Source organism: Rattus norvegicus, chromosome 20 (genome assembly GCF_021556685.1).
Source record: "Rattus norvegicus strain SHRSP/BbbUtx chromosome 20, alternate assembly SHRSP_T2T, whole genome shotgun sequence".
Taxonomy (NCBI): domain Eukaryota; kingdom Metazoa; phylum Chordata; class Mammalia; order Rodentia; family Muridae; genus Rattus; species Rattus norvegicus.
In genome coordinates this window covers 21311724-21452837 of record NC_141553.1, presented here as the reverse complement: position 1 = coordinate 21452837, position 141114 = coordinate 21311724, and the positions used below count along the sequence as shown (strand labels likewise).

The 141114-nt window shown below is 44.2% G+C and overlaps 1 protein-coding gene and 3 long non-coding RNA genes across 7 annotated transcripts; 1 reads left to right on the top strand and 3 right to left on the bottom strand.

Annotated features, from left to right (window-relative positions):
* Positions 1–40439: 40439 nt before the first annotated feature.
* Positions 40440–59502, bottom strand: LOC120098914 (uncharacterized). Of its 3 annotated transcripts, none has more exons than XR_015645797.1 (6): positions 59306–59502; positions 58994–59146; positions 48521–48682; positions 47818–47996; positions 41543–44164; positions 40440–41193 (listed from the first exon to the last, which is right to left on the bottom strand). It is a non-coding gene; the product is annotated as an uncharacterized LOC120098914 (long non-coding RNA). The 3 variants fall into 3 exon arrangements; XR_015645796.1 differs by having other exon boundaries at positions 41482–44164; positions 59064–59146; XR_015645798.1 differs by lacking the exons at positions 58994–59146; positions 59306–59502 and adding an exon at positions 49091–49158 and having other exon boundaries at positions 40915–41193; positions 44024–44164.
* On the top strand, positions 54863–128167 carry Rtkn2 (rhotekin 2). 2 transcript variants are annotated; one of them, NM_001107625.3, is given in 12 exon segments: positions 54863–55106; positions 61830–62032; positions 72194–72252; positions 76315–76368; positions 77536–77653; positions 80901–81095; positions 99195–99289; positions 106187–106293; positions 107260–107391; positions 117300–117462; positions 121969–122076; positions 123485–128167. In NM_001107625.3, coding segments are annotated over 12 exon segments (1806 nt in total). In that variant the 5' UTR covers positions 54863–55067; the 3' UTR covers positions 124018–128167.
* LOC134483792 (uncharacterized) lies at positions 62583–65497 on the bottom strand. The gene is made up of 3 exons (XR_015645801.1): positions 65102–65497; positions 64439–64689; positions 62583–63073 (listed from the first exon to the last, which is right to left on the bottom strand). It is a non-coding gene; the product is annotated as an uncharacterized LOC134483792 (long non-coding RNA).
* LOC120098810 (uncharacterized) lies at positions 84086–86412 on the bottom strand. Its single transcript, XR_015645799.1, has 3 exons — positions 86208–86412; positions 85632–85732; positions 84086–84322 (listed from the first exon to the last, which is right to left on the bottom strand). It is a non-coding gene; the product is annotated as an uncharacterized LOC120098810 (long non-coding RNA).
* Positions 128168–141114: the final 12947 nt, after the last annotated feature.

Below are 141114 nucleotides of genomic sequence, written 5' to 3'. Positions count from 1 at the left end.
TCTCTGTAAGTAGGCCAATGTGACAGATGTCAGTGACAGGCCATGGCTACTTCCCAATGTTCTTAGGGTCAGTGACTTTAAAATAAAGTCAACCCCCACACCCAGAGCCTCAGGGGGGTAAGGCATGTTGGATTTATCCCGATGCACATGCAGTTCCTGCTACTTCGATACATGAAAAAGGTTGTATTAAGGAATCCACAATTAAAGGAAAAACTATGACAGATTGAAAGAAACAAAAGCAACTTTATATCCTCTCTCGTGACTTGTGTCTTTCCGTCTGTATTCTGTCCTTCTAACTGCCCAGTATCGCTCTCTCTTGGGTCCCCTTTTGGGAACACTATGAAAAATGCATTGGGGGAACTGTGGGAGAGGCTCCAGGAAAAAAGGCCGAGGGCCTTAGGGAAGTCTTGTTCCCTGGATTGTTCTTGGATGTGATTTTGTGCTTCCTGTGTTAAACATTTACGTTCAGTTCATACGACGTATTTGTTCTTGTTGGATGTCTGAACATAGCTATAGAACCCAACTGGTCAGTGTACCCTGAATCTGGATACTGCCTTCTGCCTTGCTTCCCTGCTTTCCCGGATCTAGTCTAGTACGTCCCAGGGAATTGTGTTTAAACTGGTCGGTGTGGAGAAAACTCTGTTAATATTCAGTATGTGCTTGGTGGTCTTTTTTACATTTTTCTGGTCAAGTTTTCTGAACTCTAACAAACAACCTTCCTCAGGTCGTTACTTTCTTTGTTACATTGTGTGAGGTTGTCTACAGCAGAAGACTCTAGTCCACCCCATTCTTTCAGGTCCTCGGATTCCAAGTCCAGCAGACAAGATCTGCACAGGTACATGTCAACACGCTTCCTAAATTTTAGACTATCCTCCCACTTACACTTGCCCCTATATATGTATATGCGTTATACATATGTGTGTATACGTTATAGACTTGGACCTGCTTATGAGGAAGAGCATCTGGTTTTTTTCTGAGTTTGGGTCACTTTGCTTAGCGTACTCTCCAGGCCTACGCATTTGTCTGCAAATGCCATGACCTCCTTTCTTTACAGCTGAACCATATCCCGTTATGTGCCTGCACTACCTCCTCTGCTTGCTTCGCCAGTTAACAGACATCCAGAGTCACTGCCCTGAATAGAGCAGCAATAAACATGGATGTACAAGTGTCTTTCTGGTGAGATGTAAAGTTCTGGGAGTCCTAGAGCTGGACCGTTTGCTTGTTCTACTTGGCTGTACTAGTCTGAGCTTGGACTAGCAGTGGATAAAGTTTCCTCTTTCTCTACTCCCTCTCCTACATCTGTCCGATCTCTTGATGTAGCCATTCTGACTGGGGTTGAGGTGGTAGCCAGAGGTAGCTATAGTTTGTGTTTCCCTGAAGGCTTTGAGATGTTAAACACTTCTTGAAATGCTTAGAAATTACTATAGAGAGGTCGTGTGCAGGGTTGAATCTGCCATTGTGGGAGATTTGGCACTGGTCCCCAGGCAGAGGGGACCTTATAATTTAACCCAAGTGGTTTCTGAAGTGTGTTTGCCTCTATCAGTTGGAGCATCTGACCCTTGTTAGAAATGTGTGTTATGGGTTGGGGATTTAGCTCAGTGGTAGAGTGCTTGCCTAGGAAGTGCAAGGCCCTGGGTTCGGTCCCCAGCTACAAAAAAAAAGAACCAAAAAAAAAGAAAAGAAAAGAAATGTGTGTTATTGGCGATGTATACACATAATACACATAGAAATGTGTCAGTGATGTGAATTTAAAACTGTGGGGGATCCCCAAAAATATGGGGTTTGACAAACCCTTCTGGTAATTTTGATGAATCAGCATTGTTCTGGAAATATTAGGGGCTTCTCAAATCTTGGAAGCTCTGCTTCCTTGTTGTTGCCTTATACAATCCCATTACTTCCTACGTCTTATGAGTTTCCTTTACTTCCTGTGTCTTACTAGTTTCCTTCCTTCCCAGAGGAAGGAGTGCTTAGACAGCTACATGACTGATGTCCTTTTATTGAAGAGTCTAACTTCTCTCTATCCCTCAGGATTTAGCTCAAGTACCCCCTCCTAATGGAGGTCTTTGAAGTGGAAATTTCTGATTCTTTTGGAGACTTGGTTGAGTCATGTGATTTTTTTTTTTTTGAAACTGTCTGCTGAAGCAGACACAAAGCGTGGGGTGGGGGGGAATGTTTTTACTGAGAACAGACACATGGTGTTTTTCTGGAAGCTGCCTGGAATAAAGGTCATGTGCTGTTTTCCTAGAGAGGATGCTTAAGAGAACACGTGATGTTTGAAAAGGATATAAATATGATCCAACAGACAGTGGGTGACTCTACTCTGTGTGGTACTGGTTCACCCGGCCACTCTTCCCTGATCATCGTTTGTCATGACTTCACAGAGAGAAATGCACCAAAGAACTTCTGGTGGTGTTCCAGCAGTTTCTTGCTGCTTCCACGGGTTCAATTGACAGAACCTTGCAGTTTCTTCTGGATCAAACTGACATTGCTGATTTGTAAATGATGTTTGCGAGTGCATTGAACTACCTCTACTCATCCGTCTAAACTGTAGTGCTAATATCCTGACAATGGAGCTTAGATTTGCCCCCTAAAAAACTATTTCTAAAGACGTCTTGACCCTATTAACTTTTCCTTTCCAGTACCTTTGGTTGGTGGTGGGCTAGAAGGAAAGTTATAGTGTTAAAATACACTTATTAGAGTAGGTTTTAAAAGTATAAGCCCTACAGTCTTCTTTGATACTACCAAATTAGATCTCACTAATAAAGCTAATTACAGCAAAACAGTGCTGGTTATTTGTGTGGCTGTTCATGCAACATCTCTCTCTACTGTTACATTCTAAGCCACACCAGTTGGTGGTCCTGTCTTACCACTCCATTCCCAGTACCCTGCACAGTTCTGCCCCATATAACAGGCTCAATAAATATATCCAAAAGTAGCCAGAGTCGAGCACATGAGCTTCCCTTCTCTACATTACCCATCATAAGCTTGTGATTAGCAGGGCCTGGTAGTGGGGTGGTAGGGGGACAGCAAAGCACACATAAGCTATACTCATTTTAAAAGAAAGTATGGAAGAGGTACCCACAAAGCCCCATATCATACTTGGTACATGGAACATACATGGAACATAAATGGTCTCGGCTCACAAATGTAATGTGTGCTACTATATGACTCAGTCCTCTAAGGCACTGTTGTACATATTCAGTGTTTCTTAAACTGGGACCTGTGGAGCCGGAGCAGAAGGAACTTGGCAAATCACCTTGTAACAATCAATTGGAATCTACACACTTTGACCTTCCCCTTTAGGAACTCTGACTACTGAAGTTTGAGAAGCTATGGTCCTACAAGAGTGGTCAGAAACAAAGGTTGATTGCCCTGTACTACCTCGAGAAGATGCTGCTAGGCTTGGAACGTGGCTTGCTGAAGGTCACACCCATCCTGAAGATGGGACATGGGCGTGGTGCTGTTGGATCCCGACCCTTGAAACCTGCCTCCTTTCACTGCCACAGAGTCGGGGAAGGAGGAAGATCACAAATGAGGTTACGTGGAACGGAAATCAGGCAGGGAGAAAGAAGATCGCAAGGGAGAGACAACAGACAGAAGGAAGGACATGAAGGACGGACGCCTGATACAGAAGATTTATTTCACTGGGAGGAGAACGAGCTTGGGTTGGGCTTGTCATGCCTTTGCTGGAAGACATGGGAATTGAGTGGAGACTTAAAGACCTCCTTTCCCAGCTTTTCCAGACCCCCATTACTCACTGTGGCCAGAAGGGCTGTCTTGAAAATACAAATGTCTTGAAACAGCAAAGCCATACAAACATTTTACGAATCCATCATCTACCTTCATCAAAAGGCCACCACAGAGCCATTGAAAGTTTGGCTAAGTATGCCAGATTAAAGACCTGGAAAGAAGTCCAGGTCAGACTCCGGGCACTTGTATCATGACCTCCTGGGTGACAAGTTTCACCAGTGGCCCAAGAGTTAGAGACAGCCCTTCCTTCTTCCAACCCAATGAAAGGCCTATGTTCATCCTTTCGATGGTGTCTACACAGTACACCTACTCTGTGCCAGCACAACTCTCTGGCATCCTTTAAGCTTCAAAGTCATAACTGTAACCTGGCTTTAAAGCCTCTGCCAAGCATAATCCTCTAGAAAATTCTATTTCTATTCCATTTTTTGTTGTCATGGCAACCACCAAGCAACACTGTGGAAAGCGTCTCAAAGGCAGTGGCAGTCTGTGAGCTCCAGTGAATCTGCAGGGAGTAGGGCGTCCAGAAAGGCTGGGAATAGACATCTTTTAGCAAGTCGCACCCCCGCCCCCCGCCAAAGCCAGGGCGAACTCTGTGAGGTACTTGTGTTTCTTGGTGAGGTCAAACATGAGTCAGACAAGAAGACGGGCTAGTGCTCCAGGCTGGAGGCTTCCCACAGAACAGTGCTTGGGCTGAATGTAATGGCCACATTTATGCCCATAGTTAGCTGTGGGAGTTTTGGCTCGAACCGGGCAACCTCTCTGGGCTTCAGGGTCCTCGTTGGCAAAAGGGGCCTAGATTTTCCACTGCTGCCATCCTAGTAGAGGGTTCTCCTAATGTGTATTTTCATGCCAACGACAGCCTGGATGGGCAGCCAAGTCAAAGAACAAAGCAGGCAATAGTGTGGGTGGAGGGCTCTGTTGACAGACAAGTTGGCAGAATTCACAAGACCTCGTTTCTCAAGGGAGCAGCAACATGTGTCAAGTCCTTCCCACATACCAAGGATAACTCTAAATGGCTTTCACATCATGTACCACTTGGCTTTCCTAACAAGGGTAGGGATAGCTCTCATTCAGAATGAGCAGATTTACCCATAGACAAGTAAATAACTCGCGTTTACCAAGCTAGCCCTTCCTATAGCTGTGATTTCCTTTCTATAGCTATGATTTGAAGCCAGGCTCCTTAAACTAAGAGTCTGATGGGGCGGGCGGGATGGCTCAGGAGCTTAGGAACACTGGCAGAGGACTAGAGTTCAGTCCCCAGCATTCGTACTCATACTGGCAAATCACACTAACTCCAGTTCCCAGGATTTTGCACTCTCCTCTGGCAGACACCTGCAGGTACGTATTGGTGCAGGTACGTATTGGTCTATATCCATGACTCTCACCCCACCCCAACATGGGGGGGGAGAGAGAGAGAGAGAGAGAGAGAGAGAGAGAGAGAGAGAGAAAGAGAATACCCAACTAACAATTATTCTATCACATTTCTGATGCCTAAGTCCTCGCCTCACTCCATGAGGACATTTCAAGATTTATTTATCATATACACTGTTGCTGTCCTCAGACACACCAGAAGAGGGCATCAGATCCCATTGCAGATGGTTGTGAGCCACCATGTGGTTGCTGGGATTTGAACTCAGGACCTCTGGAAGAGCAGTCAGTGCTCTTAACCACTGAGCCATCTCTCCAGCCCCATGAGGACATTTAGAAAGCTATCCTAGGGCATGCAAGACGTGGCCAATGCCCTAGACAAGTCCCTGTGTTCACAGACCTTCAACCCCCTCTTTCCTCGGTAATTTGTAATATGAAGAAAAACCCTTGAGGCATCTTCCCTAAACAAAATGGTTGTGGAGAAGCTAGAAAGCACGTTGTCGTGGAATAAAATATAGCAGAAAGGATACTGTTAAAATACGGGTATTGTTAAGGAACAAGCTGGAATTATGCAATATGTGAAGTATGAACTATGGAACTGATGATGCCCTCTCAAAATAAGACAGCTTTCCAGAACTAAAACACACAGGCAATTTTATTCACACTTTAAGTGAGAATTACCTGAGTTCTTAGATACAGAAAGGTAAAGAGTATTGCGCCATAGGTAAGAGAGAATTGAATTTAAAAAATAAATATACAAAGGCTTTTCTCTAGTACAGAAACAAAACACGCGGAACACATTAAAATGTGGTTAACCAATACCTCAGGAGTACGCAGTGAGATGGATCACTTTAAACCTTATCCTCCAAAGCAGGCCCTGAAGGTTTAACTGTTCTCTTTATATTTTTAAACCTCTCTTGGCATATTTATTCTGAATAAAACCATAATAGACTCTTCTCTGGCACCCCCATCAAGACCTGGTTTCCTAGGTTATCTTATCAATGAATTTTGCCAAACATGATACGATACAAAATAACTCAAGAGACCATTTCTTTAGAATGTTTAAAGAGCTTTCTACATTCTCTTTCCAATCTAATTCTACCCTAAAACTAATTCTTTCCTACTTAATAACTTCTTGTGTCATAACTGTAACCTTACAACTAGACAGATCCATGTAACCAGCAACTAGATCACAAAATACAGTGGTTGGTTATCTGGTAGTGCATACCAGCACGGTTGGGATAACTTTTTCTTCACAGTGTGTGAGGCTGTGTCTCTGTACTTGTAATTGTTAATTTTGTACGGGCAGAGAGCTAAATGCTAGCAGGATATTGGTATTGTCACTGGTCTTGTACTTTGTAAATATCCACCATTCCTCATTTGCCTAAAGACAATCTAGAATTGTATCAGAGGTTCTGATTGGTTGTAGTAAGGATCTGACTGCCAATAGCTAGGCAGGAAGTGGAGGATGGAATTTCCAAGAGACCCGAGGGATGCTGGGGAGAAGAGAGCAGGAGCTGGAGGAGATTCAGAGGTCTGACATGGAGGGAACTCGATGGACCACAGCGGAGCAGAGAAGTACGGAGCTAGCCACATGGCGGGTCATAGGCTTGGATGGTTCCGGTAAAGTTTAGAGTAGCCGGGAGATTGCCCAAGCCAAAACCTACACATTAAACCATATAGAAGCCTCCATGTGGTTATTTATACTGAAAGTCCCGCTGTACAGTGCTTCAGGAGATTAAGGTGATTGTGGATTTGTCTGGGCTACAGAGCAAGTTTCCTGTCAGCCTTGTCTACAAAGCAAAAAGCAAGAATGAGACACCACATAGTTTTTGTGGTGAGGAGTGGGGGCGATCAAACTCAGGGCTTTGCCAGCCCTTCATGGTCGTGTTTAAAAAGCATCGTGTGTGTGTGTGTGTGTGTGTGTGTGTGTGTGTGTGTGTGTGTGTGTGTGTGTGTGCGCCACCCCCATGTGTGCACATGTGCAGTCATGACACACCATGCTTGTGAAGTACAAAGGAGAACTTACAGAAGTCGATAGTCTCTGTCTACCACAAAGGTTCAAACCTTTGCTCACTGAGCCAACTTGCTGGCTACCAAGACATCTTGATTTAGTCTGGGATTTATCAAGACAACTTTGTGTGCCGTTTAAGAGCGAGGTTCATTTTTTTTCCCCATTTGGCTCTGCAATCCCTCTGGAATTAAATTTTGAGCAGTGGTACTTGGAAATGATAAAGCTACATCTCATAATGTGGTCAATTAATCTAGCAATTTTTGTTGGCAATATAATTTCTTTCCTCAATACATCAATGACTTTTCCACAAACCAGGTGACCTTACGTGTAGGGTTTCTGATTCATTGGTTAGTGTATCTAACTTCGTGCTGTCCCTGGTGTTCTCTTTAGAATGCGTTTTGTTCTCCTTACAAATCTGCCGGCTTTGATCTCCCCTTTAACTACCTCGGATATTCTTGGCCCTGTGCGCTTGCTTCCCTGTGAATTTTAGAATCGAATGTTACTTATTCAAAAAAAAATCCTAACGGGTTTTTATTGGATTAATGTTGGATTTATAAATGGATTGTTTAATTAATTAATTTCTAATTAAGAGTAATAGGTAATTAACATATAATTAATTAAAGACGTTAACATCTTCACCCACCAGAACTAGATGGTTTGGCTCTCCAGCTAAACTTATCACCACCCTCTTTGGATGCAGGATACAGACAAATCAAGCTGAAACCTTTCTCCCTGCTAGCTAACAAGCACAAAGCCAGAAGGCTCTTTGCACTTTATTTTGGGAAGAACGGTATCAACCTCCTTATTATAGTAGCTTGAATGGGAAATCCCCCCTGTAGGCTCAAACGTTTGAGCACAATCCCCAGTTGATGGTGCTGTTCAAGGAGGTTCAGGGGTAGGGCCTTGCTAAAGGAAGTTTGTCACTGGGAATTGGCTCTGAGAATAAAAGTAGAGCTTTCTTCTGATTTGCTCTCTGCTTTACGTTTACGATTTAAAATGTGAGCTCTCTTGGCCTAACCCTGCAGAGACTTGATGTACCAGGGTAGGAGGATACCCAGGCAGGGGACCAGCCTGCTAGAGAAGGGGATGGGGGATGGGGCAAGGGGCTGTGTGAGAGGGCAGGCAGGAAGGGGACAGCAATCGGGACATGAATGAGTAAAGAAATTAATGTAAAAAATGAAAATAAAATTAGTATATATGTGTGTGTATATATGTATACTAATCAAATTTATATATGTATGTATGTATGTATGTATGTATGTATATATGTATGTATGTATGATGTGAGCTCTCTGCTCCTGACCCCAGGCCTGCCAACAATAACTATCACTGTGCCTACTGCCATGCCTGCTGCTGTGCCTGCCACAATGCCTGTCACCACTGTCCCTGCCACAATGGCTGTCCCCTGTTGTCCTTACCATCACGAACTCTACCCTCTGGAACCACAAGCTCAAATAAACTCTCCATTCTGCAAGTTGTTTTCCTCTTGATATTTTATCATAAAAGTAATGAATACCCTTACTCAGCTACCGACTATACACCAATCTGTCTCCCTCCTCTCCCCTCCCCTCCCCCTCTCTCTCACCTCCCCATCCCTACTGCTGTTCTGATTGTTCAAGGCTAACCACCCCCTTTCTGATTGCCTGGGATTTGAGGCCTGCACTACCGGGAGGTATACATTCTTGGTATTGTCAGCTTGCTCCAATGCCTCTGGTTGGAGGGATCAGCTGTAGAGAGCAGTGTACTTCTGATGGTATGCAAAACGGACGTGTAGCCAAACTGCCTTCTGCCTTCTAAGTATTTATGTTTATATCCTTGACTTGTGCTGCTCTTAGTCTTGACCAGAGAAGCCTCCTTTTTAGTGGAAGACGGTTAATATGGAGATTCGTAACTGCAAGGTTCTGAGAATAAGTGACCGTTGAATGATCAGCCCCAGATGGGACAACATCTCTGTCACCCCCTCCCAGGCTCCAGGATCATCACAGGTGATTATCAGGATTGTCAGGGTGAAAGATTGGAAAAAGCCACATGACAGAGAGGAGGAGATGCTATAAGACGCTGCCTTCAGGATATAAACGCACAGCAGATGTGGCTACCTCCCAAGAGCCATGCACTCAAAAAACCATGAAAGCTGGGGAGGAACAAGCCGGGAAGAAGAGATCAGCAGGAGTAGAAGGGGTCAACAGAGGAGAATTCTGGGAGACTGCTCTCACAACGTGTCATAGGCATCCATGAAATTGCCCCAAAAAATTAAACAAAAAGTATTGAGATCTTTACAATGTTTAACTTCCCAAGAATTAAATTTTTAGTAATTTTAATCACTAAATCAATGTTGAGCATGGTGGTGCATACCTTTCCTCCCAGCACTTGGGAGGCAGAGGCAGGCAGGTCTCTGAGTTAGGGGCCAGCCTGATCTACATAGTGAGTTCTGGGCCAGCCAAAGATACACAGTGAAACTGTGTTTCGAACAAACAAGGAAATATTTGCATTTGTTATTGTCAACAGTTCAGTGAAGTGGGTCTTTCTTTTTTTGTAGAAATAAACAAATATACATTTTACTTTGATACTATACACAGCATGGTTTAAAATCTAACTTTCAGGACTGGGGCTAGACCTCAGTGGCAGAGTGCCTAGTATGGGTGAGGACCTAGTTTGGGTAGACATCTCCAATGTAAGTAGAAAAATAAGAAAGTAAAATAATTTGTCTCTGGGTGATATGAAAAGTTTTCAATTAAGGGCTGAAGAGATGGTTCCCTGGTTAGTTTCAGCTGTCAGCTTGTCACAGCTGGAGTCATCTGAGACACTGTCAGCCGAGTGACTGCCCAGATCAGATGATGCCAGCAGAGTTACAACTGCCTCTAACTCCAGCTCCACGGAGTCTGACGCCCCCTACTGGACACCGTGGGCACTGCACTCACATGCACATCCACACCACAGAGACAAGCACAGACCCACACGAATTTTCAAGTGATAAAAATACTTATTCAAAAAATAATGACATTGCATTCAGTCGTGTCAATTATTGGCTCAAATAGTTTGTAGGTTAGTTCATATTTTCTAATCATGACAGCATGATTTCCTCCAGATGCAATGTCCTTTAAAAATACATTGTGATGGCCAGAACCCCCTGTGAAATGTTGAATGTATGCATTATATAGCTAGTATTCGTGTCAATTTCAGTCCGTATAGAAAGGTTTCTCAAGGTTTCACCATTGGATGTGATGTACCAAAGGCCTTTTGGAATGTTCATTATTTTATTTGATTTTTTTAATGTTGGGGAATGGGAATGTAGCTCAGCTAACAAAGTGTTCACCTGACACATACACATCCTTGACTTCCATCCAAGTGACTGAACCAAGTGTCGTGGCACACACACCTGTAACCCGAGCACAGAGCATGGAGAGATAGCAGTAGCAGGATCAGAAGTTCAAAGGCATTCTCAGCTACATGGCCAATTTGGGCTAGCCTGAGATATGTAAGAGAAAAAATAGTATTCTGTTAGTCCTTGTTTGCCAAGAATTAAGGAAGATGGGAATACAGAGAGGGACAAATTGTGTCCCTCCATTCTTCCTACATTAAGACTTTTGTATACAGCATGTCCCTTTGTCCTGGTAGTTGGGTTGTGTTGGCTTTTTGGTTGTGAGCATAGCCTTTAATGGCTGAGCCATCTCTCCATCCTGTGTAAGTTTTTTAAGTGTTAACTCAACCTAGTGTCTCTAGGATGGCTTCAAACTATTTATCATAAGATTCACTTGTCTAATAATCTCATTAAATATTTTTGTCTGTTTATGAGAGATTGAAATACAACTCTCTCTTTTTGTAAAAGCTTTATTTATTTTACTTATATGAGTACACTGTAGCTGTCTTCAGACACACCAGAAGAGGGCACCAGATCCCATCACAGATGGTTGTGAGCCACCAAGTGGTTGCTGGGATTTGAACTCAGGACCTCTGGAAGAGCAGTCAGTGCTCTTAACCCCTTAGCCATTTCTCCAACCCCCACAACTCTCTTTTTATTGAAGTGGCATTTGTCTCATAAAATCAGAAGGAGAAAACCAATTTTCTCTGTATTTTTCTACACAAGTGTTGGATTACTTCTTATAAAGTTTTTTTAAGTAGAATTTACCACCAGTAGTCCCCTGTGATCCTAGACTTTCTGTCAGAGATTCCCAGATAACAGGTAAGTACTTTAATGCCCACTAAACTGTTCTCATCTATGCTCACAGTTTGTTAACTTTCATTTTTCTACGGATTTTTCCATCTCACCCCAACAGACAAATTAATTCATGCTAAAATGTTCATGTCTTCTTATCATTCTTAGGTTTCCTTCATTGTTTTTTATTGCTGTTTATTTGTGTGCAATTGTGTGTGTGTGTGTGTGTGTGTGTGTGTGTGTGTGTGTGTGTGTGTGTGTGACAGCACTGAAATAGTAATGTACACTGAGCAGTTGAGATGAAATTGATGGGGAAAATTGAACAGAAGTAGAGAAAGTTATTGGTGAAAGTGAGTGCTATTTGAGATCATTAATGGAACCTGGGTGGTGGCTGCTGCTGACAGAGAGAGAGAGAGAGAGAGAGAGAGAGAGAGAGAGAGAGAGAGAGAAGGGTGGTGGGAAGCTTAACATATTGCTGCCCGGGTAGCATGGAAAATGTAAAATACATTTAAGCCAAGCAGTTAAACATGTCCCTTGGCTTCTGCTCGCTGCTCATTCTGCACCAGACAAGCACAGGGAGAAGCTGCAAGAACTGAAAAGAATTCAACTCCAGTAGGTGCTGGCTTTGAAATCAAAAGCAGTTCTCAGTCCAAGGTTTTACAGATGGCAAACAATTGTTGAGGTTAAGAAATAACTTTCAGGCACATATCAATCAATCAAGCCCCTCCCCCCCCCATGTGATCTAAAGACGAAGCAGATGGTAGAACCTGTCAATGTCTTTGTGAAGAGTTTAGAAAAATCTAAAGTAATGTCCCGGGGGACTGTTCTGTGAGAGAGAAAAAGTTCTGCAAGAATTTGAAAACTATACCTCACCAGCCCCAGAAGCTCAAGGTTGAGAAGATCTTCCAAAGAAGATATTGATGGATATAGCTTTTCGTTCATACACAATAAGATGCGGACAAAAAATAAATAAATAAAAAGGAATTGCACTAACTAAAATCGTCCTTGGACAGAAAGAGATCAAGACTTCAATATAATGTCAGGAGGCCTTTGAATTCAGACAACGGATCAAGACAGCATGGAAGGAAGGATCCAAAGAGTGGACCAAAGACGAAACAATACCAATGCCACTTCGAGTGGACCGGGAAGGGTGGAATGAGAATTCCAGAGAATAGCTCAAAGATGTCACAGAACCAAGATGGACATGGAACCAAGAGTGCAGAGAGTGGACCAAAGCCGTACAGAATCAGTCGCAGGGAGCACTGGAACTGCATTTGATGACGTGTTGCGCTGTAGACTTCAAAATCCCCGCCTACCTATGATTTCTGCCTTCTCATATGATTTCTGCCTTCTCATCTTCCTCTTTTCTACTGGGAGGGATCGCGGCAGTTACGATGTGGCTGCCTCACTATTGCCAAGCTGGGCGCCAGGAAGCCTAGAACTACCCCCATTGTCCTACTACTACTCCGATCAACAGGAATGACTCAAAAAACTGTATTTGAGGAAGGGCAGTTTCACATCCAGGAGCCCCACCTGCCCCTGCTTCCCGTGATGTTTAAATCGTATGAGATGAGTCCGGGTTAAAATTAAACGTTCGATTATAGAACTACCGTACAAGAACTCCTTAGTGATAAAAGACAATGAGCAGGAAGGGCTCCCTCCCTGCCCTCCAAGTTATCCCTGATTGGTCAATAGAAATGCCAACAGCCTATAGCTGGGCGGAACGGAGGTAGGTGGGGCTTCGGTTTCCAGGCTTGAGGTCTGAGGCAGAGACCAAGAGGAGGGAAGGAGAGAGGACCGTGCCATGAGGTAGGTGGATTGGGAGCGCATGGTCTTGAGGGCTGGCCAGTTTGAGTAGGAGCAGCCCAAGGGGAACATGGAAAATTATATCTCAGGGTCATTTATTGACAGGGAAGTAGACAAAATAACGTAGAGGGTTGATATCTGCTCAGCTGCAGGGCTATTAAGACATAAATATAAAGGCTTTGTGTCTTGTTTGGGAAATAATCTAAGATGGGGTAGAACCCATAATTAATTTTTACCGTCACTCACTAATTAAGAAAATGCACTATAACCTCTCTTATGGGCCAATCCCATGGAGGCGTTACTTCAGTTAAGACGCCTTCTTCCCAGATGACTCTTGCTTGTGTCGCGTTAGCATAGGTCTAGCCAGCACAGTGCCCTTTACAAACTGAGCAGGTTGTTCAGGGCTGTGACTCCTGAGAGAAGGAGGGACTGATGACGTAATCCTTACCATTCTTTGACTCTTGGTCTGGAGGCCCTTTCCAGGCTGTGGGAACAGAAAAGAGGACCCCCGATCACTTCATGAATGAGACATGATGTTGGAATTGGGGAAGGTCGAGGTTGTCCGCATGCAGACCAAAGGTCCAAAGAAGACGGGACGGAACGCCAAGTGTTAACAATTATGCTGAGTTTCAAATAAGACTAGGTGAATGGATGACCAAACTGCACAAAAATGGGAAAATCTGGTGGCTGAAAATTCCAAAACCCTCAACACTGACAGAAGAATAGATGAGGTTTTTCACTTCAGACTTCCAGAATGGGGTTAAAAAAAATCTATTTGAATACCAGGGAGTATTCAGAATACTTAAGAGTGAGATTGGGTGGACCGCAACGTACAGCTTACTGTGATCTACTCCAGTGAAATACTGGATACTGAACTAGCCGTGCTGACCAGCAAGCAGTTGGCTGAGAAAACTGAAACACATTTTAAAGAAACACAAGGAAGCCTGTTCATTTTTTTTTGTTTGTTCATATGATAAAATGGTGTAACCAAGACAGCTTATAGAAGAAAGAGTTTATTTTGTTTTTTTGTTTTCCAGAAGGCGAGTCCACACTGACGGAGGAGGCCTGTCAGCAGGTGGTTGGAGCTGTGGGGAACGAGCAAAAGAAACGTATTCTAAGTACTACCATTTCATTTTCAGACTCTGTCTAATCAGAGAAACTAAAGATGTCAGGCCTTGGAGGAGCCGGGGACTTCCTTATAGCTGAACAGCTTCTGTTGTAAAATGTCTGATTCCAGACATCTCAAGGACAACTTCTCCCTCTTGCTGCTGGGGTCAAACAAGTTCATGGTCCCAGGCTTGGGAACGAACACCTATCCCACTTCTCCAAATGTTTTCTGAAGCCAGGTGCCCTGGATACAGCCCAGTCTCCAACAGATACTCCCTTGCTTAGTCCATAATGTCAAGATACAATTGCGTGGCACTGCAGCTCCCCCTAGGTTGTGTTCCCATCCTTTAAAAATGTGGTACAATCTCCCTTTGGTGACACGGTTCAGATCCTGACTTGGCCACCTCCCTGAACACTCAGAAAATAAAGCTTTCGCTTCTAATCTACTGTATCTGGAGTGAGTTTTCTCAGCTTCCTCCCTGAACTCGGACTCGACAGAGTAAAAAGCTGAAAGATATCTTCTAATACAGAGAGGAAGAAGTAAGGGCAAATTGGAAGGGACAGGGCAGGTTTAATAATAAACTCCCAGAGCCCTCCCTCAGTGGTAAGCTTCTTCTCTCAAGGTCACTTCTTAAAGGTTCCATAACCTTCCGTAAACAGCGCCACCAAGTGGGGACTAAGTGTTCATATACCTAAGCCTATGGGGGACATGTTTATTCAAACCACCATTAAAAAAAAGTCCCGTTTTTATTCAGCACTCATTGAAAACTTTCTAGACATAAGAAAGGTGAGGGAAATGTGGAAACCAAGAGAAAGAGCAGAAACTGATTTAGAAATATAACAGATGGTGGGGTTGGTAGTCTAAAGACTTCAAAGCTATAGGACAAAATGCTCAAGGATTTAATGCAACTATAATGGAAGAAAAATACAGAAGTTATAAAATGAACCAAATATAACTCTTTATGCCTAAAATACACAATACATGAAATATAAGCTCAGTGAATAAAGCTATTCTAAACCAGACAGTGCAATACAAAGAGATTAGCGAACTTAAGACCAAGTGATGTAAGAATTAAACAAGAATGAATTTTCAGTGACCTCAGAGTCCTGTGAGGGAGACAGTACTAGTCATTATGTTAGAGACCCAGAAAAGAAAGAAACAAAGAAGAAAGAAATATGAAACAATAGCTAAAACCTTTTCAAATTTGGCAAAAACCTAGGAACACACATATCTAGGTTATTTTTCATTTCTTGAATGTATTCTGAACCAGATCCAATAAGGACAAACCCCTGTAGGAGAGGAACAGCGCGGTACTACAAGTAAATATTATTTCCCAGCAAAATTCATCCTTTGGTGTGTGCTGATGAAGCTTGGAAGGGGTCTTCATAAGCATTTTCCCTATGCATATACATAACATAAACACAGTATGAAGGCTTATCACGAGTGGGTGCTGGAGGGGAATGTACAGAAGAAAATGGCGGCCTGCCTTCTGGCTCCAGTGTCCGCCATTTTCTCTCTTCAGACTGCAGCAGTACCGTGTGCCAGAGGAACATGTTCAGAAGCAGCCTGAGCGCCTGCAAATAGCAGCACACAGTCCTCCAGAGATCTTGCAGCCTGGCTCCTGCATGGGCTGGAATGTTGCCTCTCCGACAGGAGCTCCTTTAACAAAGCTATCGTTTATTGAGTGTGTCCACCCCCCCAAGCCTTAGATGTCTTTTCACATTCTCCTTATGAGTCACTGCTTTTAAAATTCTCTTCCCTCTGACAGATAAACACTGACCGATTGGGCGCGGAATCTTTAAATGTAGTCTGCTTGGGATTTGTTGAGTTTCTCATTTGTTGTTTAACATTTTCCCATCAACTCTGAGACATTTTTGCCCTGATTTCCCTGACATGTGCTCTCTACCGCTCCTCGCTCCTGGGAATCCCACGTTGTGTACTTGGTGGTGACCCACGGGCTTCTGAGGGTCACTTCTCACTTCTCTGTATTATTTTTATCCTTGGGTCTGCCCAGCCAGATGGACTTTGTTGGTTTCACAGCTCGTCAATTCTTTATTTTTTAAGATTAATTTCTTTGAGTAGTGTACGTGCTAGGGTATTGTGTGTGTTTACATGGACTTGTGTGCCCACACAGGCCAAAAGACGGCATCAGGTTCTCCGGAGCTGGTGTCATAGGTACTTCTGGGCCATCCTATTTAGATGCTGAGGACTGCTCTTGGGTCCTGTACAAGAGCAGTACGCGCTCTTAACCTCTGAGACCCTACTCCAGCCCCTAACTAATACCTTGCATACTGCTCTCATTACAGTGTGTCTGCTCTTTCCTCTGCTCTGCCTTGAAAACATTGTCTTGAAAAAACATGTTCCTCAGCGTGTCACCCATCCCACTGAGTGCGCACTCTTTCCCCCAGCGTCTCGGTCCCCTTTGACCGAGCACTCGACACGTTGCTACCCAAAATAAGGACTGCATTTCCAACTTCGTCTTGTCTGAATGTGGGTATTTGGTTCCCATGAGAATTAAGTGGAGATTTATGATCAACTTCCTGGTTTCCTCTTTGAAGGGAAAGGATTGGCTCTCCCTTCCACCTTCTCATTGGTCAGAATATACGCGCATACCTGAGCCATCCTCTGCCAGGTGCTGCATGGACGAAAGCGGGCAGCAAGGAGGAACAGAGACTGAGAAACCAAAATGGGAGTTGCTACATTTAAAAACAAGTTGGCATATTAGAAGCCTTTACCTGCTGTTTTGAAACGTGTTGCTATGGGAACAAAATCAATCCTGTTCGCTTACATGCTGTCTGAGCTTCCACATTACTGTGGCAGAGGTGAGTCCTTGCAAGTGAGATTCTGCTTCACCCTATGGTAGCTCCTGGGGTTACCATAACAAATGGCCACAGATTGGATGGCTAAAGTCTCAGAAGTGGATCTGGTTTTCCTTACAGAACTTGAGGTCCAGGAGTCCAGAGCCAAAGGTATGACAGGACTCCAGGGTATTCTATACCCTTTTTTGGCTTCCACAGATGTCCACACATATGTATAAACACACACACACACACAATGCATGTATATACATGCATGCAGACGCGTACACAAACACCCATGCACACATACGTGTACATACCTATACACATGTACACATGCACACAAAGCACATACATACATAAACACTTGTAGAGACATGTGTGTGCATAAATGTACACAAGTGCATGCAGGTATACATGTGTACACATGTACACATATGTACGTACATGAACATATATGCATACACACACATACATCTTGAAAACATCTTCATGGAGTAATGTAAAGACTCCTCATTAACTTGTCAAGATGAAAAGACTGTGGTGTTATTCCTTACAACTGTGCTATGGTGTGCTTCTTACTATCACACAGTCTGTCAACCGACCTTTATCTCTTGCTTGTCCTTCGACTCAGAAATACTAATCAGTATCCAAATTATTCCTTCGTGGTGAATAAGAGCTTATTCACACACTTCCTGGGTGTTGGAGATCCAGTTTATCCATGGAAAAGATCGGACTCTGAGGAAGTGACTCACACGGTTGAGTTGCATGATAACTAAGTTGGAGTCTCTGAGTGGACAAGCTCACAAGACAGCAGAAGTCCTTTCCCTGTATGTCAAAGATTCTCAACCTGTGGGTCATGACCCCTTAAGGTTCTGACCCTGTGGGTCATGATCCCAGAGGAGAATGGAACAACTTCTTCACAGGGGTAACATACAGGTATCCCAACGATCAGATATTTGCATCACAATTTATAACAGGAGCAAAATTACAGTTACAAAGTAGCAATGAAAAGAATTATATGGTTAGGGGTCACTACCACACCAGGAACATTGAGAGTCACTGGTCCTTTTGAAACACGTGCTCAGATACTAAACAATTCATTTTAATACTTTTATTACATGAATGTATTTATTTTGTGTGCATATGTGTGTGGGTGCACATGCCAGGCACGTGTATGGACGTTAAAGAAAATTGGTTCTCTCTTGTTTGGGTTATTTTTGTTTTCTTTTGAGTTTTTTGTTTTGTTTTTTTTATTTCTATTTCATTTGTTTGTGTGTTTGTTTGTTTGTTTGTGTGTTTGTTTGTTTTTTTTCCAGACAGGGTTTCTCTGTGTAGCTCTGGCTGTCCTAGAACTCACTCTGCAAATCAGGCTGACCTTGAACTCATCTGCCTGCCTCTGCCTCCCGAGTACTGGGGTTAGAAGTGTAAACACCACTGCCTGGCCAATCCGTGCGGGCCCCAGGGACTGAATTTAGGCTGTCAGGGTTAGTGGTAAATGAGGCATGCGTGAACCTGATTGTCTATTTTCTATTTACATACTTCTTATTTTCTCTCCTGCTTCAGAAATTGATGGTCTATGTAAGACCTGTTGGAAAACAACAAAAACAAGATCGTTTTTCCTTTTTTCATTGCTGAGTGTCAAGTCGAAGATCTCCCCTATGCTAGGCAAATACTAGACCTCCAAGCTACACCCCGCCCCTGAGTATATAAACTTCTTGTCCTGAATTAAGGCTCATTAGTGAGGACTAAAGGTCCAGACACTTAATTCTATATCTCTCCGAGATAACAGAAATAGAGGATTCATAAACAGAATGCAAGCCCAGTTGCCATGGAAAAGGCAGTCTGTGAAACTGGATTTTACTTTGATTAGCTTTTACTTATTGACATGTAAATAAATTTGACATTTATATCTCACCTGTGATTGCTATGCAGTCACTACATGACATTGGACTTTACCCTGATGTAAAGAACAACCTCTGAAAAATCTACCCCTGGATGGTATCTTTTCCCATATGTAGCCCCCTCGGAGTCCTGAGAACTTTACCCACGTGCTCAAAATTGGCATGGAACCGGTGGATGTTTCCATGTGAAGACCCTAGATGCAGAGGGAGCGTACCGTACCCTACTGTACCCCACTCCCCTTGGCTTCAAGTAAATACGGATGAATCTAGAAATCACTGATCCTAGAATGTAATGCTATCTTGGCTGGGTTTTTAATTCTCCAGGAGACACACCACCATTGAGTGAGGGTGGCGTTTCCAGGAGGTGCGGCTGACGATAAAGCCCCCGAATGTGGGCGACACCGTCTCAGAGGTTGGGATCTTGGACTAAATAAAAACAGAGAAAAGATGAAAGCCAGTTGAGCCCCAGCCTTCGTATCCCTCAGTTTTCCAACTGCGCATGTGTAGTGACCTGTGACTCCCTGCTGCCGTGTCTTCAGTCTATGATCTGTGCCATCCCCTCAAATTATGAGCCAAACTAAGTCTTTCCTTCCAGAAGCTTCTTTAAGCAGGCATTTATTATTTTTGCCACAGCAATGAGGAAAATTAACTAATACAAACAGCAAACAAACAAAACAAACAACCCCCTTCTCTCCCTTTTCCTCCAAGTCTACCGTGAACTTTAGATAAAATTTGTTACAACAGGAATTCCGAGGAGCTAGAATTTGCATAGTATTTGAAGTTGAACCCAAGCTTATAGGCATGAACTTTGTTCTCCAAACACTTTTATACTGTGAAAATGATTTGCCTACGTAATGTTTTTTGTTTTGTTTTTGTTTTTTGTTTTTTTAGCCTCTTGGACCGCATTTTGGGCAAGCTGTCTTAAAAAAGAAATCTGAAGAATGTTTAGTAAACTATGGTAAATATCACGGTAAGATATCAGATACTTCAACCATGAATACCACTTGTTAATTTCCCCCCCAATCAATTCCATCTCCTTAATTGCAAAATTAATCATTTGATATTATTAAGCAAATATGAGGCAAGATCAAAATGATGGTGTTCATTTCCTTATGCAGCGTTACTTTAAAAATATTTATTGAAAAACAGAGTAATGCTGTTCTTGGGGAATGCAGGATTGCAGTTGAGGGCTGATTCACTTGCATGGCAACCAGGCTACAAACTTTCAAGGGCTTTCTTTGTCTTTCTTTTGTTGTGAGCCCAACCTTTAACAGCTGAGCGGTCTCTCCAGCTCTCAAACACTTTAAAAAAAAAATGCTACCTCCTGAAGTCAATATTGATGGTTTTTTTGTTTGGTTGGTTTTGTTTTTTTTTTTGTTTTTGTTTTTTTTTGTTTTGTGTGTGTGTGTGTGTGTGTGTGTGTGTGCGTGTGTGCAAAGGCATCAGTTTCTTCTCACCTGGCGATGAACCATGATGTTTCAACAATCCGAGGGCAAATGACTCGATCAAGTGCTCTTCTACTAGACAGAAATTCTTATTAGGGCGGGGTTGGGAATTTAGCTCAAGGTAGAGCGCTTGCCTATCGAGCTCAAGGCCCTGGGTTCGGTCCCCAGCTCCGGAAAAAAAAAAAAAAAAGAAAAGAAAAAAAAAAGAAATTCTTGCTTTCTTCCAAGAAAGGCACTACTGAAAACGAAACTGTTTCTTGTTTCCACTGCCCCGAAGAGCCTCAAAGATTACCTCTAGAATCCAGCAAATTGAGGCAAACCAACGTATTGTCCAACCACTTAAAGATCTGGTTAAAATATGAGATGATGCTTATTCCCAACTCACCGTTCAAAGAATTTTATTATGGGCAGCAGTCTCCAAAGATTTCCTTCCAGGTCCACTCCTGGAGGATGATAGCCTGGGTGGTGGTGGAGAAGGTAGCGGGTTTTTTTTGTTTTTTTTTTTTAAAGAGTAGGTTCCTGGGTCCCCAGCCCAGAGTGATTTCAGCAGAGGAGGAAGCAGAAAGTCACCAGAAAGCTACAGCTGACGAAAGATCCCTGACATCACTGTTCTCGCTCACCAGAAGCAGGTAGGGCCTGGAAAGTAGCTGACTCAGGAGGTGGTTGCCCTGTCAGTTCTTGGAGGATCATCAAGACGTGAATTTGAACATAGCATTGTTTATAAGTTCTGATGCGAGATTTGTAAAAGAGATGTCTCTGGGACCACCTTAGACAAGTGAAGGGGGATGTGGAAGAGGAAGAAGCTGACCTCCCTCTTGGACACCGCTCCTTTCTGCCTGTTTGTTGCGGTCCTCCTTCTATTTTGTTTGGAAATGTATTTCCACTGTCCAAGTGTCAACTCTGAGAGAACAGTCATCTAAAAGTGGGACCATAATGTATCCAACATCCTTGCTTGAGATGTTTATCGAAAAACCTTAGGCGCCCAACCTCGCTTCTAAGTGTGAGATATGAAAACACTTGGGGGTTGAGTGTTTATTCTTTTTTTCTTTCAGTTCAGAGGTGCTTGTTCTCTAGTCATGGATTTTTCAGATGTTTTCTGAGCTCTGAAGACAAATTGAACTCAAATACCTGCACCCCTGAGATACCTGGACCAGACGAGAAGCTCTGCTCTCAAGGGTCCTACTGCTGCCGAGCTGGTTACCGCTCACACCAACAAGGGCGTGGCAAACGGGATGCTACCCCACACTGAAGGTCCCCCCTCCTCCCCCTCTTCCTCCTCCTCCTCTTCCTCTTCCTCCTTCCCCTCCTCCTCCTTCTCCTCCTCCTCTTCCTCCTCTTCCTCTTCCTCCTTCCCCTCCCCCTCCTTCCCCTCCTCCTCCTCCTCTTCCTCCTCTTCCTCCTCTTCCTCCTCCTCCTTTCTGGACCTTTTCCTTCTTGGAGCCTTGACCTACCACATAAAACTCTGCCCGCCTTTGAGTTTGCCTGGGAAGGCATTGGGTCATCAGTCCCTTGCAGATACAAGGCTCTCTCAGTCAGCCATCCCCGCCAAGGATAGAGGTATGTGGGTGAAGGTGATCGCAGCCTTCCAGACTAGCTTATTCCCAGGTAAATACCATTGAGCAAACAGAGAAAAACAAAATAAACCCAGAGAAGCCTTGCTGGATAGTTAACCCTCACGCTCGTGAAGGACTTATTACAGCAAGGTAGATATCCGTTGTTCCGTACAGTAGAACTATCTCGGGTCCACCAGTGGTATAAATAATGACATAGAGGCTTATTAATAATATTTTAAAGGGGTTGGGGATTTAGCTCAGTGGTAGAGCGCTTGCCTAGCAAGCACAAGTCCCTGGGTTAGGTCCCCAGCTCCAAAAAAAAGAAAAGAAAAAAAAATATTTTAAAGCTTAGGGCTTTTGCTGGGCAATCTCCTGACTACTGTAATCTAACTAATCCTGGCACTACATCCCGCCACGTAGTCAGGTCTACATCTCTGGTCGTTCATTCACCTTCACATCCTCTGGCTGAATTTCCTACCTCTGATTCTTCTACCAGTGTGTCTCTTTCTCTGTCTCTGTGTCTCTGTGTCTCTGTGTCTCTGTGTCTCTGTGTCTCTGTCTCTGTCTCTCTCTCTTTCCTCTCTCTCTCTCCTCTCTCTCTCCTCCCTCCTCTCTCTCTCTCTCTCTCTCTCTCTCTCTCTCTCTCTCTCTCTCTCTCTCTCTCTCTCAGATCTGCCTTCCTGCCCAGCTATTGGCCGTCAGATAGCTTTACAGCCTTCTGTCTAGCTATTGGCCAGCAGATCCTCATTATAGCCAATCAGATACAAGTCTAGATTGCCTTAGGAAAATGAGGAGGAACTAATATTATAAAGAACCCAGGGGTGGGCCACAGAACGCCGACACCAAGATCCTGCCAGTATTTAGCTCTCTGTGGGGACAGAATTAACAATAGAATATACAGAGACACGTCTTCACACAGTGTACTGGAATAGCTCCACACAGTGTCAGGAGGCAAGAGAATGGTATCAGACAGAAAGGAAATTGAATCACAGATTCGGTGGTTTGTTCTTTCACCATAAGATCTTTTCCTTTTGGCTGTGAAATTTTCAAACTAGGACCTGAGAAGAAGAGGAAGAGGAAGAGGAAGAGGAAGAGGAAGAGGAAGAGGAAGAAGAAGAAGAAGAAGAAGAAGAAGAAGAAGAAGAAGAAGAAGAAGAAAGAAGAGAGGAGGAGGAGGAGGAGGAGGAGAGGGAGGAGGGGGAGGAGGAGGGGGAGGGGAAGGGGGAAGGGACAGAGAGAGAGGGAGGAAGTGGGGGAGAGGGAGGGGGAGGGGATGGGGGAGAGGAAGAGGGAGAGGGAGAGGGAGAGAGTGTCCTGGGCTAGTAGGATAGCTCAGTTGGGAAAGACATTTGACATAGAACAGCCTGACCAGAGTTAGTTCTCTCGCCAGGCCAGGCCAGCCAGGGTTACACAGTGAGGCCCTGTCCAAAATGGAGGAAAAGAAAGCCACACATAAGGGTTGGGGTTTTAGCTCAGCAGTAGAGCACTTGCCTAGCAAGCGCAAGGCCCTGGGTTCGGTCCCAGCTCTGAAAAAAAAAAAGAAAAGAAAAGAGAAAAAAAAAGAAAGAAAAAAAGCCACATATAGAATAACCCATAAAACCATGACGGAGCCACGCCCTCCCCGTTAGACCGCAGGGCCGCTCACAAAAGAGCACAGAGCGACGTGGAGTATTTCAAATCGCCAAGGCACGTGTAAGTAAGAGTATTTGACTCTTGGTGGCTTTTTTCAGCTTCGTCTAGGGATCACTGCAGAGACACACGGATGTGCCTTGCTTTCCAGGGAGCCTCGAACACAGCATTCCATTGGGATATCAAACCAGACCCAAGTGCGAATGGGAGATAAGTTTCAAAACAGAAATATGTTGTTTGAGGGGATCTATGGAGGTGAGCAGCAGTGAATTAAGGCTCCAGTCAGCCACCGAAATGCAATCTTCCAGGCCTGTCAGCTGCAGAGCCCACAAACTGAAGAGCTGCCGGTACCCAGCTGCCTCCCTGGAGTCTTCAGTTTTCAAAGGTGCCAAAGGGCTATTTTAAACTTTCTATTTTCACGTTCTCTGAAATAGACGAAGGGCCTGCTTCAAGTTTTGAAAATTCAAGCTGTAAGAACAATCTTTTGAATCCATCCTCTTCTTTTAAATGACTCCAATTTTGGTAAATTCATCCACAAACGTTACATTTTACGGCTGCTAATTTAAACTAAAAATGTGTTGGGTTTTTTTTTTTTCCTTCGTTCAGGGGAGAAAGCTCATTTCTCTGGCATTGTTAACGTGGAGTAATGTCCTATTGCAAACTGAAATTCTCATGAGAATTCATTTTTTTTAATTCTACATGAATGACTCGTTTTCACATCTACAAAATGTAAACAAAAGTATCTCACACAAACATCTCCTGATGAGTTTAATCATGGTGGCTCCCGTGACTCAGGCGATTCTGTCACCAGACTTGTTCTCATCCTCTACATAATAGAAATAAATCATGACAATATTGGATTGGGCTTCTAGGAAAAACTGTAAAAAGCCTTAAAAATTAATCTTCTTTGTGAGGTATTTTTTTTAAAAACTTCAATTTTCTTTTCCCATGGAGCCTTTTTAGTGTGGGGCTCACGAGATGGCTCAGTCAATAAAGACATTTGCCGCCAAACCCGTGACCTGGATTTAGTGGGACTCCCAAGGCAGAAGATGTGACCTCTGTCATATGCACACATGGGCCCATGCAAAATTCTAAAATTAATATGTAACTTAACAGTTGTTTATTGATCTCCTCAAAAGAAAGATGATTTTTTTTTTCTGACTCTGGTTAGAAGTGTTATATTCAATGTCCTCTTGGAGACAGGGGGTGGGAAGAATGGGATGAGGAGCTGTGGGAGGGTGGACTGGAAGGGAGGTAACAACTGGACTATAAAAATTTAAAATAATAATAATAGTATAGTAGTAATAATAATAATAATAATAATATAATAATAATAATAATAATGTGTTATATCCGTATGTGCATGTCTGGGTGTGTGCATGCGTGTGTGTTTGTGTGTGTGCCTGTGTGTGTGCTTGTGTGTGTGTACCTGTCTGTGTGCCTGTGTATGTGTGTATTTATGTGTGCCTGTGTGTTTGTGTGTGTGTGCCTGTGCACATGTGTGTGTGTGTGTGTGTGTGTGTGCGCGCTTGTGCACTAGTCTGTGCATGTAGGTGTGGAGGCCAGAAGTAGATATTGGGATGCCTTTCACTACTTACTTTTTGAGATTATGGTCTCTCACTGAGCCTGGAGCTCCTCTTTGGTTAGTTTGGCTGGCCAGCAAACCCCTCTCCCCAATCTCTTCCCCAAAATTCTGAGGTTCTAAAAGCACCCTCAACCTGCCTTTTAGTAGATACTGGGGGGTCAAAATTCAGGACCTCATGTTGTCCGTAGCAAACACTTCGCCACTGCGCCGTCTTCCCTGCCTGTGTGCATCTGGAGACAGTACTCCTATCTCCCACGCCGGAGCCCACGCAAGGACAGAAGGGATGGGAAGCTACTGCTATGCGTGAGCTTTGCTTATTTTGATTTTCTGAATGGGAAAAGGTCAGCTAGAAACCGGGGCTGAGGAGATTTGTCAGTTTTACAACCGCAGTACTGTGGTGAAACCAGGATTCAACTCCTTTACAGCCCTGGACCTTACCTCCTCTCACAGGAGGAGGAAAGACGCACGTTCGTGGGGTGGGGGTGGGGCTGAGGGGGTTGTGCTTATTGTCACGCTGGCAAAATAAATGGGTAGTGGAAGAGTGAAACCTCATTCATTCGTTTGTTTGTGTGTTCGCTCATTCATTCATTCATTCATCCGTTCTTTCCCTGACATTTTACTGGATCTCTTCCTTTAAATCATAGTACTCACTACTGTTGGGAATTGCATACATTGGTTATATTCTGTCGGTCTCTCAATGGGGAGCAGAGCAGCTGGGGACCACTGTGTCCCACTGAGAGGACCTCCCAGCATCTCCTGCACAGTGGAAATTCAGTTCATATTTGTTGAGTCCATTAAACACCACAGAAATTCTTTTCCTATTCCGTCTCCTATCCTTAAGGTCCAGTAAGATCCAAAGGCCTGTTTACCCTCAGGAGGGAATGGCATTGAACAAATGACTCAGCCACTCAGGGACATAGGATCCTTCTCTCAAGAACTGACCTCCTCTCAGGACCACCAGGCTGACATTTATTCTCAAGTATTAGCTGTTTGTCTCATTCAGAAGTTGCTCCCAAGAGAATCTGACATACCCTGCAGTTGACTTACTACAGAGGAAAATTAACATTCGGAACCCTTTGTTTGCTAAACACTTTGTTGGTTTTAAACATATTTTATCCTTTTGTGTGTGTATGTGTGTGTGAAGTGTGGGGGAGGGGGAACCCTCACTGTGTAGTCTGGGCTAGCCTGGAACTGCTATGTAGACCAGGCTAGTTTCAACTCAAAGAGATCTGCCTGCCTCTGCTTCCCAAGTACTGGAATTAAAGTCATAACCCTCAACACTGATGTATTTTTTTTAATCTTAAAAAAAAACAGTACTTGATATAAAATTGAAACATATAACTCTTCTATGAGTCTGGTTCTACTGTCTTTTGGTTTTTTGTTTTGGTTTTGGTTTTGGTTTTGGTTTTGGTTTTGGGTTTTTTGGTTTTTGGTTTTTGGGTTTTTTTTGTTTGTTTGTTTTGTTTTTGTCTTTTCGAGACAGGGTTTCTCTGTGTAGCCCTGGCTGCCCTAGAACTCTCTCTATAGACCAGGCTGGCCTCTAACTCAGAGATCTGTCAGCCTCTGCCTCCCAAGTGTTTATATTATGTCTTGATACTAGGAGGGGTAGTGAGGATACGTAGAATTCCTGAGGATTTGCTCATACCCTTCCTCTGTGAGAACATTCTTGGGCAAGCATCAAATGCCCCCATTGCTAGAGCCTCTTCCTTTTTAGACAAAGTCATCATGAATGGAAGCACATCGCATGTAACCTTTTGAAGTATATTTCTTTCACTTGGCACTATGCTTCTGATACTCATCCAAGTCCTTGTGTGAATCAAATCATTTGCTCTTTTTATTGTGAGCACTATGTTCTGTTGGATGGTGATACTGGTTTTATTTGCACACTCACCATTTGGGTTGTTTCCAGAGGTTTCTATTTTTTTATTTATTTTATCATTATTATTTATTATTATTATTTGGATGCATGGGCCAGATAGTCCATGAATGTTTAGTTTTAAAAGATTCTGGCAAACCACTATGCAAAGAGCACACATGGGCAGACCCATGGCTCCAGCTGCCTATGTAACAGAGGATGGCCTTGTTGGGCACCATGGGAGGAGAAGTCCTTGGATCTCCAGTGTAGGGGAATGTCAGGGTGGGAAGGGGGGTAAAATAAGATTCTGGCACAGATCTCTAGAGCAGTTGTATGCCACATTGAACTTCAAAACAGAGTTGGTTAGGTGGGGTGGGGATGGCAGAAGTGAAGCGCTTGTTTTCTGGTAATTTGAATCTAATAGTTTGGAAGTGATATCTCACGGTAGCTAGGGTGAGCATTCATTGATCAGTGATGTTGACGCTTTTAGCATTGAGCACATTTTACAAACCATGTCCTCTTTGGTGAAGTGAACATTCAAGTCTTTTGCGGAATTTTTAGTCAGGTAACTTATTGTCAGAACGTTGAGAGTTTCAAAGTTTTGTGTGTGTGTATGTGTGTGTGTGTGTGTGTGTGTGTGTGTGTGTGTGTGTGTGTACAATTGTCAGGGGAATCAGTTGTCTCTGTCTCTGCCATGTGGGGCTCAGAGCGTTAGTCTCGAGGATGAGTGATTTTACCACTGAGTCAGCCCACCAGCCCTTGGTGTTGAGTTTTAAAAGTGTTTTCTAAGATTTATTTATTTATTATATATAAGTACACTGTAGCTGCCTTCAGATACACCAGAAGAGGGCATCAGATCTCTTTACAGATAGTTGTGAGCCACCATGTGGTTGCCGGGAATTGAACTCATGACCTCTGGAAGAGCAGTCGGGTGCTCTTAACCGCTGAGCCATCTCTCCAGCCCTAAAAGTGTTTTCTATACATCAAATACGAGTCTTTTTATAGGACTGTGATTTGAAAATGCGCTGCCTTATTCCCTAACTTTTCATCTCATTAAGTATTTTGCATAGAGCAATTTTCGAAATCAGGTGAAATATAATTCACAGGGTTTTTCTTTTATAGTACTGTTTTTACATTTAAGAAAAAAATCAAGCAATCCATTTCAACTTAACTTTTTAAAAATATTTATTTATTTATTTATTATGTATACAGCATTCTGCCTACACGTATGCCTGCAGGCCAGAAGAAAGTACCAGATCTCACTACAGGTGGTTGTGAGCCACCATGTGGTTGCTGGGAATTGAACTCAGGACCTCTGGAAGAGCAGACAGTGCTCTTAACCCTTAAGCCATCTCTCCAGCCCTCGACTTCTTTTTTAAGTTAGACATTTCCATTAAGCACTGTTTATCTGTCTGTCTCTGGCTTTGCCTTTGTCTGTGGACGGCCCATTGCTTGAACCGAGAAGATGAGCCTTTCACCAATGAATTTCCTTTGCAGCTTTGCCAAAAAGTCTTATCAGCTTAAATACTCACAAACCAGAGACTGCTAAGGTAATTATGACAGTACTCAGGATCAACGATGGCATAGGAAAATGGAGGTGCAGGTAGGAGGAGAAAGAGGAAATGTATGTGCAGTTATTCACACGTGAAATGTTTATGGACTAACAAATTGTTTTTTTCTGGGGAGGGACTGGGCTGGGATGAATAGGAAAGGATATTTCTAACCATACAGCTTTCGGTGACTTTAGATCACGTGTGGTCTATTGTGGATGGTGGTATATTTGGTTTCTCTCACAGGTAGTGAAGCCTGCTTGTGATGCTTCTCCCTTAACTCTCTTTCTGTCTTGACTCACAGAAGAGCAGGAAGACAATGGGCCGCACCCCAAGACAGGTGGTATGTGTTTGCTTGAGTAGCTGCTGTTTTGTTCCAAAAGTTGCTGGGCAGTTTCCTTGAACTGCTGTCCGTGAATGGAAGAGAGAACTCTGCTTGTGGTGCTGCAAGGGGTAGCAACGGTGGTGTGGTAGAGCTTCAGAAAGTCCCCCGAGAGCTTCAGGGATGGAATCGAGCTGCCAGAGATTGATGTGGTAATGGTGACTCTCAGAGGCCTTAACTTTGAAGAATAGACCAAGTCTGTCAATAGCAACACTAAGTATATGATGATCAAATCAGATGCTCTGTGTGTATGTGTGTGTGTGTGTGTGCGTGCGCGTGCACGCATGCACACATGCACATATGCACACACGCACATATAGGCACATATGCACTCTGTGCACATTTATCTAGAGGCCAGATGTCAAACTCTACTCCATAAGAACTGTCCATATCTCTCACTGGCTCAGAACTCACCAAATAAGCGAGGCTGGCCAGCCAGCGAGTCCTAAAGATCCTCCTTTCTCTGTCTCCCAAGTGCTAAGATTACAGATGTTTCTGAGGATTGAACTTGGGGACCCATGCTTACAAAGCAAGTACTTTATCCATTAAGCCATCACCTCAGTGCAATGCCAACTCTTAATTCCTTTACTGTCATGGAGTACAGAGCAGAAGGAAGGTGCCTTTCGTGCAGAGTGGTGAACCAAGGCACTCTATCCCTTGCACTGTGCAGTAAGCTGGTGTTTTCTTTCCTTGCCCTTCTGAGTTTCCTATTGGACTGACAACACTACTGAATATCTAATTAGTTCAAGGGAACAAAGAACCCCATGTTTTCCAAAACTATGGCTTGACTTCATCTACAAAGGGTTCAAATTTTCATAGTAAAAGGAAACAACACACTTTAAATGAGCTGTGTGTGCCCACTCCTAGTCCTCTACACCAGCCCACAGAGAAGGCCCACCATTCCTCCAGATGAGTTTTCCAGCCACTCAACCAATAGAGCAGTCCATTCCTCTCAATTTTCCATCACAACGAATATTTTCTAATTAGTGTGCCACGCTCCACGTCAATCTTTAAAACCAGCAGACCCTTATTAGAAGACTACATCATATGGTTTCAAATATTTTGTTAGAACCCTTTTTTCTTCCCCCCAATCTAATTCCTGGAAGAGTACACTGAAGCGTGTTAAGTTCTCTCCTCGGTGTAATGTCTTGACTCTAATGAGACATACATGACATTAAAACACTAAGCCTTAGAAGGAAAAATCTCCCAGTGTTTACCTAACAAATATTAACTTTTCTCTCAAGTACAAGTTCTGGGTTTTGTAGACACAAGAGTTCCCATAGCCGTTGAGGTTCTTTTAAAGTAGCGGGAAAATCGAGACAGGGAGTTCAGAATCCTCTTTAAGTCTGCCTTAGTTTTCTATTGCTATGGTAAAACGCCAGGATCAAGAGCAAAGAAGAGGAAGGGTTTATTTCAGGCTACACTGTGAAAAAGTCAGGGTAGGGAACTTAAGGCAGGAACTGAAGCAGAACCCATGGGAGAATGATGCTTACTTCTGGCTTCTGGTAGTTAGCTCAATCTGGTTTTGTGTACAGCTCAGGACGGACCACCTTCCCGTGCTAGCATGACCCACTGTGGTCTGGAACCTCCTACACTAATCAATCAAGAAAGTGACCTAAGACGTACCTATAGGCCATTCTAATGGAGACGTTTTCTCAGCTGAGGGTTTCTCTTCCTAAAAGACCCTATTTTGGGTCAAATTGGGGGAAAAATCCTACCCAGCGATGTTTTCTAACATGAAATCCAAGATGGCATCAGCAAGGGCTGGGGAAATGGATCCTGGGTAAATAGCCTGCCCGGGTGCTGTCTGTCAAGGTAGATGTGTTCCAAGTTTACGTGAACAGCAGGGCAGATTTTTTTTTTAGAGTAACGTAAATTTTTTTTAAAAAAATGAAGAGGTTGGGCTGGAGAGAAGGCTCAGTGGTTAAGAGCACTGACTGCTCTTCCAGAGGTCCTGAGTTCAATTCCCAGCAACCACATGGTGGCTCACAACCATCTGCAGTGAGATCTGATGCCCTCTTCTGGCATGCAGGCATATATGCAGGCAGAAAACTGTATGCATGATGAATAAATAAATCTTTAAAATAAATCTTTAAGGAAAAAAATAAAGAGGTTACTTGGCAAAAGTACTTTGGTAGCATGGCCAAAAAGTCAAGATGGAGAATAAGTCAATATTTATTAAACAAAAGGTATTCAAAGAAAAGGCGGGCCGTCTTACACAGGCATCAAGTCAGGATGAACTGCCATCCGTCCAAGTTGTGTTCTGAGTCCTTCACCATGGGAACCATCCCAGAAGAAGCCTTCTTTGGTCATCTTTAATCTCCCTTGGGAGTTTCTGTTCCCTTCCTTTCTCCCCTTTATGACTTTGTTTCATATGCTTCATGCAAACAGTGTATGGGCCATCGGGGGTTCAGGAGGTCAGATTCCGTTTACAAACCTACCTACAAATGTGCTAGCATCTGGGCAGCTGGAAGTGAACGAACCCCGGAAGCCTTATGTGAAGAAAAGAAAGTCAACATAAATTGGGGTTTAGTTTAAATTATTTGAGTGTTACCAAGCTATATCTCAGAGAAGCAAAGCAACCCAGAAATCACTACTGATTCAGCATTGAACTCTAACAGGGCTTCCTGGGGAACGTCCAGCGGGAAAATAGTAGGTCGTCACCATAGAGATAGAGTTGTTCACTTCCGGATGTGCTCCCAACATGACCATGTCCATAGCCTGTTACTCTAAGTGGCTGCACTCAGGTGATCTATTCCTGTCATAATTAGAAAACTGGGCCAGGTGCCACTTACATGATTGATCAAGATGAAACGCTGTGTTTTTAGGTCTCTGTGAGGTAGTAGTGAGACGGAGAGATGGCTCAGTGGTTAAGAGCACTTGCTGCTCTTATAGGGACCTGGGATTTGCCTCCCAGTACCCACATGGTGGTGAAGTCTGTACCTCCGGTTTCAAGTAGTCTGACACCCTCATTTGGACCCTGTGGTCATCTTTATGTGCCTAAATGCATGTACACACATACATATAGATATAGACGTTATTTATTATATAAATAAATAAGAAAAGATTATATCGTAAATATGATATAAAAATGAGCTTAGGGACTCATTAAAGGTCCCATCTTTTCCCCACTTCCCAAACGACCTGCTGTTTACTTAGAAAACTCATGTCTAGCTACTGGTAGAATTGCTACTCGTGTAGAATTAGCCAAGTGCATCAAGGTTACTTATCCCGGCCATTTTGCCTGTCTTCTGTTACCATCACAACTTCCCGATACCCAGTTGTCATCTCTCCTATTCTTGGAAGGTTTTGTACCAACTTCTGTCACTCTAGACTGACTTCAACTTACACTGTGATGGTTAGTGTCAGCTGTCAAATGAACAGGACCGAGAAACCTGAAAGACAGAACTCTGGTCATCTTGGTACATTAGATGATGCAAGAAGACTCCCCTTAACTGTGAGTGGGACCGTTCCCTGGAACTGGAGTCCTGACCTGAATTAAAAATGGAGAGAGAAAGAGAGGGAGAGAGAGATAGAGATAGAGATAGAGAGAGAGAGAGAGAGAGAGAGAGAGAGAGAGAGAGAGAGAGCTGAGTACTGGCAAGAAGCACTCTTCATTTCTCTGTATCTTTCTCTGATTACACATATGGCATGGCCGGTTCCCTCTTGTTCCTGCTGCCTTGACTCCTCTGCTGTGATGGACTGTACCCTGAACTGTGAGCTTAAGCAAACACTTTCACCATTACGTTGTTTTGTCAAGGAGCTTTATCACAGTCAAGGCAATCCAAACGAAGACTCCACCTCATCTACCTTTCCTTTGCAAAACCATTATCTTTACCTTCCTCTGTCTCCTTCATTACACCGGAAGAAGAGATGCTGTGTGTCCTAGTCTCTGGATCCTCTGCATCCATCAGACATCTGCATGATAGAAGACATTAGGAGCTCAATGGCTTGTTTCTTTTTAAAAAGCTGGTCAGTAGAACTAATACTCCTCTACATGCATCCTTTGCTTCATCACTGTATGTCTCGTGTGTGACCATGCCCACATTCATTTGCTTTCATCCCTGCACTGAACATCTGGGTTTCATTCATTCCTTCATTTTGTCTGTATAGCAAGCAGCCGCCTGCATTTTCCAGGGGCCAACTACCCCACTCTGTGTGTTCTAGGTAGGACAGACACCATTGCTAGCTCTGGCAGTGGTTAGGAGACCTGATCATTATGTGTTGTGAACTTTTACCGAAGAATGCTTTCAGGAAACAGTGTAGAACTCAAGTCAGGTGACTGTATGAACTCTGGGCTGCTCTAGGATTCTCTTGTAGGCTATTCTCTTTAACCTGTAACTGAAGCAGCATGTCAGATGGAACCAGTTTGGAGCCACTATCCTTGGATTCCAATAATGAAGTCAACACCAAGAAGTACAGAATAATAGCCAGCAAATCTATTGAACTTTTTTGAAGTTAGCCATCCCTTTAGTTAGCAATAGAAGGTTGCTTTTGACTACACATAATAAAACTTTTTATCAAACATGAGTACTGGGGCTGGGGAGATGGCTCAGTGGTTAAAGCATGAACTGTTAAGAACATGGATATCAGAGTTTGGATCCCCAGAGTAAATGTTTTGTGAGTATGCTCTCCTGAAATTCCAACCTCAGAAGGCAGAGGCAGCGAATCCTCAAGCAAGCTGGCTGATAGCAAGACTAGCCATATCGGTGAACTCTGAGTTTGACTGAGAGACCCTGCCTCAAAAAGAATCCAAGAGAAGGCAATTAAGGAAGATTCTTGAAACACACACACACACACACACACACACACACACACACACACACCACAAAGGAAAAAGGACATTTTTTTCCTCATGTAGCAAGGAGCAGTGATGGATTGTTCTAGCATTGATTTAGAAGAATGAATCAGTTCTTGGTCTACAGTTCTTGTGCAATCATATAATATCATGTCCTCATAAAGTTACAGCCAAAGGCAGAAATAAAACTGGGTCCTCCTGAAGGCTTGTCTTTTAGTCAAGTAGGAAAGTCTTTTCAAGTGTCTTAAGTCAAGGTTTCTTATATCTCATTAACTAACCATCATGGATTCATGTGCCTATACCATAGCTGCAAGGGAATCGGGATAGGGCAAGGAAGTGGAAAAGTGTTAATAGAGGGAGAAAGACCATTAGCAGGCCTACACCAACTGAATCATTGGGTTCTTATTTAATTATTATTTAATTTTCTTGGAGTTATGTTTCTGGACCTTGCCACCAATCATTATATAGCACTATATTTTAAAATTTATGTTTTATTACAAAATTTTAAACTTTTTCAAAAATAATTAGGACACAAAATTAGGACACTGTAATCAAAAAATGTGTAGGTACACAGTTCATTTCCACAACAAGGGTTGATTTTCTTGCACTCATTGAGGCAGACCAAAACATACAGATGTAGACTGAGTGGAGCCATTAATATGTGTAGTGAGAGAATAGCTGAGGTGTTAACTCACATTTAGAGCTTTGGTGCAATTTCAAAATAAAATTACTTCATACTTTATAAGGTTCTCCACCTTATCTTGTTTTTAATGTTTGAGTTCAAAATACTTTGAGTTCGAGAGCAGCAAGCTCTTTTACCCACTACACATTGTCTAAATGCATGACATTCTCTTGCTCACTTTTTCTTTTTGTAAAAAAATAATTTTAGGGAGAACTGGCTCTGCCCTTTTGCTGACTGTGGCATTGGGTGGGTCAGCAGAGGCAGGCAGGAGAGTTCACCACAGTGGTGGTTTGGGTGTGGGAGAGGCTGGTAGGCTGACAAGATCAGATACATCTCAGGCCCAGATTCGGGGCTTTGAATTGGCCCACTCCAACATCTACCCCATCGATGAACTGCTGGGGCACGTGAATGGGCCCATCCTAAGATCCAGAACGACAGGATCTCTATGGCACAGGGCAACAACAGGATATCCAAGAGGAGATCCAGTGAGGTTTGAGTATTGGTAGTGTGTAGTAGAAGCCAGAGGCCTTGAACCAAGCTAACAAACCATTGCAATGAACAGTTGCAAGCAAGAAGTGTGGGCCAAAGGTTGTACTGAGGGACACGCTGTGACATACCCTACTTCCATAGTGAGATTTTTTCTCTGTTGGGGGACTGCTAGGGTGGAGAGAAGCTATGAAGGGAGGGGAGATAAGTGGAATTGGGGTGCAGGATGTGAAATGTACAAAGAACCAATAAAAAGTGTAAAATATAATCATTGCAAGGGCCAGGGGGGATGGCTTATTAGTGGGTAAAGTGTTTACCACCAAGGCTAATGACCTAAGTTTGATCCCCAAAGACAACACTGTAAAAGAAGAGAACAGATTTCCATGGGTTATCCTCTGACTTCCCCATGCACGCCATGGCATATGTACCCACACATACAAACACACACATGTACCTGCACACTATACACATAAGCACACATGCATGCACAAGTACACACACTCATTCACACAGCAAACACATGCACATACACACACACAAGTACACTCATACACACACTCAAACAGACACATGCACATATGCACCACACACACAAGCACATACACACATGTGCATACACACCCACTACCCACTAAATAACATAACTGTAAGAACTAGATGGTTTTACAAAGACAGCGTAGAAGTGAAGGCTGTTTTCTAAAGGCTACAATACTGGGACTTCAACGTTTTCTTAAAAATAAAAACTAGGCTGATCATAGAAAAACTGTATTTCTTTAGTGTATTTTAAGTGATTAATTTTTAACGACTTGAACAATTTGTAAATTAGATAACCTTTCCATTTTTTTTCTAAATAATTCTGTTTTATATTTTCCCCCAAAGGACAGGACAGATGGCTGTTATTTTCAAACTTAATTATAGCTGTGTATGTTAGAGGCACATTTACTGTCTTTCACACTAATTTTCTGGGGAAAAGATGCTGGTAATTTTACAAGTACTACATTTTCAAGTCCTATGATAAAATATAATTTGAAAGTAGGGGCTGACGAGATGGCTCGGCAAAAGAGCAAATACTGCTCTTGCACAGGACCTGAGTCCAGTTCCCAGGACCCACAGTTAAAAGTTCACAACCACTGCAACGCCAGTTCCAAGGTAATCATCCCATGCCCTCTCTGAGAAGACTTGCAAAAACGTGTACATACCTTTCTCTGACAGCCCATATTATACTTCCCCATCTCTCTCTCTCTCTCTCTCTCTCTCTCTCTCTCTCTCTCTCTCTCTCACACACACACACACACACACACACACATACGCACACGCACACGCACACAATTAAAAGCAAAAATGAAATATTTTGTAAACTGATTAAAATTGATACTAGCCAGTAAGTACCTAAAATAGAAGAATAGCAAAATATTTAGACAAACTAAAAACAATGGGGCACAGGTGGGAGGGGACAATGGGTAAGATTGACCACACCTTGGCGTTTCCTGACTGCGGGTCCACTGGCACTTCAGTGAGCATGACCCCTAATGGAACTGGGTTCCACAGTTCTTTGTGAAAGGGGCAAGACTGGCAGGTTGAATTGGGAATTTCCTTAGGCTCTAAGGCTTAGGGCGCTGTCTTGAGTATGGTAGGACCTCCAGTAGCAAATTTGGTCTCCTCTCTAGATATCAAGAGCACCTTTTCCTCTGTGACCACCAAAAATGATTCTAGACACTGACAAGTATTCCAAGGGTCAAAAATGGCCCCAACAAAAAAACTATTATTTGTAATCCAAACACCAATCTTTAAGGAAAAAGAGAGCACAGCACCTGAGTTATCAACCACAGATCAAACGACCTGGCTTTTTTCCTTCCCCTAGGAAGACATGAGCCTGCTGAAACATATGCGCCATATTTTGACTCTGACTCACATGAAGTATAAAATGATGTGCCAAGAGAACTATGAACTCACTCAGCAGCTCATGACGGCAACATGGCATGATTCGAGTCATGGGATTGAGGTAATGTCCTTTAGAAAGCAACACATTTGTCTACCAGAGAGCCTTCTGAAACTCTTCAGAAGCTGGGAGATGCTGTCCAAGATATAGAGTGGAGCTGGAGGCTGGGAGGAACTCAGATAAAGGTTGTGAGTGGTTAGTACTGAAATCACAGGACAGGTCTGAGAAGTCACTAAATGATTCTCTTCAGAGTACTGTACTTGTCACAGTAACATTACAAAACACGTAAGCATGGCTTTCTAATTGGTTTAGGGTCTAGGCACTGTCCCTATGTTAAAAAAGTTTAAACTTTTTAAGAAAGAATGATTTAAGTTATTAATTACTGTTAATTATACAGACACACCACAGATGCATTCACTTTCATATTAGTTGGTTGGGTCTATAGATCAACTTACAACACCGCTACTAAGCCACCAACTTCTTCGATTAAGGGGACAGAGCCAAGGCTATTCCATCAACTCTGGTGTTCACAAATGTTTCACTTAAATTTCGCCTTTTAAATGTTTTCCAAGCGTTTTTGACATTGTCATTTAAAAACCCAAGTTGGAGTCAGGCAGAGTTGCCTATCTCTGTGAAGCCAGCTCTCAGGAAATAGAAACTGAAGGATTGTAGATTCGAACAAACAAACCAAACCCTGACTGGAGAACTGTCTGTTGCCATATGTGTGAGCGAGCTTAAAAGTCCCAAGTCAAGTTCCCTCTGCAATCACTGTGGAATGAAATAAAGAAGAGAACGTTCTGGCATTGCAAGATGTTTAATTGGAAAAAAAAACCAGTAGTCTCTTTTTCTAATTTGAGTCAATGTGAATTTTGTCAAGAATATCTAACGTTTCAAAACTGTGTGTGTTTCTACTGTTTTATGACTGCCTTTACAACCAGAATATGCAAATATTTAGCACCCATTACTTTTAATCCACAAAGCCTGTATGGTCTGAATGCTGACACATACCTGCCCAGCTCATATACAATAGTCAATGTGACAATTACATTAAGGTGAAACCTTTGGATATAGGATTAAGCAATGAGAGAATCACACGTAGAGAGAGAATTAACACTCATAAAATAAAGGAAAAAGAGCCGCCTTCATTTCTTGTTATCTGGAAACAGAGGCAAAACACAGCCTGTAAGAAACATCCTCAATAAACGCTAAATCTTACAACTGGCCATGGACCTCCAGGCCTCCAGCTCCAAATGGTAGCTTTGGATGATTCCTAAATTCCTTAAGGTTTGGTTATAGCAGACATACATTCTAAGATGAAATTGGTATCAAGAGTGGGATGTTTCCCTACGAACTTACAAGATGCGAAAGCTACTTTGGAATTGGGTAGAGACGGGGCGAAGGTGCCCAGATATGTTGTGAAAAGGACTCTGGCGGTTCAGCAGGAGGGGGAGTTACAGAGAACACGTCCCTGTTCTAGGAGATTACACCAGAATGTGGCTGTAATACAGAAGATAGTTGTCTTTATGGTGAGCTTTCAGAAATGGAAAAGAAAAAAAGGCTGTATTTGTTACAAAGTGGCAATGACCTTGACTGAGTCCCCTGTGCTAGTGTTCTGGGGAAGCCAGAGCTTGTGGGTGACGAGACAGGCCAGTTGACAAAGAGAGGTCTGTTCCATTCCACCCCGTCCCCGTGCATTTGAAAGCACGGAGCAGTCAGCTATAGAATCAGACATCTGTTTGCAGCTCCAATCAGGGTGTTCTCGTTGTGGCTGCGTGAGTTGAGCACACTTGCTTCTGTGTGTTTACCTGCTTTGCCCTGTGAGGATTACATAAGATAAAACACACAGAACTCTAAGCACAGTTAACAGAAAAACCCAGATCCCAAGCCAGCACTCGCTACATTCTGTCAAGTATCTGTTTCTTCCTTCATATTCTACGGCTCTGGAAAAGATTACTACCTAAGCAAAAAGACTTCGTTTCTTATATTTTTGGTTGTAAGCCTAGCCTTTAATGGCTGAGCCATCTCTCCAGCCAGACTTTGTTTCTTAAATTCTTATTTATGTGCATGTGTGTGTACCTGAGTGTATATCTGTGTAGCACATGTGTGTACGATGTCTGTGGAAACCAGGGAAGAGGATGCTGGATCCCTTGGAACTAGACTTATAGGTGGTTGTGAGCCGCCATGTGTGGTCTGGGAACTGAACCTCAGTCCTCAGAAAGAGCAGCCAGTGCTCTTAACCATGGCACAATCTCTTCAGCCAGCCCTGAGATCTCAATTCCACTATTTTTGTTCTGTCTTGTTTGAGATGAGGTCTCGTGTAGTCCAGGCTGGCTCCAAATTCACTATGTAGCTAAGGACAGCCTTAGTGATTGGGCCTCTGGTTTCCACCTCCGGAGGGCTGGGATTACAATGCAGATGCCACACTAGCACTGAATTCCAGTTTTTTTTTGGCGAGCATACAGAGAGGGCAGGGAAAGACCCTCCGAGAGATGGCTTGCTTCCAGTGAGTCTGTACAATAGCCAAGGGGAACCGCTAAAACCTGAATGAATAAGGCTATGGAGCTGAAGCCACTGGGAGAAATATGAGTTTTCAGTAGCGCGAGTGAAAGAGTAATTGGCCCCAATCAAATTAAATGATAATCTAATTAAATTAAGTAGTAATTTGTACATGAAGAAAGTAACTGCGTGACAGAATTTTTCAAAAACGAATTGTATCCCCCGGGACAACGACCATGCTTATCTTTGTCCTGCAGTTATTTTTCCTTTTCTTCTCCCCCATTTTAGCATTCACTTCTAACTCAGCAATTGCTAAATGAAGTGGTAAATTATATAAATGCATAAATGTGTCTTTTTCTGCCTGTAGCAACCACAGAAGAGGCTTAATCCTTCCACAGGCCCAGCATCCCTTCACTGCGCTGAAGGTTCAAAGGTCCAGTTCGTGTTCAAATGTACCCCCCACTGTAACACACTGGATAACAAGACTCTCTTGTATCCTCTGCTGAGGAAAACCATCAAGGAATTAGATTCTTAATCTCCTAGATTCTGGCTTAAATTAATGGGAACTTTGTGTGCCAAATATCAAGTCAAACAAAACAAAACAAAAGAAACAAACAAAAAAAAAACCAAGGGCCAAAATGATTAAGAAATTAAAGATAACAACATCTTCCACTTTATACTTTTAGTTAAACATTTGGAAAATTAGTTTCCTCCAACCAACAGTGCACTAATGAAGGGATGTTTGTACTGTGAAGTCAAATATGATTCATTTTAGAATATGTCCATATTAAAAGTGTCTTAGAGCTAATAAAATAACCCGAGAACTACTGGGTTACAGTAGTTAAAGAAAGAATGAGCATGTAAAACCTGCAGGATAAAAACATGATATATAACACCCATAAGAATTAACAACTTGGGCTGGAGAGATGGCTCAGTGGTTAGAGCACCGACTGCTCTTCCTGAGGTCCTGAGTTCAATTCCCAGCAACCACATGGTGGCTCACAACCATCTGTAATGGGATCTGATGCCCTCTTCTGGTGTGTCTGAAGGCAGCTACAGTGTACTCACATACAATAAACAAAATCTTTAAAAAAAAAAAAAAGAATTAACAACTTGCAAGAGAATAGCTAATTTCTTTAAAGAGTTTCAGTTTATTAGAAAATGGAAGCACGAAACAACTTGGATTCATTCCTTATTGATCCATTTTAGGAAAAGGCAAATTGGTTATTAGAAAATCAAATGAGAAGCAGGAGAAATAATCTATCTTAATTGATCATTAATTAATGTCTACTGGTTTTCCTAGCTAGATATTTGCAGTAAATTATTAATATTGAAATGGCTTCAACTGTTTTGCCAAGTGTTTGACATAAGTTATCTTAATGGTACATGAACGCCATCTTGTTACCAGTCTGAAATGAATAACTTGATTCTTACATGCATAAATATCGTGACCATAACAACAGATTCGGACACGTTACCTCATTTTTTAAAACAAATGACTCTGGTATCAGACATTGTTCATAGCACAGTGCAACCTTTTGGCATTAATCTTGCTAGCTTGAAGTCTGCAGTGTAGCTCCGGGAGGAAATAACGGCTCTCAGAATCATTTAGCTCAAGATGTAGGATTTCACCAAGTTTATAGGAGAATGGGGTTGGGGGATAAGGGTTGAAAGGCTTTTTATTATACTTTACATCTGAAAAATTAAAGACTTGAAACTGAACACATGAAAGGCTGTCTAGTTATTCTTCCAACAATGCCCCTTTCTATTCAAATACGAGGATGAATTCCACAGCGCCGAGCCTGCCTGGGCTTTGAAGAAACAGATGCGACCATTGTTCAAGATCTGTCTTGAAAGTGAATGCCTTGCTCGGGTTCTAAAGATCGTTGCCACTGTCAGGGAGGGAAAAGAAAATATTGTGTCAGTGGGCGAGAAAATGCATTCGTTCTATAATAGGCAATGCTATACCATGCTATAGTCACAGACAGCATCTCTTAGGCGTAACCTGACCCCTGGTGTCCAACTGATCAAAGAATGCCATATAATCCGACAGGTAATACAGCAGATTCTATACAAGGAACATCTTTCCTTTCTCTCTCTCATTCCCTCTCATTTAACTGTTTATGACCTCCAACAACAGAGACACCACAGTGAAAACCCTCCATAGATGACCCTTATACCTGAGAGAACACAGGCAACGGTCCTAGCGAGATGAAGCACATCGGGGAAGCCACGACTGACCTATGCATGCCCACCAGATGATCTGCCATCCACAGGGCCACATCAGCACAGACGATCTCTTGACATACAGCGATGCCACTTGGAGATGCCATATCGGTCCTTCCAATAGGTAACAAAGCTAGCGACTTATCATATTTGTGAAGATCTTAGGACAAAATAAAGTGCCCCAGTAGTGTACTAAGAGTACCTAGAAAGTGTGCTCTGGTTCAGCGCTTTCAAGATGGAAACCAGGAAGATGGCTACTACACAGAATATTTCAAAAATATGTGAAACTACACTTAGGAAGTATGCATTAGCGGTCAGAGAGATGGCTGTGTAGATAAAAGTGCTTGTGTCCAAGTCTGAGATGAATCTCTAGAACACGTGTGACAGAAAGAACTGACTCCCACAAATTGTTTTTTGACTTCCACATAGGCACGCTCGTGTGCGTGTGTGCATGTGTGTGCGTGTGTGTGCGAGAGTGCACATGGGCGCGTGCACATGCAGGCACTTTAAATAAATGTGAAAAGATGCCCTTTCAAAAAATTTTGAAACTTGACTCCTCTTAAGCAAAGACGAGCCAAGCTTTCTTCAACAAAGATGCTGGACTTTGGGGAAGAAAAATCTTTTACCAAATATATCTCTTGATCTTTTTCTTACAATGTTTATTTGCCAGTTGAGGATCCGGGAACTTTGTAAACGCATGTTTTGGCTCAGCGCTTTCGAATGTGACTGAAGGGTATGAATATCATGGGATAGATCCATCAGGAAGTGTCCCTTACAGCTTGCTGGGGTCAGGGAACTTGGCCAATTTCCACAACAGCAATGAAACTCTAATACTGAGGTTGTTGGGACACGAAGCCATAAGAGGCCATCTCTGATGACTGGGTTCTCCGGCTTACAGAAACATCCATTCAAGATCGGAACCAGGACCCTAAGGGTTGAAAAGTCCTGTGGATATTAGATGCTCGTTCACTCTTGGGCTACTTGTTTTAACTGGAGATGATTTTTTTCATGCAAGTTGAAGGGAAAAATGGTCACCTTTCTGTATGTAACCAAGAGAGAGTTTGAAGAAATGAAATCATGTTCTTGGTAGATTCAATTAGTAGGAAGGAATTAGAGAAGAGAGCTGCTGAAAGTTTTCATTCTGCAGTAAAACATCACTTGAACGCTCACTTGGCCGTCCCAGGCAGAGTGAAGTTTATTTACAGCTCAGACTGTAGCTCCGAGAGGAGATAAAGCTAAGCTTTTTCCTACTTTCAGTCCAAACTCCCAACCCCTATCCCCTCCCTAGTGGATGAATCCAGCTCTCTGGGTGTGGAAGTAGCAAGAACCATTTTGCAATTCAAAAGACCCCTTTGAGGCAGTGATCTTGAAAGTTGGGCTTTCTTTTTATTCTCATTGACTGTCACGACAATAGGCATTAGATGGGAGTACATCTGTCACACTGACCCACTAACAAAGAGAGATTTGTTTTGGTGGGAGGGACTTTGCAACCTGGAAAGTTTCTCTTTTTATCATTCTGTTTAAAATGGCACTAATTATTCTATTACGGTGTTTAATATACGAACTGTACTGCTATATAAAAATAAAGTACAGCTTTAAAAAAATTTTTTAAATAAATATAGCCTCTAAGTTTGAGAGAAAATTACATAACAGCTCATTTGAACACAACTGCCCAGTGATATTTATATAGCGCTCAAAACATACTTTGAATCTTTTAGACTTCTGAACGCAAACTAGAAAGGACAGAGATGGGTAATCTATTCCACGTATTTAATAAGAGGAGGTGTGCTGGGTCTGGCGTGTAATTATTCATTCCCCATTGTTAGTCTTACTGGGGTACCATGCATCAACACAGCACTTCCTACTACTACCATGGGGCCTTGCCTGACCTGTTTGGACATTCATACCACAGCACATGGGAAGCCAAAACCAACAATGTCACAGGCCCAGTGTTCCGGCTCGCTGACAGCTGAAGCAGCGGGTTGCCGTTCCTTGTAACCAATGCGGAGGCTGCTAACCAGCCTCCCAAATGCTGACACTAGGTCGTGGCATGTTCTCCATGATTACCAGAAAATAACAGCAAAGGGATGTAATGAGGTGGTCTCACTGGTAGATGAGAATCAAACATCCAGGCTGGAGAGATGGCTCAGCCGTTAAAGGCGAGGCTCCCAACCAAAAATAGAAGAGAATCAAACATCCGTGTGCTCAAAAAGGCACGTGGAGCCTGAAAACAATGTGGTTTAGCAAGGCTGTAGCAACCACAGTGGTTAAGCCAGCTCAGTGTTCACCATTGCTGTTGCAAAACGTTAAAAGCTAATCTTTTTTTCAACATTAAAATAAACTCCTATTCTTTAAAAATCCTCTTTGGTTTTATTTTAATTGGTCAAACGGTTGGCTTATAATAGAAATTCAAAAGCTTTAAGGATCTTCGCAAGAGAGGGCACACATGTGGCCACTGAGCTGTTTCGGATGTTTTGAATTCCATAGTTATCTCACTCTGTTTCTTCTTCGCTGTTTTCTTCTCGAGGCAGTAAACAAAGAGTTCACCAACTGTTTCAAGAGACACTCCAGGCAAGTATTTGCGCAGGCTTTACATTTTTCTGACACCTTCACCTAGACAGGGCACCCGCAACAAGTCTGGAAAGCAGAAGGGAGAACTCTTAATTCTACATTATAGGTTAATTACAGAGGTGTGCAATGACCCATCAAATGGATATTAGGTAGCCTATGGGCTAACACCACACTGAAATCCTCCCTCCTCCATTGGTTACTTCTGACTATTAGTTTCCATTGTCAATTTGACACAATGTAAAGTCCCACGGGAAGGGAGTCTGGGGATGGTCTAGATCAGGACAGTCTGTGGGCATGGTTGGGCGAGGTTGGGGGGTGGAGGTTGGGGGTAGGAGGTGTTGTCTTGATAACTTCATTGATGTAGGAGGGCTCTGTCTAAAAGTGGAGGGTACCATTCCCCAGGCTTGGGTCCTGAATTATTTAAGAGCAGAAGCAAGCTGAGCAGTAAGTATGTGTTTGTTTCTCTTCCCTCTTCCCCAGGGATGTGATGTGTGACTAGCTGCCTTGACTCCCCATAATAAATCTCCCATAGCCAGGAATTGGGTGCTAAAAATGAACCCTTTCTCCTGGAAGTTGGTTTGGTCAAGGTATTTGATCACAGAAGCAAACCTTGCATCCCTTGAAAGGAAGCAGGTCACGCTGTTGCGTTGAGAACCTTCAGACCCACGAGTCGAAAGCAAAGAATGTGTGGCCATGCGTGCACCTCAAGATGACTCTCGAGTTCTCCCATTCTGAAACCTGGGATATCACCCCATTCACATTCTGGAAACTCGCCCATCCTTGGGAAAGCGACAAAGGAAATTTGCCACAAATAGCTACACAGCCCTCCCCGCTCTTCCAGCTGTTTTCTCAGCCTCTTCTGTCCCTGGTTCATCGGCTAAAATCTCTGGAACATCTGCCTCCAAAAAGGCAACCCTCTGAGGAAGCAGAACAAACCGGAATCATTTTTAAATGTTGCTAATTATATAACAGACACAGAATACTCCACTCTAGCTCCTCTGGGTTACAGGCATTTACAAACTGCAGGAGCAAACCCAGTTCCAAGGAGGGAGAATCGAATCGAAGCTCACCTTCAGGATCTTGAGTGGCATGCTGCAGTTCCTACATCGGGAGGATTTGTGCTCCCTGTCTGGAAGTGTTCTGAACTTGAAACCTATGAACTAAGCAGGAAAAACTATCTGCCCATGAGTCTAGTACTCAATGGAGACATGTTTATGGAACAGGTTAGGCACTATTCCCTTCTAGAAAGGAGAATCTGGGCTGGAGCTGTGAAATCTCTGAGAGTAAATGTAGAGGTTTTCTGTCGCCGGGGGAGAGGAATTTTCCTTGAGCTGACCTGAGAGGGGGCACTGTAGTCCATTATTCTTCATAATTCTCAATTCTACCTTCTGGAAAATGCTTCCTTTTCTGTTTTGCCCAAAATGGGTCTGTACTTTTCTGCGTGTGTGTGTGTGTGCGTGTGTGTGTGTGTGTGTGTGTGTGTGTGTGTGTGATTTAAATGAGCACAGAATGTCAAGGACTCCAAGACCATTCAGCCCATGTACCACCTGACATGGGTGCTGGGAACAGGACTCTAATTCTTTGCAAGAACAGCACACACACTCAACACTAAATTCTCCCTCTCCTGCCTACAAGTTTGACATGGTTATATCAAGCTAAACATTTTAGTCAAGTGTCCACTGGCACAGAGAGCCTTGTGGCTCCCAGTAAAAGTGTTATCAGAGCACACAATCAATGGTCAATAAACAAACAAAAGCAAAAGAACAATCATTGTACGTCAACGCCAGTGGAAATGACATCAGACTAGCATCCTTAATAACTTACAGATACCACGATGACAGACACAGAACATTCATGAAGAGAATAAATAAAATATATATTTATTTAATATATCTATCACATATTATATAATAAATAATATAATATATAAACTAAAAGTACATCATATATATTTAAATGAAAAGAAAGTCAGAAATTAGTCATCGAGTCCAGAGATTTCAAAATGATTAGTGAAGTCTGGGTATGGTGGTACAAACCTGAAATCCCAACACTCGGGACTTTGAGGCAGGAGGACGGAGAGTTCCAAGCTGGGCTGGGCTACAATAACAAGAGCGTTTCTCACCGCTCTCCTAAAAACTATCTAGGAAGGTTTTTAGGAAGCAACAAAAATTATTTAGCCATACATGCAAAGTGAAACTACTGATATAAACTGATAAAGCTTTAAGAGCAAATTAGGCCCTGATAAAGATATGTTTAAGCCTTTGTGGAAAATCAGAAAGTTTTATCAAAACATATTAAAGATGAAATCATATATATATATATATACATATACATACATACATATATATATATATATATATATATATATATATATATATATATATATATTTGCCAGGCTCAAGTGACTTGTGTCCTGGAACCCTAGCTAGGGACAGCCAGGTAATAAGGGAAGGACAGACACTCAGACACATGTACAGTAAATCTGGGGTCATATGGGATTCCTTAGAGCTTCTTCTGCAGCTGGGCCCTCAGAATGTTTTTTTTGTTGTTTTTTTTTTTGTTGTTGTTTTTTTTTTTTTTTTTGGTTCTTTTTTTTGGAGCTGGGGACCGAACCCAGGGCCTTGCGCTTCCTAGGCAAGCGCTCTACCACTGAGCTAAATCCCCAACCCCTCAGAATGTTTTTTTTTACGAACAGAGGGAGAGGCTAGTGTCTGTAGGACGTCTCTGTAGGCCAGCAGTCTCTGGCTCTAAACACCCAGGAGGAGAAAGCCACAGTTGCTAGTCTTCGAATATACTGATCAACCCTTCATAAGCACTAAGAGAAGACTCTTGAGCCTGGTTCACAGGGGTAACAGCTTTGCCAACTTCTCATGGTCTGATTTGTCTTTGAATCCCTTGACATTCTGTGATCACGTGACTAAGGACATCACTCACTCAGGGTTTCCTCCACTACGTACGATTCATAGACTGAAATAACCACTATGGGGCCAGCAAGAAATCTCAGCAAGAGATGTTGCCCTGGAAACCCAATGACCTGAGACCCACCCCAGAGACCATTTCTTAAAATGTTGGTTTGCGTTGGGACACACCTGTAATCCCAGCACTCCCACAGTGAGATAGAAGGCAGAGACAGGAATTACCCAGAAGCTCTCTGGTCATCTAGCCTGGAGAGCCAAGCAAAGCAGAGACAAGAGAGACCCTGCATCAAAAGCAAGCAGGAGGGAAGGCAACTCCTGAGAAGCTGACCTGTCTTTCTCACAAGGACACTGCGACACAAGCTCACCTGCACCCACATACACAGTAATAATAATAAAATGAAATGAAATGAAAAAAAATTCACTATCCTAAACATATAATTTCCCCCTAAAATCAGTTCAATTCTAACATAAATTCCAATGAGTTCCTTTTCAGGTCTCTGCTTCTGTCATGTGGGTCCCTGGGGTCAAACTCTGGCCATTGGGTGGGTGGGGGGCAAGTCACCCAGTCCCCTGAGCCATTTCATTGGCCCTCCAGGTGGTGTCTATTTGCTCCTTCCAAAAGCGGGGTTGTTGAGTAAAAATTTCACGTAAAAGAGCAGAGGATCCAGAATAGCCGATGCGCTCCCGAAGGGAAAAGGTAGTGTGTGTCTCTAAAGAGAGAATTTCTACAGCCAAATGAGGGAGAGAGGAATTTATCCTTTGCTGGATTCACAATAGCAATGTGGCTTACGAGAATGTTACCTAGACAGGGTGTACCGATGTCCTGGAAACTTGAAGCTGCTGGGAGACTGCTGTGAGGAGCAGGGTGGGAGATGAATTGGAGGTTTGGTTCCATAGCGGGGTTCCTTCTGGTACCCATGAATGGATCCAGCCGTAGTGGGTGGCTGTGATGTACCGAAATCAGCAGTTTCCGCCAAATTCTAGGCAAATATTAATAAAATATTTTTAAACCCTTTTATCCTTACAAACATTTAAGTGTCAACCGTGTACTAAAAATAAACTTACACAGTAAAAAAAAAAAAAAAGAACACAATCCCTGATGTGGTGACAATAATTCCTATTAAAATCGTAAGCATTACCTGCAGTAAGTGTAGCTAATGAAAGAGGGGATATTAACATTCACTTAAAAAAATAAAAACTCTATCCTCTAGGTCCAGTGTTTTACATGCTCCTTTCCTTCTGAAATATGTTTTACCCGACTGCCTCAAAATGTACGCCAATGTAAAATACTTTATGCATGAGGTTTTTAATTGCTCACCACGATGTATGTATGTCTTTGCAACATATTCGTGTAAATTGAAATCTTCCACACCTCGTTACTCTACTAAACGGACAATCTTCTCTCCTGATTATGTCTCACTGAGTAAATATCACTTACACTCCAACTCGACAGGGTTCCACCTCTGGGTTTCATTTTTATAAACGTAAGAACATTCATAGCAACCTGTAAAGGTACAGAGCGGAATCTTAACGTCAGCCTCCTGGTTCGTTGCTGATAGTGACATCAACACCAATGACCTTAAGTTGTCCTTTCTTTCCAGATGTCTTTTTATGGCCTGGAGCAAGGCAGGGCCGTCTTCCTTTTTGCTGAATAGGAAAAGGTGACCTGAAAGTGTGAGATTAAGGAAGTGGAAAGTCACTTTCAGGATAGGGAATGTAAACTGAGGAACCGGATTACGAGTCCTTCAGAACTGCTCAGGTTTCCCAGTGTTGTAAAATTATAAATAAATAAATAAATAAATAAATAAATAAATAAATAAATGCTGTCTTTTTTCCTGCTCTAGGCCTGGGACCACAGTGCCCCAAGATATCTACTAGATATCTTGCCAGAAGCACACATCCCAATTCCATGGTGGCCCAGCGTCTCTAGCTGCCGCACACTCTCTTACACTTCAATCGCTACAAGAAAAAATACACAACCCAATAACCTTTGATCCAATTGATAAGATATACTTGTCCACCTAAATATACAAAGTTCTGTACACATCCATCCCTTAAGAACGTTCATAACAACCTATAAAGGTACAGCGTGGAATCTTAACATCAGCCTCCATGTTGCCTGGCGGCCATTTTCCCATTCTCCCTCTCCTCCTCTTCCCTTAAACTTCTCTCCCACCCCTCCTTCCTTCTCATCCAATGACAGGCCTCATTCTATCCTGCACCAGCCCTCACCTGTATTTAACAAATTAAATGGGGAGAAGGGAAACTCCACCCACCTCTCTTCTGGCCAGCTATAGGCTGTCGGCATCTTTAGTCAACCAATAGTGTTAAATGAAGGAGCAAGGTCACATAGCATCACTTGGTGTACGTGAGGATCTCCTTGTCCCTGGGGGGGGGGGGGGGGGGGCGACCAGATCTTGGTGGCCAGTATTTATTTAGTAATTACAGAACATAGCAACAGGCGAAATCGCAACAGTTCTAGAACCTTTAGGAGATGAGACGCTGAGGGAGGAGTCTGTCATTGGGGGTGAGCTTGAATCTATAACTTTATCCCACATCTTGTTCACTCAGTCGACTTCCTGTTTGCAGCTGAAGAGGTAATCCCTGCTCCAGCCGCCCGCTGCGGTGCATACACCAATCATTACGGACTCTCCTGTACTAAATTCTTCTGTAAGTCATCTCCGTCATGGTTTTATCACAGCAACAGAAAAGCAACCAAAGGCAACGAGATTTATAGGCCGATGACGACCCATGTCCTCCAGTGAGCCCCTCCCCCTAAAGTTTTCACAGGGATGCAGGGGTGAGGCTGGAGCACTCGCGGTCCAATCACCTCCTAAAAGTCCTCTCTCTGAACACTGCTGCAGTGGGGACTCAGCCTTCAATATCCAAGCCGGTCCCCCGCCCCTTTTATTAATTGGTTATTTTATTTATTCACATTTCAGATACTGCTCCCCTTCCCGGTTTCCCCTCCGCAAATCCCCAATCCCAACCCCTCCCCCTGCTTCTATGAGAGTGCTCCCCAGACCCACTCCTGCCTCACCGCCCTAGCATCCCCCTATGCTGGGGCATCGAGCCTCCACAGGACCAAGAGCCTCCCTTCCCGTTGATGCCATTTAAGGCCATCCTCTGCTACATATGTATCTGGGGCCCTGGATCCTTCGAGGAATACTTCAGAGGCACACCATCACACGCATTCTCCTCTGTGCTAAATGTAAACTGGCATCACGTGGGTTTCAATGAGCAATATGGCTTCAGTTGTATCGTGACTGAAACTCAACAGCGATGACAAAAATCATATCCGGTGCAGTCTTCTGAAATTAGCTTCCTTCATAACACATGGTTATGGTGTGTTCCTTTTTAAAGATGGATTCGGTCTGGATAGAGTGCTGTAATTCATTCACATTTCTGAAATGAACGCTTGGGTTATTTCATTGTTTTTTTGGTTTTTGGTTTTTGGTTTTTTCTGTCACAAGCCCAACGTCGCCAGTACAGATTTACAAGTATTTTTTTAAAAGGAGAGGATACATACCTTTATATAGAGATGTACATAAGTGTACATATGTGTACATATGTGTGCACACACATACATCTTCAACCTTATATTTCCACTCTCCACCCAAATTGATTAGGCGCATTTCCATCTTCTCTGCCAGTGTGCCGTAGGTATTGATCAGATTCTCACCTTCCAAACCCTAGCATGATTGGATTAATATTGATCAACTTACCAGCCATAAAATCTCAATCCTCTCAGTCTTCATCTGCAATTTATAGACTCTAATAATAACCGCGAGCAATATTTATATTTTATTTCCTGTATGGATTTAATGTTACAGTCTATGTCTCCCAGACAGTTTTTATGACTCTATTGATTTTCAGCACTAGGGATCGAACCCAGTGTCTTGTGTTTGGTGGGTACTTTGCCACTGAGCTAATGTCCCCATCCCCTTTTCCTTATTTTATTTTGACTGGCTGGATAAATTGTTCCGGTGGCCTCAAACTTTTAATCCTTCCCCAGCCTTCAGAACAACTCAGATGATAGGTGAGTATCAGCCCCATCCCCACCCTTCACACACACACTCACTCTCTCTCTCTCTCTCTCTCTCTCTCTCTCTCTCTCTCTCTCTCTCAATATAATATTGCCAGTGGTAGGTAATGTATTGGGAGGAATATATATATACATATATATATATATATATGTATATATATTCTTAGAGGTCTTTGGGTCTAAAATGGTTGACTTTAGGTCTTTAGGTACTGGTATGTTCTTCCTGTTAGCAATGTGTTTGTGCTTAGTATTGTGTTTGCGGGATGAGAAGGTTACAGGGTACTTTCGAAAACTTTATCTCTCCCAACTGTCTCTGTTTCAACTTTACAAAGACAGGATAGCTATTAGCATTCTTGTTTTACCGGTAAGAAAACTGAGCAGTCTCCCCAGCGATGTAGGGCTAGAGTCCTCAGACTCAGCATCCTGTATCCTTTGTCAGATTATATGCTGCCTCAGCTGTTTGTAGATTATGGCTTATTTGCTAAACTCTCTCTCTCTCCTCCTCCTCCTCTCCCCCCCCCATCTCTTTTCTTTTACCTTCTGTTTCCTTCCTCTCCTCTCCTCTCTTCCTCCTCCATTTCCTTCTTTCTCCCTCCCCCTTTCTCCTTCCTTTCTCTTGTATATAATACAAAATACAACTCCTTTATGGGATTCATTATAATGCCATCATCTACAAGATGAACCTAAGTAACGAAAGTCCCAAGGTAATTTTCATTAAATTAAAAAATACACTTTGTCTGTTTGCTTGCATGCCCGTTTATTGGGGGTAGGATGGGCATTTGTATGTAACCACACGTGTGTGGTCAGAGGACACCTCATTGAGGTCAGTCAAGTCCTTCTACCGAGTGGGTGTCAGGGATAGGACTCAGATTTCCAGCCTTGGCAGAGAACCCCATTAGGCTATCTCACCGACCCCCCAAGATAATTTTCAAATAGGATTTTTTTTTTAGATTTTTTTCAGTGACATAAAAAAAAAAAACCAAGAGTTGCCTATTTTGTAATAAACTATATTTTAAAAAAGCAAAGGGTCTGGGTGCAGTGGGACATGGCTTGACTCCCAGCACTCCAGAGGCACAGGCAGGGGGATGTCTGTGAGTTTCAAGCCTGTGAAAATTAAGAAGAATACAGGAAAACAGACTTTTTGACACTTACTGTGTTATTTAGTTGCTTTGTTTCTATCACTTTCTGTTTAATTATGAATTAACCTCAATATAGCTAATCTAAATAATGCCCGTTTGGTAAGGGTATTATACAATGATATCATAGTAATAATCCCATCATTCAACCTCCAGCTGAAGCAAACCTGGGCAGATGGGTGGATGGGTGGCTATCTAACATGTTCTCAGAGAGCCTGAGGAGAATTGAAGGATGCCTCGATTTAGTTCCCAAACACTTAAAAATGATACTTGCTAGTTGTAAAACAATGACTTCGCTCGATGAATAAATTCTCAAATGAATACAACTACTTCTTGTGAGCTCTTTAACCTACTTTATTTTATGTTTGACTGTGTCTCCTGTAGCCCATGCTAGCCTCAACTCTCTTTGTAGGCAAGGATAACTTGTAACTTTTGATTGTCTCGCCCTTATCTCTGGTGTACTAGGTTTCCCCCCATGTAGCGCCACGCCCAGTAGAAGCCATGCTGGGAGATGAACTCAGGACCTTGTGCAGGCAACCATCTTGCTAAGTGGGGTGCATCCTCAGCCACCGCCCTTTAAGCTTGTGGTGTTTTGATGGCTGCTTCTATTTTTACAGACATCATTACAGACATCAAAGAGAACTATGTTTGATGAAATCAGCAGTAACAAAACAAAATGCCTAGGGATAAATAAGGAAACAGAAACCCTATTCTGAGACACTTTAATCACCAGCTAGGACAGGATCTAGCTTCAGCACTTCCGGGACACATCCCCGGATGCCTTAGAAAGAGATAGTCCCACATCATTTCTTCTGCAAAGAGAAAGGTCTTTAATGGCAACTACCTATAGTCTATAGGTAAGTACCAAACACAGCCTCTTCTAGATTTCTTCCTAGGATTATTAATCCTGCAATACTCATCCATTTTCACATCGGTGCTCACTTTGAAACCGGTCACCTTTTTGGTTTTCTCTCTCAAGGCGCTTTGGTCTGAGTCTGAGCGCTGTGTGTGTTACAGGGTAAATGCTGTGAGTCTGACGATGAGCTCTCTGTGTACAGTTCATTTACCGTGTGTACGTCTTCATTTGTGTGTCAGGCGTGATGCCCGGCTCCTGCAGCTAATTACATCACAAAGGAGCAGCACAAGAGACCCGTGCGCTGGGTCAAAGGGCACTTCACGGGAATGGAATTCAGACCCGTGTTTGGAGACACCTGGGTGAGGTGGGCGTTGGTAATTTTGAGTTTCACCTACTTTACAATTGTGGGTCATTACGGGCTGCTAAAGTAAGAGGAAAATCACTCCTAACTGGGCAGCAGCTTCTAGAATCATCTAGTCCAGAGGTTCTCAACTAGGCAATTATCCACTTGAGAGGAAGGAATTTTATATATATATACATATACACACATATATATACATATATACATATACATATATGCACATATATACATATATATACATATATACATATATGGATAATTATATATATAATATATATGGATATGCATCTCTCTCTCCCGCCCCGTGTGTGTGTGTGTGTGTGTGTGTGTGTGTGTGTGTGTGTGTGTGCGTGTGTCTGTGTTCAGTGTTTGGGGGAGGTATGCCCACATCCTGGTGCACATGGACATTACTTTGGGGAGTTGGTTCTGTCCTTCCACCATTGGACACTGGGAATTGGAACTCAGGTCAGGAGCTTTGGCATTACGTAGGTACCTTTCCTTGCTGAGCCATCTCACTGACACACTCGATTTCTTTTTAAGAAGTACACCATTCAATTGACTGCCTTAACAAGGAGGTCTGTGAGCAAGACGGCCATATCATTTAAAGTTCACCTTGGAACAAGTGGAAGATAGGGGGACCACTGGGACAACATACCCAAGAAAGGATGTCCCCAAAATAAACAGGGCCAGACTGTTTATAGAAGGAGTGTTGCCCAGGTCTTTAATGAGGTGAGGTAGGAGGTTGATTTGGTAGAGTCTTCCCTCAGGAGGAAAACGTCCAAAGCCCTTCACATTTCCGGTACAAGATATGCCAAGGGATAATTTTAAACACTTTACAGGGGTGTGGACATCCTCTAATTAAAAGTCTAAACTGGTTAGCTCAGTGGTGAACAAATATCTTGTCATGCTTAAGGCCTCGAGTTCAGCATTTCAGCATCTCCCCCTCCTCTCTCTTAATAAAAGCCCGTGCTAACGACCAGGCTTCTGCACATTTGTTTGCTGTCACTTTAGATGTAGACAAACCCAGGGGGAGTACTCGCAAAATGTCTCATATGGTGCCTGTCTCCCCACCCAGCCTTTCAGAGCATGATCTTTGGGTGAAACCATGTTTGAGAGACAGATAATGGGGTCTTACATCCCTGACTGGTCTGTGAGGTCCAGTCAGTCCATTCCTTTAAAGAACTTCAAGCAGGACGCAAGAAGAAACCTGACAAGAAAACCACCTGTTTGAGGCTTCTAAAGGGAGACCTTCTCTAAGACTCCACCACGCCCACTGGCTGGGGCCCCGCCCACTGACAGACACAAACACACCCACTCCGCTCTGGTCCAGCCTACCCATGAGGGTCTTCTTAGTTCAGGCCCCACCCACCACAGACCCCACCCATCCGAGCCCGCTCTTATTCAAACCCCGCCCACCGCATATCCAGGCTCCGCCCACTCCCCGCCCTTGCTTAAGGCCGGCTGTAGCAGAGGGTCTGTGCAGAGTCCTCGGGTCTCGTGCTGTTCTAGAGACGGAGCGGACCCTAGTGCGCTTGCGCGGCGTCGTGGGCCGGGTTCCCCTGCAGCTCGGACTTGGTACGGCCGAGCGGTTGGTGCGGTCTGCAGCTGCAGCCCCGGGGCGCGCTTTTCAAATCGTGGTTGACGTGCGCCGAAATGGAAGGGCAGCTGCTGAGGGGCCTCGCCGCGCAGCAGGTGAGCGAGGCCGGGACTGGAGAGTGGCAGCCTGGACCGAGATCCGGAGCCGGGCGAGCTCCGTGGCGTTGCACGCCTGTAGGCTGCACCCGAGGAGGAGAGCGAGGGCCGGGGCTGGAGGAGGACGCCGGGGCCCTTCCCACCTGCGGGTCTTCCTAGGCTTGCAGAGGAGGTGATGCCCCGGGAGCCGGTCCCCGGTTTGCTCCCAGTGTCTTCGCAGCCTACGCAGCTGGGCATCTAGTGCAAGGTGCTGCTTTCAGCGATGTGGGCAAGCATCAGACTGTGGGGTGACCGCGGGGTGGACGCTCAAAAGGCATGTTCTTAGCTTTCCAGGAAGGTGTAAGTTTAAACGTGGATTCTTGAACAAATACTAGGAAAAAACACTGAGTTGCAAATAAATCCAGTGGGGTTTTTTTGTTTGGTTGGTTTTGTTTGTTTGTTTGTTTGTTGTTTAGCCATCTTTAGATGTGTTCAAAACCTTTTACATTTTAGTGTTGTCGAGAGTATTTCTTGGGAACCCCAGTCAAGAGTTAAAAGTATACTTTCTGTTCATTATTTTAGCACTTTAATTAAAAGAAGACCCTTATGCCCTTTTTAGCTCCATCTTCATTTCCGTTTTAATTTTCACCTCTTACCGGCTCCTGAAGTATAATAGTAATTCTATCTAGACGAAGACTGCAGGTTCACAGAATTTCTACTGCCTTGTTAGAAAGCCCTCTGTAATTCTCTGGAGAGTTGAGCCAGGCTTCAAGTTATTCTGCAAACCGTATTAGTAATCATAGGACCTGTTTTCCAGTAACATACAGAAAACTTTCAACTCTCTTGTGAAGTATTTCTTCTTATTTTGTTGTGTATTCTGGGTGTCCTGGTTGTCTTTTCTAAAGGTAGCCTTGAACTCCTGAGGCTCCGCTTGCCTCTACTTTCTTACTGTGGAGTTTATAGGAGTGCCCCACCAAGCCTGACTTTTGTGGAGCGGAGCTGGGGTCTAACCCAGTGCCTTGTGCATTCTAGGCAAGCCCTAGATCACCTGAGCCACATCCCATTCCTACGTTGATTGTCATCACAGCCTCTACTTTTACCGAACTGAATGAAGATCTGTCGAGTTTCCCGTAGGGATCCTGTGAGTGCTGATGTGGCCATCCAAGTGTGCTTATTAGTGTGTGCGACAGTGACATTTAAGGATGGTAGAGAAGAGAGGATGACAAAGCCGCTGGTATATATAGCAAATATATTAAGGCTTGTTTATGTAAATATGGCAAGATAGCAATTTCTAAGCATAATATCAAAATAATTAAAGTGTAGAACTGGCTTTTGTTTGGGTTTTGCAAATAAACAACGACATAGTAACTGGTTTCAACCTCACAGGAATAGTCGAGTCAGGAGCAGAATTTTAGACTTGACTTAGCATTGCATTTCTATTTGGTACTCGTCCCCTCCCCCCAAATGAAGTCTGTGATCTAACAGGATGAGACCAGAGGTTTAGTGGTTTGCACTCTGCTTCAGCCCGGGGGGGGGGGGGTGTTTCCGACTCTTCATGCACTGAGTGTTGGTTTTGGAGTGAGGTTGGGGTCAGATCCCATTCTGCTGTGTAATTCTCAATAACCCAGGCATCGTTCTGAGTCTAATTTCCATAGCTGCAGAACGGCTGAAATGCCTGTGGGGCTTGGTAGCCTCTGGATGGCAGGTGTGTAGGCTCGAGAGATGACTGTTTTTACTACATCCCTTTGTCCTACTCCTCCGAGCACCTAGCCGGTCTTCCTGGTAAAGTTTAAGCTCCTACCAAAAAAAAAAAAAAAAAAAAAAAAAAAAAACCAACCAAACAAACAAACAAAAAACCTGCAAGCGGAAATGTAGTTTGAGTAGAAACAGTTCGTCCTTATAAAGTGTTCCCAGAACACGAATCCCATTTCTCCACAGTTCCCTACCATGGTTAGTGTTAATTTTTTTTCCTGTACATAAACAGTTCAACAGTTCTTCGGTACGTAGAATTTTGTTTAAGAGTCAGAGATTAGGACTGCTGAGGTAAACATGCTTGCCGTACAGGGTGGTGACCTGAGCTTGGTCTTGCGGACCTGAGCTAGAGAGAGAGAACGCTCCCCAAAGTTGCTATCTGACCATCACATAAGTACTACGAAATGGTAAGTATCTATGTGCCTGTGTCTTACACACACACACACACACACACACACACACCTGTCTTACACACACCCCTTACACATACACCTTACACACACATACACACATCCTGTACTTGTGTGCACACACCTTACACATACACACACATCCTGTACTTATGTGTGCACACATCTTACACACACACACATACACACATCCTGTATTTGTATGCACAAATCTTACACATACACACAGCACACATCCTGTACTTGTGTGTACACATCTTACACATACACACACATGATAATAATAATAAATATTTTAGAAGCAAACATACTGCATATAAACAACTTTCCATTTTCTTCACCTACCCTCGGCTCTCTTTACCAACATGTCCTAAGTATAGTTGTTAGGTGAGTAGTCGGTTTGGTCAGAATTACTTACGCATGGTTTCTGTCTCCTTTTACCAAGCTCCCGTCCCTGCTTTCAACTTTAAAAGTCACTTCTCAGGGTTGACAGTAGGGCCCACTCTCTGCCTTTGTGCTGTTCTAGCTCTTAAAACTGTCCAGATGTCTCTCTTCCATAACCCAGATGGCCAGCTTTGAAAGTTCTCTCTTTCTGGTGGCATTAAAGATCCAATTCAGGACCCCACACCCTTTAGGGAGGCATTGCCCTAATGAGCTGTACCCGGCTCTAATGTCTCTTCTGTGTGTGAATGCGCACTTCTGCAGAGTTACCCTTGTCTGTACATGTGAGTGTGGAAGTCAGAGGTCAGCTTCACAGTATTCCCTTATTGTTTCCCACTTTTTTTTTTCTTTTTTTTTTGGAGACAAGGTCTTACCATGTAGACCCTGGCTGGCTTGGAACTCAGTGACTACAGTAGGCTGACAAGGAGTCACAGAGATCTGCCTGCCTCTGCCACCTCTGTGCTAAGATTAAAGGTGTGTGTGGCACTGTGCCTGGATGTGTGTGTACGCGCATGTATGTGCGTTCGTGTGAGTGTGTGTGTGTGTGTGTGTGTGTGTGTGTGTGTGAGAGAGAGAGAGAGAGAGAGAGAGAGAGAGAGAGAGAGAGAGAGAAACTATAGTTCTTATTGAACCTACAGCTTTTCATTTTGGCCTGGCTGACTGCCAGTAAGCCCCAGGATCTACCTGCCTTCACCTCCCCAGCTCTGAGATTACAGGGGTATACCATGGTGCCTGGCTTTTCTGTGGATGAACTCAGGTCCCCACGCTTGCACGGTGACCACTTTGTCTGCTGGACCATCTCCCTAACTCCCCATTTCCACTCTTATTTATCTTTTTTTTTTAAATATTTATTTATTTCATGTATGCGAGTACACTGTCGCTGTCTTCAGACACACCAGAAGAGGGCATCAGACCCCATTGCAGATGGTTGTGAGCCACCATGTGGTTGCTGGGATTTGAACTCAGGACCTCTGGAAGAGCAGTCAGTGCTCTTAACCACTGAGCCATCTCTCCAGCCCCACTCTTACTTATCTTAAATCTTTACTTTTATCTATGTGTTTATATGGGTGTGTATCCATGAGTGTGGGGTACCTGGAAGGCCAGGAGAAGGGGTTGGGTCCCCTCGAGCTGGAGTCATAGTTGTTGCTAAGCTGCATGCTGTGGGTTCTGGGAATCGAACTCATGTCCTCTGGAAGAACAAGTACCCGGCTTGAGCCTCTATCCTCTACTTTTAAAGGGTTCCGCTATTCTGTTTTTAGCTTCGTTCTGTCCATTCCGTCTTAGCTCTTACCTTTAACTACTTACCATACCAGGACAGTGATGTAGGTTCCTGCTTGACCTGATGGAACCCCGAGAAAGGAGATTGATTGCTAACCTGCTCGCTCTGAGGACTTGTTTTCCAACACTGCAGCAGGATGCAGATGGGGCAGCTTTTCTTATGTGCTCTGTGGGCCGGGGCTGTAACAATAATAGTTTTAGCTCTTCAGTCCTCTTGGGGGGGGGAGGGGCAGTCAACATGACTGCATGCTCCGTGGTTGCCTCTCCTTTCGTGATCCTACTCACTGGATGGCCCGAGACAGACAGCAATTTCTCCCCAGCAGTACCATGCATACCCACCAAGTAAAGTCAAATTCTTTTGCTCGTTAAACAGTTGCTTGGCTAAGGCTACTTCGTGTTGCTGGTCGTAGGTTAACTTCTCCGGGCATAGTGGATATATGCCGATAGGTTGTGTGGGAAACGGAAGTTTGCTTGCTGCAGCGGTGGACCCTGTTAACTGAGCATCTTCAAACACAGGCAGCTCTCCCTCCCACCTCAGCTCCCTCCCACTTGCTCCACTAGCTTTGACCAAGGAGGCGGGGCCCTAGTCTACAGTGTATCTACTCTGGAGTGGGTAAGAGGCCACACGGTAAACGTTTTTTCCGTTTTGCGGACCACAGCCTGGAAAGCAGCCAGAGCCAGTATGCGCCAGCGTGACTCGATACAAGTTTATTTATGTGCTAGTGTGATTCAGGACGACTTCATTTGCAAAACCAGGCACCAACCAGACAGACCACAGTTAACTAACTCTCGCCGCAAAGGATGGAATTCTAAAAAGGACTTCTGCGTTATTGCCTTATTTCCTTAGTGTATGGTAACCTGACTTCACACGTGAGCTTTTGTTTGTTTTGTTTTAAGACCCTAAGGTTCTTGTCTCTACCGATTCCCAACCCTCTGTAATCTCCTGAGCCTTGATTTTTATCAGCTGGTGATAGAAGTGTTCTTCCTAGATAGATGGCTGCCCTAAAGCCCAAGCTAATGTGGCTGTGGCCCCCTGCTGGTTACTTCCTGGTATTGCAACCCTGAGATCCTTGGATTTCACTGTCCACAATTGCAGTCCACTATTTAAAACATCAGAGCAGTGGTTCTCATCTTCCTAACCCCGCGACCCTTTAATACAGTTCCTCATGTTGGGATGACCCCCCCACACACACACACCATAAAATAATTTTGTTGCTACTTCATAACTGTCACTTTGCTGCCGTTAAGAACTGTAATGTGAATATCTGACGTACAAAATACCTGACAGGTAACCTCCAACCGCTTCATTGCCGCTTTTAAAGGGCAGAGCTGGAATCCCAAGGCACCAGATGGCATTTAGTTATACTTGTGCTGTGGGGTAAAGCAGCTTATCCCAGCTTCAAGTCGCTCCTGGTGTGCACTTACCAGCGCTAACCAGCCTGTCAGCGCCTATTACTGTAGACATCCGGGTCATGTAGATGGTTCTTATCATTAATTGCTGATGGCATGAGAGGAGAAACGACTTTGGGGCTTACAAGTCATCCATGGATGAACTAAGAGTCGGTGGAAGGCAGTCATGATCAAAGAAGGGGTCCAGCAAGGGACAGCGTTGATAGGGTGCCCCAGCTTGAATCCGTACATATTACATGGCAAGGTTCTCATGTGATGACTCCACAATGTGGTACCAGAAGGTCATTAAACAGATCGCTTCTCTTGTGTGAATAGCTCAGCCGATTAGGTTTGGAGAGTCAAGTCAAACCATTTCACAGCTTGCTTTTTGGAGGTAGCCATTATAAGACTATCAACTCTCCTAACCGACTTCTTCTCTTTCTTTTGAAATGATTGTTCTCTTAATCCTTGACACTTATTAGATCCTATCCATATTTTAAAATTTCGGCACAATGAGAAAGTAATACTTGTTTGTTTGTTTGTTTGTTTGTTTACTGCTAAAGTTAGGTTCACTTAGAAGTAGACACTCGTGGGTTCCGTGCTTGTTTATAAAGAGGGCCTCTGCGGCTTCTAATACTTACAAAGTTACTGGGAATGAACTGAGTGAGGACTTTGCATCTTCTTCTCCCTTCTTACCTCTTCCAGGTTCTGGCTATTGGGACCAACTTGCTGGGTTCCACCTCTGTCTTCACATGGCTGCCCCGTGTATCTGTTGTCATAGGGCCCTCTGTGTGTGTGTGTCTTCATATGACCAGTCCTGTGTGTGTGTTTCTTCTTATATCCCCTTTGTGTCTGCGTCCATGTGTGGCCTCTCTGTATGTCTGTTATCTTTTTTTTTTCCTTCTTTTTTTCGGAACTGGGGACCGAACCCAGGGCCTTGCGCTTGCTAAGCAAGCACTCTACCACTGAGCTAAATCCCCAACCCCATGTCTGTTATCTTTATGTGGCCTCTGTGTGCCTTGTCTTTTCGTGGTCTTCTCTCCAAGTGTCTTTGTGTATCTTCCTGTGGCCTTTTCTCTGTGTGTCTGTGTCTTTTCATGGCCTTATTAAGATTTGAGACCCATTCTACTCCAATGTGACCCTGTTATAATTAATAACACATGCAAAGTTCTGTATCCAAATAAGGGCCCATTCGAGGGTTCTGGTGAGACAAGGATTTTGAGAGCTCTGTTAAGCTAGCAAGAGGTTATGGTAGCAACATATTTTTTCTCATCTTTCTTTTTTCTCCAATGCAAGACACTTAAGAGCTTTGGCAAATAGCTTTTTAAAATGGTTGCGTTTGTTTCATTCTGGGAAACTTGGTCTCATTTCAGAATGGTGTAAAAACAAGACGATGTCTACCCCACTTCCTGTCGCCTGTCTTAAATGTAGTTCTAGATTCTTGCCACCTCTTACGAGTGATTCTCTATTTTAGGACTGCAGCATCCAAGAGAAAATAGACTTAGAGATCCGAATGCGAGAAGGAATATGGAAACTGCTCTCCCTGAGTAAAAAAAAAGACCAGGTTTTGCACGCAGTTAAGAACCTCATGGTCTGCAATGCTCGGATGCAGGTGTACACGGCGGAGCTGCAGAAGTTAGAAGAGACTGCAAGTCAAACCGGAAGACGGTTAGTGCTGTCATTTACCTTCGCCTTAGCGTACCTCGGTATTTGAACAGAAGACATGACATAATTTAAGTGTAAGTTAAAAAAAGTAAAATAAAATAAATGTCAGGACACCAACCCATTTAAAGGCCAACATGGGAGTGCCAGCTAACATAACCGTCGTGTGGTCATCAGGGCTCAAAGCGAACTCACGGAATAGATGCTTACATTGAGCCGTTTAAGGTGGGACACTGTTTCCGCTCGAAAGTGAAAGTGTGTTAGGAGAAAAGGATGGGGGGGGGAGCCTTTTAGGAAGAAAGGACAGAGGCTGACAGTGGAGTCCATAGAAAAGTGTGTCGGAGAAATTAATTACTGGTGCTAGAGAGGCAGCTCAGTGGTTAAGGGCACTGGCTGCTCTGGCAGAGGACCCGGGTTCAGTATGTAGCACACACTTACACAGTGGCTCACAACTATCAGTACTGGGGATCTCATGCCCTCCTCGGTCTTCCTTTGGGCTCCTAGCATGCACACACACATGTAGAATTAAGATAATTGCTTAGAAACAGACAAAACAAAACTGATCCCTTATGGACGTGCTATTTATATGAAGAGGAACAGCAGCTTAGGAAAATCAATTGAGCGGGCCACAGATTATGAACGTGTAAATGGAAGGGAACTTAACATAGACCAGCACAGCCCTCCTTACAGTGAGCGAGTTCCAGAGAAGGGAGTGGTGCTCCCAGAAAGGTTGCCAACTAGTTCCAGCCAGGGCTTGCTGCTTAGCTTCTGTCCTGTGGTCCCTGTCATTCCACATTGTCCTTGTGGAATAGACGAGGCATTTGTGTGTCACATTGTATCCCATTTCTCAGGCAATACCAAGTCTCACCTGGACCCTGGGTCTCCATCCAGAGGCTAGACTTCAGCATGTCTTAGTAAGGCATCGGTCTCGTGCTTGCTTGCAGGAATGCTACAAGGGGAAAAGTCTCTCTGTGTACTTTATTGGTCATTGGGTGGGGCACTGTGTCCCTCCATGAAACTCCATACAAGTAAGGTACAGGCAGTCAGAGAAGGTTACTGTCAACATAAAACAGAAATAGGGTTGTGATACAGCAGATATCTAGATGCAAAGTAGCCTGTTTGTCAGTGGCCTTATCTTCCTGTAGATGCTGGAACCCTTGTGCTTAAGTCCTTGTGCTACAGGTGCATTGTGGGGAGGTGATTAGGTAATACCTCTGCGTGGGCATTATGCATACATATGTACACACACATATACACACATATGTATGCATATACATATACACATACACATATATACATATACACGCAAATACATGCATACACATGCTCATACACACATACATATACACATACATGTATACATACATAGACATATACATAATACACACATATATACATATACAAATATAAATACACATATATACATGTATACCTAGATATATACACAGATACATACACACATCCATAAATATATATATACATATACACACATATACATACATATATGTGCATATACACATATGCATATGTATACATACACATATACATATATACACATACATACACATATATGTACACATATACATACATATACAAACAAATAAATGCACACACACATATACATATATAGATACAGATACATCTAGGAATGAATGCCTTAGCACTCAACACAGCAGCTATTTTTTTGTGTTGTATGTCCCAGCATCACTAATAAAATTATCGCTGTATACCATGTAAGAAGACATTTGGCGGCTGATGTTCCTAGGATGGACCACAGGTCAGGAGAACATGTGATAGGAATCAGAGCTATGCCAGAATTAGAGACTGGCAGCCTGTAGCACAGCAGAATATTGTTTTAGGACAAAGCTCGTGCATCTAGAATGGATTTTCTGGTAGCGAGGTATCACTTAAATGGCAAAATTTGAGAAGCCTTGGCTTAAACCAGGCACTCACTATTATGCGGTTCCTCTAGTCTGGGGTAGCCTTCTGGGACCCATATCCACCCGCTTACCACTTCTTCAGCGTTGATAATGAGCTGTGAGTTTGGCGTTTTGTGAGCTTGGCACCTTAGCTCTTTGGGACGACTTACAGAGCTATGAAGGAAGTTTCATCTATATTAGATTTGTAGAGCCACGATAGGGCAGCCGGGGTTGGGGGAGGGGGAGAGGATCCGAGACGCCGAGCTGACAATGCGCACGCATTTCTGGTTCGTTTTTTCCCCTCTCAAATGAAAATATCTCCTGCGCGTATACCTGAGTATATTCTCGCCGTTCCTGTGAAAGCCTTGCGGCCCTTTACTGGTATTTCCTGGGATTTAAAATGATTCCTGACTTACTCTGTGTGACCCATCTGTTGCCTCTGCGGGTAGAGCCGGAGGCCACTGACTGACTATAACTGGGATTACGGTAGTTGGGGTCTTACCAGGTAAAAGTCATTGCTAGGCTAGTGAGAGTCCTCCGGTAGCCTCTTTAGTTCCTTAAGAAAAATGACGGACGTCCTGCCATTTGATTCATCGGGTTCACCAAACTCCAACTGCTTCGTAAGCACTCCGCTTGAATGTCCCCCATTTGAAGAACACAGGGTGATGGCGTGCCATCGCAGGGCAACCTAAGAATCTGTACCAAATGTGTTGTCCTTGGAGAGCCAGAATTCTATTCCTCGGTTTGCTTAGTCTTTGAGGGAGACAAAAATGCCTTAGTATATATGTACACATACATGTCGGTTAAAATATGTACATATTACCATCAATTAAAATGCCACTTTAATGAAGACATCAGTCTAACTCTTCTAAAGTTTTACAATAAAATGCCAAAAATTATTATACCTTTGACCAGTGGTTCTCAACCTTCCAAGCGCCCCGGAGCAGAGAGGAACAAAGAGAGAGCAAGAGAGGAGTAAAGAGCGCTAGGACCCGGTGTTGGGGATTTAGCTCAGTGGTAGAGCGCTTGCCTAGGAAGCGCAAGGCCCTGGGTTCAGTCCCCAGCTCCGAAAAAAAAAAATTAACAAAAAAAAAAAAAAAAAAGAGCGCCAGGACCCTTCCACACACTCCCTCATGTTGTGGCGACCCCCCCCCCACACACACACCATAAAATGATTCTCATTGCTACTTAATAACTGTCGTTTTGCTACAGTTAGGAATAGTAATGTAAACACTCCGTTTCTCCGCGGTCTTTGGGGGTCGCGACCCACAGGTTGAGGACCACTGACGACGTAGGCCTTTTCAGCGCAGAATCAAAATCGGTGGGCAGCGGTGTGGCAGAGGAACATCTGATGGGAACTGGCTCCTGTGGACTGAAGGCAGCGGTCCCACCAGGGGAGGGAAGGACTAAACTGTCCCCCCGTCCCCCAACAAACAGCAAACGTGAGCCTAGAATGAGAGATGTTCTGGAGTAGACCGAGAAAGAAATGCGCTTGGTTGACGGTCTGTGCGGGGTTTATTAGTAGAAGGTCTAGCCCGTAAGCTAAGGTGTGGGGTTGACCACGGGGGCATTGTGCTGCCCGTCTTCAGTAAAGATTCTGGAACAAGGACTGTTAGAGCCTGCTCACAGAGCTAGGCAGGGACCCGAGGATTTCACAGGCTCTCTCAGTATACGCCCCCAAAATCCCGTTTCCACCTGAAACCACCTCTGCTTCTTTCTACCCCTCCAAGCTGTCGAGCGATGACGACGTTTAAAGTGTATCTTTTTAAAATACCCCCTTGTACCATTTTATGTTCAGCAAAAAGAAGCCATGATAAACTAGCGTTTGGGGAGGCTGTATAGAACATTATACATTATTATTATGAGTAAAATAATGGGAATAACCACATTTTAAAACAAACGGTGGGCTGGAGAGATGGCTCAGCTGTTAAGAGCGCTAACTGCTCTTCCAGAGGTCCTGAGTTCAAATCCCAGCAGCCACATGGTGGCTCACAACCATCTGTGATGGGATCTGATGCCTTCTTCTGGTGTGTCTGAAGACAGCAACTGTGTACTCATACATACAAAATAAATCATATTTTTAAAAAAGACCAATGGTTAAAAACAGGGAGGCACAGAAGCAGCAGTGATCTGATAGCTAACAAAATACTTCCTCTTGTGTTTGTTTTTGAGGAGAAGACCTTAGGGTCTTGTGTTCTGTAGACCAGGCTGGCCCTGAGTTCACAGCATCCCAACTGCCTCTACCTCCCTGGTGCTCAGACTACAGGCATGTTCCACCATGCATGAAATCACACTTTTTAAAGGTGTACTTTATTTTCGGTTATGTATAGGTTTGTGTATGGGTGCCCTTGACAACCAGGAAAGGGTACCAGATCCCCTGGAGCTGAAGTTACAGGCTGTTGTGAGTCCTCCCAGTGGGGGATACTGGGAACCTGGCTCTGGTCCTCTGTAAGAATAGCACCTCCTTTTCCTGAGCCATCTCCCTAGCCCCTGAAGTGACATGGTTAGAGAAAAGAGAGTGGTGCAGGATATTTGATCTCACTGTGAACCCCGAGATTGTGTTGTTTACTGGAAAAAAACCTGTTTGTAGTTGTGCTGTGACTCAGCCTTGGCACATAACTTTTATCCCTCTGGCTGGAATACAGACCCACCCTTAGTACACACCTTTAATCCCAAACGATGAAGGTAAAGTTAGTTTGTAGAAGGAAACACCCATGTTTGAAAGCGGTGCCTAATCGAGTGGCAGACAAAGTGAGGAATCAGAGAAAGATTTGACAGAAATGCCCAGCTCTCACGAGAACAGAGAGGAAAGGGAAGCTACTTAAGAGAGCCGTGCCGAGAGAAGTGGTTTTACCAGGACAGTTTTACAGACACAGGTGAAGACAGACGAGCCAGAAGATTAGAACAGATTGCTAGAGTTAGTTTGAGATGAAGCAGAGCAATTCAGTAGGAAGCTGAGAGAAGCCAGATTGAATCAGTCGGCTTGGAGAGGCGCATCCGCCAGAACAGCGCAGTTGACCAGCCAGCCAGAGCTCAGAAAAAGCTAGAAAGGGTGAGCTTATTCAGCAGTAAGTTTCAGAGTCTGAAAACATTCTAGGCCTAGATAAGATTGTACGGATGCTAGAAGCTTCCAGGACTAGGCCTCGGTTAGCAGACAGAGGCAGTAAACCTTGAAGAGGACAATTACTTCAGGAGAATAAAAGCTACATTTACAGGAGGGGATGAGAACCAGTGGGTGAGTTTCTCCGGGGCTTACTCCTGGGTCGTCATTTCATGTGTTTTGTATCATGAGCTACCACTGCCATTTGATGAAAACAACCTGCTAATCTCACTTCTTTAGAGTCTTTGAAAGCCAGGGCTGTAGGACACCTCTGCTGAGCCCATTGTCTTAACATCTGTCTGCTGGAGTAGTCCTGGGTTGACACCATGCTTAGAAGAACTGACAGCAGAAACTAGTCACTCCGAGGTTGCAGGAGGAGGAAGCCATCTGCCCTGTCCCCCTTCTGAGTTACAGTGGAAATTAAGACTCACTTCAAGAGCAACCGGATAGCTGCTGCTTCTCCTTGTACTCCCTCTTGTGTTCTGAGGTTCTCACTACCTACTGTGTTGCTCACAGTGTCCCAGCTGCCTCTTTTTTTTAAAACCACTTATTCATCACAAACTCTTTCATAGATAAGCATCCACCTGTGTTCACTTAGTTACCGTTAATCTCTTAGCACGTGTGCTCGTCCATGGCCGCCTTTCTCTCTGTGTGCATGTGAGTTACAAACAGGACATGCGCATCTTTTTTTTTTGTTTCTTTTTTTTCGGAGCTGGGGACCGAACCCAGGGCCTTGCGCTTGCTAGGCAAGTGCTCTACCACTGAGCCAAATCCCCAACCCCAGGACATGTGCATCTTAATGGTTTGGAATTCATCTGTCTGTAAGAATGTTCTTCTGTGAGTCAATATGTGACTACATGCAAAATGTTAATAATTTCATAATTTTCTACATCCACTCCTGAAAAGCTCTCAGGGAGAACTTTCCCTCGGGATGGAGATCCTCTAACTCCAAAGACCAGACCGAGACACCACAGGATGCAATCAGCAAGAGGATTTGGTTTATTGTCGGGATACACAGGCACAGGCACCTGCGGGCGCTTCAGTCACTCGGGGGACTGGCGCGCCCCATGGAACCAAGGATGGGCTTTTATAGGATTTTGGGGAGCAGAAGCAAGCATACAGAAGCAGATGCATGGTTACAGGGATATAATTGGTGGATTCTAATGTGGCAAGGGTTCAGCCCGGGGGCAAGTTTCCTAGCTACCTTCCTGAAACATAAGGACTGACTCGGCCCCCCAAGGGTTCAGCCCGGGGGCAAGTTTCTTAGCTACCTTTCTGGAACATAACGGCTGACTCGGCCCCCCCCACCAGGGTGTGGGACCTCTCCCGGGGCTTTTCTCATTGTCAGGTGCTCAACTGCAGTCGTCCTGTTGCCAGGCCTTCAACCAAACACATCTTGCTTGGCAGCCGCTGTGTACTCAGTGTTCTAACCTTTCTCTGAACCAGTCATCTTAAGTACAGCCTTGTAAAATGGCGTTACTGCTGCTAAGCTGGGGTCTTTCACTCCTTATCTAATTGCTCAGAAATCTCTCATAGTTTTGGGTTGTTTTGTTTGTTTATTTGTTTTGCGAGACAAGGTTTCTCCATGTAGCCCTGGCTATCTCTCTCTCTGTAGACCAGGCTGGCTTGGAACTCACAAAGATCCACTTGCCTCTGCCTCCCGAGTGCTAGGATTAAAGGGGTGCTTCACCCCTACCCAGCCGTAGTTTTTTTTTTTTAATACACTAAAATTTGATTAATAGAGTTTCATGCAGTGCGTCTGGTTATGTCCCTTAGGTTTCTTTTAACGAACCTTTTCTAAAACTCTGTTGTTTTTAATGCTCTGAAGAGTCTAGACCTTTAAAGTCTTTTAAATATTCTGCGGTCTACACCACTTTGGTGGTTTCCTTCAGTTAACGAATAGTAGGCTTACAGCTGGGCGCTTGAGCTCCTGACAGTGGGTTCTTTTTTTTTTTTTTTTCCGGAGCTGGGGACCGAACCCAGGGCCTTGTGCTTGCTAGGCAAGCGCTCTACCACTGAGCTAAACCCCCAACCCTCTGACAGTGGGTTCTTGAGGAGATTTACTGTAATGCACCTGCCTCTCCTCTTGGGGTCACCCCCATAACCTTCATCCCCAAAACACCCATGCCACGACGGCCCCCGTGGGTTTATATTGCTACGGTAGACATTATTCTAGCTCACAGGGCTCACCGCTGGCTAAGACTTGTTTAACGTCGTGTGCTTCATTCTGGGGTATTGTGTTCGAGTCTTATTATTTTCTGGATTTTGAAGGTGTGGCTAATGGAATATTTTTATCTGCCGATTCCCTGCTCTAGGGTAGCTTTAGAGGGTCTCTTTTTGGAGTTTCTTCTTGTCAGTTATGATTCAGCGACATTTTCCTGGACCAAGTCGTGGTGGTGTAAGTGGACCATTGCTAGAAAGGTGTCCTTGGTTTCTTATGCACTAGTGTTTTGGTTTTTAGAGTAGTGGACCATACCTTTGATAATGATGCTTTTTGGACACGTTGGTTTTCTGGTTCTTTTTTTTTTTTTTCTTTTCTTTTCTTTTTTTCAGAGCTGGGGACCGACAGGGCCTTGCACTTGCTAGGCAAGCGCTCTACCACTGAGCCAAATCCCCAACCCCTCTGGTTCTTGAATATGATGTTATTTCTTAGCGTTCTTAAGGTTAACTGACTTCTTTTAATTTTCATGCCAAACTTCTCCCACCATGTGCCTCCCTCCTCCAAAGTATTTTTCAACCCCCCAGGATCTAGTGCTGTGGTCTTTCCCAAGCTTCCTACACACTCTTTTCGATCCCAGGCTAGCGTAACATTAGCGACCAGTCGCCGAACTCTGTGGGGTGAGGTCTCCAGGAGCTGGCTTCCACATCTCCCATATATTAGTGGCATTTTTGGCAGCCTCCCTGTTTTCTGGTTGTGGTACTGAGGAAGGCTACAGGAGGCCTTGCTTTTCTCCTTGATATGAACGAAGGCTTTGGTGGGATGTGTAGAGAAAGTCTTCGATGACGCATCACAGGAACCTGGAATTAGACCCTGTATCTTTCTCCCTAAACTGACTAGGCTCATCCCTGGAGCCAAAACCTCAATGCTCACAACCCGGTGCCCGAGTTTGTGAGACACCTTAAAGAATTCCACAGGCCCATTAGAATCGTCGCTTTGTTCAGCAGCTGCGTGATAACTAGATAATGTCCCTTCTCATTACTGGGGATGCCGTCAGTGTACAGCAACTCGCTAAGGGAAGTCGTAATTGATGGGTGAAGCCCAAAGCTTGAGTCTAGGTCTGCTGCGTGCACCATTCCAAGGACCATTCCTGCCCTCTCAGCCGCAGTCCCAGAAGCCCCCGGGGCCACGGAGGCGCGGTACTGGGTGTGGCGCCGGCTCAGTACACAGCATCTTCCTCCACACTCAGGAGCTTCCATTTCAGCACCGCCCTCCGTGAGTTCCCGTCCCCCACCTCAGCCGGTCCATCTCTTCTCCACTCTTGCTCTTTATTTGGCTTTGTAAAAAAAAATATATTAATAATCCTAATTAGAGTCATTTATAGGATTTAATTATGTGTGTGTCATTCAACATAATTGTGAGTTTTTAGTAGTGCCGAGATAGCATAGCAAGTTGGGTATGACTGCCCGCCCTCACACTCCAGCCTCCTACTTTATCACTTACAGACTGTAAGTTAAAAAAAGAAAGAGCCTAGCTGGGACGTAAAAATTCTGTACGTGTATTTAAAGACGTTACTGAATTTATTTCTCAAATTGTCGATGGTTTGGTGTCTATGGGTGGGGGGTGGGCTGACTATATCACACGTGGGATATATTCTAGGACAGCATGAAGCCATACTATCATAGTTTCAGGGCGATTTTACATTCTACACCATGAATTTTTGAGCGTCTAGTTTTCACTAGTTTGCATAAAAGGTGGAGGGTTTGATAATCGGCTTACAGAATACCAGTCAGAATCCTCTTACAATTTTCATTAAGAAAAAGTAAAATATTATCATTGTGCTATTTATTGTTACAGTGCATTAATTTTGGCCCAGAAATGGCTGTTTAAAAATCCCCATATGGAACAATATAAACCAGGCCAATCTGTGTTTACTCAGAACGTTTTCATACAGATCTTGGTAAGAGCGTGGCAGGCTAGCGCCCTCTCTCGCTCATTTTCTGTACCTACAGGTAATTTCCTTAATTTGGTTATGTTTGCCTTTTAGGGGTTAGAGAGCTTGCTCAGGGGTAGAATGACAGGCCCCGGATTTACTCCTCAGCTCTGGAAGAAACAAACTAGCATCTACGGGTCTTACAAAGTAATGTAACCAGGGTTTGTCTGGATAAGATACAGTTTCATAACTTTTTGGAAGTATTGGGATTGAAAATAAACTAAAGTTCCAGAAATTTGAGGTTTGTTTGTCTTTTTTTTAAACAGACCTAATTCTTCGAAGTTTTATGATCAATTAGATTCCGATTATAGTTTGAGAATATCTTTACATAATAACTTTTGCATGATGTGGGTCCTAGAGATCAAAGTCAGGTCCCCAGGTTAGACCGAAAGTACCCACTGACCCATTGTGCCTTCCCTGGCTTTGTTTTCAAGACAAGGTCTCCCTTGGTAGCACAGGCTAGCCTTATCTGTGTGATCCTCTGGCTTAAATGGTGTCTCACTCTGTTTTGTGTAGTGTGAAATCCCAATTTGGGGGTCGCTGTTGGCTTCGGTCTTAAAGTTTCCTTGGAAATGTTTTGCTGTTTCCCTCCCCACATCCTATTCGCTCATCCTAACATATTGTGTGTTCGTTCTTTGGAGCTTACAAGAAATGAGATGTCACGCCAACTACACATAAAAATAAAGCACGAGGTGACTTGACCGTAGGAATAGCAGCCCACAGATTGGCTGGACAACACCTGACTCTTCTAGGCCAGTGCAGCTGATGAACTCCAAGCTTTGTGAGAAGTTGGACATCATAGCGTAACCAGTACACGTTATTAGGCAATATTAATAGTTCACGTGAACTCAAAAGAGGGTGTCTCTCTATCTCCCTGAAAGCTAGCTAGCGGCTGCCTGACCAAGTCCTGACCAAGACCTCACACTAGTCCTTAGTATCCATAGCTACCTCTTTATTTTAAAGCTCAGCTGTTTTCGAAAGACCTGTTGTGTTTTTCTCTTGACAGGGATGCGAGTTTAGAAACTAAAGAACAAGAACCCTGCAGAGGGAAGATCGCTCTGTCAGGTACGCTGAGGTGTGTCACCACGGGTCCCCGAATATGTTTAGGACTGACGAGCGTTGCTGGCCCTGCGCATTCTGTATTTCCAGCATCGGATTATTTATTCTAACTTTTTAATCATTCTGTTCCACAACTGCATGGGACTTTGTGGATTAGGGAAACGCTAATGTCATATGCTACACACATTGTGCCAGTTTGTCTTCTGTTTGGGCCGTGGGGTGTGAGGAAGGTGGGTTCAAGTCACCTGCTTGCTGGTGAGTGCTGGAGTTGCACTGCAAACCCTGGAGCTTTCTCTCCCTGCTGTTCCTGTTTATAAAAATTGTCCAAGCTGCACGTTCCATGGGCGGCTTGGCCCACGTTTGCTCTGTTTATCGCATTGTACCAAGCCACTGTCACTGGGCTTGGCTCCTGGTGGTTGCTCGGTGAATATGAGGGAGACGACTGACCACTGCCAATCAAAAGCAAACTGCCCCAACCCCGCCAAGTTTCGCATTCTGCCTAATTCTTTTCCTGGCTCTGTCTTCCATTACACAAGCCACGTGATTTAGGCAGATTTTTTTGCCCCTTCTCTTGTCAACAGAGGCCCTGATTGAGACACCTAATTGGGTTGTGAAATTGTAGCATTTCCCCCATTTCCCTCCCATCCTTGCTCCGGCTGGAATGGTGTCTCCTGTCGGCAGAGCGAGGAGGCACCTTGCCACTAGATGGCGCTGGGGCAGTCAGTCTCGGTTTCTCAAAACAAACAAACAAACAAAAAAACCGGGCAGCACCCCCCACCCTCTCCACACAAGAGGTGGCGTAGAGATGCCCCCCCCCCCCCATTAACACCAGCTGGCTTGCTTGCTGATATCGGAAGCCACATCCTGGAAACAGCCTTGTGGCCTGCGCTGACCTCCAGTGGTGAGCCCATTGCCGAGGTAGAGCGCTTGCTATCTTGTCACCTGGCCTGCTGGTCAAGGGACTGTTCCCCGTCCCATCGCTCACAGCCGTAGCTGGACGAAAGTTTCACTGAGTTTTACTTGATTCACTGGCAAAATGAGAGAAATTGCCCTCAGTGGCGGGGAGGGGCGCTTCTGAAAAGTAGATGAACTGCCTATTTTGTGGTTATTGTCGTTCATGGCCAGTCTTCTGCTTGTGGCCGACGTGCCCTCTGCCGTGGCCTGTGTCCTGGTCTTAGTCTTGTGCTTGGGACTGACATGAGGCCCACGCCTTTGCCTGGGTCCTTTTGTGGCGGAACGGAGGACATTTGCAAAATCCTCTCCACAATGTTTAACTACATTTTAACACGGGTAGCTTAAATATTGTAGAGATTTCCCATCACCACTTAAGTATTGCCGTCCTCCCTTGCTTCTAATAAGGCACCACTCTGTGGGTGAATGAGGTAGGTGACCTGCACAGTGAGTTCTGTGACTAACATCGTCTGTTATTGTTTCGAGAGCGATTATTACTACTACTGCATTAAGAAGGGGGTCTAAAGCATACGTAAGGCCAAGGGCCGCTTTTCACGATCTCAGATATCTTTGTACAGAGACTGAGGTCGGCTCTTTTTTTTTCTTCCCAAGATGTTTTTAAATGAAATTAAGGAATGAAGCCCAGGAGATAGGATGCCCATGTCATTAGCATGATTTCTGCTGACTGGACACTTTTGCCGTCAGGTTTCAGAATGTTTCTAAGATTGCGCTGTAAACGGGACAGACCTGGATTTTGAGGTCTCCACTGACCAGATCTTCCTAACTATACAAATAGCAGGTTCACCCCATCCTTCCTACACCAGGTGATGTGGGGTGACTGGTGTGTGTTTTCCCCTCCCAGCTCAATGACTGGGCCAAATCAGTTACCCACACACCTCAGAGGTTTCTTTTCCTGTGTTTTGTTCTTTCTTTCTTTTCATATATGTGTACATGTTTGCATGTATGTGGACATGTGTTAGTACATGTGTACATGTTTGAGGCTGTGTCATCCTCAGTCCTCCCACATTACTTACTTTGAGGCGGGGCCTGTCAGTCAAACCCACAGGTACCTGGCGATGCCTAGTCTCTAGAGCCTACTTTCTTTGGGGAACCCCCGAGGCTGGAATTACAGGTGGCTGTCACAGCCACCTGGCATGTACTTGGCTCTGCGAGCTCAACTGTCATTGTGCAGCAAATGCTCAACCTCCGAGCCATCGCCCCAGTCTCTAGGTTTTCTTTTGCCAAAATTGTAGCTGGAACCTGACACATCTGGTCAGCCACAATGTTGTTTGAGCTGTCTTAGCTGGCCATAAAATGTCAGCGGAGACATTAAAAACAAAACAAAACCACAACAACAAAAAACCAACCAAACAAAAACAAAACAAAGGTGGACCACTGTAAGCTGAATTCCACTTGGTCATTTGCCAGAATCTGGAAGGCATTTCTGTCATTCGAAGCTGGATCCTTTGCTGTCTGAAGAATACACAGCCAACACAGACATTATTCCCTTGGTTTACATGGAGCCGAGGGGTAGCATGGGGAAGAGCAGGATCGAACCCACGCTCTGGGGAAACAGCTAAGGAAGCCTGGGTCAGTATCCTTCCGAGAGAGTGTGAACAGTTAAAGCTTGCCCACCACAGCCAGGACAGCTATGAGTGAGAGCCACTGGCCACTGTGGAGTGAAAGGCAGGAGGCGGCCACTGTGGTCAAGCGAGAAGTGAGTTTGGACCGGCCATCAGCCGAGTTCTAAAACAATGAAGACATCCATACTAAAATCAAGGACAAAATACCATTGTCTTACTACATCAACATAAATTAGCACTGGCTTGGAGTTGCGGCTACAATAATGGCTGAAAAACAAAGCTATTGGAAATGAACAGGCAGATTGGATACTTTTGAGGCTAATGAATGGCAGATGGATATGACCTCGGGGAAGGGACCGAGACACTGGAATTAAATAAAGCACTCAATGAAAGGAGACGGGATTTTGGATAAATAAATAAAAAGCGGTAGTTTCTCTTAAAACCAGCAATAACTTGCTGAAGACTACAGTGGAAAAAATGTAACTTACAAGAAAGCAATAACCCCCCTCAAGCATTAAATATATAAGAAATGACCTTAATTAAGATGGGAGGGTGGGGGCTGGAGGCAGCTCAATGGGGGTTCTCCTGAGCCCCTGGGCTTGATCTCTAGCCCTCAAACAAAAAGCTAGAGCAAATGTTAAGAGTAAATATATTATATGAATATAAAATATTAAAGTTATTAGTGCCCTGAGCCAGTGAGGGCGCTCAACAGATAAAGGTGCTCGCCGCCAACCCTGATGACGTCACTTGTCCTGAGACCCCGCACTGGAAGCAGAGAACCAGCTTCAACAGAGAGAGAGACACACACACAGTAAATAAATATAAGTTATGTGTTCCTAAGTTATTTTGGATATTAAAACATTTAAGAGGAAATTTTGACCAAAATTGAAAAAAAATTCTTATAACAAACCAGTGACAGTCACATGCCTCCAAAAGACAGTGATCCTAGCAGTTGGTGTTGGGAGATGTACGTTGATAACGGATTCAGTTCCGTACATGAGGTGTTTGGCCCAGGGACAGCCGTGGATGGGCTCAGAACGGCACAGCTAATAAGGAAGTCAGCGTAAAGCTGGAGGAAAGGAAAGGGCATAGATCTAGAGCTAAAATAACATTTAGAAGAACGTGTTCTCCGTTCAGATACTCCCAAATTTTACATATATTTAATAACTTCTAAAAATACCACCTGACGAGCTGGGAAGATGTGCTCAGAGGCTGGGAGTGTGCACCGACTTGCAAAGGACCCGAGTTGGGTTCCCAGCACCCACATGTGGCTCACAACCACCTGTACCTCAGAGCCGGTGGATATGGCACCCTCTTCTGGCCTTCATGGGCATTAGCCGTGCAAGTGGTGCAGGCAAAACACCCACCAACATAAAAATGAATGAAAATTTTAAATCATCTGTGAACAATAATTAGAAAATTGCTGGATACATTTCTTTTTGTCTTTGGTGGGCACAATCGGTCCTGGAGCTCAGAGGTTCACGTTGTGGGTGAAGTAAAAATTATCAAAATAATTTTTTTGCCTTTTTTATAGATATTCGAATACCGTTAATGTGGAAAGACTCCGATCACTTCGGTCATAAGGAATGTACGTATGGCTTTCATTTGTATTTGGAAATGTTTCCTTGGGTGCACAGGACGCATTCGTGATTTCTGAGTGCAGAACCCTTTGGTTTGGAGACATACTGCTGCCATTCGACAATAAGCCCCGTGCGGGCAAACTGCTGTTTTCTGATTTGGGGGTCTTCAAATCGGTTCCCTGATTCAGATTAAGATAAGCGTACCTATGAGGGGAGACCCAGCAGTGGGGATCTGTGCGATGGGCTCAGGGTGGAGAGATAGGGAGAAAGGCAGAGTCCCCACGTTCTGAAAGAGCACGGGCGAATCAGTAAACGCGGAATTTCTCTTCTTCTCTTACTATAAGAGGTCCGAGCTTTGCTTTGCTGGGTCATTTTTAAGAGGATGTAATGAAGGGTTTCTAGCTCGGTGTGAATTTTTTCTTCACCATTTCATTGGCTGCACACAGTCTTTACAAGCCCGTGTATCACTTGGATCACGGACGTTAATCTCAAATGTACCTTAGCGAGGTGAAGCCGGGAGACCCGGCAGCCCTTCACCTGCCTCGTCTCCTGCGATGGCTTCGTCCATGTTCCAGAAGCCGAATGGTATTGGGCATAATTAGTTTTACATGGAGAATCTAAATCAGGCAAGTGTTTGTTTTTCAATTAGGACGTATAATTCACTTCACCGAGGAGTACTTGTGGGATTTGAGACAATCTTCCCGATTCCTGGAGAGACTAAACTTTTCCTAAAGAGCTAACGTTTTCTCAGTAATGAGGATTTAGCCCTTAATCACCCGGTGTTTTTAAGACCGTCACCACATTGGAGAGTCTGGCAGCTGATTTTGTATTCATCCGTGCCTGCCGTTTGGGTGTGAGTCCTCAGGTCGTTTCTTCCCTTGCTCATACTTTTGTGATATGTTTGGCCACTGTTGATGCACCGGCCCATAAACGTCACCTTTTTCTTAGGACTTGGACGTCAAATGACAGAGGGGATCATTTATATGTATGGCGCTACATTGACTGCTAAGTGATCAGATTGGACTGTGGCGATCTCTCTGGGATGCCAAGGGGCCGGTGTTCCTTTCCAGTGTTCCTTAGTTTGAGGTTGGGTTCAAGTGGGGTGAGGGACTGCCAAGTCTCACACAGGTGTGATTCGTCCCGCTCGTGACAGCTCTTACCTGTCTCTCTACCAGGCACACAGCGCTTTGCCATCTTTTGCTTATTCAGGATGGGAACCCAAGTGTTTGACACCGACATGATGATTGTGGACCAGACCGTCACAGATATATGTTTTGAAAACGTCACCATATTGTAAGTATCCCTAATCCTCCAGAGGGTGAAATCTGAAGTTCTGCCTCCTTTTTTCTTAGCAGTGAAGAAAGCCTAATTACTGTCTTTGAAATTCCGATGGCCGACATCCTGAAGGGCCTTCGGTTCTTTTCAAAATACTGGAAGCTTCAAAATGTTTAAAAGTTACCCCTCTTTTTGGATTCAGAATAAAATAGAAATCTTATAATTAATACTAGCCAGCCAACAGTTGACTCAATGGCCCTGCTAAACTTCTCATAAATATTTATATTTCTGTCACTAACCAAGCTCTGACAGGATTTCATTGGGTACTTGATGCAATACAACAGATTGCACAAAGCTGATTTTCTTTTCCTTCACAGGAAATTCAGAACAAAACTAACGAAGTGGTAAAGCGAGCTTGCTTATGACCCATTCTTTTAAGTGCGTCTTACGGTGAATTTGGGGATGCTCTTTCTCTTACGGCGGGCTTCTCTCATATACTCAAGCAGCATAGAGCATCTTGGCCGTCTTAAGGGCTCCTTTATGGGGCTGCTTTGTGCAGGGTCATTTTATTATGGCCAGCATGCAGAGAGGCAGAAACAACTTCCCCGGGAAGCTGTGGACCTCATTTTTTTTAACCAACATGAGTTTTTTTTTATCCTGGCCTCTCTCTAAGAGCCTTTGTTGGCCTGCCTCCCTGTGGGATTTGCTTCTCAGGAGATCTGAGATGCCATTCTAGATGGAGTGGCAATAGCTGTCCGAACCACCCACATGTGATCAGCTGCACTCTTGGCCACGGCCAGTGACACTTTAGATTTCAGAGGAGGTCACATCACACCGACAGGACCTCGGCAGGTAGCATCCTGTAGCTTCTGCAACTGGTGTCCCGGAGTAACTGTATAGGATATAACAACGAGTTACCCTAGCAGTAATGCAGGCCCTTTTACAAGTTGTACGCAAGCCAATGGAATTCAGTTCTCTTCCGCCTCGGGAATGGTTCCAAGTCCTTGTGCACTTTAGGCTAAAGTGTATTTCGTGCATTATCTCTTTATCTTTGTTCCTATTCTCGATGGTGCTAGTGACTTTTTCTCCCCCTGCCAAAATGAACCCACTCACCAATTGTCTCTTGCCTTCACACCAGTCCGCCATTGTTCGTCTTTTGCCCCAGAGACAAAAGTTGGATGGATCCCCTCCCCCTCCCACAGGAAGAACAATACAAATGACTTGGAAGACAACATGTGATTTATTGGCATTTTTTTGGGTATAAATATTTTAAATGGGCCTAAAAATAGCTGCTGACAAATGTTCTAAATGTTAAAAAAAAAATGTGCTCGTTGTTACGATGCTTGTTTTTAATAAGTCTTCAATATTTATGGATCTCTGGTTCTCTTCTAAATATTGACATTTGTTACTCATTACCAGGAATACTGTATGTTTAGATGCTGCCAAGTAAGAAACTATAAAAATAGCTGTAAGTCGGTCCTTGGACGTATCCAGGCTGTAGATTGGCCATTTGAATTTTAAAGGCCCAGGACCGAGGCTGCCTTCTGTCTTCAGGTAGCATCCGCAGAAGAATGTGGTTCTGAGTGTATTTTCCAGTTAGTTTTGCTGTTGTTTGGTTTGTTAGGGTTTTGGAGTGTTTTTTGTTTGGTTATTTGGTTGGTTTGCTTTGGTTTGGTTTGGTTTTGAGGCAGGTTTTTCTGTGTAACTCTGGCTTTGCTGGATGACCAGAGCTACCTCTGGTTCTGTAGACCAGGCTGGCCTTGAACTCACAGAGATCCACCTGCCTCAGCCTCTCGAGTGCCGGGATTAAAGGCCTGCACCACCACCTGGTATTGTGTTTTGCATTTTAGTAACACCACGGTGGTTTTCTATGCTGATGGTCATTTATTGTGCCTGAAAAGAGTAAAGCCAGTCTTTGTGCTCCCCAAACTGCAGAGTGTCTATCTGTCTGTCTGCCTATTTTCAATGTGTGCATGTTTATGTGTATAAATGCAAGGGCACTTAATGAAGCAGAGCCAAACCTCCGGTGTAGACCCTCACCTTCTACCTACTATGAGACAGGAATACCAGGCAAGCTGGCCCATGGGTCTCACAGACACAGGCCACCGCATCTGATTTATGGCTTTGGGGGACCCAAACTAAGCAAGCACCTACCCACCAAACCATCCCCCTTGGCAAATGAGAGAATTTCCCAATGGGTTTGAGTAAAGCCCTATCAGGTCCCCTCTAATTGTGAGCATGGTGCTTTGTGAAGACAGAGCCTGCCCTCTGGGGGCCTGCGCTTTCAAGTGTACCCCTTTATGTTGGTTTTGGGGTCCTTTCCCCCTCTAAAACCAGACAGTGGAGTTTCCTTCGATGAGGCAGGGATTGACTGTCTGGATGTGAAGACAAAAGGGAATTCGAGGTCCCATAGATTCTATTCAGAGTCGTTTTGAGAAATTACACATATGATATAAACACTTCAAACATGGTGGTATCAGGGGGCTGGAGAGATAGCTCAGAGGTTAAGAGTACTGACTACTCTTCCAGAGGTCCTGAGTTCAAATCCCAGCAACCACATGGTGGCTCACAACCATCTGTAATGGGATCCGATGCCCTCTTCTGGTGTGTCTGAAGACAGCTACAGTGTACTTATATACATAAAATAAATAATTCTTTAAGAAAAATGGTGGCATCAAAGGACTGCAAAGGAGAAGCAGCATTATGAGGGTGTTTTATTCTTGTTACTTTTTTGAGCACTTTGCCTGCTTACATTGGCTCAACTGAAGCAAAGCCCTCACCTGTTGTGTGTGTTGTGTATGCATGTGCACACACATGTTCTTTTGAGTGTGGAGTATTCTTGTAGGTGACATATGTGCACGTGCATCTGGAGGTCAGAGGATGGCCTTGGGCCCTGTCTACTGTGTTTTTAAAGAGAGCCTCTCACTGACCTAGAGCTCACTGATCAGACTTCAGCTGCCTGGCCAACTACCCCCAAGTATTTTCCTCCCTTCCCTTCCCCAGCCTTAGGATTGCAGGACCATGCCTTTGTGCCTGGCTTTTTTTTAAAAAAAAGATGGATTCTGCTTTAGACGATAACAGCTCTAAAAGTTACTGCAACCCTCTAAGGCCATTTAGAAAGTAGACAAACTTGACCGTGGTGTCTCCTTGCGTGTGGCTCAAATGGCACTGATTTTGAATATTGGAAAGACACACACCGCAAGGTGTTTTAGTTTTGTTCTCTGCTGAATTAGATTCCCATCACTGTAACCGCTCTTGGTTTCAGCAACGAAGCAGGACCAGACTTCCGGGTAAAGATAGAGGTCTACAGCAGCAGCGCAGAGGAATCTTCCATAACCAACACCCCCAAAAAGCTGGCTAAAAAGCTGAAGACGTCCATCAGCAAAGCTACGGGAAGGAAGATAAGTGCTGTGCTGCAGGAGGAGGACCAGGAGGCGAGCCTGCTTGTCAGCTCCGTGGCGTAAGCTACTTCTAACAGTGTGTGTGGTATTTCCGAGCGCTGTCTTTCCATATATGTTTGTATTTTAACTGGGAAAACAGCCTGCAACCGAGGGGAACTTCCATTGTGAGCTACTTACCCTGCTGAGATGCACTTGGCCCCTTCCTGTCAAGGCCGGAAGTCAGGCGAACTGCTTTTGAGTTGCTCGGGATTCCACGTCTAAGCGGAAAGATGAAATGTTTTTCTCAGAAGCGGCCTGTATGTGTCAAGTGTCCGCTCCCTGACTCTCTGCTAAGTGGATCTCTTATGTGCGTCATACTTCTCTTTCTTTAATGGTTTTAACAAGCCAGTGTAATATTAGTATCGCATTTAACAACTTAGAAAAATAAGTCCCACGTGACCTGATGGTCTGTATGTCTCAGACGGTACAGTCCTGAAATGATACCTTTGAGGTGTGTCTGTGCAAATCAGGTCAGTAGTACACATGTGAGTGAGCCTTTTAGGCTTGCCACAGTCTGTTACAACCCCATCCACTGTTTTTCCTTGGCCCTATCTATTGAGGAAACCAAACTTTGCAGGATGCCTGTTTTTGTAACCTAGCTGATCTTATCTCTGTGCTGCTTTGAAAACATTTCCCTGGCTCCTGTCTTTCCCCTTCCCTTGTAATGGATCTGAGGGATGGGCTGGATTCCGGTTCTCAGTCTGGTATATTTTCCACTGTGCATTGTTAGGGGGTCCCTGTCTTATTTCTGAGCTCAGGTGCTTCTAGCCCGATGCGTCCATCATAAAGCTTGCTACCTGTCTTTTATTTGATGCTTTTAGCAGCCATTGCCTATAATTCCTTGTTTCATTGGAGTCTATAATCTGATGGCTCCCTGGGTTTGCCATGAATATCTTCTTCTTTTTAATTATTTCTTGGAGAGTTTTGAACATAATTCATCCTCCACCCCAGCTCTCCCTAGGTCCATCTCCCACCTCTTACCCTCCAACTTCATATCCTGCTCCCCACGCCCCCAATGGCTCCTTCCAGACAAACTTGTGCTGCCTAAAATATTCTTGGATGTGAGGACCCTGGTTGATTGACCAGGGGCTGCAGTCTTTTTCTTTAGCGGGCAACTAACAGTAGCCATGAGCTTCACAGCAAGGGGTGAGACTGCATCCAACTTCCTCACCATGCTATGATGTGGTCCGACTTGAGTTTCCACAGGTTCTGTGCATGCTGCCGTGAGTTCACATGAGTGGCTGCCTTGTCATGTATAGAACACATGGTTTCCATGCAGAGATCCACCACCCCTGCCTCCTGGACCCTTTTTGCCCTGTCTTCCACCCCGATCCCTGAGCCTCAGGGAGGGGAGGTGCAGGATAGGTGTTCCGTTCCATTACCCTACATTTCTGGATAAGCCAGGACTCTTGAAGAGAAGGCAATACCTTCACAAAGTCTCCAGCTGCAGCTGCAAGAAAGCCAATGGAGAGGAGAGACAATACCTCATGACTTTTACACTTGACCAAGTTTTAGACGTAAATGTGTGCTGGTCACAAGCATAGAAGTGATAAGGTTTTATCTGAGCGATCAAGTTTACACACATTGGTGTTTCCTCATGTTAATGGTTCTGATTCTCTCTCCTGGATCCCGGGAGTCCTTCAGTGGGATCAGGGCATCCTTTTGACAAGCTGGTCTTGGGAGGCATGCTTGCCCTGTGCTACAGTCGGGGGTTCCTTATTCATTGTGGGGTTTGTTTGTTTCTGCTGAGCCCAGAATCAGCATTTCTGCACAAATTTCCTGGTTTTCTCCATGGTTTTATGTCTATTTCACTGGGAAAGTGTTGACTTGGCCACATTCCTGAAATTTCTTTGCATGGCTAATAGAGCTAGCCCTTCAGCGTATCTTGAAGGCTCTATAATCACAGACATGAAATAGTCTATGTGTTGATCCCAAAAGCCCCAGTCAGGAAGATTTAGCTAAGAACTCCTCCCATGCCAGATACTCTGTTTCTGGTGGCTTCCCACCATTTTCTTTCTTTCTCTTTCTTTTTTTTTTTTACTCCTTTCTTTCTTCCTTCCTTTTTCTTCCTTCCTTCCTTCTCTTTCTTTTTTGTTTTGTTTTTGTCTTTTTGAGGCAGTGTTTCTCTGTATAGTCCTGACTGTCCTGGAACTCAACTCTGTAGACCAAGCTGGTCTGGAACTCAGAAATATGCCTACCTCTGCCTCCCCAACACTGGGATTAAAGGTGTGAGCCACTACCACCCAGTTTTTTGTTTTATTTTGTTTTGTTTTTGTATTTTTATGGTTTTGATAGGGGCTCAACCAAGAAATATGCTGTATGCTATGACTGACTGACTGACTGACTAACTGACTGACTGACTGATTGCACAGTGCCAATGGGTAGAAGTGTTTATAATATGTTAGGTATATTTTTCATTGTAGTTCATTCAGATTTACCAAAAATAGCATCTATGAGTCACTGAATTGATTTTCTGATCCACGAATAAGTGAATCTCAATTTCTGGTCCACAGTTCTAGAAGATTCTCTCCAACACAGATGTTAAAACCAAGACATCATTTCAGATATCATTTTACATTGGAATCCTGTTGGGTTTTGCTGGAATGGGTTTAAGTCTGTCATAAGGCATCTGTGTTGGTTACTTCTCTGTTGCTGTGGTGATACGCCGTGACTGAGGCAGCTTATAGAAAGAAGAGTTTAGTTTGGCTGAGTTCTGTGGAGTCAGTGTTCATGGTGGTAAAGCAGAGTCATGCAGGCAGGATTGGGAAACTGAGAGCTCCCATCTCAAAGCACCAAGCACAGAGAGTGCACCGGGAAGACGGGGCTTTAAAAGCTCAAAGCCCACCCTCAAGTGAGCCAACACACTTCCTCCAACAAGGCCACACCTCCTAAGCCTCCCCAATAGCGCACCAACTGGGGACAGATCATTCGAACACTAGAGACTATGAGGGACATCTCATTTAGACCACTGAAGTAGTAGAAGCATTTCTTATTTATAGAGATCATATCATTCTGCTTTCGGCTCAAATTTTATTAGGTTGGAAAGAGGTAACCAACTAGTACAGAGGTTGCATTTCTTATGAGCAACGTTGTTTTAGAACAGCCAGAACCTCCGTGGTCTCTTCCAGCGGCACCTGCATGCTGCACTTCCCCTGGGCCTTCCACCTTCTCCCCTCCTCTACTGGAAGGCAGAGGTGCTAAGATGCAGCCCCTTGCTCTCAAGGGCATTTTGGGGGTTTCAGACATCCTGAAAGGAATCGACAGTAGTGAATAGAGTTCTAAACGGGTGAAAGTTTGCTGTTTTATGAGGAGTACTTAATTTTTTTTATTCTTATCGCTTACTGCTGTGTGACCAAGGCAGATAATACATTCCCCGCCCTGCCCCCAGGAGCTTCTGACCCCATAGGATCATCATTACGGAATTCAGTACACTGATCCTTGGGCTTTGTATACAGCAGGCACTTAATAACTGCACCTTTAATTCTCGTTCCCGTTCTCCCTAGAGTTTCCCTTTCTGAGCTCTTGTAGATGCACTCCAGGCAGAGCCTTGACATGGGACATTCAATGTAGATGTGGTCTCACATTCAGGCCCCCTTTGTAATGTCATAGATGATGACAGGGACCAGGCCTGTGCTTCTCTGCAAAGCCCAGGGGTTTTCTTGGGAGCCTCTTGTTCTGTGCTCCGTTGTTGCTTTCAGGAACAAGCATCAGAGTCTCAACTCTTCTGTCACAATTGGCCTCCACTATTTGCCCATGAATTCGAATGCTAAGTTGTTGTTGTTGTTGTTGTTTTGTTTTGTTTTGTTTTGTTTCAGGTGTGTTTCAGGAACCTTTGAGTCTTTTATACCACCAAGGTCTGTCAAAAGATGTGATGATCAGATCCCTTCTCACCCAGTCCTGTTCTCTGAGGACCAGCACTGCAGGCTCACGCACAGCCCACAGACCCTCTGACATTCACTTCAGTACTGAGTAGGGAGGGGCTCGTGTATAGCACGGGTATTCAGACAGCGCAAGAGGATGACTTTTGCCTTTTAAAATACAAACCAAGTACAATGTTCCACTGTAGGCCTTTAACCAAAATGATTGCCTATAAAATACTATGTAACTAGGAGACAGTATCTGGCCAAATATAGCTATTTTTTTTTCCTTGACAAGAATGCATTTTTTTTCTGACTACCATCTAAGTAGTCTTTATTTTCCATACCCCTTGATTCCTCCCCCACCCCCAATATTATAGCAATCAGCCTTCTTGATAGGAAAAATGTAACTGATTAAACTTTTGGGAACTCGGTGTTAGGGTTGGCGCAAAGGAATGAATGTAATGTTTTACAGACAGGCTGTTAATCCTGACTCGAATGCTTCTCAAGTGAAGTCACTGTTGGTTTGGAAGATGCCCATGTAATTAGTCACGGGCTAAAAATGAAGCGACTTCAAATACCATCATAAAATGGTATTGTTGGGCTTAAAGAAGACAACGAACATGTTTTGGAGATTTTTTTTAGTACGTTCCCTGATGTGACTCATTTCCTCCTCTTATCTGGGGAATGTAGGCTTACCGAAATCTCCTCCTCTAGAACTTGCCAGTTTTCCCCTCCAACAGCCGAATTAAGTGCTTTTGCTTTGTGACTAGGACAGTGTTCTTCAGGGTTCAAACATACTTTAAAAAAAAAAAATTCCTGTCAAAACTTGTAGTATCATTTGTGATATTTTAGTTGACTAGAAGACAAACCAAATGTAAAAACAAAACAAGCAAGCCACGGGGTGGGGGGGCGGGGAGTCAGCTGAGCGGTGAAGAGCACTGGTCTTCTGTCTGTGACTGCAGTGCCAGGGCACCTGAGGTCCTCTTCTGGCCTCCGAGGGTCCTGCGTGCAGGTCACACAGATGTCCACGCAGGCAGAACACGTACCCATAAAATAAAAACGAATCTCCCAAGAATCCCTCCTGCGTCATCTTAAATTAGATTGGAGGTATAAAATAATTTCCTAACACATCTCCAGTAAATGAAGTGTCTGTGGTTTGAAACGATGCTGTTAAAAGGTTTGAGGGTGGGGAAGCTAATGTAGTTTCTAAATTTAACTAAGGGATCACTCAGCTCCTCACCCCTTCTCCCCCACAGCACACACACAACTGACCTAAGAAGAGGCCCCGGCAGGAAAGTCCTGAGGTTCCTGGGGCTTCAGAGGTCGCTAGTCACTCAGGATTCTTGTGAAAAGTGACTACTACATGGTTTGTTTTCCTTGAAAAGAACCCTATAATTTTAAGCTAGTTGTTAACAAGGGTCCTCTCGCTAGCCACCAGCAAGTCAGTTGCTTTCTCTAAACTTCCTGTTCTTCCTTTGCCAAGGTAAGCCGGAAGTCCCCGCCCCTCTGCTCCCTGGCCCGGGACATGCTGCCTCTCCCGAGTACCTGAGGAGAAGGCAAGCAGTCATGGTTCTCTGCCAGCCACTGACTTTCAGAGGTGGCTGTCAGCTATTACGGCTTAACCACACCAACCATGTCACTAGAAACTCGGGATGACTTTCAGGACTAGAATCTAGAGAAGTGAACGGGGGTGGGGGATGGGAGGGGTGAGGGGTTATTGGGTCCTGTTTCAGCTGTCGGAGGCGGGGCATGGTGCTTTGCTTCTGCGCTGACATCTTCCTCTCATGTCTTGCTTCTGCGTGGACGTCTTCCACCCAAGCCTTCAAGCTCCTCCCTATGATACGTGTGTGTGTGTGTGTGTGTGTGTGTGTGTGTGTGTGTGTGTGTGTGTGTGTGTGTGTGTGTGTCTACATAGGCTGCACCCCCAGATCTCTCCTCTGATGTTCCATGGTATTCCAGTTATCTTCCTTGGCCATATCCTCGGCTGGCTGTGTTCTAGCATACCCATTCTTAGAAGGAATTATTAGTGCCTTTCTTTTTCATAGTTATAGTTAGATGTGCCATTCCTAGGACCTGGAGGCCAATGACCTATGTATTTAACTTTTAGTAGTTGGGGAGTTGCATTCTCGGGCATGACCATGTTTTAAAGCCAGTGCTGGATATGGGGACAGACACACACACACACACACACACACACACACACACACACACACACACACACACACACACACACTTAGGGTCAACTGAGGAAATAACCTTCATCAGATTGGCCTGTAGGCAAGTCTGTGGAGGTATTTTCTTGATTAATGTGGGAGGGCCCGGCCCAGCCCACTGTGGGTGGTGCCATCCCCTGGGAAGCTGGTGCTGAGGTCCCTAAGAAAGCAGACTGAGCAAGCCAGGCGGACCAACCTTTCCTCCAAAGCCTCTCCCTCAGTTCCTGCCTCTATGCTCCTACCTTGACTTCCTTTCATGACTGATGATAACCTATAAGGTGATGTAAACTCTTTCCTCTCCCAATTACATTTTGTCAGGGCGTTCACCACAGTGACAGAGAAACAACCTAGTGCAAAGCTGAAGAAAAACCTTAAAACCTGTAATTCGGTCTTTGCATAAGTTTTACCAATTTGGCTGCATGAATAACACGACTTTTCTCCAGTGCTCCCAGTGCCCCAAGAGCATAGATACACAGGGTCCCCCTAGCTTTTTGTGTGAACAGCAAGAGCACAATGTTTAGCTGTGTTGGAATAACTGATCTCAGGTGATGTGTGTGGTGGTTGGTAAGAAAAAATTATAGTGTATCTCCTAGAAATATATAGGAAATATATATTATTGAGCTATTATTATATACTAAGAAAAATACATAAGAAATATGCAAGATACTATAACTTCTTGTATATAAAGTATAGTGTGTCTGTTAGAATAACCCCCAGGCATATTTGTGTATTTGGGTTTTTTTGGTTGTTGTTTTGTTTCCTTTCTTTCTTCCTCCCTCTCTTGGATGTTTTCCCTCCTGTAGTTAATGTATGCAGAGACAACTTGTCTGCTCCCTTGAGCTCCTCAGACCTTGGCCTGAGTCTTCCCACCCTCTTCAGCCCTCTACCTTTCGGTTGTTCCCAAGTTCTTATCACCACTGACACATCCATCGATGATCTTTAGAGCCAGATCCCTCACCCTCCACCACCTCTCTCTCCTCCCTTCAGAGTCCTGCTCCTGCCCTTACCTGGGGAGAACGCCAGGCCTGGTTAAATGTTTTGTTCTTGTTGGGTTGATCACTTCAGCACCTGTACTCCTGAGGGCTTAAGAAAAAAGGAACTTGTCCTTTCTTTGAGGTTGATGACCACTGACCAGGTGACTCTAAGCAGTTTCTGTGGTCATTGACTTTTCCTCTTAAAGGATTAGGCATGATTTTCTTTCTTTCCCCAACCCCCAAGATCTCTCCATTCCTCTCACGGCTGATCCCTGTGTTCTGGGTGCTGTCGACAGTCTTGATTGTCAGGGACCTCACATGCCCACCTTCCATCGAGTCCAGCAGCCCCCTAGACTCACCTCAGTGTATCTCGGGCTTCAGTACTGGACCCCACTGGACCTGTCTTCTCAGTGATTGGGGTGGACTCCTCCCCACTTCCTGTTTCCCTGAGCCATCGGCTTCTCCTCTACTCTCCCATCTCCCCAATCTATCAGCCAGCTGAAGGACCTCCATAGCTCTCTCTCCACAGTCTCAGGAACTGGCTTCCATAGTCTGGCCTCACCTTTTTCTCCTCTCACTCTCTTGGGTCGCTTTAGTTGACCTTCAGCCTGTCTCCAGAATCGCAGCCAAAAGGAAGTCTCGTTCAATCAGCCTGGCATCCACACTCTGCCACATCGGGTGTTTGACTCATTGGTGTCCTCCGTCCAGATTAAACCCAACTGATCACTCTCCGAGAGGTAGCTCTTTCACTGTCCTCTGCCTTTTCTTTTTAACTTTATTTTCTTGGATAGTTTATGTATCTACATTCCAAATGTTATCCCCCCCATACCCATTTCCCCTCCCCCTGCTTCCATGAGGATGTCCCCACTCCCACCCAACCACCGCTCCAACCTCAACGCCCTGGCATAACCCCACACTGGGGAAACAAGCCTTCACAGGACCTAGGCCCCTCTTCCCATTGATGTTGGACAATGCCATCCTCTGCTACATATGTGGCTGGAGTCTTGGGTTCCTCCATGTGTGCGCATTAGTTAGTGGTTTAGTCCCTGGGACCTCTGGGGGTCTGTTTGGTTGGTAGTGTTGTTTTTCCCATGGTGTTGCAAACCCCTTCAGCTTCTTCAATCCTCCCTCCAACTCCTCCATTGGGGTCCCCATGCTCAGTCCAATGGTTAGTTATAAACATCCTCATCTGTATCAGTAGAGCCCTGGCAGAGCCTCTCAGGAGACACCCATGTCTGGCTCCTGTCAGCAAGCACGTTGTGGCATCAGCAATAGTGACTGGGTTTGGTGGATGCATATGGGATGGATCCCAAAGGTGCGGTAGTCTCTGGATGACCTTTTCTTTAGTACCTGCTCCACTCTTTGTCCCTGTATTTCTTCCCATGAGTAATTTATTCTCCCTTCTAAGAAGGATTGAAGCATCCACATTCTGGTCTTCCTTCATCTTGGGCTTTTCATATGATCTATGAATTTTTTCCTTAGGAATTCCAAGCTTTTGGACTAATATCCACTTATCACTGAGTACGTCCCATGTATGTTCTTTTGTGACTGTGTTACCTCACTCTGGATGATATTTTCTAGTTCCATCCATTTGCCTAAGAATTTCATGAAGTGGTTGTTTTTAATAACTGAATAGTACTCCATTGAATAGAGGTACCACATTTTCTGTATCCATTCCTCTGTTGAAGGACATCTGGGTTCTTTCCAGCTTCTGGCTATTATAAATAAGGCTGCTATGAATATTGTGGGGCACGTGTCCTTGTTATATGTTGGGGCATCTTTTGGGTATATGCCCAGGAGAGGTACAGCTGGGTCCTCAGGTTAGTACTATGTTCAATTTTCTGAGGAACCTCCAGACTGATTTCCAGAGTGATTGTACCAGCTTGCAATCCCACCAACAATGGAGGACTGTTCCTCTTTGTCCACATCCTCGCCAGCATCTGCTGTCACCTGAGTTTTTGATCTTAGCCATTCTGACTGGTGTGAGGTGAAATCTCAGGGTTGTTTTGATTTGCTTTTCCCTGATGACTAAGGATGTTAAACATTTCCTTAGGTGCTTCTCAGCCATTCGGTATTCCTCAGTTGAGAATTCTTTGTTTAGCTCTGTGCCCCATTTTTTAATAGGGTTATTTGATTCTCTGGAGTCTAACTTCTTGAGTTCTTTGTATATATTAGATATTAGCCCTCTATTGGATTTAGGGTTGGTATGGACCTTTTCCCAATCTATTGGTTGCCATTTTGTCCTATCGACAGTGTCCTTTGCCTTACAGAAGCTTCGCAATTCGGTCCCATTTGTCAAATCTTGATCTTAGAGCATAAGCCATTGGTGTTCTGTTCAGGAAATTTTCTCATGTACCTATGTTTTCAAGGCTCTTCCCCACTTTCTCTTCTGTTACTTTCAGTGTATCTGGTTTTATGTAGAGGTCCTTGATCCACTTTGACTTGAGCTTAGTACTAGGAGTTAAAAATAGGTCAATTTGCATTCCAATTGCCGAATGCCAGTTGAACCAGTACCATTTGTTGAAAATGCTGTCTTTTTTCCATTGGATGGTTTTAGTTCCTTTGTCAAAGATTAAGTGACCATAGGTGTGTGGGTTCATGTCTGGGTCTTCAATTCTATTCCATTGATTTACCTGCCTGTCTCTGTATTAATACCATGCAGGGTTTTTTTTTTTTTTTTAATCACAATAGCTCTGTAATACAGTTTGAGGTCAGGGATAGTGATTCCCCCAGAAGATTTTATTGTTGAGAATAGTGTTCAATATCCTGGGTTTTTTGCTTTTCCAAATGAATTTACAAATTGCTCTTTCTAACTCTATGAAGAATTGAGTTGGAATTTTGATGGGGATTTTGTTGAATTTGTAGATTGCTTTAGGCAAGATGGCCATTTTTGCTATATTAATCCTGCCAATCCATGATCATGGGAGATCTTTCCATCTTCTGAGATCTTAATATTTTTTTTTCTTCAGAGACTTGAAGTTCTTGTCATACAGATCTTTCACTTGCTTGGTTAGAGTCACACCAAGGTATTTTATATTATTTGTGGCTATTGTGAAGGGCATAATTTCCCTAATTTCTTTCTCAGCATGTTTATCCTTTGAGTAGAAGAAGGTTACTGATTTGTTTGAGTTAATTTTATATCCAGCCACTTTGCTGAAGTTATCAGGTTTAGGATTTCTCTGATGGAATTTTTGGGTTCACTTAAGTATTTTGGGTCATATCATCTGCAAATAGTGGTATTTTGATGTCTTCCTTTCCAATCTGTATCCCTTTGACCTCTTTTTGTTGTCTAGTTGCTCTGGCTAGGACTTAGAGTACTATATTGAATAGGTAGGGAGAGAGTGAGCAGCCTTGTCTAGTCCCTGTTTTTAGTGGTATTACTTCAAGTTTCTCTCCATTTAGTTTAATGTTAGCTATTTGTTTGCTATATATTGTGTTTACTATGTTTAGGTATGGGCCTGAAATTCCTGATCTTTCCAAGACTTTTAGCATGAATTTTGTCAAATGCTTTCTCAGCATCTAATGAGATGATCATGTGTTTTTTTCCTTTGAGTTTCTTTATATCGTGGATTATGCTGATGGATTTCCATATATTGAACCATCCTTGCATCCATGGGATGAAGCCTACTTCATCATGGTGAATGATCTTTTTGATGTGTTCTTGGATTCGGTTTGGGAGAATTTTATTGAGTATTTTCTCATCAGTATTCATGAGGGAAATCAGTCTGACATTCTTTTTCTTCGTACCATGGTTTAGGTATAAGCATAATTGTGGCTTCAAGAATGAATTGGGCAGTGTTCCTTCTGTTTATATCTTGTAGAGTAGTTGGAAGAGTATTGATATTAGGTCTTCTCTGAAGGTCTGATGGAATTCTGCACTAAAACCATCTTGTCCTGGGCTTCTTCTTGTTGTTGTTGTTGGAAGACTTTTAATGGCTGCTTCTATTTCTTTAGGAGTTATGGGACTGTTTAGATGGTTTATCTGCTCCTGATTTAACTTTGGTACCTGGTATCTGTCTAGAAAATTGTCCATTTCCTACAGATTTTCCAGTTTTGTTGAGTATAGGCTTTTGTAATAGGATCTGTTGGTTTTTTTGTTTTTTTTGTTTTTATTTCCTTGGTTTCTGTTATGTTTCCCTTTTCATTTCTGATTTTGTTAATTTGGGTTCTCTCTCATTGCCCCCTGGTTAGTCTGGCTAAGGGTTTATCTATCTTGTTGATTATCTCAAAAGAACCAGCCCCTGTTCTGTTGATTCTTTGTATGGTTCTTTTTGTTTCTACTTGGTTGATTTCAGCCCTGAGTTTGATTATTTCCTTCTGTCTACTCCTCTTGGGTGAATTCGCTTCTTTTTGTTCTAGAGCTTTCAGGTGTGCTGTCAGCTGCTAGTGTATGGTCTCTCCTGTTTCTTTTGGAGGCGCTCAGAGCTATGAGTTTTCCTCCTCACACTGCTTTCATTGTATCCCTTAACTTTGGGTATGTTGTGCCTTCATTTTCATTAAATTCTAAAATGTCTTTTAATTTCTTTATTTCTTCCTTGACAAAGTTGTCATTGAGCATTCTTCAGCTTCCACGTGTATGTGGGCTTTCTGTTGCTTTTGTTGTTACTGAAGACCAGCCTTAGTCCATGGTGATCTGATAGAATGCATGGGATTATTTCAATCTCCCTGTAGTTATTGAGGACTGTTCTGTGAGCCATCATATGGTCAGTTTTTGAGAATGTACCATGAAGTGTTGAGAAGAAAGTATGCTCTTTTATTTTAGGATGAAATGTCCTATAGGTCTCTGTTAAATCCATTTGGTTCATAACTTCTGTTAGTTTCACTGTGTCTCTGTTTAGTTTCTGTTTCCATGATCTGTCCAGTGATGAGAGTGGGGTGTTGAAGTCTCCTACTGTTATTGTGTGTGGTACAATGTATGCTTTGAGCTTTAGTAAAGTTTCTTTTGTAAATGTGGGTGCCCTTGCATTTGGAGCATAGATATTCAGAATTGAGAGTTCATCTTGGTGGACTTTTCCTTTGATAAATATGAAGTGTCCTTCCTTGTCTTTTTTGATAGCTTTTGGTTGAAAGTCAATTTTATTCGTTATTAGAATGGCTACTCCAGCTTGTTCCTTTGGACCATTTGCTTGGAAAATTGCATCTATGACTCATGATCTCTTTCCTAGGTTTTCTGTCTCCAGGGTTGTCTTCCTTTGTGATTTCTTTATTGTTTCTATTTCCATTTTGGGATCCTTTATGGTTTTGTTCAATTCCTTCACCTGTTTGGTTGTGTTTTCCTGCAATTCTTTAAGGGACTTTTATGTTTCCTCTGTAAGAGCTTCTACTTGTTTATCTGTGTTGTCCTGCATTTTTTTTAAGGGAATCATTTATGTCCTTCTTAAAGTTCTCAATCATCATCATAAGATGTGATTTTAAATCTAAATCTTGCTTTTCCAGTGTGTTGGGATATCCAGGGCTTGCTGTGTTGGGAGAACTGGGTTCTGATGATGCCACGTAGTCTTGGTTTCTGTTGATTACTTTCTTGTGTTTGACTCTCACCATCTGAGTATCTCTGATGTTAGTTGGTCTTGTCTCTGACTGGAGCTTGTCCCTCCTGTGGGCCTGTGAGCCTGTGATCTTTGGAGTAAGAATGCTCCTAGCAGACCAGCTCTCTGCTGGCAGGTTTTGGATCTGAGAACTATGGGACAGCCCTAACTCTGGGAGCAGATAGAGACCAGAAGGGTCCCATCCCAGGCTGCCCTGCAGCTCTCAAGCCCTGTGCACTCCCAGTGGGTCTCTCTTTGGACAGTCCTTGACTTTTATTCTTGAACAACACTTTCTTGTTTTTTTCCCTTCTATCTTAGTTACTGTTCCTCATCTGCCTCCTTTCTCCACAGCTTTCCAATTTACTCCAAATTGTTGCATTTGGTCACCGACCTTTACCTGTTATCTTAGGCTTTCATTGCTGTGAAGAGATACCATGACCAAGACAATGCTTATAAAAGCAAACATTCACCTGGGGCTGGCTTACAGGTTCAGAGGTTAAATCTGTATCATCATGGCAGGGAGCATGGCAGCATCCAGGCAGACCTAGTGCTGGAGGAGCTGAGAGTTCCACATCTTGATCTGCAGGTAGCAGAAGGGGACTCTGGTTCCACTGGCCAGGCTTGAGCATATAATGAGAACTCAACCCCCTGCTTTCACAACGATGCATTTCCTCTAACAAGGCCATACCTCCTTCTGCAATAAGGCCACACCTCCAAACAGAGCCATTTCCCATGGGCAAAGCCTATAGAACACACTACACTTGGCTTTCTAAATTTCATTACATTTCACCCCTGAAACTGAAGCTCTCAAATTTAGATATTCATTGTCTTCTCTTCTGGATCAACACCTACCTTCCTGCCTAATAGTGGGCAATTAAATTGAATTGCTCCAAACTCCAGTCCATCTCTAATCCTCCTTTAGCCCCACCCCACCCCCTCACCACCATGGAATCAGTAAATGATTCTTCCCAAGCTGTCTTCACACTGAGTCAGCTTTGAGAAGGTGCGAATCTATCATTCCTTCCACACTGCCCCAGGCCTGCATCTGCCCTAGTTGATATTTCTGTTTGCACTTTAGATGCACCTCCCCACCCCCCTCCTGCCAAGTCTGTTCCCCACACAACAGCCACAGGGACTGTTTTACTCTGGTAGAGCTCAGACTTTGGCAGCTGCCTCTACCTGAAACCCACCATCCCATCGTGCTTGCTCCAGGTGTCACTCAGAGAAAGATTAAGTATCACCCTGCCAGTTAGTGCAGGGCATAGTGTTGGACATCCAGCATCACTGCTGGCCGGTTGCACATCCAGCATCACCACCCTTCTCCCTCACTACAGTCCACCCAGGCACCCACATGGGCAGCTGAACCATGCACTAGACCTGAGCTCCCGTGGTTTTTTGTGAGCTGACCCTTCTTTGCCCGTCCAAAATAACATCTCTCCACCTTAATCCTCCTTCTGGGCCTTACCCAGCATCACGTACCTATTATAATTACATATTTTTTTCGACTTTTTCTTGAAAGAGCTCTCCTCCACCCTCCATTGCTTATTGTATCCTCAGTGACACACACAGACACAACTCTAGCTCACTGTCAGTAATCTTTTTCCAAAAGATAACACATTCTGCATTCAGTGGCGGATAGGACGTCTGTTCTGTTCTCTTTCATAAGGGAAGACAATATTGCTTTTTATCACTTTAAAACACTTAGTAGTTCTCAAAGAATGTAGTTCCATAAACCAAATGAGCCTCTGGGGAGGATGCTTCCTATATTATACCTTGTTACCACACAGCGGGCGTGGCATTGACAGGCAGCTGTGCTGGTCCAACATTCCTCGAGGTTGCACAGTTGCTTTGCTTCATTCTCCAGTTTTCTCCAACACTTCCTCAGTTTTTCGGGGGTGTGAGGATGCACATGGATGGCAGGGGGAAAGAAAAGCTTAATTGTGAAAGGCTCTGTGAAAATGTGTGCGCTGTGTGTCAGTGGTAGTTGAGGATAGTCCACATGGAGCAGGTAATGCTAGCCGAGGGTAGCCCTCATGGAGCAGGCAGTGCTAGCAGAGGGTAGCCCATGTGGAACAGGCAGTGCTAGCAGAGGGTAGCCCATGTGGAACAGGCAGTGCTAGCAGAGGGTAGCCCATGTGGAACAGGCAGTGCTAGCAGAGGGTAGCCCATGTGGAGCAGGCAGTGCTAGCAGAGGGTAGCCCATGTGGAGCAGGCAGTGCTAGCAGAGGGTAGCCCATGTGGAGCAGGCAGTGCTAGCAGAGGGTAGCCCATGTGGAACAGGCAGTGCTAGCAGAGGGTAGCCCATGTGGAACAGGCAGTGCTAGCAGAGGGTAGCCCATGTGGAACAGGCAGTGCTAGCAGAGGGTAGCCCATGTGGAACAGGCAGTGCTAGCAGAGGGTAGCCCATGTGGAACAGGCAGTGCTAGCAGAGGGTAGCCCATGTGGAACAGGCAGTGCTAGCAGAGGGTAGCCTCATGGAGCAGGCAGTGCTAGCAGAGGGGTAATTCACACTGAGCACCGAGGCATTCGTAAACATTAATCGGAAACACTATGTGTTGACAGTTATTCTGGTCAGTAAGGATTACACAATTAAAAACCATGAGAGCAGTGGTTCTGAGCACTGACTGCCCTTCCAGAGGACCTGGGTTCAACCCCTAGCACTCCCATGGCTGCCCACAACCATCTGTAACTCCAGCTCCAGGAGATCTGATGCCTTCTTCTGGCCTCCAGGGGCATCAAGCACACACGTGGTACATGGACATCCATGCAGGCAGAGTGCTCATGTACAAAAACTTAAAACATACGTTTTTAAAAGGAAACTTCTGGAGAACATTTTCTGGAGTATCCTTTTATATTAGAGAAGGTGTGTGTCCCTGAATGCTTGCTGCGCATACATTGTTTTATCATAGAGACCCCATGAAGACCTGTGTGCTTGCTAACTGTGCACGTGTTTTTATTATCGAGAGCTCATTAAAGATTTAGTGGGAGGTAAGTTTGCGAAATAAATACCACCTGGCACAGTGCAAAAATTCCTGTCAGACCCGTCTCCTCCTCAGAGTTGGTTTGTATCTGTGTGTGTGCGCACACGTCCTTTTAATGTGCTCGTTTAAGATTCTACTGTTCAGGGGAATAAATGAGACCATGAAAACTCATAAAATTAAGGTTACTGGCATAGAAAATATAGTTGATATTTATAACAGAAATTCATTTTTTTTGTCCTGTTCTGGGAATTGAATTTAGGGCCTCACACATACCAGGAAAACCCTTTACCACTGAGCTATACAACCCCAGCCCCAAATGCAATATTCCTAACCGTTCACTACCAAGGTATGAATTTCATCTCCAGGATGCCTTAGGAACTCCAGCAAGAGTGCTGTGTTGACATAAACAACAAAGCAGGAGCTCAGTGAGAAGGCTCGATGGCCTCCCTCCCTCACCTACACTGTGGGTAGGAACTTAAGACCTTTAAGTCCACGAGGGGAAGGAGATTGCATTTGTCAGACAAAGCTAGACAGGAGTCAACCTGGGAAAGACAGATACTAACGCATAGGGATGCTGTGCTCTCGCATGGGGAGCTGAGGCGCGCAAGGACGATGTTGAGGTATTTTAAAGGCGACTAGAAAGAAGGAAAAAAAAAAAAGGAGCGCGAGCTTGGAGTAACGGAAATAGAAACGTCCAAGGGCCACAGGAGAGGCCTGAGTAGGTCTGATCTTTCCTGGTCTTACCAGTTGGGACAGCAGTGAGTTAGGGAGACAGGGACTGGTCTTTAGAGGTGAGCTAAAACCGATGTGGAGTTCTTCACGCAGCCATGAGATTTTCTCAGCCTTAGACCTTGAGCTCTTCGAACATTGATGGTACATTCTGCAAGGTTGAGGCCCAGCCCTGTAGAGGGCTCAGAGAAGCCTGGCAAGGGTTTGGTCTTCATCAAACCTTGCCCGGGGACATCCGTGTAGCTCTGGGTCTCGCCACCCACCTCTCAACTTGCCATGATTTCCCCTTCCACAGAAACTCCAACACACCCTTTTTCTAAGGATTCACAAAGCCCAGCACTAACTGATCTCCACGCGCATTTTCAGCCTCGGGCTGTCTGGTGTGTACCAGCCACGCATCGGCTTCCATTTTTTTGCTTTGGAGTTGATTTCCCAGCTCTCCCTGCGCAGGCCCCGCCTCCCCAGAGTTTCTTGAATCATTTCCTTGGCCAGATCTGGAGCGTGTGGGTATGGGGGTGTGATCGGCGAGCCTGTGGAAGTCAAAGATCAACTGACTTTCTCAGCATAATACTTCTCATCCACGTTTTTTCTTCCATAGAAAAAGTTTGATGACTACTAGAAATTGTATTTTATAATTTGTGTCTGTTTCCCCTCCTGCCGGCGCCAGAATACCATGTTGAATCTTCTTTACAACTGAATGCCCATCGCCTAGCATGAGACTCATCAGCACTTTGGAGGGACCATGTAAATGTGTTTAGAACAAACGGAAGTTATGTAACTTAAATTGACCGTTTTAGCAGGTTTTGAGAACACGGGTATAAAACATGTTTAGTTTGCTGTCCTGGACGGCCATCCCCACCAACCATCTCTAGAACTTTCTCACCAGAACTGAAATTCTGTACCTCTTCAGCACTGACTCCTCTCATCTCCTCCCCTCTCCCACTCAGCCTTCCATAGCCATTGCCCTACTTCCTAGGGTTGGACTTCTGTAGATGCTTGTCACCCACCAATGAGATCATAGGAGATTTGTCCTTTGGTGGCAGAAATCTGTCATTTAGCATAACGCTTCTCGAGTCATCCACGTTGTACGTAGAATGTGTCAGAATTCTCTTCCTTTTGAAGTTAGATAATTCTTTATAGTCTAAGGATAGATAGGTAGGTAGATAGATAGTAATTGATTGGTAAATACAAAGATTGATAGGTAAATAGGTAGATGGCATTTATCCTTATGTGCCTGATGGACACTTGAATTTTTCAACCCTCCGGGTCTTGTTAAATAATATCTCTGTAAACGCAGTGTGTGCGAGACACACGCCAAACCCTTTTACACGCGCGCGCGCGGGCGACACACACACACATTTCCATCCTTGTCTGATGTTCCTGGGGGTGTGTGTTCAGAAGCAGAACTGCTGGATTACCCTGTGATTTTTCTCTTTTTTTAGTTTTTGGAGGAACCACTGCACTGTTGTCTGCAGCGGCTGCCTCATGGCTCCGGCTGGCGACTAGACAGGGTTCCTGATTCTCTGCACCCCAGCCAGCATTCCTTATGTTCTGTACCCCAAGCCCAGATTTGGTTTTGTTAGCGGCCATTTTTCCTAGTAGGAGATGTTAATTAGAGGGTGCCTGGTGGTCGATTTACACTGGAAATGCTCAGCGCACTTTGTTACTTTTTCGGACCTCTTGAATATTTTTGGAGAAATGTCAAGTTTGGGCCATTTGTCCCATTTTTTAAAGACCGGGTTGTTTGTTGTTTTTACTTTGTTGAGCATTTGAACAGTTAGCTGCACAGACAGCAACACGTAAGAATATTTAAAGATGCCTTTTCTCTCGTTCTCAGGGGAGCAAAGTACCATTTACTAGCTCACACCACCCTGACCTTGGAAAATGCCGGAGACTGCTTCAAGACCCATAACCTGTCGGTTCACGGAGATGGTGAGTACACTGCGTGGTATTTATTGTGTGTATTAGGTATGCACACGTGCTGATGGTGATTCCTAAGTTAGCATGGAGGAGATATTGGCTTGAAAACTAGACTCATGGATGAGTCTGGCTTTTTCCCAGCGTGTTTCTCTCTTACCTACAGCAGGAAATTTAGGGTCCTCCCACCCCCTTTAATTCTAACTTACAGCAGAAAGAACTGAAATCTTCTATGTCTGTATCCGCCGATCAGAGACAATGTTTCTCTTCTCTGCTAGCTGGACAGTTAGATGTGTCCAGTTTTAAAGTTAACCATCAAGGCCCTTGATCTACCCCTTCTGTTGGTAGAAAGCAGAGGGTGTGAAGGAAGTAGGGTTACATTCATTATAATCCCTCTCCTTCTGAATAATAATGGGAGTTTCTTTTCTCTTGTCTTTTCTTTTCATTTCCCCCTGAAAGGAATCTATGGGAATGTGTCTAAGAAGCTTAGGTACCAAGGAAGGTTTGTGAGCATTTTGCCAGCCGTGCCTGGGATGGGAAATACAGAGCAGTGTTGGGCAAGGGGCTCAGCTGTAGGAACTGAGTTACACGCACACTGGTTTTCCAGGGGAATGTGTATGGAACGGACTGATGGCTGGCCACTGCTTCGGGCTTACCGCTGTAAAGCTTGGAGGCCCCATGGCTAATGGGGTGGATGATTTTATGCTGACTTTTCTGTTACAAGCGTGGCCTTTAATTTCTCAAACCCTATTTTTAATGATGGTTTGTAAATGTTTTAACCCCGCTTCTAGCCCACCACCCACCAGAGGTCGTGGAAAAGAAGGGTTATTAGGGTATGGGTGGAAAGTGGACCTGTTTAGAAATGGTTCCTTGGAGCAAACCCCATCTGTGTTGTCAGGAAATCAGCCTTGGTAGCTCGATCCACTTGCAAACATTTTACACCAGCAGTGCAGTTCAGTAATGTTGGGATAGCAGCAGTGGTAGCATGACGTAGCACAAACAGTCAAGCCTCTGCCCACTCAGCGTGAGTCAGCAGGAGGGACCGACAGGGAAGCCAGGGGATGTTTTGCTGTGCTTCTCTCAGTGAAGCAAAGGTCAACAAGGCATCAGATGGAGAAGAATCATAAAGCTAGCTCTAGAAGCAAGCCCCTCTCACAGTCCGTTGAGTCCTGTTATTCTCCCTCCAAACATCACGTGTCCTCCACTGTTCCTGCCTCAGTTCATAAGTCTGCCTTAGCAGAACTCTACGTGAGCCCATCTTAGCTAACGTCACTCCGCCCATCAGCCCAAGTCCGAGGAAGCGACAGGAAGCCGCAGCACACCACCAGAAGCATTTTGGTGTGGTTTCTCTCTGTGGAATCCCCACAAATAGAGCTCAGCAATGCAGTGTGAAATAGCCCAATACATGCACAGCGTCAGTGAAGAATCCTTCATCCCCTGTCCTTTCACGTGCTCATTTTAGCAGGACATCCTTCCACCTGTGTCCGCTTCAGGAAAACACTCCTTCACATTTTTGTCCCAGCAAGACGCCATCACATAACTGACTCTCCAAAGAATCCTTAAGTTTCCACTTCATGTAAGATAGTTCACTATGAGTAGAGGGAAGGGGGTGGGCTGTAAAACATGTGACCATTTAAGGAGCATCTCTAACTACGACTCACCAATACCAGGCCCCCTCGGGACTCTGGGTGTAGATGGCCCAGCTTCCGTGACATTTGCTTCCCTGTTGGTCTCTCATGGCCCATGTCTTCCCCAGATGCCATGTTTTGAGCTGTGTAGGGATGGAGATGTTAAACCACCTTGAGTGGCAAGCATTTGCTCTTCGTTCTGTATTACTACACTGCGTTTTCAAGTACCCGCGGGCTCTCTGCTTTCCTGTGTCTTGAGTCAGGTCCACGAATATCTTCGTAGGTCTCCGTAGACTCGGTCCAAATGTGAGCTTTATAAATGCGAATCCCCCTCACTGCCTTATACCATATGGCCCCTGAGGTATTGTCTGCACCCAGTCTGTTTCTCCTGCAGACTTCTCTTCCTCTTGCTTTTAATGCTCATCCTTGAAACAGGCCCAGCAGCCTTACCCACTAGCATGTTAACTCTTTGTTAGAAATAATGGTGGATTTCACAGTCTCTGTGGCAGGAAGTCTGAACAAGTCTAGTTTTGTGTTCTTGTTTCATGGTTGTTCCATTTTGCTTTGTATAATTTCAGCCTCTGTTATTTAGTGTACATAATTTTTAAATAGTTTTTTATTGTTAGTTTAACATGTATTTACATTTAGATATTATATATTATATGTTATATTTACTTATATTTTCCACATACACACACATATTCATATTTACATCATAGGCCTGTCTCTTCCAACGAGGGGTAATTACTTTGGTCATTTGAATTTCCCTCTGTGGGTAAAATTGTGCATTGTGTTGTAATACCTTAGAAATTACTCTAAAATTATAATCATCAAAATAAACAGAGATTGTTCTCACTTTTTCTGAAACAGCATGAAAACTTTAGAACAGTTAGGCTGTGTTTCCCTAATCTGTGTATTCTTGCTATAGAATGTAATTGTTTAAGATTTCACCTAGCCTTACCTCATGTTCTAAGTGCTTGTAAGGGATGACTTGATTTCTATATCTTGAACTTGGGGTTCCATTTTTTTTTTCTTAAAACAATCCTTAGAGTTTCTTTTGGAAAGTTTATCTGGGGGGTGGGGTGCTGGTACTTTTGATTTCACTTTTGATAGGCATTTTTCTGGGATGTAATTGGTTCTTCCATTTCCTGTCCATCCTGTCCCTGTACATCCCTTGGTTCGAAAAGAATGATTAAGTATTTTGAGATGTATTGGGTACAGGGGTTGAGAATGGCCGTGAGACACAGAGTGACTGGGACAGTGAGGCTGCTCTGGGGATGTCACCAGAGAGGGACCTATCAGGTGCCAGGTGTATGGACGATGCCATACACGGACTGCGTACATAGAGACCCTGCCTAAGACAGATGGTGCTTTGTATAGAGATTGATACTCAGGTTAAGTGAGTGTCCTAGAGGCCCTCTTTATTCCTGAGTAGTCTGAGGCTGTAAGAAAGCCCAAGTGAGAGGTTGCAGGTGGAGGCAGAGTATATAACAGCTGCTCTGTGGAGGTGGGGACCAGCATGCCTCAAGGATGCTGTAGGACGGGATGCTACTACATCTGCATCTGCCCTCGAGGACATGACAAGAAGGGATTCTACATCTGCATCCCCTCGAAAAGATGCTGCAAGAGAAGAGTCTCTACCCACCATCTCCACTGGAGGATGCTGCAGGAAGGAAGATTTTCCCCTTCCTTACATGAAATCTGAGCTCATTTTATGAGACGCACATTATTAGCTGTGGTGTGTTGGGTTCAAATACATTATTGATTGCACAGGCTTTATGGACTTGCCTGCATAGCTAATCATTTATGATTCTGCGTCTTGGGGAATTACATTCTAACTTAAAAAATAAGCAACTTACAGATATTTACAGCATAGGCCATTCATAAATTTGAGATTCCTATGTGAAAGAAATTTATGTGTCACTCAGACGCTAGGCTGGAGAGAATCTTTGTTTAATGCTTGTTGTAGAAAAGGCGACTCCCACTTACGGCTTTGCGTCTGTGCTTTGGAATCAGCGTGTGTTTTGTGTAGCTGCGTGGGTCCCACCAGGTCAGCTTTACTAAGGCCTGAATACACAACACATTCCATTAGTCCCAGAAGGTATGATGCTGTGGTAGTCCACAGTGGGCTGATGCATGGCTAAAGCTCTATAGTTTTAGCTTGTCTCTATTTAGGCCCGTTCCCTCCTTGACTGATAACTAAGCTTTGCTTATTTATATATTACTGTATATCTTAATGTCTGCTCAGTATCCTGGTTAGTTTCTGTTAGTTCCTGACAGGCCTAGGAAGAACCCCTTCGAAGAATTTCCTCCATCCATTGGCCTGTGGGTGTGTCTGTGGAGCATTTTCTTGCTTGCTAATTGATGGAGGAAGGCCTGGCCCACTGTGGGTGGCACCATCCCTAGGCAGGTGGGTCTGGGCTGTATAAGGAGCCTAGCTGAGCAGAAGCCAGACAGCAAGCTGATGATTAGCCTTCCTCCAGGCTCCTGCCTTGAGTTCCCTCCCTCCACTTCCCTCAGGGATGGACTGTCATCTGGAAGTGTAAGCTGAATGGAACCTCCTCTCCCTGAATTGCTTTTGGTCACCGTGTTCATCACAGCAACAGAAAGCAAACTAGATAGCAAAGGAACTGTATTTTTCTAACCAAAAAGCAGTATTTTTTTTCAGTGTCCCTAAGTCTTTGAGTAAATAATAATTGCAGCCAATGGCTAGCTTTCAGGATGCACCAAACGTTCCAAAAATCTTTTCTTTGTGGAACAGCCTGAGGTGAGGGCATGAATTGGATATTTGTGGACACCCTATGCACAGATTACATTTTCCAGTGCTTTCCTTCTATATGGCTAGGAGGGATCTATGGGTTTTGGTTGGTTGGGTTTTTTGTTTGTTTGTTTGTGTCTTGTTTTGTTTTTTTAGAGAGAACTTTTCAAGATAATCTCCAACTTACAGAAGAATTGCAAGTTTATTGCCAAGGTCTTCCCTCCTACACACACACACACACACACACACACACACACACACACACACACACACACATGCACACACACACACACACATGCACACACACACACACACACACACACACACACACACACATACACACAGGATACCAAGTTGCTTACAGCGTGTTTCACAAACCCCAAGAATCTTTTTTTTTCTTTTTCTTTTTTTCGGAGCTGGGGACCGAACCCAGGGCCTTGCGCTTGCTAGGCAAGCGCTCTACCACTGAGCTAAATCCCCAACCCAACCCCAAGAATCTTAACATCTATTAAGTACCGTTGGCCACCACCACCCGCTTCAGGAAGCAAGGCCCTATCTAATGTAGGCCCCATGCTTCCCGCCCTTGCCCTTCTCCAGCTCTGTTGAAAGGACGCAGAACCCCGAGTCCATTCCTAAGTCTCCCTCTTAACTCTTACAAACTTGGCATCTTTAGAGAGAATTGCCGGTTATTTGGTAGGAGGCCTTCCAGGAGGCCCTCCTTTGTGCTTACGGGATGTCAGCTCGTTATGTGACTTGAATATATCTCCATGGCCATGCTCTCTGCCTGTTGGGGTTAAGGTGGACACCGCCAAGTTTCTGACTGTTGAGGTCGTCTTCTGATTCTCTCCTTATGCATATGCATTCTGGGTTGGAGCGGGCGTAAGTGGACATTCCCTATTGGCCTCGCCTAGGAGGCCTGTGCCTTTCCTGTTGGTCAGAGGAGCATCACAATGTGGCAATGTCCTTGTTCACTCTGAAGGTGCATATGGCATATGTTGTAGATGTGGCATCAGGAGCCATTCAAGAGGCTTGAGTCCTTCCAAGGCCCCTTTTGGGGCACTCCCCCCCGCCCCGGAATACCAAGATATTCCAGCCCACTGTGTTCCATCCCTGATGTGGGGGAACCCTGGTTTCTGCTCCTTTTGTTTAGTACTGTGTCACACTGGTAAATCCCACGTCATGGTGTCTTCTCATTACTTTTGGGGCCGCCCGACCAACATGGTCACTCTGGGTTTTTTTTTTTTTTTAAACTCTGCTTGGTTATGATTCCTCGCACTAGGCTGACCTTCCCATCTTCACTCCAGGCCTGCACACCCTTCTCATTCTAATCCTTCTAGGCTATACAGCTGTGTAAGCTCAGCCTTGGTGTGAACACACACCCCTTGGCTGGCTCACTGAAGCTCTGACACCTTACACCGGTAGTCCTCTCCCTCCTCTTCTCCTGCCTCTTCCTCCTCTCCTCATTCTCCCTCCTCCCCTTCCTCCTCTCCCCACTCTCCCTCTTCCTCTCCCCACTCTCCCTCCTCCTCTCCCTCCTCCTCTCCCCACTCTCCCTCCTCCCCTTCCTCCTCTCCCCACTCTCTCCTCCTCTCCCCACTCTCCCTCCTCCCCTTCCTCCTCTCCCCACTCTCCCTCTTACTCTCCGTCTTCCTTCCTCCTCTCTTTCCTTTTCTCCCAACTCTCCCTCCTTCTCTTCCCCTCTCCCTCTTCCTCCTCCCACTCTCCCTCCTCCTCTCCCCACTCCTCTCCCTCCTCTTCTCCCCACTCTCCCTCTTCCTTCCTCCTCTTCTCCTTCCTTTACTCCCCATTCTCCCTCCTCCTCTTTCCCTCTCCCTCTTCCTCTCCCTACTCTCCTTCCTCCTCTCCCCACTCTCCCTCTTCTCCTCCTCTCCTCTCCCCACTGCCCTTTCTCCCTCCCCTCCTCCTGTCCCTTGCTTGATATCATCACCAGCACAGACCTCATAGTTTCTTCCCCACCCTCTCACGGGCTCACCCTCAATGCTGCCCCTCATGGCTCATGAGTACCTGTTCAATAGGAGAAGGGGGAGGAGTTGGGCAAAAGTGTTTAAGTGTAAAATAATGGGTAAAACAATGTTCCGCTTAGAGGTTTGCCTTACTAATTATTCTAATGAAAATCAGAGCAAGAAGGGAGGGAGATCTGGTGACCACAAATCACTTTAGTAGACCACTTTGTATGAAACTCTGAACAGTCCCCTTGAATAATTACTTCTGGAGTCAAGAGACTAAAGGCTGCCGTTCTTCCAGTTGACCACAGTGTTGGTCTGGGCCTGCCCTGATCTCTCTCATATGCTTGTGTAAGCCATTAGCATTCAGGTACATGAACCTGTATGTAAGATTCATGTTAAAATAAGTTTACGATAAAGCAAAAAAAAAAAAAAAGAAAGAAAAAAGAAAAGAAAAGAAACAAACGAACAAAACAAAACATAAAAACAAAAATTCTGGATCATGTAGCAACCTTAAGCGTTTCTTTATAACTTCCTTTTCCTCCCTTTCTTCTTTAAACAGAGGAGTGTTCCTTTTGGCTTCCCTTGTATGGCAACCTATGCTGTCGGCTAGTGGCCCAGCCAGCCTGCATGGCTGAAGACGCATTTGCAGGATTCCTTAATGAGCAGGTAGAGCATGTTGCATGTCCCTCGGCTGGAGAGTGCTGATCGGACTCTCACTGTGCAGGCATTTGCTCAAGGGGCCTTTCTGGAAGTGTTAGCTTTTTAAAAATATTGCCGGATGTGAGTCGTGAAGGGTGGCTTGGAGGGGGTGGGAGGGCCTCTCCAGTTCTCTCTGGTTCCCTATCCCACAAGCACAGGCAGGGAATTGTGGCAGAGGTTCTCTTATGGAAACGGATCCCGGCTACCCAGTACTTTTCACATAAAGTCTCTTCTGGCAGACAGTGTTTGGCACAGTTTGAACCTCTGGGCTTCTAAAGCTGCCTCTGTGCCACCTACTCCTGATTTATTCATAGCCATAGTTATTTATATTCAGTAAATAATTAATTGTGGGCTTCAATGAATCAATATCCTTTTTTCTAAAAGATTCCATTAGAAGGAAAGAAAATCTGCATTCTTACCAGGTAGTCAACATCTTCTAATGTTCCGACGGAGAAGGGGAAAAAAAAGTAAAGGGAAATTATTTTCAGTGTGGAGAGAGTTATTTTTATAATTTCCCTGAGTCCTTTGATGAATTGCTGTGGAATTCTAAGCACTCGATTCTAATAGACTAGCTTTCCCAAATCTGTGTTGATTTATGATTTTCTGTGTGTAAAATTGTATGGTAATAATTACCTTCATTTTGCTTAATGCTTCTGAGAATTCCAGGGTGTCTTCTCTGCTCTTGGACTGGGGGTGTGCCGACGTACCTGTACTGCTGATGCATAGCTAATTCTGTCATAGTTTTAGAGTTCTAAAAGCTGGGTTGAGACTTAAGGTGGTAGTGATTTAGATTGAGACTTAAGGTGGTAGTGATTTAGATTGAGACTTAAGGTGGTAGAGATTTAGATTGAGACTTAAGGTGGTAGTGATTTAGATTGAGACTTAAGGTGGTAGTGATTTAGATTGATTTTTTTTTTTTCTTTTTTCTTCCAGCAAACAGGAAAAGGTTTGGTTGGCTGGAGAAGGTTGTACTGTGCTCTGAGAGGGGGTAAACTCCGCTGTTTTTATGGTCCAGAAGAAATTGAAGCCAAAGTGGAACCGACTCTGGTGATTCCTGTTGACAAGGTGAGCCGCATGCTGTCCCAGGGTGAGCCACCCAGCCGTAGCCCCAGACCTTTGAGATGCTGTATTAACAAGGGCATCGTGAATCATGAAGTTTATGTTCATGTATGTTCTTGAAGGAGTCAAGGGCCATGGAGACGGGTTATTAACTGAATGTTCTCCTCCTTTGTACCGAGAGGCTATTGATGGGACAAGTCACCACCTAGTCCCTAAAAACACGTAACAATGGAAGTATGCTAACAGACAGGTCTTAAAGCCCAGAGTATGACCCCCACCTTGAGGAGATATTTATGGGAGCTGGAGACGTGGCTCATTGGTTAAGATGGTCTCCTGCCCTTGCAGAGAACCGGAGTTCAGTTCCCAGCACCCACATCATGCCACTAAAGGACTTTAACTCCAACTCCAGGGGGATCCGATACCCGCTTCTGTCCTCTGAGGGTGCGTGCATACACATAACAGACACACAGAGGCACGTGCATAAAAGAAAAACTGTAAAGTCTTTTTAAAAAGCTACGTGTATCTTTTCATGAGTTTAAGGGATGTATAAACATACATCAGCAGCCCCAGGCTATGTCAATGTTCTTTCTTGTTAATATTCAAAGTTCATTAGAAACACCTTCCGGTTTCTCGCGGGATGAACAGGCAGCTGTCCAAACCTATGCCGGCACAGGAAAGCCTGGTACTGCACTTAGAACATGTGAGGACACTCGCTGTACTAAGACCGTCCCACGGAGAGTCCACCGAGGCTCTTTATCCGAGTTTGACACAAGAAAGCAGCATCGCCGTCTAGTTACAAGCTTTTCATGTAAAATTCTGTCAGGAAGTGGGTCAGCATAGGACGGACCGAGTTTCTTTCACGACAGTTTCGCGACAGTTTAGATTTCGCTTTTCTTGCATATTGTATCCCCCCTCCCTCCACTGCCAGAACCCTTCCCTAGAATACTTTCAACAATGTTTCTGGTGTCAAATCCTAATTGTTTTTAGCTGTTTCCCATGTGGAGAGATTTAGCTGGACTGTGTGATTGGATGGGAACCGTCGCATCCTCTAGCTGTGTGCTATCCACTCTTCTTCTCTGGAGTGATGTAAAGTCACGTGGTATTTAGCGTAACAGTCGTGTTCCTGAAAACATGGGAACCATGTTTTCTCTGATCTGTGTGGACTTGAAGCTAATTCTGTCGCCTTTTCCAGCAATATTTTTAACTATTCTGTTTTCAGAACTATTTTTTGTTTTACCCAAAGGAAATTCTGTAGCAAGACTTTTTTTTTTTTTTTTTTTTTTTTTTTCGGAGCTGGGGACCGAACCCAGGGCCTTGCGCTTCCTAGGTAAGCGCTCTACCACTGAGCTAAATCCCCAGCCCCGTAGCAAGACTTTTTAATCCTGTAGTTTGTCTACCTAACTTAATGTTTTTATTTGCAAGTTCTTCATGATAAAGTTTTAATTAAAAAAGTAAAGTTCAGAGTTATTCTTTAAAAACATAAATAAATAATACCTCCGTATTAAAATATAATGAATTTATATTGGTTTATAAAAATTGGTTTATGGAATATGTAATTTTATTAATGAAAAATGCATATAGTTCCTCATTGGCCCACTTTGTATTTGGTTTTGTTCAGGTGGTGATCTCTTTAGTCTCTTACTACTTTGAAAAAGTCAAACGTACAAAAAGGTTGATACAGAAAGCCAGCCACCTATGCCCTTGAGCAGACAGGACTTACCGGAGTCTGCCCTTCCGGCCTTCTGCTGTTGTTATTTTCTCTCTCTTAGTTATTGTCCTGTTCGCTGGGTCATTGGAAAATCAGTTGCAAGCAGCACAAAGCAGGGATAGTTTGTGTGTAACGGTAACTTTACCACCTGTAGGAAGTCTGTGGCTGACTCAGTATTACTACACGGAGAGGGATTTCCCCAGTGTCCCTACCACGGCTAACTCTCATTGATTGATTCTTTGCTCCAAGACCCCTAGGCACCCACAGCCTTCTCCCTCCTCATGCCTGCCTTTCTTTTCCATTGGTGACACTGACATGTGTTTTAAGTTCAGGTCATGTCTTGGGAGGAAGTGTAGGTGACCCTTGTGTTCGTCACATTCAGATTATGTATCTCTTTGACTGGAGACCGGATGGATATTTTGACGTGCCAGGGCGGTTTGTATTCAATGCTGGGTGGTAAAACTGGAAACCTGCCCAAAATTCCCTTTCATTTTGTATCATAAAATGTGGAGGCGTAAACTAAGATAAAATATAGCCTAAACAAATGGTAGGTTTTAAATTTTAGTGTGTGTGAGTGTATGTGTGTGTGTGTGTGTGTGTGTGTGTACCCAACACACATCAGTGTGCACACACACATACATGAGTATGTGCACCCATGTTTGTTCATGTGTACGCCCCAGAAACATGGAAGCACATTGCTGACACAGTGTGTTCTAGCAAATGTGGTGGCTGGAAGGTATCCCAGGATCCCTTGGGGCTGGATTGCAGGCATTTACAGGACACACAGCTATGGAATGCGGCTGGGATCTTGTCCTGGTGACTGTATGCTAAGCATTCTCCTGATGTTCAACCATCCTCCCAGCCCCACAAATGACATTCTTAATCTCCCTTCCTTTATTCTAGAAAAGGTATCACACTGGTCAGCTCACCTCACCTCAGCTCGATGGCAGGGCTGGCGTCCCCTGTCCAGGTGTATTATTTCTGTTTGACAAGCAATGAAGTAGACATTACTGTTGGGTCAAACTTGTCAAACTAGTCAGGAACGTAAGGTGACTCACCCTTTTCCGAGAAGATAGGAAAAAATAAAGTCATTGAGCTGAGGGTTTTTTTATATATGTGATTAATTTTATTTCTTGATAGATATGCTGCTCTATTGGTTTGGAAGACAGAGCTAAACTTTTGCACTCTCCATACCCATCCCGAATGGGATTTCAAAGTGTGAAGCACCTCAGGGTGGAAGGGTCTAAACTGAAGCCACAGGTGGTCTGAACCTGCCCAGTCTTTCTCATCTGAATTCAGGAGGGCTTTGAGGTGAAACTCAGTTAATACGTCTGCACTTCCTCTCTGAGGGTAAAGATGCCATTCCAGAGGAGTGGCAGCAGTGTTCGCATCCTGACAGAGCTGACAACCTCTTCCCAGGTCAGATGGCCCAGGTGGCTGATGACCCTGATGACCCTCAGGTCAGTGAGTTCGTGGAGTGCCGGGAATCTTCTCCCTTGGTAGAGCCCATGCTTTTGCCCGGCACACCATTGGGTGTTCGCAGGGAAATTGTGGAGGTTTGGCCTTAGAGCTGGAGGAAACACCCATGACATTTGACCTCTGCGTACTCGAATGTGCTTTATTAGCGAAAGCGTTAGGGTAGGAAAGAAGGTTGAGACTTTGAGATCGGCAGTCTTTGCTGCGATTGAAATAGTAGACATCGACCACTTCAGTATATTCACACTGGGACTTGGTTCTCAGGAGGCCTTCTCCTTTGCAGCCCTCCTTCCCCCGCCCCCTCTGCTGAGTCCTCCCTCTCCTGTGCTAAGCCCTTCCCTCTCTCTGTTGAGCCCTCCCTCTCCCTGTGCTAAGGACTTTCCTCCCTCTACTGAGCCCTTCCCCGCCCTCTGCTAAGCCCTCCTCCTCCTCCTGCTAAGCCCTCCTCCTCCTCCTGCTAAGCCCCTCCCCTTCCTCTACTGAGCCCCTCCCCTCCCTCTGCTGAGCCCTTCCCTCCCCTCTGCTGAGCCCTCCGGTGCACCTTACAACTTTCCACTCACAGTAAGCATTATGGATCTAGGTATTCAGATCTGCCACACTGTCTCAGGCATATTGTCACTCCCTAAAACATAATGGTTATGGCATTGCTTAATCTGTTTTCTCAGTTCCGAAAGTGAGTCAAATGTGCAGAAGAACCAGAAGAAACACAGCCATCCGCTTTGAGGCCAGTGCCTAGATTGGACAGGCCCGCAGTGTTTCTTGGTGTCGTTTCTTTGCTGATGTGTTTGAACACAAGGCTGACACACCTCCCTGGGGAACACAACTTGTGAAACAGCTATCTCACGCCTGTGATGTAACAGCTGAGAAATGTAACAGTGCGGACCAACATATAGTCCATCTTTAAATTTACCCTGCTGTTGCCCAAAATGGCAGCTTGGCTTGGGTTTTTAATGCAGGACTATCTCGATTAACTTCCCTTCCCCAAGCAAGGTGATCTGTCTGGTGCCATGCTGGCCCGGGGACTGCACTGTGGTTCATGTGGACCGGCCGTTTCTCCACCCCTTTCCATTCTCTCTTACTGTGTAATAACTCATACATTTTTGTATCTGTCTAATTATTTGGCTTTAAAATACATGATAATTTTCCTTGATGGCGTTTTCTCGTGATGTTCAAATGATAGTTTTGTTTAAGGCCACCTTAAAGGCCATTGGTAACCCCTAAGCTATGACATGTCCGTTACAGGACTTCGCTTGGATTGCGGGGAGGGGCATTCTGCTCTCCGACTGTAATTCTTGTCCTTCTAAACGGCATTTCCTGTAAGGCCGAGTTGGTTCATTAATTTTCATAGCGAGCCTTCTGTGGAAATGGTCACATTCAGGGATCAAAAACCTAAAAGCCATTCCCCACATCCTTTCAATCCATATTTGAAAGGACGATTTACTTCTTCAAAGCAATTGCTTCAACATCACAAAACTTCACTCTGATTGTCATTGGCAAGACACTCAGTGATGGGTGCTTAACAACAGTCTCCGTACACCGCAGAAGCTTTATGATCCGTGGGGTGGGAAGGTAGCTAGAGTTTTCGAGATCAGCAGTCTGTTTTGATTTACATACTAGACATCAGTTATTTCAATAATGGATCTGTCCTGAACCAATCAATAACTCTACTTGGTGTGATAGGTTTTATTGAATTGTCTCAAACATGCTTTTAAGTATTATATTTATCAAGCTCATTTAGAAAGACCAGTAACCACAGATCGCGTGGTATGCTTTCCCATTCATGGTAGTCATTTTGATATCGGAACCCTGTCAGCTACACGGTTGTCCTTTATTAAATATAGGTGCGACAAATGTTATTTAGTAGCGCTTTCCTTCAGGGCGTTTACGTCTGACTGACGCTATTGACAGAAATCTAAGGTAACTATTTCAAACTGATATTGGCCGTGCCCGACCCTTGGCTTAATCGATGACTGCGTTATACAGTTCAGACATCCCCTCCATGGCCTGTGGATGTGCGCATGCTCCGTCGCCAGACCCGTGTCAGCGCTGATGTCAGCGGTGGTGTCGGTTTTTTTTTTTTTTTTTTTTTTTTTGGTTCTTTTTTTCGGAGCTGGGGATCGAACCCAGGGCCTTGCGCTTCCTAGGCAAGCGCTCTACCACTGAGCTAAATCCCCAACCCCGGTGGTGTCAGTTTTAAGCACCGCTCTTTTCATTCTCAATCAACTGGGCTTGAGACTTGTCTTTGTGACATATTGGAAGGAAGGAAGGAAGGAAGGAAGGAAGGAAGGAAGGAAGGAAGGAAGGAAGGAAGGAAGGAAATGTCGCCTGTAGCACAGACAACTTAGAGGCAAGAAAGAGACTTTCTAACAACATTTTATTTTTAAATTTTCAAGATAGTACAGAACAGTGTAATTGAGCCCCTCTCAAGCATTCTGTTCTCCCGTACAATACTAAAGATTTTACTTGTGTATTTCCCAGTTGTATAATGAAAAAATATATTTTATATACATTTAGTCATATGTAGTTAATAATAATAATAATAATAATAATAATAATTCAGATAGTGCTCCCATTTCCCAGTAGAAGGGATTCTGTAACCATTTGGGTCTGATTCCAGATCGAGGACCTTACTTGAATTAGCTGGAGTTTTTGAATGGCTTTCCTTGCTGTTTCCCACCTCCCCTCCCCAACACACCACCAACATAGTTTATTTATTGAAGAGAAGAAACAATCATTCATCTTACGGAGTTTCCCATAATCTCAATTCCTCTGTTTGTGTCTCTGAGGTTTTGGGATGGTGATTGGGGTTGGTATGGAGCAGGAGTATATTTTGAAAACACGTGTCTGTATGCAGAGGGGTAAACTACATTGAGCCTGTGGCTCCTTTTGGCACCCATCTGTGGTGCTGCTTAAGGTCTTTTCCTGCCATCTGTAAGCTGTCAATATCTTAGCAACCTGTGTCTACTGCTAGGTTATCTCTAAGACACTGCTCGGAGGCAGCAGGATGAGCTGCGTGCGTGCGCATGCGTGTATGTATGTACCTGTCTGAGGGTGAGTTTGAGTATATGTGACCGAAACAACTAACATCCTTCAAAAGTGGCCATTGAGATAGTTTATAATTGTTATGCGTTTAGAATTCAAGGGCCAGGCACAATGTAGCCCTCTCCTCTGTTTTTTCTTACTGATGCTTATGTTGTCCCGGGGACTAACAGAGTCCTTCAGGCGGTATTCTTGAGCGGAATCTGCAGTCTTCAATTTCCGGTGGGACCGCAGACTTGAGAATCATCCTCGCCCATGGTGACCCAAGCATTTCCCCCAGAGTGGTTTTTTTGTTTGGTTTTTTTTTTTTTTTTTTTTTTTTTTTTAGGAAAGGTGCTTAAAGAGGATCATAAATCTGGGTGCGGCAGTAGGCTTGTCTGGAAAGGGTGGAACACATTTTAATTCAAGGTGATAGAAGCCAAAAGGAAACTTCCCCACGACCTCAGAGTGTGTCTTTGCTGCAGAGTTGAGCCCTCGTGGCCTTTTCAGGGAGCTCTTCCTTCTTACTCCGCCGCTGTGCACAGGGACATCCTGAGAAGCAAAGTCAGAGCAAGCTGCCCATCAGCGTAATCCCAAGTCCGTCACAACCCGGAAGAGCTGCGTAGAAAGCGTCCTCAGAGACTGCAAGGACCGCGCATGCTTAGTGCTCTCAAACCAAACACTTTTTGGACGGTAGAAAGAGTAAAGCAGGAACCTGGGTCCCATCATCTGCTTCTCTTCTTGGAATGTCTGTGAGCGATGCGCTTGGGTTAGAGGCTGGTCCTGCGGTCTCATTCTTTTATTCCAAACCGTGCAGCCACTTCCTGGTGCTAGATACTAAGTGGTCCTTGAGATACAACAAATGCCGTGACCGGGTCATTTCCAGACTGTTCACTTTTGTGTCTTTTGAGGGGAGACATCGAGTATCTGTCCTTGCTGTGAGTCATAGAATATAGGTTCCAAAATTTATCCCGCTCTTTTCTCATGACTTCATCTTTGAGGAGGATAGAGGTGAGCCTGTTTTGATGTCACCAGTGCCACAAGCAGCTTGGGTGAACTCCAATAGATGACAAGCCACACTTGTGCTAATCTTTCTTTGACAGACAGTGTTTAAGTACAAATATTCCCCATTAGTTAGATTATTTGGGTGATAAGGTATAATTTAATCTAAATTCTGCATTTCATTTTCACTTATTACAAAAAGCAAACGAACAAGCAAGAGTATTTGACATATGCCATTCCTCATGAGACAGAGAAAGGCAGATCTCTCAGTTCATACCCAGCCTGGTCTACATAGTGAGTTCAGGCCAGCCAGATCTGCGTAGTGAGATCCTCTCTCAAAACAAACAAAAACCCTACCTTGGGATGTTTAAAACCTGTAACAATGCCTATGGGTCCTGTAGTTAATGGAGGATGTTATGTTCATCTACACTGTTGACTTGGATTTACTTAGGATATAAATGGTCTGCTTCCTCATTCAAGTCACTTCATTAGAAACAATACCTTGTTGAATGTGTAAACACTTATGTGCAAAGAATCCCATTTTCTTTACTTAGTTGAATCTATTTAATCCCATCTACAGGAGTAATCAGGAATTCGTGTTGAAGGGAAATTAGGTAGAAATAGTCAGATGCTCAAAATATTTATCTAAGCCCCCTCTCCCACTTGAATTCAACCTTCAGTTAGGATAAGAGCAGCATCCTGAAGATTTTTCTATAACTATATTATCCTCTGAAGTTGGTAATAAAACCATGTTTTAAAAGAGATGGGTCGGTTGTTGGTGTTTGGTTGATTGGTTGGTTGGATGATTGTTGGTTAGTTGATTGGTTGGTTGGATGATTGTTGGGTAGTTGATTGGTTAGTTAGATGATTGGGTAGTTGATTGGTTGGTTGGATGATTGGGTAGTTGTTTGGTGGTTGATTATTTAGGTAGTTGATTGGTTGGTGGTTGGTGGTTGATTGGTTGGGTAGGAAATTGACTGGTTATATGATTGGTTCTTGTTGGTTGGTGCTTGATTGGTTGGGTGTTGGTCAGTTGTTGGTTAGTTAGTGAATAGTCAGTGGTTGGCTAATTGGTTGGTTGCAGCTTTAAAGGCAGTCTTTTAGCTTTTTTTAATGTTGTATATATGATTACTTAACTCACAGTGATTACTTAATTCACAGTTTGTTGCCTGCAGGTAGGGATGTACAAAGACCTTGTCACTATAAAATCACTGTGTTGACCCTATGTCACACTGCAGTCTAGAGGCTGTCTACACTCACTGACTTCCCTGTAACCAGCAGTCAGACCCATCCCAAGATGACTGCCAGTCCTGACGTTTTTAATATTCTGGAAGTTCAAAGACACACAGCTGCTTTCTGCAGCAGATGTGTTCCCATGGATTCTGGAAGAATTAAATCCTATAGAAAATAATTCCCTATACAGTACTGATAGGATTTACCCATTCTTCAGGGAATAAAGTTTTCCTTCCAACCCCACCACTTCCCTGAAACTCACAACACAGTTGTTGCAAGTGTGTGTAGGTGTGGGCTGTCACTTTCTCCCCACTCCTAATCGGCGTCAGTAGCTACAGGCCATCGCATTCTGCACTGCAGAAAGGGTAACTGCCTCCTCCCTGTAAACTGGACTGTACTCACAGGGACCTTCCGGAGCGCCAGGTGTCTAAGTGGCACAGGCTAGAGTTGAGTTGTGCTCCTTTGAAGAGTACGTTCCCTATTTTTATATCAAATACAATAAGGTACACCATTAAAGTTTAACTATTTAAATGTTTTTATTTCCAATTTAAAACCAGTTTTTACTTTTTAAATACGTTTCTAAAAATGTATAAATGGCCTCTGTGGATCCCACTGTGTTTCCTTGGGACAGTGCTGCCCTTGGATGTTGGGAAACGAACCTTCTGTCCCAGATGCCATTCCTCCAACATCCTTCAGTCTAAGCCACCTGTCCTTGCTATTACTACTTAGCCGTCTGTGACTTGGGGACTGGCCTCTGCCTTCCAGCACCATGAATGTCACGGCATTGCCTTATCTGGTACCACTCAGAAAGGCGCTGAGATTTCTAACAGGGCTGAGACCATGGCTCCTGTGGTATACTGTTTCGTTCATTCTCCAAGGAATGGCTTGAACATTGGACTTCTACAATTCACCCAGATCTTGACCTGTGAGCATTACGAGTGAATGTGACATATGAAATGAATGTTATTGATGGAAACCTGTTTGTTGGTTTAAATAAAAGACTGTAACATTTCTACCACTTCAACCAATAACACTGTAATATGTATGACTATTTGAGTAAAAAGGGAACAGACTTGACTGATTCAGTTTTACGGCGGTTGCAAATGTAGTTGATATCTAACCACACTAAAGCAATGGCATGCTGCACTTGCTTTACCACAATTCTAAGATGTATTTAAGAGGCAGGAAACCAGGATCCTGATGGCAGCTATGTCCCAAGAACATATAATTTTGAACTTATCATATATATGTGTACAGTATACCCAAAACTCTCTTAACGAAAAGAAAAATGTTTCTTGAAGACATTCTAGATTGGAGTTTGAATGCTGAAAATCCTTCAAGTGACATATTTTAAATTTCAAACCATCAACGGTAAGATTACCCAGTTGGATAAATGCAGTAGCTGAGCAGTAAAAGGTCGTTTTGATCATTTCCGAACTCTTTTCTTAGAAACCACCAATTTTATCCTAATTTTTAGGAAACCAGGATCCAGGCCATGGAAAAGGATTCAAAGAAAATGCACTGCTTCTCCGTCCTCACCACGGCTGCTGGGCGAGCAGTGAGTCACATCTTTGCGGCTGACGGCCTAGGAGACTTTCAAGAATGGATGGACGCTTTCCGGCAGCACCGCTTTGATCTCAGTAAGTAGATATTTGCGTTCTCAAGCAGTGTGTTCATGTGACCTGGAAGGCCAGACACAGCCATCCAAATTCTAAAATAAAGAACTTACAGTGGGGATTTTTCTCATTTAAATTTCCTGAAAGCCATGGCCGAGTACCACGAACCTGTTCCAGATAATGATCATCTCCGAGGAGTCTCGTTTTTTAGTAACCTTCTTCTAACTGCAGGGCTGCTATGATACCATCTTGTGCTTCCTGCAGAGATGAGTTTTAGCCCCTTGAATGTCTGTCCCCATCTCAGTAACACAGCCTGGCTCCGTGCAGAAAATGCGTAAGGATCTCAGGTTTCCTCCTCCTTTCGTGGGAGCCTTGCTCACCGGTAGATTCTTGGCCACAGCGATACACAGAGCAACCTATGCATTCATTGTCTGTGATTTTGCTTTGGAAATGGGACTGTTGGTGACGGCTGCTTCTGAGCCAGCTAAGCCTCGTGTTAAGAGTCAGCCAGGATTTCACGTCGACAGAACGATACAGGCTCATGCCGTCGAGTCACTTGCAAGCAACAGTGATTTACGGACGCTGTAAAGAGGTGGCACCTGCTGCTATCCTGCAGGTCCCAGGCCTGCTCTGATGTGCAGTGGACGGCGGGATGGAGGTTGGGAAGTGGGCAAGGACAGGCACTGAGTGTGGAGATGGCTTGCCTCTCTTGAGGGAGGTAAATTACTCGACTCTATGCCAAAATGAGGAAAGGGAGACACAGAGAGGCCTGTGGTTTGTGTCATTGAACTAGGGGAGTCCTTTGAGGTGCTTTCCTCAAGCACCATCCTGAGGCACAGTCTAGGTTCTTCTCCAGGTTTAGGTTAGCTTAAGTTGCTGTGACCATGTAGGCAGGAGTGACCTCAGAACCAGCCTGTGTTCTATTACGTTGTTTCTCTGAGACTCACTATGTCCTGGCTCCTGCCCCAGCTTCCCAAGTGCTGACTTGGTAGGCATGCAGGAGTGGTGATGTAATAAAGACATGTAGCTCAGGCTAGCCTTGCCCTTGAGTCCTCTGGGATTACAAATGGCACTGCGTAGGCCTAGTCAAGAGCCTCCTCTCTTTTGCTGATTGCAGTTCGAATCTTGACTGCTTTCCTAGGCTCTCTGATTCAGACAGTCTGACTTCCAAAAAGCCACTTATTTTAAGAAATGATTCTTGGCAGTATATGCTTTATGTGGGCATAATAACAGAGAAGGTAGCAATTAAAGCACTAGTCCAGAACATTCTAGTACCAGTGGGACCAGAGGAGGACCCATTTCTAGGTAACTTCTCATGTATGTCACTTTGAAGCTAAACCCTTTTTTCTAACCAAGTTGTGCCAGTCTGCCATCTTTAGAATGCAGCTCCTCCTACATTTTATACTTTGTATGTCAACGAAGCACAGATGGAAGTCTTTATACTACCTGAACCATTACATTATATGTAGTACTATCATTATATATATATATATATATGTATATGTATATATATATATATAACCTAAACCATTCCATTACATTATATGTAGTACTATCATTTTCTTAACGTTTTTGTCATTTTTAAATTAACAGTCAGTTTGTGCCTCTCTATGTGTGTCTCTGTATCTGTGTGTATGTGTGCATCTAGGTATATGTGTAAGTGTGTCTGTCTGTCTGGTATGTGTGTGTGTCCATCTGTTTGTGTCTGTGTGAAGGGGCATATGTGTGTTTCTGGTGTATGTGTGTATGTCTGTGTGTCAGTGTATGTCCATCTGTTTGTGTCTGTGTGAATGGATATATGTGTAAGTGTGTCTGGTGTGTGTGTGTGTGTGTGTGTGTGCCCATCTGTTTGTGTCTGTGTGAAGGGGTATATGTGTAAGTGTGTCTGGTGTGTGTGTGTGCATGTGTGTGTGAATGTGTATGTGTGTGTGCGTGTGCATGTGTGCCTGTGTGTGGAATGTATATAATACAGCACATGTGTGCAGGTCAGAGCCCAGCCTATGGAAGTCAGCCCTCTTCTTCCTCCGTGTGGGTTCAGCATTGAGCCTATTTCCACTGAGCCACCTCATTCTAATTTTCTTATCAACAAGCGTGCCTTCCTCATCGTGGTTGAAGTACGGTGTGTAGTACAAAGTAGAAGAAGATAGCAAGAATGGAATAACATAAGAATAATTTAATATTTGGGTCAAATTTCAGTACTTAATTTCAGCCCAACTTATAAAGGGAAGCCTGGGAGAGTAAGCGAATAAGAATTCATGAGAAAGTGTTATTAAACATAGGTGTGCTTAGCCGTCATCGCCGTGGTCTGGAGGGTCGGGGCAAAGGGGATGCTGCCTTCCTGTTTGCGAGCTTATACAGGAGGTGTGGCCCCTGTTCTCTATTATAGCCAGTGGCTAGGAAGGATAGCGCAAAGAGAGCATGTTTGAACAAACTTGGATCATTATAGGTTTCCCCCCAAATATTTACTACAAATGCTGAGTTACGCGAATAGCTTAGCGTGAGACGTCATTGTGATAGGGAACACGGACAATAAGTAAATATCGTGACAGAGGCACTAGGATGCTAGCAGGTAGCAACGCTCACAAGCCTGAAAACCTCAGTTCCGTTCCGAGGGGCCCTGTGGAGGAAGGAGAGGACCAACTTCTGTAGGCTGCCCCCTGTGCCCACAGTAGTGCCATAGCATGAATGTGATTACATGCACACACACACTCACACACACACACTCTCACATACACACTCACACACACACTGTCACACATACTCTCACACACACTCACACACACTCTCATACACACACACTCACACATACACTCACACACACTCTCACATACACACTCACACACACACTCACACACTCGCACACACTGTCACACATACTCTCACACACACACTCACACACACTCTCATACACACACACTCACACACTCACACACACAGACACACACACAGACACACACATACACTCACACACACACTCACACACTCACATGCACACACTTGCATGCACACACACACACACAGACACACTCACACACACACTTGCATGCATACACGTGTGTCTAATAAGGCAGCATCGTGGGAAACATCTTTAATATTGAGCAGGTTATGTGAACACAGTAGATCGTACCTGATACCAGCCTCGCATTAGCGTATTAGCTGTCATGTATTTCTGTGTAAACAGACCTAGTCACTGCAGAATGTTTCAACTGTATAATCGCCTCTGGCATCAGGAGCACGTGGACGATGCAGGGTTGTGTTCCCCACCTGGCATGGCTAATATCCTGTTTCTAGTGCAGCCATGTAGCACTTTATCTTAAGATCCCCCGTGCAGAAATCATCTCTTCCCAGCATGGTACGTCCTGGAGCCCAAAGGAGAAATACTGGCCCAGTTAGAACGAAGCATCATTTTTTTCATTAAATACTATGTTTCCCCAACCGCAACAAAGAAGGCAAAAAAAAAAAAAAAAAAAAAAAGCTCTTACATATTTATCTAAAATAAAGGGGGTGGGGGGGTGCCAGTTCCAGCTTGTGGATTCAGACCCTGAGAGGAACCTCTACAGCTGTGTCCTGGGGCCTTACTTCCTGTTGGTTTGCCGTGTGGTAATCAGCATCATAATAAAATGCCCTGAAAGGCTTTTGATGTGTCTTAACTAGTTATGGTAATGGATTCAAAATGCAGGCATTTATCGCAGTGCGCCACGACTACAAAATGAATATGTAATAAACACAAAATGTCTTTCAAATTCCTAAGCCACGGAAAACTAGCATGTTGGACAGATCAAATATGTGTATTCAGACCGCTGAAACAAGGGAAGGAAGTGTTAACCTTAGAAGGTGTCTGATGTGTCGTCCCCACTTTTCTAGTGATGCGGGCCTGCGTGCTTTCTATGATGTCACTGGATAGACACATGGTGTTGTGTCTCGGGAACTCAGCAAATGCCTATCTTTTTTTAGCTGTAGAGGAGAACTGAGTCCCAAAACCTCAAGGTTTGAGTAAGTAAAACAGCGATGACTATTAAACAATTCTCATTTCTCAATTGGAAACTGAACTCAAAGATGTCTGAGGACTTGGATTCTGTATTTCTTCCTCGGTCTGACAGCTGGATTTCAGTGAGGATTTGCCTTTCAAACATCTGAAACACTGGATGTCTTTCTCTACAGTGGAAAAGAAAAGCTGTGTACTCTCCTTTCGATGTGAATATGAAATTTAATGTGATTGTTGATGGTTTCATGTGGTGAGGTACCGGCTGACCTCAGGATCTCGATGTCTACCCAGAACTGGTTTCTCGTTTGTTTGGTTGGTTTTTAAATGAATCACCCATGCAGAGTCGGCTTTGGAAACTGGATTGTACTGGGTTTTTATGTGGGCTTCTTGAAAGCTTGGCTTTATTGATAAACTGTTAATTTTCTAACACACACCTATACACATGCGGGCACGCACGCGCACAAAGGACTGATATTGGGAGAAAATGAAATATATAGCCTCACATTTATCTTTCAAACTAACCTGCCCCTTCCTTTCTCTCTTAGGCCACTGGAAGCATTGTTGTGAAGAACTTATGAGAATTGAGATTATGTCACCACGGAAACCACCTTTGTTCCTGGCAAAGGAGGCGACTTCAGTGTATCACGATATGAGTAAGTGGGCGGGGCTTGCCGCTTCCGAGCCATAGAGTGACCGAAAGGCAACCTCGTCCACACCCCAGCCGCTTATTGACATTAAAATACTAAAAATTCTCAGGGCACAGTCAAATTGAATTTAAAAAAAAAAAAAAGGAGAGAAAGAGAGGCTATGATTATAGACTGAGGAGCTCATGTTTAATAGATGAATTAATACAAAATTAATGAGCGTGTATTTTTCATAGTTTGAATGCTCATGATTAAGCCAAAAAAAAAAAAAAAAAAAACCTCCAGGCTTTAAAGAATAAAGTCCTCAGCTCATGGGACTCAGAAAGTATGGACATGCAGACTCTAAGATGTAATCACGTTCAGTTGGTGTTCTCTGTTTTATCAAGTGGCTTTTGCTGTTGTTTGTCTGTTTGTATGACCAATAGGGAAATATTAATGAAGGAAGCATTCACCTCTGGTCAGAAATAACTAGTTAAGTCTAATTCAAACATTGGTCTTTCTAGAGTTTCTGTTTCACTTTCCCACCCCTTGAAAGGTGTTAATCCTGTGGGGTGGCCTCCCCCATAGTGCTGGGATCAAGCACATCCGGACAGTAGTGCTGGACTCTATCTGCCAATACACTTGCAAGGCTGTGTGCACGCGCATGTGTAAGTGTGTGCATTCACAGTCTTAGATTCCTTTAAAACATCAGAGACACGAAGCAGGAAACATTGGTCTCCGTTTTCTTACTTTTCTCAAGGGAAATTTTACCCAGCATCCTTAACACCGAAGTTAGTGCGAGGGTTTGGGACTCCTGCCCTGGGGTGTTGGAGGATTTTGTCTGTTTGCTTTTCCTTTTGTCTTTTATCCTCAGCAGAAAGGTCAAGGTCTGTAGGGAAACCTGCTGGCTCCTTACCCCCATCCCCTTTTACATAGGGAGCTTCCTAGTAGGCAAAGGAAGAGTTTGAGTCTAGGAAAAGTTACCGCATAATAAACAGTTAAGCTAAGAGTTCAAGAAGCGCTAGGATGTGTCTGTCCACCAGTACTGTGTGTGTGTGAATGCTATGCATTTCCCCTATACTGCATATGTTGAATATATGATGTCTAATGTATAAGTATGATAATGAGAGCCTTGCTTGGGGACTCTTTTGATAGGCTTACTTTTATAAATCAGTGTTTTTATTATACATCCTGCTCCCAAGTTTTTAATGGTCACTATAGGTAGAATATTGATTTGGAAAATAAGATCTTATTTGGGGGCTGGGGATTTAGCTCAGTGGTAGAGCGCTTACCTAGGAAGCGCAAGGCCCTGGGTTCGGTCCCCAGCTCCGAAAAAAAAAGGACCAAAGAAAAAAAAAAAAAGATCTTATTTGGATAAAGTACATATGGTCATTGGATTTTTTTTCCCCCATAAAGTCTCTTCTTAAAATTATTACAGGCATTGATTCACCTGTGAAACTCGAAAGCGTGACGGACATAATACAAAAAAAAATCGGAGAGACCAATGGACAGTTCCTCATTGGTCGGGAGGAGGAATCCACAACACCCCCGTGGGCCTCAGTGTTTGATGGCAGCCATGAGATGGTCATCCAGAAGAAAGTCTTGTCCCCAGCAGGCAAACCAGCACCGGATGGGAAAAGGAAAAAGAGACGTGCTCCCCTCCCTCCTATGGATCAGCCTCCCTTCAGTGTAAAGACACAAGGTAGCATGGGTCAGTCCAAGGACAGCGAAGCCCAGGTCGGTGTCTCTGGGGCCCCATCTTCAGATCGCAGACTGTCACCGCCTACGCATCACCTCCAGAAACCGGTGGCTGCCCCTCGCAAACTTCTCCCCACCAGGAAAAGCAGTTCAGAGGACAGCGGGCCCACAGATGCTAAAACCAGTTTGGACGGGAAGCCAGTGCCAGCTCCAAGGCAGAAATCCATCAGAGACATTCTGGACCCTCGATCGTGGCTCCAAGCACAAGTGTAGGAAGCCTGTACTGTGTAAATCCAGCTGTAAGGCTCGGTCAGAGGCATTGTGAGTGTAATGTTAGATAATTGTAGAGGTAAAGACCAGAGCAGTTTCCGGAAGCCATTAATAAGTGGTTAGATACAGAAAAGCACCTTTAAATAGAGAATTGGATTTCCCCTTTACTTCTCCTTTCCAGAATATCAATGGTTTCTCCCCACGGAACAAAAGAGGAAATTTCTAGACAATATCTTACTCGTTGGAAGGGTTAATTTATTCCTAATTTTGTAGCAGGCAGTGGACAGGCAGCAGGCATTAAAAGCATTGATTTTTTTTTGGGGGGGGGGTAAAATGTCTTCAATACAAGCCACATTCTCATTGTGAGAACTTTAATACTTAACGGAGTGCTTCAAAGGTTTTACTCAAACCACAAATTACAGAATCCACCCAAGGAAATGTGTCCGGTCAGCTTTCTGGGATTCTCATCTAACAGTCCTCTGGATCCCTCCCCTCTGTTGTTTAACTCAATGATCTATAGGGTTGACCTTTTTAAATTCCTGGGATACATTTTCGAATATTAAACCCTTTATCTTTAAAGGGAATTTGTAATCTGCTATTCAAAGTCATTTCTTTGATGAGCCCTGAAATCCTGTTGACTTCACCGCTTGCAGTGAGGCCCACCCTTCTTAGGGAGTGAAGTGGATGTGAAATGTCCCCCTTCGTCCTGCTTGCCATAGGATGCTAATCTCCGTTTGTGGCCTCTGGAATTCAGGGAGACAAGTCGCTGACTAATGCCTTAAATTTTTACTTAATACTTTAAAAGCAGATGGCAGATTCAAAAAATTATCAGGAAGGTTGACCGCAGTAATCTTCAGAATTAATCCTTTTTCAATTTTTTAATTAGATTTTCCTTTTTTTTTTTTTTTTTGAGTAAGGACTGATGTCTGTTATTGATATTGTCTGATATTGTGTTACTGATATTCATTCAGTAATCACATTGGCGTCATTTCCATAGGAGGTAATTTCCATAGCAACTAATCACAGTGACCCAAACAGGATTATAAATTGAATGGGGGGATAAATAGCAAGAGGATGAATATCTTAAACGGACAAAAAGAAAAATCCACTTTTTATAATAACCCCTTTTGTAAACAAGAGTAGCGGAACAGTTTTAAAATGTCATCAGAATTTCCAAGCAAACTTCCCAGAGGGTATTTGCACCAGTTCTGAAAAGTCCAGGACCTCCCACGCCCTAACGGGTACCATAATCCATCACGCTGAAGGAATGAGTTCTGTCAATCTGGATGGGAACTACGCCCACGTAAAATGGCCAACCGAGGTATTGATGGGACCAACCATTCACCGTTTTTAGATAGCAGAGGGGAATAGTTCGTCTGTCTGTTGCTTGCCCAGGAACCCCCAGTAAAAAGGGGAACCCGGGTCCAGTGACACACAGCCCTTGTGAAGGTCGAGACTCCTACGCCCATGGAAACCCGAAGAATAGATGGGTGTGGTTTTGTTTTTGTTTTAATCTAACTGAAAGGGTCTGGGAAGTTTTGGTGGTAATTACCATTTCTTTGCTTTCTTTTTATACTTATTTTATGTATATGAGTACACTGTGGCTGTCTTCAGACACACCAGAAGAGGGCATCAGATCCTACCATGTGGGTACTGGGACTTGAACTCAGCACCTCTGGAAGAGCAGTCTCTTAGCCGCTCAGCCAGCTCTCCAGCCCCAGTAATTGCCCTTTCAATACATCAAAGTACGTTGTTTTATTGCTTAAAAAATGCCTCTGTTAGCCCTTGGCGACATCTTCAACAATTCTTATGAACTGTTGATGGAACCTCTTTTTTGTTTGTTTGTCTAAGTTAGAAAGTGCTGCTGGCAAAATTGTTTCTGATCCCTGGCACCCAAGTGCCCCTACCTCGAGCCCCTGTGCCCCTCACTTGCTGCGTTCCTCTATTCAAGCCTTCCGATTTCTTGTACAAATTACAGCTGGAAGAATTTAAGGTGTGTGCGTGCGTGCATGCATGCGTGTGTGCCTGTGCCTGTGCCTGTGCCTGTGCCTGTGCCTGTGCCTGTGCCTGTGCCTGTGTCTCTTCCTGGAAACATTCTGAAGGAGTTGTGTTCTTAGCAGGCAGCTTTGAACCATGTCTGAAATCAGCCTCCTTCCTTCTTGGTGGGTGAAATTCTGCCCAATCCCCACCAGTTAAAGGAGGTCCCCCTCTGTACCACTCTGCTCATCAAATACTAGGCCACACTCGCCCTACACAACAAAAGAGAAGCTGTCCTCTCTTTTACTCCTCCCTCCTAACTCTTCCCACCTTCCTTCCTCCTCTTCTCTCATTCCGTCACAACTTAAAAGTGCTGAGATACTGACTGGTGGAGGGATGCATCACGTGATAGAAGAGGTGCGGCAGCTTCGTGTGTGTCCTTCCGATTCGTTTCTTTGCTATCAGATCTTGATAACATTATAATTGGAGGAACTTAATTATGGTGCTTTCGAGGATGCAAAGATAACGTCTTGGGCAGTTGCATCTACATCTCAAGGTCTGTGCTATAAATTACACAAATTATAAAATAAGTTTCCTTATTTTGACATCTTTCGAAGAGGAAGAACACCCTTTTAAACATAAATACGCACATCTCAAGGTAAAATCCACCAAAACACCAAACATGGATCTCACCACTCCATAAACAACTTTTAAACAGATATGGCTACGTGTGTGGAAAACTATACATTCCTTACCAATATTTGTCCCTGCCTTTTAGGAGAAAATGTCCCTCACCTAGCACTGTTCATTAAAAATCAGTAGGAGCTTAGAGACCACCAGTGCAAGGTAGGCAGGCCATGCTGGCCAGTCTTCCTTTCAGGTACCTCAGACCTACTGTGAAGTTAATTAATTCAGTTCAAAATGAAATTATAGGGGCATTTGGTGGAGTTTGTATTCAGTGGCCATTTAAATGCAATCGCCTGTACAACTCAGCAGGGGCAGCCATGTTAGAGATGCAGCAGATGCGGGGGCGGGGGGGTAGGTACAGGTGTGCTTCTTGTGGTGAATTGTATCTCCTGACCAGAACTTTCCAGAACTCACGGATACACTCAAGAGGGAGTTGGTGGGTAGCAGTTAAGGTGCAATTAATGACCATTTGCATTCTGGCAGTTGTCTTCTCCGCCCTGTTATGTTTCAATAGCATTTCTAGACAGGCGGGGGGGGGGGGGTGCTTCCCTTTAGTCTCAGTGGCAGGGAGGCAGAGGCAGGCAGATCTCTGAGTTCGAGGCCAGCCTGCTCTATGGACTGAGTTCCAGGATAGCTACACTAAGAAACCCTGTCTTGAAAAACCAAAAGGAAAAAGCATTTCTATTTTAAATTTTTTATCGAGATATTTCTCTCTCTCTTTCTCTCTCTCTCTCTCTCTCTCTCTCTCTCTCTCTCTCTCTCTCTGTGTGTGTATGTGTATGTGCGTGCATGTACATGCATGCAAACATGTGCGCCCATGGAGGCCAGAAGAGGTCCTTGGACCTCGTGGAACCGAATCACAGGTGAGCCTCTCTCAGTATGGCTGCGAAAGAACTCCTGCGGGAAGAGCAAGTTCTCGTAACGTCTGTACCATCATCTATCCAGCCCAAAACGTGTGTTAACTACTTTGTTATTGTTAATAACAGTTCCACGAACACTGTTGTTATACATTGTGTATCTCATCAACCCTGGGTGAAAATAGCACTTTTGAGTTTTTTTTAAATGGACTTTTTTTTTCTTTTTAAAACGTTATTTATTTGTTTACGTATTAGCTGTATGTGTCTCCGACCACAAAGGAAGCCAGGTGACAACCTGCGGGAGTCAGTTCTCTCAGTTCTCTCCTTCTATCAAGTGGGTCCTTCCAATGGAACCCAATTCCTGTGTTTAGTGGCAAGCGTCTTTATCCACTGAGCCATCGGCCAGCCCCCATCTTTGACTTTTTAAATGGCAGAATTTCATTTGAAAGTAGATTGTATTCTTTTTCTAACTTGTTGAACTGTGTTCCTTTAACCATATGTGGATCAAATGTTTGGATTAAAAAATAGTACTTCTATCAGACTTTTTGTTAATGATCAAAGGTACTTGAGTGTAATCTAAGTCACATAATTAAAACCTGTGTAGTAATTAAAGGACTTGATTCGTGAAGACATTTTCTAGCATGTTCTCTGGGGTTCTCCTTCTGGGCTGACCTGGTAGGGATGAATGGACAGTTAGCTTTAGAGGGAAAATCACAGTCAGGTATTAGGAAGCTCAACATCCGGGCAACTTGGTGTCCTTCATGGTTGAACATTTGCATGGAATCCTAGGCAGAGCCTGTGACCCCCAAAAGCCTTTGAGGTTACCCAGCTTTTAGGTTATCAAGCCAGGAATTCCCCTGCCTGTGAGTCACAAGCCACAAGGACATACCCTGCATCAATTCTCCCTCATACTTAATTTATTCTCTTGGAGCACATCAAGGAGAGAAGTGGCAACCCTTCCTTGAATCCCTCATTTCCTGATTTTATTTCTAAGGGTGTTGTCAGGTATTGTATTTTACATTTCTTTCCAAAAGAAAAAATTTCCATTTCTCTTGGGAGAGAGGATAACCAATTAGTGGGTGTGGATAAAAACACCTTAAGGTTGAGTGAATTAAGAAAAATACTGTTACAGAAATGTTTGAAAGCCTTTCTTTTTTTCCTTTGTGCGTATAGGAGAAGGGGCTGATCCTGGCATGCTTAACAATTAAGCGAGATCATGCAGAAAATTACGGTTTCAACGGGTAGCAATTTGCTTTCAGGAAACCTGGTCATCTCTTACCTAGACGACTAAAGGAGAGGTCACTTGAAAAGACAGCGTCTACTTGTAATTTTGTCAGGCCTCAAACATGTTTCAGAACACTAAAGTAAATTCCTTAGGGGAAGAGTTGTGTCCTTGTATCAAAATATCTACAGGAGAGAAAACGAATAGGGCTGAGGAGCTGGCTCAGTGGCCATGAGGACCGAGTTCAGTCCTCAGGACTCACCTAAGTGGCTGAACATAGCCATGTGTGCCTGTCACCACAACGTTTGGGACCAGAGACAAGATGATCCTGAGAACTCACTGGCCTGAGAACTGACTGAACTGTCTCCAGTTCAGTAGGCCCTATCTCAAGGGATTAGGGCAGGGGGCAGTAGAAGAAGACAAGATTTCATGCTCTGGCCCCCTAATGAGCAGATGTCTCACACACACACAGAGAAAGAGAGAGAGACAGAGAGAGACAGAGACAGACAGACAGACAGACAGAGAGAGAGAACAAGTTTCCCTTTGGTTTTATAGAGCTTGGTTATCTAGTTGAAAACATTTTTTAACTTAGGAAGTTTACCTCAAAAGAAGAAAAAGTCTTGAGAACGATCGGTCTAAACTCAAGTATTAAAATCAACGGATTGTGTATGTGTGGAATGTAGACCTGTAGGTAAGAACCCTAGGATTGGACAGTTACATTCTGTGATTGGTTTTATGTCCCTCAGTCATTAATATTTTTTAATTATGTATATGGGTATATGTGTCTGTGATGGTTTGTATGTGCTTGGCTAAGGAAGTGACACTATTAGAGGGTGTGACCCTGTTGGAGTAGGTGTGTCACTGTGGACGTGAGCTTTAAACCCTCATCCTAACTCCTGAAAGTCAGTATTCTGCTAGCAGCCCTCAAATGAAGATGTAGAACTCTCAGCCCCTCCTGCACCATGCCTGCCTGGATGCTGCCATGTTCCTGCCTTGATGATAATGGACTGAACCTCTGAACTGTAAGCCAGCCCCAATTAAATGGTGTCCTTATGAGCTGCTTTGGTCATGGTGTCTGTTCACAGCAGTAAAACCCTAACTAAGACAGTGTCTGAGCACATACATGAGCGAGTACACTGAAGGCCAGAAGAGGCCATGGGATCTCCTGGGGATGGAGTCACTGGTGGTTGAGAGCCACTGCTTGGTTGCTGGAAGCTGAACTCACGGCCATGGTCCCTGCAGAGGCAATGGGTGCTTCTCAGCTTCCCAAGTTCTCTCCTTCGTCAGGAAGTTCTTGCGAACTAGGAAAGGACACTCACCACTTTCAACAGGCCTTGTCTGAGCTCATTAAGCGCCTCCTTCAATCCTGTGAGTGGATCCAACACGTTCTCAATAAATCACCCATTTAATTCTCCTCTTTGGCTTCTTCAATCCTATCTGGTTTCTATCCAAAGTAACGAAGGCCACCTCACACTACAGGGGTCGGTTTAAACACCACTTCCTGTCCGTCCTCCCAGATGGTACCCAGGAGAGTGGATCTCCTAGCGATGTTTTCGGGAGCCCTGTGGTCAGGTCGGTTCTACCCAAATCCTCCCTGCGACAACACTGGGCAGAGCTTGGGTCATGTTACTATGAGGAGTTTGGAGGTGTGTCCAATGGGCTTGCTCAGGAAGTTTGTGTCCTATACGTCAAGGGGGTTCTCTGTAAAGGGGAGGGTGGCTGTCCACCACCCCACAGAGGTAAAGCACAATAATATACATGAACCTGAGCTGTTCCGCTGTGTCGGACGCTAGCAGAGGCTCACTTGCTGGGTCCTGTCCCAAGAACATCAAGATGGCTGCTGTGGGTTCTCCAGATCAGAGAGAGACATCGGTAGCCATTCCTGGCCTCTTACCAATTACGAAGCTGAGAAAGTAAATAAGTGGCTTGTCTGAGGCTGCGTGGCTTAGTGAAAAACAGGAACTAGAGTCTGGTTTCCTCCCGTCCTACATGGGTGGCTCTTTCCACTCACTCTGCCATGCGGGTGGCAATGCCAGCTTTTCCTAGAACGGACATCCAAGGCTCGTCATGTCCAACATGGAGTACCTTCCTTCTGCCGTGTGGGTCCTGTGGATTAAACTGAGGTCATCAGACTTGGTGGCGAACCTCTTTGCTCTCTGAGTGGTCTCACCAGCTGGTGCTGGCTTTTTTTTTTTTTTTTAAATAAAGGAGAATGGAGCATTAAGTTGTACCCACATTAGATCCCTCAGCAGGATTGAAGTGATTACTTCTCTTCTTTTGTAGGGAAGGCCTGAGGGCAAAAGGCGACCCACGGGAATGAGCTAATTGTAGAGCACAATGGGCAAGTACCCAGGGAAGATCTCAGGTCTCAGTCTCTCTCGATCTCTCTTGATCTCCCCCCTCCAGCCTTCCCCCCCCACCACCTATTCACATACCCCCATGCTGAAGTCTTTCTTAAGTAGCCTATTATGAGACAGTAAGCTTAGCCCACATTTCTTTAGGAGAAGTAGAAGTCGTGGGCTATCCTTCAACTATGCTGGACCATCCCACAGAAAGCAGCGGCCCAGGAATTAATATTCTGTAAACCGTAAAGAGAGGATTTCCCCTTTAGAATTATTTCAGTCCAAAGCAGTCACTCAGGAGCTATAGGATGTTGGAGGAGATGTATCGCACACGATTCTCAACATTAATGGAAAGACTTTAAGTTTTCTGCTATAGATCTTCTGAAAGTAACTCAGCATGACGCTCCTACTTGTTGCCGGGGCATTTGGAGATGGAGGCCAATCTCTAACCTCGTGTGATTGCAAATTAATTGGATTGATTGATCGTGGGGTTCTGTTTCAGTGTCAGAAAAAAAAAGCACTTTCTATGATCAACAACTGGCAGTAAAATCATTATCTTACAATGTGCTTTTGCCCCACCCCCGCAACCCAAAACTGTGATCCAAAATAAAATCTTTCTTAGACTTTCACTAAGTAAGATCTGCATCAGAGGAGGAAGTGAGCGAGGAGCGTGTGTCCATCCACCATGACGCTCCGCCCACCTTACTCTCCGACTTCCGGTTGTTTCTTCCGGTATGCCTTTTACATCTTTCAGAATAGTTTTAAAGATCACTGATTCAGCGTTTTCCTCAAGGACACACTATCTGGGAACCCGGGTGATGGTTTAATGGATAAGAATATTTGCTGTAGAAGTGTCAAGTCCTGCATCTGGATCCCCAGCTCATGTCAAAAGCTGGATGTGGCCAAACAGATCTGTAACCTATTACCGCAGCTTGTGTAACCACCAGCCTAGCCCTTCTGTGCTGCCTTCCACGTGTGTGCGCACACACCCGAACCCACATTCATGTTACACACACACACACACACACACACACACACACACACACACACACACACACACTAATTAAAAATAAAACCTTAAAGCTATTTCACTTCAGCGCTCAGGAAGGAGTATACACGTGTACCTGTGTGAGTGAAATGTCAGCCGAGGCCAGAAGAGGGCGTCCAATTCCCAGGAACTGTTATAGGTGGTTGTGAGCCACCATGAGGGTGCTGGGAATTGAACTTGGGTCCTTTGAAAGAGCTTGCGTTGCTTTTAGTTATGAAGGGCTTACAAGGGAAGGTACCAGAATCTAGAGTGTTAGGAGTAGCCGGATGGCGTCATTCCCCACTAGTCAGCCCCAGTGACACTGTGGGACTGCGAGTCATGGCTGGAGTACTTCCTTCAGCCCCACTTCCCCTCACTGCTTCTCTGTGGAAGGCTCTCCGTTGCCCTCCACATTCACTCCTTCCTAAGATCTAGAGTTTCCTCTGCCAGTGTCAATGCCAATTCTTCCATTCTTTGTCTTACCTATCCATAAAAAAGAGCGCAAGCAGGACCTGCTGAGGAGCAATTATTGTAGCGACCATTACCTGGGTTATGGAGAAAGGCGCCTGTTTTTCAACTCCTTGCTGTCCAACTGGCCCCATTCAGTGAAATCTTGAAATGGATTGTAGAAAACTCACAAATGCAAAATGATGAAAGATTAAAATATATGTATTAAGAGAAGGAGCGAGGAGGGCTCGGGGGAGGGGGGAGGGGTGGGGTCCAGAAGGATGACTGACAGCCCTGGGCTTTTTTTCATGCTTAGCACATCTTACAAGCATCAAGCATCCGCCACCAGCTGGCCCTCAGCTGGTCAACTTGAGCCTGTTAAGACCCAGATCATATAAAATGGTGCCCAGCATGTAATCAACTCTATATAAAAATCCCAAGAAAACCATGCTCAATAAATGATTGCTACTTTGGCTATGATTAGCGCCCCAACCCCAGTCATTGTCACGTGGACAAGACAGCAGATAGACTGTAGGAAACGTACAACTTAAGGTTGGTGGGGAGTTAGCGGCCATGTATCACAGTACCCTCAATTCGAAATAGTAGTTGTCTTAGTTAGGGTGTACTATTATTGCTGTGATGAACCACCGTGACCAAAAGCAACTTGGTGTAGATAGGGAAAGGGAGGGTTTATTCAATCACAGTTCCATCAAAAGCAGTGAGGGCAGGAACCTGGAGGCAGGAACTGACGCTGAGGCCACGGAGGGGTGCTGCTTACTGGCTTGCTCCTCATGGCTTGCTCAGCCTGCTTTCTTATAAAACCCAGAACCACCAGCCCAGGCATGGCGCCGCCCACAGTGGGCGGGGCTCTACCAAAGGAATCAGTGATTGAGCAAATGTGCCACAGGCTTGCCTACAGCCCGATCTAATGGAGGCATTTTCTCGACTGAGGCTCCCTCCTCTCTCATGAGTATAGCTAGTACCATAGTAAACTAGGTAAATAATATCATTTCCAGAAACTGGAATCTCCAGCCACTTCTTAAGCCCCGCCCACACTCCCCCACCCCCCACCCCGTTAAGTAGCACCTTAAGTACTACAAGGCTTTCCATACTGAATTTCCTGAAACAGCGTTAGTGAAGAGTGTGGCAGATTTTCTATTCAGTGTCGGCCAGAGACTCTCTTTCGATGTTTCAGTGTTATTTGGGCGGTCCTTTTGTGTTCAGTAGCCAACCGCCCTGGTAAGTATCTTGACCGGGGGGGGGGGGGGGGGGGAGGGGGGAGAGGGAGATTATAACAAACCATTATGGCATTCAACGCTGATATTCCGAACACTCAGCTAGCTAATCCACCCACCGATAGGGTGAACTTTGAATTGAATGCTTTGAAGACTAAAGTCAAGTAAATCTTGATACAAATCAAAGGTTACAGAAATCTTATTTGACAAGAGACATGGGCAGGAATGCTAAAATTGAGGCTGTTTGGGGCGGGAGGGAGAGAAATACTCATTCCACAGCGTCCTTTAATGAAGAGTGACTGATCAAAGTGCCTCCTGGTGAGGAGCAGAAACGGGTCTTTTACTATTCCAACACTCACGGTGTTCCACCCACAGGGACATCCATTTACCCGCTTTGGCCCCGCCCCAAAGTTCCTGTGTGCTGGGTAGGCGCTGAGAACACTCAGTGTGGTTTTCAATGTGAGTCAAGTGAATGCGAGGCTGTCCACACACTTCATATTTCACGGAAGCCTTCCTAGAAGTGGAGGGGAAAACTGCAGTGAGAGCCTCCTTTAGAGAAGTAGAGCTGCAGGGCCAAGTGGTGCACGCCTTTGATCCCATCTCTGTGAGTTCGAAACCAGCCTGGTCTACACAGTGAATTCCAGGCCAGGCAAAGTTATATAGTGAGACCCTATCTAGAAATAAAACTAGAGAGTAGAGTTCTGTGTGGCGGTGTACCTGTAACCACAGCACTCAGGAGACTGAGACAGGGGGATTGCTGCACCTGCAAGGCTAGCCTGAACTACAGTCATTTCCAGACCAGTCTGGGTACAGAATGAGTGGCTGCCTTAAGAAAAGAAGAAAAGTCTATTTTATTTCCCCTTCTGAGTGAGATTCAAGCATCCTCCCTTGTAGTCTCCTCGGTATTTGGCTTTCTCTGGGTCTGTGGATTATAGTCTGGTTACCTTGTACTTTATGGCTAATACTCACTTATAAGTGAGTACATACCATGCATGTCATTTGAGGACTGGGTTACCCCACTCAGGATGATATTTTCTAGTGCTATCATTTGCCTGCATGTTTTATGGTGTCCTTGTTTTTCATAGCTGAATAGTATTCCATCCTGTACATGAACCATGTTTTCTTCATCCATTTCTTCAGTTGAGGGACATCTGGATTGTTTCTGGTTTCTGGCTATTACAGATAAGGCCGCTCTGAACACAGAGCAGCAAGTGTGGGAGAGGGGATGGAGAGGGGTGTGGTATGGTGGGGAGGGTTGCATCTCTAGGACATGCCAGAGACCTGGGATGGGGGAGGCTCCAGGGTATCGATGGGGGTAACTCTAGCTGAGACTCCTAGCAGTGGGGGATATGGATCTTGAAGTGGCCACTTCCTGTAGCCAGTCAGGACTCCTGTAGAGGGATAAGGACGCCAAGCCACCCACAAAATCTTCACCCCAAAATGTGTCCTGTCTACAAGAAGTATGATGGAATGGCTGACCAATGACTGGCCCAACTTGAGACCCACCCCATGAGCAAGAGTCAGTTCCTGACACTGTAAATGATACTCTGTTGTGCTTGCAGACAGGAGCCTAGCATAACTGTCCTCTGAGAGGCTCCACTTAGCAGCTGACTGAAACAGATGCAGAGACCCACAGCCAAACATTAGATGGAGCTTGGGGAGTCTTGTAGAAGTGTTGGGGGAAGGATTGAAGGACCCAGAGGGGACAGGAACTTTACAGGAAGACCAACAGAGTCCACTAACCTGGAGACTTCCAGGGACTGAACCACCAACCAAAGGGCTGGACCTAGACCCCCACCCCTGCACACACATAGCAGATGTCCACTTGTCTTCATGTGGGTCCTCCAACAACTGGAGTGGGGGATGGCCCTGACTCTGTTGCCTGCCCGCAAATCCTGTTCCCCTGATTGGGCTGCCTTGTCCGACCTCAGTAGGAGAGGATGCATCTGCTCCTTCAGTGACCTGAGGTGCCAAGGTGGGTTGATACCTGGTAGGTGGGGGTTTGCCCCCCCCCTTTTCTGAGGAGAAGGGAATGGTGGAGAGGTGAGCTGCAATTAGGATATAAAATGAATAAATGAATTAAAGAAGAAAAGGAGTGAAATGAAAACAGTGTCACAGCCTAAGAGGATGCACTCACTACCTTGGCTCATTCGATACAGCCATGTAGTCACGTGACTCAAAGGTGTGTGAAGTATGAAGCACCAATCCCAAGGCACCTGTGGGAAAAGTGAAGGTTTAGAGATGCAGTAACCGTGGGACACACTGTGACACACCCCATCTTCCATGTCGGGATGTTTTCTAGTCTTTGTTCTATTTTGTTTATTTTTGCTCATACCGAGCTGGTCCAGAATGAAGCCAGGATGATCCCTTCCTCTAAAACCTGGGTGTCTGCCATTCTGCCATTGATTTGGAGTCAGGGTTACGTGTTATAACTACCTTGTTTGAGAATTTAAGTTCTTGCTATTGCAAACCTGCTTGCAGTTGCTTGAGCATCGAGAAGATGTCCCTTGAATTTTAAATCCTCTGTGATTTGGAGAATCACCATGCCTCAGAAGCTCAGGAAGTAGCCCCCAGTTCCTGCTAATTCATTGGTCAATAAAAAAAAAAAAAAAACCACAGCATTTACTGTTCTAAATATTCTTCCATTAGATGTTATATTTAACTCTGCTGTCTTTCAGGTTTTCTGACTTTTAACCCCCCACCCCAGACTTTTATTAGGAAGATGTAATTTATTCATAACTTTTAAAAAAATCTGATACTTTTTTTTTACGATGTATTATTGCTTTCCTTTTGACAAGCGATCAGAATAAATAATCAGATTTGGGTTTTGGGGATCATTTCAGTTTGTAATAATGTGTGTTTACAAGTGACTGTCAAGGTGGGCCTCAGCTTTTGGTGGTGGTGGGTGTGACCTTTGACAATATGTGTAGGCAAAATGATATAACAGGAATGCTAAAAAGATACTCTGGGACAGCCGTTAAGAGCACTGACTGCTCTTCCAGAGGTCCTGAACTCAATTCCCAGCAGCCACATGGTGGCTCACAACCATCTGTCATGAGATCCAATGCTCTCTTCTGGTGTGTCCGAAGACAGCTACAGTGTACTCATATACATAAAATAATCTTTTTTTTTTTAAAAAGATACCTTGCTTCATCACTGGGGTAACATTTGTCCTCAGGAGGGCCGGGGGAAGGTGTGGGACACAATTGTTGGTGGCTTAGTGGGCACCAGACTTTCCTAATGGCACTGTATTTCTTTTTTTTTTTTTTAATTTATTTTTATTTTTATTTTTTTATTTTTATTTTTTTATTTTTTTAACTTTTCTTTTTTTTTCGGAGCTGAGGACCGAACCCAGGGCCTTGCGCTTGCTAGGCAAGTGCTCTACCACTGAGCTAAATCCCCAACCCCGGCACTGAATTTCTTAACCTGGATCATTTAAAGGAGAGGAAAGGCATTAGGGGAGGGGAAAGAGGGGAGAGGAGAGAAAGGAGAAGGGAGGGGGAGAGACAGAAATGGGGGAATAAAGAGAGGGAGAAAGGGAAAAGAGGGGAGAGGAGGAGGGAGAAGGGAGAGGTTTTGACTCGTTTAATATCCCTAGGGTGCAGGTAGCAATTACCAATTTTATTAAGCATTGGCCCTTGATTACTATCATGTTTTTCTGTGTGATAAAAGAGGAGGCATAAACCGAAGCAAGATGAGTGTTATATGGTTATTTGAGCATCGAGTCCAGCCAGCCTCTTGCTTTTGTCTTTACTACATGAGTAAACAACTCGTAGGTTTAGCCTACAGTTTTCCCCAAACTGAACCAACCAGGTCAATCTGTCAGCAAGAGACACAGCCGAGAGTCTTTGTTGCTAGTGGGAGAACGGAAGCCTTCCAGGAAAACCGGAGACTTTGGAAAGCCTACTCTGTCACCTGCCACAAGAGGCTTCCCGGTGTTTACAGCTCCTCCAGTGAGTGGCAGCGAGATTGCAAAATTTGATTCTTTGTACTGCCTGATGAAATGTTCCAATCTTTGCAAAATCCCGTGTCAGCCAATCACATGCTCCAGATTGCCCGTACATGAAGTTACAAAATGCTACATGATGCAAAAGTTCAAGAGAGAGTCTTGGATACTATTGTGACAGGACAAACTGTTCATGAACGTGACCGCACTGCAACCACCACCCCTTGTCAGCTTTTGGATTATGACCAAAAGCAATGGACATGTCACAGGACCAGGCTACTAAAGAGCCCTCTCCCCCTTTTAAGCACAAAGCTGGGTAAGGCCTCTGCTCCACATGGACTTCAGCCAAGTCAGCTTACCGCAACAGATTAAGTGCAAAATCAGACACTGAGAATCTGCCTGTTGTTTATTTTTAATCAAGCCATACATTAAAAAGATTTGTAAAATATAGACAGACATACAATGATGTTATTCTTCTCACATATTTCCAAGTTATGGTTTTGGCATTTCATTTTAATTTTAAGACATGTTGCAACATTAACATAGCATAGGGGTGGGGTTTTTGTTGTTGTTGTTTTTAAAGATCGTTTTATTTTTAAATACATGTTTGTCCGTGTATGAGTAGGAGCACATGGGTGCAGTACCCATAGAGTCCAGAAGGGGCACCAGATCTCTTCTGGAGTCCCAGGAAGTTGCAAACTGCCCGAAGTGGGTGCTGGAAACCAAAATCTGATCCTTTGCAAGAACAGTATGAGCTCCTAACTGCTCAGCCGTCTCTCCAGTCCCAAAGGGAGTTGTTTTTTATATTTCTTTAAAGTGAGTTAAAAATATTTTTAGATATCTTTGTTTCAGTTTCTAATACAGTAAATTGTTGACAGCTATTCGCCAAATGAACAAACATTCTCTGGGGACCCTCAAAGGAATCCTGGGAACAATGTTTTAAGGAGCTGCTATTTCCCATTTCTCAGACACCCTAAGTCTGCCTCCCTGATTCCCAGCAGCCCTTCTGTCCTTGATAGTTGTTATTTTCCTAGACCATGATCCTTTGCTTCTTCTTAGATGGGTGTGTGGTGGGGCCAAAGGGTCAATGGAGTTTGGAAAGTTGATTTTGACTCCACCGAGACTTACCTATTTTCTCTGTCGATTTGAGTAGGGAAGATTGCTGTCACTCCACGTGTACCAGAAAGGGCTTAAAATCCCACTGTCAGGAAGAACAAGGAGTAAATGTTGGTTTTCAGATGAGAAGAGAAGAAAGCGGATATGTGAGAGGGGAGCCCCGAGAGTCAGAGAGAAAACACACACCACTCGCATCCCAGAGATCTCATATCCTTGACTCCAGTAGGGGCCCAACTCACATGCGAGCTCTAAGAGAGGACCCAGTACATTCGGCTAGAGTGGGTTTCCATTGGAATCCTCTATAGCTAAAAAATAGCGGGCAGCCATTCAGAATCACTGATTGCTACTAAAGTGGGACACGAATGGCCCATTATCAAACGTAGTAAGGTTTATGCTGTGCTATACACTTTAGGGTTGGATTAAATCAGAAATATAAAACGCGTGTTTCCGGAAAATATAAGAGGCTATATCTAAATTGAAGCTGAAAAAGAAGACTTACCATGGGCTACACACAAATTAATTACTATCTTCAAAGAATTACAATACTATCAAACATTCCTAGCACAAAATTATGCTGAACAAAATTTAATCTTTCTGTGACTGTTCAAAAGAATTTAGGATCTTGTAACCCTCCCGGGACACTACCATTTTATAAATCGTACCAAAAAAATTCTCATTATTTCTGCTCTCTGGTAGTTTGGATTGAGGAGAAATGGGAATTTACTGTAATACTTTGAATTATTGAGTTCTGGGAGCTCCCAGCACTTCAAATATACATGCATTATATCACTTATCTTGCTCATGAAATTTACAAATGGAAACAGTTAGTAATGGGGTGGATTTTTAGATACAGAGTCTGTTCCTTGGAGTTCTAATGAATAATTCTTCCATTTGGCATTTCTAAACCGACACTGCCTTGCTTTTCTATTGCAGCATATAATATAATATACACGTCAGCTGATGATCAAATGGGCCTAAGGCGAGAAGCAAAGAAATGTGAACTATCATTTTATTGTATTTTAAAGTATATAGTAATCTGATTCCAGATTTCAGCTCATAAATGTTCCAATGAACCTGGATGATGCGATTTCTTTTCATATCAACGAAAACTCCAGCCTGACACCCTAAAAGCCAATACATTTGCATGTACTCCTGGTTTCCGTCAGACTAAAAATATTATTCGAACTGTGCATGAAAGAGAATGTTTTAATTTAAAAGATGTTTTGTTCTCGCCTTCATTCTCAAACCTGGTGTAATTGCACTTTCTATTTATAGATTAACTGTGGCCAAATATAATAGATTTAATATATAAATGACTCTTGCCATGCTTGCAAATATCTCTCTCCCTTAAAATGTAATTAGTTTCTCTCTGCTGCTAAAAAATTTAATGCACTCAAAAGCCAGGACTTATTTCTGCATCTCCTGCTGTTTGGGGAGTATCTGTCCTCCTGCTACCAAGCACAGATAATCAACCATGATCTTGGAAAAGAATTCCTCCCGTTAGGAAACATGAGTCTGTACTAAGTCTGATGTAACACATTAATACAGAGCATTCGGGTACATTCAATAGGAAAATGGCATTTAAATATTAATACTAGATAAATATGCTCTTTCTTCTGTCCTTGATAATTTATAAGTCATATGCTTCTAGAAGGAAGTAAATCATTCTTCGTTTATACCGTTGCTAGGAAACAGGCAGCAACACGTAAAACAAGGCCCGGCTTTCCTCCTTAGTTCTGACAGGGTCCAGTTTCAACCTCATTCTCTTGCTGCCTTCATCTGGGTCCTGACTGGTGCTCGATCCTACCGTGGTTTCCCGTATTAAATGTATATTTCTCCAACCAATATCTGAGGTGGTAATGTTCCAACAGTCCAAATGTCGATTACGAAAACAAACATTTGTTTCTCGAGCAAATGTTTTCACACAAAGGCATTTGATTCCCCCGTACTGAAGCAAACAAACATTTGCTCTAGGCGCTTAAGGCAGCCAAAAGTTCCCGCTGAAACATTTTGCAGGCTGGCTGGCTTTCGTCCCTGGAGCAGGGCTCGCTGATGTCCAAGGATGCCTGCGGGGCCAGTCGCTCGCCTTCGGAACCCTTCCCGGCACACGGAGCCCATTAAGAAGCTTAAACATTTTTAAAACACGGTTTGGAAGGCAGCGTGTGCTTAGTTGTGATGTCTTCATTAGAATATGTCTCGGGAATACTTCATGTGTTAGAACAAATTCAGCCCTGGACCTTGTGG

What these genes read in the sequence shown, in the direction of transcription:
- Rtkn2 (XM_087597503.1), top strand. Translation starts at nt 55,068, where the DNA reads ATGGAAGGGCAGCTGCTGAGGGGCCTCGCCGCGCAGCAG. An exon ending in AGGGAAGATCGCTCTGTCAG is followed by an intron (nt 72,253 to 76,314) that starts GTACGCTGAGGT and finishes CCTTTTTTATAG; the next exon opens with ATATTCGAATACCGTTAATG. An exon ending in TGGTGATTCCTGTTGACAAG is followed by an intron (nt 107,392 to 117,299) that starts GTGAGCCGCATG and finishes CCTAATTTTTAG; the next exon opens with GAAACCAGGATCCAGGCCAT.